The following is a 143,750-nucleotide window of genomic DNA, read 5'->3' as shown; positions in this document are numbered from 1 at the left end:
CACAGGTCCTGCCAGGAGCCTGCTCCAGCGCCGGCTCTCCACGGGGTCACAGCCTCCCTTGGGCGCATCCACCTGCTCCACCGTGGGGTCCTCCACGGGCTGCAGGTGGAGATCTGCTCCACCGTGGACCTCCACGGGCTGCAGGGGGACAGCCTGCCTCACCATGGTCTTCACCACGGGCTGCAGGGGAATCGCTGCTCCGGCGCCTGGAGCACCTCCTCCCCCTCCTTCTCCACTCTCCTTGGTGTCTGCAGAGTTGTTTCTGTCACATACTGGCTAGCGGCGGGTCCGCCTTGGAGCCGGCTGGCATTGGCTCTATCCCACATGGGGGAAGCTTCCAGCAGCGTCTCACAGAAGCCCCCCCTGTAGCCCCCCCGCTACCAAAACCTTGCCACGCAAACCCAATACGGAATTAATGCTTCCTGACTGTACCTTCTTCCGCGCCTCATTTAGGCACAGCTATACAGCTACAAAGAGCCCCTGTTTGGATAGCTCTTGGCAGCGTTGACCCGTTCCTCCTATGGCTGCTCCTGCCCACTGACAGTTCATTATCCGTGGCCCTCATCTGCTTTCCTGAATTTTCCTTCCCCTCTGTGCCCCAGTCAGTGGTAGGGCTTACGGAACTGTGGCAGCCTTTTCACATCGTTTCTCTGTTCACAGCTCTCGCCAGTACTCCCCACCTTGATCCCAGCGGGCACTTTCATTCTCTACTTAGGTGAAGTCATTCCGGTAGAAGTCGCTTTATTCCGCTGCCAAAGTCCCAGTGGTCAGGCATGCGGTACTGTCCTTTGCAGTTAGCCTTCGGGCCACCCGCTGATACTTGAGTTACAAACAAATCGATAGGCTCCTAGAGAGACTAGAAGACCTCCAGTCGTTTCAATGTCTTTGTCCTTCTCCCCCGGCTTGGGTGTAGCCACCGCTGAGCCAGCCTTGTACCCTTTGTGCCCATGGAGTCACTGGCACCTGAAGTGTTCATCTCCAAGTCACCGATGTCACTCAGTGTTGCAAATTTGACCCTACGTCCTGGGGATAACAGTATGCCTTACCACGCTCCGGGACTGAAACTTCACCCCCCCCCCCCCCCCGATACCTTTTGTTCAGAGGCAGCCTAGGACCTGAATGAGAACAGAGGTGTTAATTAGGGACACAAGCGTACGCTGTTCTTTCTGCTTTAGCTGTGGCAGCGGGCGTCACGGAAGCGAGAAAAAGCAATGAACCCCAACACTGTAAGCAGTTAGCAGCTAACAGCGCACTAGCAGGAAGCAGCAAGTTTCTCCATCCAAAGAAAGAGGTACAGTAAGGAAAACACTGGGCTCGAGGGTTTTGGTTAAAAATAGTCCAAGAAGGAGGTTTGTCTTTGCGGTGTCAAAGATTTGCTTCCAAGGCCACAGTTCCTACGGCAAGGAGTTGGGTATTATTGAAGCCCCGCCAAGTGGGTTTCTGCCGTTTTACGTTAAAGAAACACCGGAGCGGGAGACTCTTTGAAACGGTCCGATCTTCCGTACTTTACTCTGAAGCAGTGGAGATAAAGGAAGATGTTCAAGCTGGACAGGTCAGAGAGCGCCATGACGCTGATGTCACCAGCTGGAGGAGCGGTTGGCAACCGTGGAAAGGTAACATTCTATACCGGCTGGCAACTGCCTTCGTCGGTTCAACAAGCCTGGAGAAGGTACCACCTCCTTCGTTCACGTGTATTTCGCTGTCAGTTGGCGTTTTGTTCCAAAAAAGCAGCAGAGCTAAGGTCCTGAAGGTCCAGTTTTTGAAAGGAAACTGCTGCTTTCGGGATAAGATTACGATTGGCCTGAATGCTGGTAGCTTTAACGTTTCCATGTCTGTTCTGCCGGTATTAAGAGAGTGGAGGAGAAGCACACGAGGTGAAAATGGCCGCAGTTGGGAATGACCGCTCTTGCCATTTCTATTCCCCCTACGCACAGGTAAGTGCTGTAGCTTTTAGAGTGGTTTGTGTCCTTGACTTTCTTGATACACCCGTGTTGAAAGGGAGGTTTATTAGGTAAAGGTAGAAGTTGATACGTCGCTCTGTCTGGGTCATGGCCGCACCTGTAGGTCAAAGATCTGATTTTCGGCAGCGGTGAGAAGAGCTAATGCTCACCTAAACCGCGGGCAATTAGGACTCCTGCGAACTGGGCTCCGATACTCAAGGGACACATCAGTTAAACACCGCGCATAAAGTTCACTCATCGCTCATCTTTCTTACTGAATCAACGTTACATTGATTCTGAATAAATAGGCCACGTTTATCATCTCTGCTTAGAGCCACTGCCTGAATTTCTGCAAAATCGGGTACTTAAAACAAAGTCCTTCAACATGGGTTTGCCCTTCAAAGCAATATTTATATGCCACGTGGTAAAAATCCAGGGGTGGGTGTAGGGCTCGTTGTTGTTGCATCCCTTCCAGCATCGGGGATTTAGGCGTTAATGCCTGGGAGATGGGCTTTGGCTCCAGACCCCAGCGTGTCTCAGTGGATGGCCCAGCTGTACTGGCTGCAGCCCAAAAGTGGCGTGTTTTTGTAGGAGATGCTGCTCCTACACCCAGCTGCTAATGTCTGGAAAAGTGGGTGAAACTTACCTTCGAATAGTCAAATATTCCCCAGTGTGACTTTGCTTTCCTCTAAAAACTGACACAGAAAGTCGCTAAGAAATACCCGGCAACCTGGCATTTACAGCTCTCAGCTGGGATGTAGTTCATATCCAGGGTATAAACCTGAGCTTGTATGTTCAGGGTAATGGTCATGAGCAGTTGCCTCTTTGGAATGATGAGTTCATCATGTGCTTGAGGAAGACACCTCGGGTTAGAAGCGAATTGCATAATCAGAGGCGATGCTAAAATCTGTAAACTTTAATAAGGCAGAGCGACAGAAAAAGAATTTTAAGCATGACTAACAAGAGTGACTCTCGTTGTGAACGTGCTATCTCTGCGATAGTGTGCCGACTTCTTGGCTGGCGACGTATTGATCAACAGAGGGAGAGCAGCACTGTGATTATATGTGTGAGTAAAGCAGCAACCATTAAACAAATAATTAAACAAATCCACGTAGATATCCTTTTTTTCCCATTAGGCTTGTGGTTGTCACCTATAAAAGCAGCCGGGAGATGGTGTGAGCGGTGTAACGACAGTAGTCTCAGAACATCAATTCCCAGTCTTTCAGTGTTTCAGTTTTTGTTGGGAATCTTCCCGGGTTTTGCTTCTTACTCCTTATTTTCCCGTAGACCCACGTCCTTTGATAGTAAGAGAGTGCTAGTGTTAAGACTTGCACTTGCACAGCAGATTTCATGTGACATTGACCTGATTAGCCCACTGCGCAGGAACGGAAAGGCGGCCACCTGTCAATTAAGTGACTAACAGATTTTTTTTCTTCCCAGCATCTCACGAAAAGTCTGCAGCACAGTAAGTAGACTGCTTTACTCCTATTCTTATCTAGGAACAGTTTTACACCATGAAAGCTCCATAGACCTAACTCGAGATAACTTCAGGGGTATCTGGAGCTGAAGATAACTTTAAAGATAACTGTAAATGTTCCAAAACATCAGAGCGTGGTCCCGCAAAGTCTTAGTCGTATGTTCATCACAGCAGTACACCGCGTGCTGATCCATTTAGTCCGTTTTTAGTGTTTTATTCACAATATCTGAAAACCGTTTTCTCCTGCAGCAAAAGTACAGCAACATCTCCTGTTTGTGGGAAACACAACCCGTAGGCTGTGTGAGGATCAGTTGTGCCTTCCGTCACAGCAAACCTCGTATTATAAATGGACTTTTTTTGCCACCTAGCAACAGTGAGTAGAACTCTTTTTTCTCAACAGTTTGTTCATTAATACACGCAAATGTCCTTCCGGTGCTTACTTCCAGTGCTTAGGTAATATATATGTTAAGGTCAAGAAATGTACCATGGCAAACCGATGCGGTATGATGTGCTATCCCAGCAAGCTCAAGGCAAAGAAAGGAATTGTATTGGCATTTGAGTAGGGTTGCCACATCAACTTGTTTAGCTGTCATGTTACGGATCTTCCTAACTATCAGTTACACGAAAGACAAAGTCACAAACGGCGGTTTAGGTTGCTGAGATCCGTGGAGGAAGACTGTTGCTTTGCTGGGGTATTGGCTGGATTAAATCTCTCTAGTAGCGAAAATGGTTAGTAGGCAGGTAACCACTTAAGAGAAACAAAAAGTAGTGTGTGTGGTGGGGGGAGGAGGTTGGTAGGGCCGCTAGTAGCAATATCTGTTGACGGAGCACAACATGTTACCTGGATGAGCCACCCCTTGTAGAGGTAACATCAGATTACAGTGCTGTGTGTGCAGATGTATTTCCAGTTCATCGTTCTGAATAAATTCTTCAGGCTTGAACATTGGATGCAGGCTATTGAAGTACAGTAACAGTGTGTGGGCAGTACAGTATCTGAAAGTCAGAGTATTTACGGAAAAAACCACCACTGTAAGTTGGGTTCCTTTTTCCCTTTCGAAGAGGAGCTCTTGTCTAGCAGGAGTCCGGGTAGACAGCTGGAACCTGGAACAGGGAAAGAGTCCAGGGCAGGGAACCAAGACAGGTGTCAGAAATCAGGCGGAAGCAGGAGGGAGAGCAAGTCAGCGTGACTTGTCACAGATGCGTGAACAAGTGGACTGAACTGTAGTTGTTCGTGGGCCTGATCTCCGGAGCTGGAGACAGGTGTCAGAAGAGAAGTCCAGAAAGACCTCTAGTCAGAAGCAAACACCTTGTGTTCCTGCAGTTCCCCCGGGAAAAGGCAGCCTGTCATAGCTGGGCGTGTTGAGCCTAACTAACCACATAGGACCACGGCAAGAACTTGAGCGCTGTTTCGACGAGTGCCCGTACTGCTCTTAGTGCAGTTCCCACATCCACAGCACCGGCCCCTGGCAGCTAGTGCTGTCGTAAACACCACGTAGGCACGCTTGTGGGTGCGGTGTGAGTCAGAGACTATGCCCAAGAGGCACTACGGACAAGGGTATCCTGTAGAAGAGCAACGTCCAACGATCAGAACGAGAAAATGGACGCAACCCTTTTTCTTTTTACGGCAATGTGCATAAATTCAGAGTCCGTGTGCTCCACAAGAACACTGCAAACATTAAAACTGCATTTATTCGTTTTCATGCTTAGAAATCTTGTTAAGCTGACTTAAGTTTGATTTGGCTTACACTACCCGGAGCTGAGAATATCCTGTTGGGGACACTGAGAAAGGCTCTACCAAGCTAAAGTGTTGTCTCTTACTTTCTCTCGCCTGAGACACAACAAATCCCATCTGCAGCAGTGTTATTAAAATGGGCTTAATATGATACACACGCTGCTCGTAGGCAAGCAAGAGGTGCACAAGAATAACAACAAGTGGAATACAGGAAGATGCCCATGCCTCGTCTTATTCCTCTGAAACTGGACAACATATCCAACTTCAATGTTTTGAATACAATGCACAGAACCCTGATTGTGTCTATAGCTGCACGTTGGTCAGCTTGAACAACGCAATCAGACTCACCATTTTTCATCATTTTTCTTTTCGGACCGTTGCATTTCCTGGCTCTCAGAAAATGCTATCCCAGTGCTGAAATAGTTTTGCTGGGTAGATTACATTATGGGTAGATACAAAGGCCTAAGGAAAAGAGTATCTTTTCTGACTTTCTCCTGATTCAGTGTAAATTATTTTCACGAACTTCATAGTCTTTCTCAAAATCTACATTTTGTACTTAGTCAAGAGAGCTGTGATTCAGAAAATTGATAGGGAAAAAAAAGTCTACAGGCTAAAACGGGCTAATCCTGTGCTTAGCACTGCTAAATTCTTCAAAACTGATGCCGTGGGGAGTGATACAGGCCTGCCTATTATTCGGCATGTTTAAAATATTTGCCCAGGCGGGGTCCTCAACCCATTTGCTCTCTTCAGCCCAGGTATTCCTAATCACACGTCTCCCGAGGTTGTCAATCTCTCTCTGTTTTTTCATACTTTCTGTAGTTGGAAGATGCTCCTTTGCCAACCTCCGCAGAAGGTTTTTCCTAAAAGGCACAACCTGCCTATTTAATGATCCCTTCAGTATGAGAATGGTTTCAAAACTATACCTGCTGGTCTCAACCTGGGTGCGATATTCTAGTTCCCTCCTCATAAAATAAATGCAATGTTCTTTTCTGCAGATGCCCCGTTGCAACAGGGTGTCCAAGGAGGGATTCTGCATCCAGCCCATCGTCAAGAATCACTCAGAAATCAAGAGAATCTTTTATTCCCAATTCACCCTCCACTGATTATAAACCTCAACGACGAAGACGACGATGAAGAGGACGATGAAGAGGAAGAGAACTGTAAACAGTTTTTTTCTTTCTTTTACAAGCAAGTAGAGTGGGCTTTTTCGACTCTCGCAATGTACTTCACAACTGATCGATTACAATAACCGTTACATTTTTAGAAAAGACTTGTTGACAAGTTTTTGAAATAGTTCCCCGCTAATCTTCAAAGTGTCGGAACTGGTAGTCACCAGATGTGAGTGAGGCAGCACGTTCTGACTCCTGTCAAATGCCTAGCTGTATATTTCAATAGGGCTGTAATTCACCTACCTCTCTTTCATTAAATAGAGTTTAAAATGTGCTCCATGGTTCAGGTGGCCATCAAATACTCCTCAAAATGCCTCGAAATTCGGGGAGGAAATTGCAAGTTTAGGAACCAGGTACTTCTTTGCTGGGAAACAAACTGTTGAACAGGGGCTGTACGCACTCGTCACTGAAGGTGAAGTCACAGGTTTGTTCACAAGAGAGAGTTGTGTGACTTCCACTTAAATGATTTGTTCAACTGATTTCCTAAACTCTGTAGGCAGTCCCATTGTATTACAGAAAGTTATTCTTAAACCTAGCAAAGAGAATCCATGCAAAACTCTGCACTAGTTTAACTGAATGTGTATGTGTGGGGGTTTTTTTTTGTTTTTTTTTTTTTCATTTCTACAATGTAGTTAAACCGTTGACTGTATCTCACTGGGAGAGGAGAGATTCACAGGGCAGGAGTGAATTGCACATTCCCGGAGAGCGAAAGTCAGAGAACGACCGACTCTCACGCGTGCACTCCGCAAATTACTGTGCTAGTTCTCAGGCAGCCCCAAGCTGCTTTTCACTTTCCCCCTGCCCTTCAGGTTGGCTGGCAGGGCTGCCTGTTAGCGCTTCCTAACTCGCTTTCAGTCTGAGTAAGCCGCATTAATTTAAGCAATATACAAAGTAGGGCTTTGCTGATCTTAGTAGCCTTAACCGAGACGGGTAAGGAGCACTCACTTCACCAGCTCTGCCGGCAGACATTACAGGAGAGTAACTTTGGGCAGAGGTCTTGTGACAAGCACTCCCTGCTGACATGCTTAATCAGAAGATTTCCTTTTGGGTGTAAAGGAAGAAGGATTATTTTGGCAATGGCTACTGAAGATGTTTTTGAAGCATTTGAAATCAACAAACGTTAGCTTCTTAATACGTGTGGTAACTGCAATTCCATTGCACTTGGAAAGGCCTAACATTAAGGAATCATTTTTCTGTCCAGAAAGAGAGGTTGCGGTCAGAAAAACCAAAACCGTGACCGAAATGGAATTCCTTATGGTGTTTGATTATCAGGAAGTGTTGAAGGGCTTTGTATAGATACCTAGTAAGCTTCTAAAAATATCTCCTACAGATGTTTCTGACTGGGTGCCTAAGACTGCTGCAGACATCGAAGAGGAAAGAGCAATAAAGGAAATATGCTATAAATCTGGTAAATATGAAATTAGCCACTCTTTCCTAAACAGCAGTGCTGACAAGAGAGTAAACGTTGGGTTTTTTTTCCCTCTTGGGGTACGTCTAGGAGAGTATTACAGGATTCAGTACCCTCACCAACAGCAATCCACAAAAACTGCGTCTTCGCCTCGGGAAAACGAGCTATTACCCTTGGAAGCTACCGAGCGAGACTTGCAGAAAGGCAAGTACTTTTCATCTTCTTGGACAATGTTTACCACTTTTAAAACTACTGTTGCAGGGAGAAACTATTACACAGATTGCCCCGCCTCCACGCTTTTTTAGTTTAGTGACAATAAAAGGTAGCCTATTACAAAGAGCATAACAGTGCCTCAGTAAGTTTTCCCCATATATGTGTGTGTGTGTGTGTGTACAGTGTCACACACGTGGTGACTACCTGCATCGATTGCAGATGGAAAAGGTAGAAATGGGCTATTAACCCTATGCGTACTGTCCTGAGATACACAACATAGGTCTTTCATATAATTTTTCTTCAAGATCAAGATTTGTGTAGTCTAATTTTAACCCCCCTAAGGTTAGGAATGTAGTTTAAATTTCTCGTCTAGGCTCTGCGTTGTAAATGGAGAGAGACAGGCACTCTTAGGGGGCTATTTCTTGCATCATAAGATAGTGCCAAAGAAAGGGGAGATGAGTCACTTTCCCAGAGGTGCTCCGCGCTCGCTGCTGGCTGTCTTGGGTGTCTAGCTGAGGAAATGGAGCGACACATCAAACTTCTACAGAACTAAATTTAGATTAAATAAATACCCCCTTGAAGCGTCTTCTGAAAGAGATCCGCAAAAGAGTTCCATTTTGTTTTGAATGTTGGGCTTTACCCAACAGAATCAAGCTCAAAGGAATACAGATTAGTAAGTATTTACCTCCCTTACTACGTTTCTCCTTCATTCTTGACCAAGTGGCGTGACCGAGAAAAATCTGTATTCGTTGCTTTAGTGAGTAAGTACTATCTAATTCCATTTTAGGAGAGGGAGAGATGTTCTTAATATAACAAGACACCAGAGTCATCAGTCGATCAGTCATCAAAAATTGCTGGGCAGAAAGATGACCTGCTACTTCTAATTAAAAAAAAAATAAATTGTTTAGTTTCACAGTAGTGTAAATTTCAGGGATAAAACCGCGATAATACTGTTTTATGTAAAGCAGAGTTGAGTAGGAGGATGTGCTCATAAAAAGCGGGAACGGAAAAATTGTCTCCGTGTCATGCTTTTTCGACTGACGGTCTTTGCCTGCCTAAACCGTTCAAAAGAATCGGGCAAAATTGTTTTCTTCTTATTTCGACGTTTAAAATGTTTGTTATTGAAATAGTTTTGAAAAGCTATTTCTGGCAAGTATTTGGATACAGTTAGACTCCAGACGCGGGATCAGTAACAAATACACGACTACAGCTTTTAAGACATGTCTTTATTTACCGTTAGATACATTCAGAGAAAAGGATAGAGATGTTTCCCCAAAGCATTTCTTCAACTGAGTTAGTTCTCTGAGGCTTTAGGTACGATGATGACGCGCATCTTGAAAATACCATAAATTCCATCAGGTAGGGCTCACAGATACCGTTCCTGAGCAGTGAGAAGCTAAAGAACGAGCCGGTAACGTGTAGCTGGTTCTTTACTTTGGAGCCAGAGTCTTCTTTAACCTGTGCATGATGGTATTAGAGAGCATGAGAGCTACGCATCAGCTACGCTCGACAGGATCCAAATAACTAACAAGAGAGAAAGAAGAATATCAAACAAGAGGTTACAGGAAATTGCACTAAGCTAATCACTAGCTCACAGAGGTGGGAGGAAGAGAACGGCAGTGCCGTTCCCTGGGCTTACACACGAGCAGCTAAAACATTCTTTCTGTTGCCTTTCCAGGTGAGGGTACTACAACTCCTACAAAACGTACTAACACAAAAAGGGGCGCAGAGACTTCCGGAAAGAGAGCACCAACAGAGCATATTCCCAGAACAGATCACAGATCCTTTGAAAATGGAGGTAATATACTTTAGCATCAGCTTCTGCTTGCTGGACATCTGGTGGTAAATAACTGAACATGCACGCATTAAACCTCACCATTTCGTATTTGAGGTATTCTTTGTTCTTTATGTGCTAGAGGCTCTTTCCCATGCTGCACCGTTAGTTATAACAATCAAAAACACTGTTTATGATTCTGCTTGGTTTAGGATTATTAAAAAAAAAAAAAAATCCTCTATGCTGATGGCAATTGATTTTTTTCCTGCTTAATTTTGGAAAAGAAATGGTTCTGTGGAGTTATAAAAAAGAAATGCCTACAGAATAATACCCTTCGTTACTAGGTCTGTTGACATCGGAGGTAAAGCTACTATAGGAAGGATGACTCTTGAGCCATTCATTGGTGTTTCCGCAATGCAGTTTGTCAGCATGTCAGCAATGCCAGTCCAGCTGTTAAAACTATGTGTGGGCCCATGCCGTAAACTGTATCACTGAAGTGCCTGAGGATTAAAATAATCCTTTTATAAACTGAAGTTATTTTTTATGCCACGTCATGTTAGTTGTTCAGTTTGCAGGACAACACATAGCTGAACTGATACAACTGAGACAGAGGCAAAGCATACCTCTCGCGCAAGGGATGAGAGCTAAGCACCGGCAGACAGGAACGTGTTAACGTTCCTGTTTTGTTGCTAACTGAGTCACCTTGTAACGACACGCAGTTCAAGCTCACAAGTTGTCACCCTGTGCTTTGGAGTCCGTTTGCATTGGGTTCCCACTTAGATCTCACACTGTGACTTTGGGAAAGGATTTGTTCCCCCGCGACACACGCGTAAATTGCATGCAACTTCTGATTCCCAGTCATTGCAAATGTGTACGTGGATTAAAGCAAATGTTTGTAGTTTTAAACTGTAAACCCTAAATACAGTATTCATGAAGATTTTCTAATTCATAATGAGAAGCATTCTGAGCCAGAACTGGTCAAAGCAACTGTATGAGGTCAAAGTAGTGTTGGTCTTTGTGTTCGTAGTCAATTTTTGAGTTTGCTTTCACGGTTGTGCGACCGTGAACTCTGCCAGAGGAAATCTAGCCACTTTTGCTTCCCTTTTGGGGAATGATACCTTTAGAATAATTAACAGGTAAAACCATCTTCCACCCAAGAAGACCTGTGTATGAAGTGGGAGATCAGGTTTTCAAATCACCACAGCATTTTTGGATAATGAAATTCTTGTGTGCTTTTTAGGAAAGTAAGTATGTGTTCTTTTAATCCCTCAGCAACGAACCACACTGAGCTGCTAAAGAACCATCACTGTAAAGAAGGAAAGGAAAAGAAATGGATTTCTGAGGAGCCACGAAATTCACCTAACACAGTAACAGGAAAAGGTATTTTGAGAAAACAGGTGGCTTATTCATTTCTATTTACTAAACTGGTAGACGATTTAGCACCACCCAGTTAATGTCTGTTCTTAGGGTCAAATACGGACAACCCATATTTGCATTGGACTATCCACAAAGAACATGTTTTTCATCTTGTCTTCCAGCCTCCAGTCTCCCGCAATATGTCACCTTCTGAGTAATAGCACAACATTCCTGTTTGTTTTTTCACTTCTAGGAATTCACACTTCCGACCCCACAGTGAAACCAGGTGACTGACAGAGGGGTCGGGGTAAGGATGATGGAACTGCTGCTTCTATCCCTTACGTGAGGGAAACTGGAAGAAAGACTTATTCCAATTCTTCAGGACCTCCAAGATCAGCATACGTAGTCTACCGTACTGTCACCGTCAGCCAAGAACCAACGTCCAACGGATCTACAGGTGGGCTCCTGCTTACGCAGCATTCTTAAAACGCCTCCAATTTACCTGTCTGTATTGTGCTGCTTTCGATTTTGTCCCCGCAGGTGAATGTGACGCTATTCATGCCTACCTACGGGCAAGGGTAAATTTGATCCCGCACAACTGTCCTAAGTAGATTGCAGCAGTATCCACAGGCAGAAACGTAAAGCTTTGTAAAGCTTTACAGTTAGTCAGACAGAATATTCATGAGCAGTAATTGAGCCACCGTCGCAGCAGGAATTCATTTCTCTGCCAACAAAGAGGGATGAACGCGATGATGCGCTGATGTGCACTAACGTACTGACCCCCACTATTTACAGCACCTCTTAGGTGATTTCTTCTTTTGAAGTATTTCATAAACCTCGGAATAGTCCACCTTTAGCTTCTCGTTTTGCTCTAACTATTGATAGCAATAGTACTAGAAGTAGTTTTGCAGTAGAGTTTCAGTCTCCTCTCAAGAAGCGTTTCTTGTCCAACTTTTTTCCTCCTCCCAGCAGGGGACGAATGACCTTGCTTTGCGCGGCATTTTGCCACAACTAGGATTTCACTGGAGTTTTGATTGTGATGGCTTTCTGATTGTTTTGGCTTTAAGCTGCCCCATAAACTGAAGCAGAAGTACAGAATTTCTGCTGCATTCTGGCCTGAACTGATGGGAACAAAAGGTGCTTGTTGACATTCGCAGGGGAAAAGCAACAACAGGCAAAGCCACGTCTTCCCGCAGAGTAGCAGGGGCCGGGTGAAGAGCACTGTGGCTACTGTATACTGCAACCTTCCCTGTGGAGTTCTGTTTGTCGTTTGAAGAGGGCTTACCTATGCGACCAATGCTATTACAGTTTTAGCCTCCTCATGGGTAGTATTTTGTTATGTTCACCAAGCGCCCATGTCCAGGACGTATCTAGATGCTACAGACAGAGGAAGTAATTCATAGTTCAGCCAGAAGGTGTCCTTCGGAGTGCACTGGTCTCCGTGGGCTCAACCATGGACGTTCCAGAGGTGCGCATACCACCTATGCAGTGTAGAGAAAGGATCCAGCTGGGCAGGCAGTCAGCGCTTAGAGGACAGTAGTGGATGAGGGGGTTGTGTTCACAGCTGCTCTTGAGACAGTCTGAAAATACAGACACGTTCAGAGAAAAGGACAGAGATGTTTCCCCAAAGCATTTCTTCAATTCAGTTAGTTCTCTGAGGCTAAGGCACGCATCTTGAAAATACCATAAATTCCATCAGGTAGGGCTCACAGATATCGTTCCTGAGCAGTGAGAAGCTAAAGAACGAGCCGGTAACGTGTAGCTGGTTCTTTACTTTGGAGCCAGAGTCTTCTTTAACCTGTGCATGATGGTATTAGAGAGCATGAGAGCTACGCATCAGCTACGCTCGACAGGATCCAAATAACTAACAAGAGAGAAAGAAGAATATCAAACGAGAGGTTACAGGAAATTGCACTAAGCTAATCACTAGCTCACAGAGGTGGGAGGAAGAGAACGGCAGTGCCGTTCCCTGGGCTTACACACGAGCAGCTAAAACATTCTTTCTGTTGCCTTTCCAGGTGAGGGTACTACAACTCCTACAAAACGTACTAACACAAAAAGGGGCGCAGAGACTTCCGGAAGGAGAGCACCAACAGAGCGTATTCCCAGAACAGATCGCAGATCCTTTGAAAATGGAGGTAATATACTTCAGCATCAGCTTCTCCTTGCTGGACGTCCGGTGGTAAATAAAATAACTGAATGTATTTGGATTGGACTATCCACAAAGAACATTTTTTTCATCTTGTCTTCCAGCCTCCAGTCTCCCGCAATATGTCACCTTCTGAGTAATAGCACAACATTCCTGTTTGTTTTTTCACTTCTAGGAATTCACACTTCCGACCCCACAGTGAAACCAGGTGACCGACAGAGGGGTCGGGGTAAGGATGATGGAACTGCTGCTTCTATCCCTTACGTGAGGGAAACTGGAAGAAAGACTTATTCCAATTCTTCAGGACCTCCAAGATCAGCATACGTAGTCTACCGTACTGTCACCGTCAGCCAAGAACCAACGTCCAACGGATCTACAGGTGGGCTCCTGCTTACGCAGCATTCTTAAATTTGATCCCGCACAACTGTCCTAAGTAGATTGCAGCAGTATCCACAGGCAGAAACGTAAAGCTTTGTAAAGCTTTACAGTTAGTCAGACAGAATATTCATGAGCAGTAATTGAGCCACCGTCGCAGCAGGAATTCATTTCTCTGCCAACAAAGAGGGATGAACGCGATGATGCGCTGATGTGCACTAACGTACTGATCCCCACTATTTACAGCACCTCTTAGGTGATTTCTTCTTTTGAAGTATTTCATAAACCTCGGAATAGTCCACCTTTAGCTTCTCGTTTTGCTCTAACTATTGATAGCAATAGTACTAGAAGTAGTTTTGCAGTAGAGTTTCAGTCTCCTCTCAAGAAGCGTTTCTTGTCCAACTTTTTTCTTCCTCCCAGCAGGGGACGAATGACCTTGCTTTGCGCGGCATTTTGCCACAACTAGGATTTCACTGGAGTTTTGATTGTGATGGCTTTCTGATTATTGCCATTATTTAGGATTATTTCTCATCTTGAATAAACAAGGCCTTGGGTCTAATTCAAACGTCTGTTTTCGATTTAAATGTATCAATTGAAATACTCTACTGTCCTCTTGATAGGACGTACTATGCCATCAATTTGACAAGAAGCCTACAGGTGGCATTCTGAGTCTTGTATCTTTCTTTTCGGCAGTCTGTTGCAGATGCAACCATAATTTTACACCTTTCGCTTTTTTTTAACTTGCTGCTATAGCGTCACGCAATCTAGTACCTCATTTGGGTTTTGTTTGCCTTTCTACTTTCCCTTTCCACGGTCACTCTGGATCATTGTGGTTTTTCATCTGTCACTTCATCAAGGCATTTAGTGGCAAATAATTGAAACAATCCTAAGTTGAGGAAGTGATTTCATCTTGCCAGCTGCAGTCTCCTCTCTTAAGCTGGGCTGCATCTCCACCTTGAGGTGCCTCCCTGCCTTAATTTCCAACAAAAGGAACCTCCTTCAGACAGAGTAACCCCCGCTTTAAGAGGAATAAAGTGAAGTGAAATGAATCCCGACATCACTGCTTCGTCTCGGGGACGAAGAGTTGTGGGGCTTTTCTTTTTGCTTTGAATGTCTGCTTTGATTAAATGTGGACAGATTGGTAGAGAGATTACAGAGAGAACGTTCTTAATGTGAAGAATACCTCTTACCCAATTTCCAGGTTAAGAAAAGGAGAGCACATTTCAAAAAAAAGGTGAGCAGCATTTTTGTCACAAGAGCGACCGTTACCATTTTCGCTACCTTTCTTTTCAGCAGTACCTGAGCCGTACGGTGGGAAACGCTCCAAACAAAGGAATCAGCTTGACACAAAGAGGAGATTTTGGACCCAAACGGAAAACTATGGTAATACTTACATGTTGTGTATCAACGGAAAGTTGTAGGATTATTGGGCAATTAATAATTTGAATCAGTGGCATTAAGCTGGAATTAACAGGAAACAAGAGTATTAATGAGATGAAGTTTTAACCAAATTTTACAGAAAACGGTTCGTCAGTAGGCAGCTTACTCTGGCGCAAAATCAAGTGCCAAGCACACAACCGTAATATTGCCTTGCATCTAGTGCTTGCACAGCCAGAGATGAAACAGGAGGCTGGCTTACGGGTTCACTTAATCTAACAGCAACTGATGCCTTTGGGAAGATTTTCAACACAGCAACGTTCACGTTCTTCCAGTCAAGGACGTCCGTGGCAGAACCGCCGCATTTGGAAGATCCTGTGGGCCTGCTGAAAACGCTGCAAGATGGCAAATGATCTTTAAAGTACTAGAGAGAAAGTCTGTATTTAACACTAGCTTGTATTTCAGAGAGGATGTATGACTCACCCGATGCATTAATTGACACCTCAGCCAACGTAATATTGAATTCACACATCAGACTGAGAGAGTCTTTCCTGAAATGGTAGCTGAAATTAAGAAACAATGCGTATGTTTTTTCTACAGACAAATATACCTCGGGATCTTACAATGCACCAACTTGGAGGAAAAAAACCCCACATGCAAAAACGTTCGCCAGGTTCAAAACAACCATTCAGGTAACTGTTTGAGAGAAATTTTTACAGTTCAGTCTTTTTAGTAAAAGTGGCATGTCGCTCCCCACCGAGGGAATGCAAAATTGCTCTTAAAACTCCCCCAACCAAAACCCGCGAGATTCTAAGCAGTGCCGAGTACTCTGACAGAGCAGTTAGTAGTTTTGTTTGTTTGCAGACATGTAATTTTGCCTGCCTAACTAGCCCGTGATTCCTAGTTTTTCCCCATATTACTGACATGAAAGCAAAAGATGTGCCCGCCTTTAAAGCGAGGAGCTACAAGAAGTGGGGTTTGGCTTGTAGCACTGGGCAAAGCAGAGCAGAGACTATATGAGCGCGATCTATTTGTCCCTCTGCTTGGCTGCTCGTGAAGCATCTGCAATAGCTGAACGATGATCAGCCGAGGTCCAAATTCATAAAAGGACTCGGGCTACAAACCCTTCACAAGATGCCCGAAGGACCGTGAATACATTTTACAGCCGTCTTGAAAGCAGAGATTAGAGCCTCTATCTCGTGTCTCGCGCCGAAAGCTTAATTCTTAAAATGTTTCTGAAAGAGCACGTAGTTTTCCTCTAATACATTATGCACAAAACGTTCTGCATATCTATTTGGACAGCAGAGCCAAGAAGACGTGGAAGCGAACAGAACAGGAGAACGATACGTAGACAGGAGAAAGAGATGAAGCGAGTGCGTCACTTCACAAGAAAAATCTAAATTGAAATACGGAAGTTATCAACTGGAAAAACCAAAGCTGATAAAATGGCAAATTCAAAAAATATGTTGGAGGAAGTACATTGTAACGTTTAGAAACTGATTAAAAATTAAAAAAGTGTTCTCTGTATGGTCACATATCCACTAAGTTTAGTCTGTTACAAAAATCTGACACTTGAAATGATTTTTATAGACTATGGCTGTACACCAGAAGACTGATAGTAAAAGATGTCCTTAGAGAAAAAAGTCCCCAAGTAGAGCCTTCCCCTATTTTATCTGACAGATGTTTTAGTGCATAATTACTAATATGAATAAATACTATTTCAGAGTTTCAGAGGACTTTTCATGTAAACAGCAATAGTAATGCATTCTAGAAAGTAGATGTGTTTGTGTGAAAGCCAGATTCTCTAGCTGTTTGCCAGACGTTTGGGGGCTCACTCTGAGTTTGATCTTGAGATTTTGCACTTTTAGCAGGGCAGCAGAACTGTGTTGTGAACTAAATGAACTTCACAAGAAAACTCTCAGAATTAACTGAAATATGGTTTTACACACTTTGTAAACTAAAGTATAAAAGCTTGGGTAAAGCCTGAGTGGAAGACTGATAAAAAGAACACTTTAATATTGCTTTCTGAATCAAGAAACCTCATACTAAATTGTTACATATATGTAACATATATGACTTCATATCTTTGTCTCAGACGTTTTTCCATTTTTGCATTTACCTGACCTTTGGTCATTCTTAGAACATCATCAGTTTTGGAGGAGAGCCCTTCAAACTTCTTTCTGTAACACTGGGACCCAGTAATTGTTTCGGTGGCACCCGTAACTGTGACTATAAAAGCGTTTTGCTTCCTTGGAGCCTTTTCTTCATCGTGACTGTTTAGAACATGAGGATGGATCAGATACCGTCCAGGGTGCCTTCTAGTTGAAATGATTCTATCGTTCTATGAGAAATATAGTCATACATTTCTCTATCCTACTTGATTGAGAATATCTTGCATAAACCTTGGGTGGTAATGGTGTAATTTTTACTCTATTTTGAAATTTAATTTTTAATAATTTAAACTTGCAAAACGCTGTAGCGGTTGTAAACAGGTATGCAGTTGGGCATCACTTTCCTTAACTGCAATAAGAATAGAAAAATCTAGAGTATCTGGTTTAGCTGAGAGTTACAAAACGGACAAGAAACATCTTTTTAAAATGAAGGACTAAGTGTATCGAAAATGTTTCCCCCCCTCTAATTAGACATTGGAGTTCCAAATTGTGGCACATGATGCCTTGCGGCAACATTTTATATGTTGTCTGCCTGAGGAAATTTAAAATCTTAATTCTGAGGGATATTGTGTCCCGTTATATGCGACCTCCTGCCTGGCCTCGCCTTTATCTAACGGTGCAGCGAGAAGAAGTTCTCATGTGAACATCCTTTTTGTTTGACAGTAGAAATGAGGAATAGAGTTGGCTTCTTTAGGAAAATCCTGTAAGAGCTCAAATGACCAACATGGGCTAACTTTTCCATGCACGGGATCTACAGGGTGTGCTAGGCCATGGTGGGAGGCCCATTCGACGTTGCACAGCTTGGGGTTCCCAGCATCTGAAGGGTCATATGATTATCTATACTATCCTCCTTTTCTTTTTAGTGTGATCTCAAACACCCAGCATCTTAAGAGATGCTTTATAGAATCTGAGCGCCTTTGCAACTGGGATCATAAAGAACTAGCACCTTCTGGTGCAATTTAACCCACCTCCCCACCCTGAAAAGCCAACCCAACAAGCCAAAGCCAAAAGAAAATAGTTTTCTAGCACGTTAACACGCCAATATTCCCAGCAAAGGATCGAGCTAAGTGGCAGGCCCAGCTCAAGGGAAAGACAAATAAATGCAGGAGGAGAAGGACGTGGCCATGAGGGCCATACTTGGCTGATCCTGGATTGTTGTGGAACTGCAACCTCAGTACACTATCTCTTCCCTTTTCACTGGAGCTTCCTGTAGAGAAATTACAAATGCTGTTCTCTTAGTCATCACTTGCTCAACCTGGCAAGTCACAGACACTAAGAAATACCTCATCATTATACAATAAATACATGGCTCAACGAGATAGTAACAGTTCCTGCCAGCTCTCAACTGCTCTTGGCCGAAACCAGCGGAAGGGAAGGGATCAGTGCTTTGTGTGGTCAAACCCTTATCCAAGACTTCCCTTTCACAGCTTCAAAGGCACTAAGACCCACAAAAACAACAAAAAATACAGGCGTGTTTTCCAGACCACAGACGCATCCCCTATTACGTTCCTTAATCCCCTCCTGCCTGGTTGTCTCTGGCATGAGGGCCCCAAAGAGGAGCCCAAGGAAAGGGAGGATATTCAGCATTTCATGCAGGGAGGCCCTCAAGACTGCGTGTCTGTGTTTTCACATACGCGCTGCATGACACGTCCCCCACGCTGGCTTAAACTAACAGCACTTGAAAATAAGCCCCGAGACACGAGAATCGTTGACACCTTTCTTCAGCTTGTTTGTCGGGTTTTCCATCCAGCCCGGCCCATAGACAGGCTTGCCCTGGAGTTTCCAGAGGGGTAAAACCAGCAGTTTCCTGAGGTCACCATACCCTGCAGAGTACTGAAATCAACCGCATAAAAGGCAAGATAGGACTTCTCACTCGTCACCAGAGAAATTTCATACCCAAAGGCACCCTTTAAAGTCATCACTTAACTACTGTAGATCAATCCAAAATCTAGCCCTAGAATCTTGCCTGGTGTAATACAAAGTTTCCTCACAATTTCAGGTAAAGGCAAGAACCCCAGCGATGCAGCGAACCACACTCGTCGCGTTTTCCTCCCAACCTCCACACGTCTTGTAATCCTCCCCAAGGAAATCAGGCACCCTCTATCACATAAATTCTAGTGTGCAAGGAAGATTTCCTAATAAGAAATTTTAAAACGGGAATACTTCCTCCACTGGCATGCTCGCTTAGACCATGCTTCCTGGACTTCAGAGAGTAAAATCTGTAACAACTTTAGAAACACCTACTATGTTTACGGTAACTGTTACTTTGTGGTCAAGACCTTTAAGCAGGCTGGAATTCACAACAGCTGCAATCCAGTAAGTCATACAATAAAAGTGAAAACTAAGTAAAACAAGGCTTCTAGTCAGCAGGAGAAACCTGCATACGGACCTTCCTTCCTACCTTCATAGGCAGTTACGTAACAGCAGGTTCCGGCCACCTTTTCAGTAGGAATTGCATTGTACGTATCTGCCTCTAACGCCTTTCCAGTTACAGTTTCAGTTGCCAACACTTGAAACGGCTGAAAAGAAGACAGGTGTTTTAAAGCCTCGTCAGGGCTGTCTTACTGCCTCGGTCTCGTGCGGATTCTTGCTCCTTACAGCTGGCCCCCCTCTAGGTCCAGTATTACACATTATAGTGCTGATTTCTAATACTGTCGAAATACACCCTTGTTTCTTCAAGACATGACGCTTTGGAAAATGCCCTAAGACAAAAGAACAAAGGCAATCTACTTGCAAACTCTCTCCCTCTTTTAATCGTTCTTGATGAGTATTTAGAGGTGACTTTGCCTTCCACTTTACACAGTGCATATAAACTAGAAGGGTTCCAGTCCAACGCTGCAAAATGTTGAGATGTGTCTCCCTGCCTCACGATGGCAACAGAAACTCATCATGACTAGCTGCTCCGAGCTTTCAGTTTGGAGCGGAAAGTCAATGGCACCGTGTTAGTGCAATGCACGGACCTGCGGAATGCAAGGTGGCAAAAGCGTCCCGGTGTTAAATACTTAGGAGCAGTGCTGCCAACTGAACGCTTTCCCGCTTACAAAGAGCACAGAAGGAAGTGGGCCGGGGTCTGAAACAAATACCCAGCCACAACTAGTCCACACTTCTAGGAGGACTCCTGCAGCTAGGGCTTCTGTAACACCTTCACTGCAAACATGTAATCCCTTCTGTTTGGATTCCAATAGTCTCCTCGATAACCATCACCCCGCCCTCCTCTCGCCCCAGCCAATTTTCACTTGTAAGCTGGTCACGGTCTCTTCCTGCTGGCAAAACACAAAGCGAGTCCTTGTCTTGCAAAAGTCTCCAAACAGAATTCGGAAGCCGTAAAACGAGAACAACCTTCTACATGCTTGCCTGACATTACGTGGCTGCTTCATATTTTAGTCATCACATGTGGAACCACAACATACAGCATACAGGAAGATTTCACGAAGGTGACATGGAAAAGAAAATTTCCAGGGCAGGGAGGAAACATGCCCGTTGGTTTTCCCACCACCACCCTGCTTCTTCCCTAGCAGTCATAACCCCCTCTATTATCCTTGCCTGCACTTTGAAAAACAAGAAGAATAGCATCTACACTGGTATAGACCTAATCCCCTGTCGGCTTGTCCCCTATGAAGGAACAACAATGTCGGGAGCTACCCTTACACGACCATTATCAAGATGGTGTTGGTACTGAGAGTTCAACAGTTACGTTACTGACGTTTTGGCAACCACTTCAGCTCTTCCGTCCAGAAGCCAAACACCAACGGGAGAAAGTCACCCAGATGGATTCAAGTGCACTACGCAGCCGACAGACAGCAGTTGGTGCTGCTACTGCAGTCGGGAAACACAAGTCGGAGGTCTAGAGCTAGACAGGTGAATGCCACCCCAATCTGTCCCGACACTGCCTCTTACATCTCGGGAAGAAACAGCTTGGATCGGGCTCCATTACTTTCACCTTCGTAAGTATCCCGCGTCTGACAGCCTCAAATGAATTCTTCTGTCATGGGCCTGATATTCCTTTGGTCACAAAAAAAAGACCTTTTCTTTTAAAAAAAAGGAAGAAGAGACACAAGCTGATTTTTCCCCCACAAGGCTCACAGGCGGGGACGGCAGGATGGTTTTACACAAGCTCCCAGGGCGGTCATGTCGCAGTGGCCTCAGTCCTCGCCATGACTGTTCCCGACACTTAGAGAAAGCAAACACAACGTCACGGTGAGCACCTGGGTGCACTTGGCAGGAAAGGAGCGGGACAGAGCTCAAACGGCTCCCACACGACCTTTCTTCCCCGCATTTACGGGGGGGGGAGCCCCATGGAAAACGCTGCCGTGCATTTCCCTCAAGGTCTGGAGAGAAACCTCTCCCCACTCGGGTGTCCCCCTCCCCGCAGCCGGGCCGGGCCGCGCCGGGCGGGTCTGACACGGTCGGTGCTGCTGCCCGTCCCCCCGGCTTCGCTCCGCTCCGCTCCGCTCCGCTCCGCTCCGCCCCGCCGTGCGGCGCCGCTACCCGCGGCCCACCGACTCCCCCTGCGCCCGGCCCCGGCCCCGGCCCCGGCCCCGGCCGCGCCGCGGGGGCTGCGGCCCCGCCTCCCTCCCGCCCGGCCCCGTGCCGCCCCGGCCACCTGGCGCTCCCGCTTGGCCGACGGCTCCTCCTTCACCTCGGTCACGAACAGACACGGCACCTGCCGCTGCACCGCGCCCCGGCGCCTCATGGCCCCGCCCGCCCGCTCCCGCCGCCGGCCCGCCGCCGAGACGGAACTGCGCCTGCGCCGCCCCGCGCCCGCCGTGCGCGGCGGGAAACCGAGTCCGTCGCCGCCCGCCGGGAGCCCCGCGACGCACCCCAGCGCCGGGGACGGCGGGGCGGGGCGCGGTCGCCTCTCTCCAGCAGCCCTCGGCGAGGCGGTGGCTCCGCCGCCCAGCCCGGCCGCGGGCCTGGGGCAGCTCCGCTTCCCACAGCGGCGGCTCCCGCCGCGGCAGGGCCGCCCCGCCCCAGCTGTGCTCGGCGCCGGGCTGAGGCGGCCGCGTGGTGGCCCGCTCGCGCGCCGTGGCGGCGGCCGTTAGCCGCCGGCGGTGCCGTTCCCCTGGCCTGGCAGCCTTTCCTCAGGCTGTCTTTTCTGCTCGCCGGGGTGCCACACGCCCGGGCCTGGGGCGTGGATGCCCTGGCCCCAGGGCGTGGGCACCTCTCTGGGTCCGACTTTGCCTCCGCCAGGACAGCGGCCTCCTCCTGTTAGCCAGGCTCTGCGCCTCGGTAGACAACCTTTCAGTCTGTGGTGGGTTGACCCTGGCTGGACGCCAGGTGCCCGCCAAAGCCGCTCCATCACTGCCCTCCTCAGCTGGAGAGGGGAGAGAAAACACGACGAAAGGCTCGTGGGTCGAGGTCACTCACCCGTTACCCTCACGGGCAAAACACACTCGCCTCGGGGGGCGGGGGACACGACGGGAAATTAATTTATTAGCAATCAAACCCGAGTAGGGTAATGAGAAATAAAACCTGAATCTTAAAACGCCTTCCCGCCACCCCTCCCTTCTTCCCGGGCTCAACTTTACTCCCGCTTTCCTCTACCTCACCACACGTTGTCTCTGCCGCTCCTTCCTCCTCAGGGGGAGGACTCCTCACGCTCTGCCCCTGCTCCAGCGTGGGGTCCCTCCCACGGCAGACAGTCCTCCACGGACTTCTCCAACCTGAGCCCTTCCCACGGGCTGCAGTTCTCCACAAGCTGCTCCAGCGTGGGTCCCCCACGGGGTCACAAGTCCTGCCGCCAAACCTGCTCCAGCGTGGGCTCCTCTCTCCGCGGGTCCACAGGTCCTGCCAGGAGCCTGCTCCAGCGCCGGCTCTCCACGGGGTCACAGCCTCCCTTGGGCGCATCCACCTGCTCCAGCGTGGGGTCCTCCACGGGCTGCAGGTGGAGATCTGCTCCACCGTGGACCTCCACGGGCTGCAGGGGGACAGCCTGCCTCACCATGGTCTTCACCACGGGCTGCAGGGGAATCGCTGCTCCGGCGCCTGGAGCACCTCCTCCCCCTCCTTCTCCACTCTCCTTGGTGTCTGCAGCGTTGTTTCTGTCACATACTGGCTAGCGGCGGGTCCGCCTTGGAGCCGGCTGGCATTGGCTCTATCCCACATGGGGGAAGCTTCCAGCAGCGTCTCACAGAAGCCCCCCCTGTAGCCCCCCCGCTACCAAAACCTTGCCACGCAAACCCAATACGGAATTAATGCTTCCTGACCGTACCTTCTTCCGCGCCTCATTTAGGCACAGCTATACAGCTACAAAGAGCCCCTGTTTGGATAGCTCTTGGCAGCGTTGACCCGTTCCTCCTATGGCTGCTCCTGCCCACTGACAGTTCATTATCCGTGGCCCTCATCTGCTTTCCTGAATTTTCCTTCCCCTCTGTGCCCCAGTCAGTGGTAGGGCTTACGGAACTGTGGCAGCCTTTTCACATCGTTTCTCTGTTCACAGCTCTCGCCAGTACTCCCCACCTTGATCCCAGCGGGCACTTTCATTCTCTACTTAGGTGAAGTCATTCCGGTAGAAGTCGCTTTATTCCGCTGCCAAAGTCCCAGTGGTCAGGCATGCGGTACTGTCCTTTGCAGTTAGCCTTCGGGCCACCCGCTGATACTTGAGTTACAAACAAATCGATAGGCTCCTAGAGAGACTAGAAGACCTCCAGTCGTTTCAATGTCTTTGTCCTTCTCCCCCGGCTTGGGTGTAGCCACCGCTGAGCCAGCCTTGTACCCTTTGTGCCCATGGAGTCACTGGCACCTGAAGTGTTCATCTCCAAGTCACCGATGTCACTCAGTGTTGCAAATTTGACCCTATGTCCTGGGGATAACAGTATGCCTTACCACGCTCCGGGACTGAAACTTCATCCCCCCCCCCCCCCGATACCTTTTGTTCAGAGGCAGCCTAGGACCTGAATGAGAACAGAGGTGTTAATTAGGGACACAAGCGTACGCTGTTCTTTCTGCTTTAGCTGTGGCAGCGGGCGTCACGGAAGCGAGAAAAAGCAATGAACCCCAACACTGTAAGCAGTTAGCAGCTAACAGCGCACTAGCAGGAAGCAGCAAGTTTCTCCATCCAAAGAAAGAGGTACAGTAAGGAAAACACTGGGCTCGAGGGTTTTGGTTAAAAATAGTCCAAGAAGGAGGTTTGTCTTTGCGGTGTCAAAGATTTGCTTCCAAGGCCACAGTTCCTACGGCAAGGAGTTGGGTATTATTGAAGCCCCGCCAAGTGGGTTTCTGCCGTTTTACGTTAAAGAAACACCGGAGCGGGAGACTCTTTGAAACGGTCCGATCTTCCGTACTTTACTCTGAAGCAGTGGAGATAAAGGAAGATGTTCAAGCTGGACAGGTCAGAGAGCGCCATGACGCTGATGTCACCAGCTGGAGGAGCGGTTGGCAACCGTGGAAAGGTAACATTCTATACCGGCTGGCAACTGCCTTCGTCGGTTCAACAAGCCTGGAGAAGGTACCACCTCCTTCGTTCACGTGTATTTCGCTGTCAGTTGGCGTTTTGTTCCAAAAAAGCAGCAGAGCTAAGGTCCTGAAGGTCCAGTTTTTGAAAGGAAACTGCTGCTTTCGGGATAAGATTACGATTGGCCTGAATGCTGGTAGCTTTAACGTTTCCATGTCTGTTCTGCCGGTATTAAGAGAGTGGAGGAGAAGCACACGAGGTGAAAATGGCCGCAGTTGGGAATGACCGCTCTTGCCATTTCTATTCCCCCTACGCACAGGTAAGTGCTGTAGCTTTTAGAGTGGTTTGTGTCCTTGACTTTCTTGATACACCCGTGTTGAAAGGGAGGTTTATTAGGTAAAGGTAGAAGTTGATACGTCGCTCTGTCTGGGTCATGGCCGCACCTGTAGGTCAAAGATCTGATTTTCGGCAGCGGTGAGAAGAGCTAATGCTCACCTAAACCGCGGGCAATTAGGACTCCTGCGAACTGGGCTCCGATACTCAAGGGACACATCAGTTAAACACCGCGCATAAAGTTCACTCATCGCTCATCTTTCTTACTGAATCAACGTTACATTGATTCTGAATAAATAGGCCACGTTTATCATCTCTGCTTAGAGCCACTGCCTGAATTTCTGCAAAATCGGGTACTTAAAACAAAGTCCTTCAACATGGGTTTGCCCTTCAAAGCAATATTTATATGCCACGTGGTAAAAATCCAGGGGTGGGTGTAGGGCTCGTTGTTGTTGCATCCCTTCCAGCATCGGGGATTTAGGTGTTAATGCCTGGGAGATGGGCTTTGGCTCCAGACCCCAGCGTGTCTCAGTGGATGGCCCAGCTGTACTGGCTGCAGCCCAGAAGTGGCGTGTTTTTGTAGGAGATGCTGCTCCTACACCCAGCTGCTAATGTCTGGAAAAGTGGGTGAAACTTACCTTCGAATAGTCAAATATTCCCCAGTGTGACTTTGCTTTCCTCTAAAAACTGACACAGAAAGTCGCTAAGAAATACCCGGCAACCTGGCATTTACAGCTCTCAGCTGGGATGTAGTTCATATCCAGGGTATAAACCTGAGCTTGTATGTTCAGGGTAATGGTCATGAGCAGTTGCCTCTTTGGAATGATGAGTTCATCATGTGCTTGAGGAAGATACCTCGGGTTAGAAGCGAATTGCATAATCAGAGGCGATGCTAAAATCTGTAAACTTTAATAAGGCAGAGCGACAGAAAAAGAATTTTAAGCATGACTAACAAGAGTGACTCTCGTTGTGAACGTGCTATCTCTGCGATAGTGTGCCGACTTCTTGGCTGGCGACGTATTGATCAACAGAGGGAGAGCAGCACTGTGATTATATGTGTGAGTAAAGCAGCAACCATTAAACAAATAATTAAACAAATCCACGTAGATATCCTTTTTTTCCCATTAGGCTTGTGGTTGTCACCTATAAAAGCAGCCGGGAGATGGTGTGAGCGGTGTAACGACAGTAGTCTCAGAACATCGATTCCCAGTCTTTCAGTGTTTCAGTTTTTGTTGGGAATCTTCCCGGGTTTTGCTTCTTACTCCTTATTTTCCCGTAGACCCACGTCCTTTGATAGTAAGAGAGTGCTAGTGTTAAGACTTGCACTTGCACAGCAGATTTCATGTGACATTGACCTGATTAGCCCACTGCGCAGGAACGGAAAGGCGGCCACCTGTCAATTGAGTGACTAACAGATTTTTTTTCTTCCCAGCATCTCACGAAAAGTCTGCAGCACAGTAAGTAGACTGCTTTACTCCTATTCTTATCTAGGAACAGTTTTACACCATGAAAGCTCCATAGACCTAACTCGAGATAACTTCAGGGGTATCTGGAGCTGAAGATAACTTTAAAGATAACTGTAAATGTTCCAAAACATCAGAGCGTGGTCCCGCAAAGTCTTAGTCGTATGTTCATCACAGCAGTACACCGCGTGCTGATCCATTTAGTCCGTTTTTAGTGTTTTATTCACAATATCTGAAAACCGTTTTCTCCTGCAGCAAAAGTACAGCAACATCTCCTGTTTGTGGGAAACACAACCCGTAGGCTGTGTGAGGATCAGTTGTGCCTTCCGTCACAGCAAACCTCGTATTATAAATGGACTTTTTTTGCCACCTAGCAACAGTGAGTAGAACTCTTTTTTCTCAACAGTTTGTTCATTAATACACGCAAATGTCCTTCCGGTGCTTACTTCCAGTGCTTAGGTAATATATATGTTAAGGTCAAGAAATGTACCATGGCAAACCGATGCGGTATGATGTGCTATCCCGGCAAGCTCAAGGCAAAGAAAGGAATTGTATTGGCATTTGAGTAGGGTTGCCACATCAACTTGTTTAGCTGTCATGTTACGGATCTTCCTAACTATCAGTTACACGAAAGACAAAGTCACAAACGGCGGTTTAGGTTGCTGAGATCCGTGGAGGAAGACTGTTGCTTTGCTGGGGTATTGGCTGGATTAAATCTCTCTAGTAGCGAAAATGGTTAGTAGGCAGGTAACCACTTAAGAGAAACAAAAAGTAGTGTGTGTGGTGGGGGGAGGAGGTTGGTAGGGCCGCTAGTAGCAATATCTGTTGACGGAGCACAACATGTTACCTGGATGAGCCACCCCTTGTAGAGGTAACATCAGATTACAGTGCTGTGTGTGCAGATGTATTTCCAGTTCATCGTTCTGAATAAATTCTTCAGGCTTGAACATTGGATGCAGGCTATTGAAGTACAGTAACAGTGTGTGGGCAGTACAGTATCTGAAAGTCAGAGTATTTGCGGAAAAAACCACCACTGTAAGTTGGGTTCCTTTTTCCCTTTCGAAGAGGAGCTCTTGTCTAGCAGGAGTCCGGGTAGACAGCTGGAACCTGGAACAGGGAAAGAGTCCAGGGCAGGGAACCAAGACAGGTGTCAGAAATCAGGCGGAAGCAGGAGGGAGAGCAAGTCAGCGTGACTTGTCACAGATGCGTGAACAAGTGGACTGAACTGTAGTTGTTCGTGGGCCTGATCTCCGGAGCTGGAGACAGGTGTCAGAAGAGAAGTCCAGAAAGACCTCTAGTCAGAAGCAAACACCTTGTGTTCCTGCAGTTCCCCCGGGAAAAGGCAGCCTGTCGTAGCTGGGCGTGTTGAGCCTAACTAACCACATAGGACCATGGCAAGAACTTGAGCGCTGTTTCGACGAGTGCCCGTACTGCTCTTAGTGCAGTTCCCACATCCACAGCACCGGCCCCTGGCAGCTAGTGCTGTCGTAAACACCACGTAGGCACGCTTGTGGGTGCGGTGTGAGTCAGAGACTATGCCCAAGAGGCACTACGGACAAGGGTATCCTGTAGAAGAGCAACGTCCAACGATCAGAACGAGAAAATGGACGCAACCCTTTTTCTTTTTACGGCAATGTGCATAAATTCAGAGTCCGTGTGCTCCACAAGAACACTGCAAACATTAAAACTGCATTTATTCGTTTTCATGCTTAGAAATCTTGTTAAGCTGACTTAAGTTTGATTTGGCTTACGCTACCCGGAGCTGAGAATATCCTGTTGGGGACACTGAGAAAGGCTCTACCAAGCTAAAGTGTTGTCTCTTACTTTCTCTCGCCTGAGACACAACAAATCCCATCTGCAGCAGTGTTATTAAAATGGGCTTAATATGATACACACGCTGCTCGTAGGCAAGCAAGAGGTGCACAAGAATAACAACAAGTGGAATACAGGAAGATGCCCATGCCTCGTCTTATTCCTCTGAAACTGGACAACATATCCAACTTCAATGTTTTGAATACAATGCACAGAACCCTGATTGTGTCTATAGCTGCACGTTGGTCAGCTTGAACAACGCAATCAGACTCACCATTTTTCATCATTTTTCTTTTCGGACCGTTGCATTTCCTGGCTCTCAGAAAATGCTATCCCAGTGCTGAAATAGTTTTGCTGGGTAGATTACATTATGGGTAGATACAAAGGCCTAAGGAAAAGAGTATCTTTTCTGACTTTCTCCTGATTCAGTGTAAATTATTTTCACGAACTTCATAGCCTTTCTCAAAATCTACATTTTGTACTTAGTCAAGAGAGCTGTGATTCAGAAAATTGATAGGGAAAAAAAAGTCTGCAGGCTAAAACGGGCTAATCCTGTGCTTAGCACTGCTAAATTCTTCAAAACTGATGCCGTGGGGAGTGATACAGGCCTGCCTATTATTCGGCATGTTTAAAATATTTGCCCAGGCGGGGTCCTCAACCCATTTGCTCTCTTCAGCCCAGGTATTCCTAATCACACGCCTCCCGAGGTTGTCAATCTCTCTCTGTTTTTTCATACTTTCTGTAGTTGGAAGATGCTCCTTTGCCAACCTCCGCAGAAGGTTTTTCCTAAAAGGCACAACCTGCCTATTTAATGATCCCTTCAGTATGAGAATGGTTTCAAAACTATACCTGCTGGTCTCAACCTGGGTGCGATATTCTAGTTCCCTCCTCATAAAATAAATGCAATGTTCTTTTCTGCAGATGCCCCGTTGCAACAGGGTGTCCAAGGAGGGATTCTGCATCCAGCCCATCGTCAAGAATCACTCAGAAATCAAGAGAATCTTTTATTCCCAATTCACCCTCCACTGATTATAAACCTCAACGACGAAGACGACGATGAAGAGGACGATGAAGAGGAAGAGAACTGTAAACAGTTTTTTTCTTTCTTTTACAAGCAAGTAGAGTGGGCTTTTTCGACTCTCGCAATGTACTTCACAACTGATCGATTACAATAACCGTTACATTTTTAGAAAAGACTTGTTGACAAGTTTTTGAAATAGTTCCCCGCTAATCTTCAAAGTATCGGAACTGGTAGTCACCAGATGTGAGTGAGGCAGCACGTTCTGACTCCTGTCAAATGCCTAGCTGTATATTTCAATAGGGCTGTAATTCGCCTACCTCTCTTTCATTAAATAGAGTTTAAAATGTGCTCCACGGTTCAGATGGCCATCAAATACCCCCCAAAATGCCTCGAAATTCGGGGACGAAATTGCAAGTTTAGGAACCAGGTACTTCTTTGCTGGGAAACAAACTGTTGAACAGGGGCTGTACGCACTCGTCACTGAAGGTGAAGTCACAGGTTTGTTCACAAGAGAGAGTTGTGTGACTTCCACTTAAATGATTTGTTCAACTGATTTCCTAAACTCTGTAGGCAGTCCCATTGTATTACAGAAAGTTATTCTTAAACCTAGCAAAGAGAATCCATGCAAAACTCTGCACTAGTTTAACTGAATGTGTATGTGTGGGTTTTTTGGTTTTTTGGTTTTTTTTTCATTTCTACAATGTAGTTAAACCGTTGACTGTATCTCACTGGGAGAGGAGAGATTCACAGGGCAGGAGTGAATTGCACATTCCCGGAGAGCGAAAGTCAGAGAACGACCGACTCTCACGCGTGCACTCCGCAAATTACTGTGCTAGTTCTCAGGCAGCCCCAAGCTGCTTTTCACTTTCCCCCTGCCCTTCAGGTTGGCTGGCAGGGCTGCCTGTTAGCGCTTCCTAACTCGCTTTCAGTCTGAGTAAGCCGCATTAATTTAAGCAATATACAAAGTAGGGCTTTGCTGATCTTAGTAGCCTTAACCGAGACGGGTAAGGAGCACTCACTTCACCAGCTCTGCCGGCCGACATTACAGGAGAGTAACTTTGGGCAGAGGTCTTGTGACAAGCACTCCCTGCTGACATGCTTAATCAGAAGATTTCCTTTTGGGTGTAAAGGAAGAAGGATTATTTTGGCAATGGCTACTGAAGATGTTTTTGAAGCATTTGAAATCAACAAATGTTAGCTTCTTAATACGTGTGGTAACTGCAATTCCATTGCACTTGGAAAGGCCTAACATTAAGGAATCATTTTTCTGTCCAGAAAGAGAGGTTGCGGTCAGAAAAACCAAAACCGTGACCGAAATGGAATTCCTTATGGTGTTTGATTATCAGGAAGTGTTGAAGGGCTTTGTATAGATACCTAGTAAGCTTCTAAAAATATCTCCTACAGATGTTTCTGACTGGGTGCCTAAGACTGCTGCAGACATCGAAGAGGAAAGAGCAATAAAGGAAATATGCTATAAATCTGGTAAATATGAAATTAGCCACTCTTTCCTAAACAGCAGTGCTGACAAGAGAGTAAACGTTGGGTTTTTTTTCCCTCTTGGGGTACGTCTAGGAGAGTATTACAGGATTCAGTACCCTCACCAACAGCAATCCACAAAAACTGCGTCTTCGCCTCGGGAAAACGAGCTATTACCCTTGGAAGCTACCGAGCGAGACTTGCAGAAAGGCAAGTACTTTTCATCTTCTTGGACAATGTTTACCACTTTTAAAACTACTGTTGCAGGGAGAAACTATTACACAGATTGCCCCGCCTCCACGCTTTTTTAGTTTAGTGACAATAAAAGGTAGCCTATTACAAAGAGCATAACAGTGCCTCAGTAAGTTTTCCCCATATATGTGTGTGTGTGTGTGTGTACAGTGTCACACACGTGGTGACTACCTGCATCGATTGCAGATGGAAAAGGTAGAAATGGGCTATTAACCCTATGCGTACTGTCCTGAGATACACAACATAGGTCTTTCATATAATTTTTCTTCAAGATCAAGATTTGTGTAGTCTAATTTTAACCCCCCTAAGGTTAGGAATGTAGTTTAAATTTCTCGTCTAGGCTCTGCGTTGTAAATGGAGAGAGACAGGCACTCTTAGGGGGCTATTTCTTGCATCATAAGATAGTGCCAAAGAAAGGGGAGATGAGTCACTTTCCCAGAGGTGCTCCGCGCTCGCTGCTGGCTGTCTTGGGTGTCTAGCTGAGGAAATGGAGCGACACATCAAACTTCTACAGAACTAAATTTAGATTAAATAAATACCCCCTTGAAGCGTCTTCTGAAAGAGATCCGCAAAAGAGTTCCATTTTGTTTTGAATGTTGGGCTTTACCCAACAGAATCAAGCTCAAAGGAATACAGATTAGTAAGTATTTACCTCCCTTACTACGTTTCTCCTTCATTCTTGACCAAGTGGCGTGACCGAGAAAAATCTGTATTCGTTGCTTTAGTGAGTAAGTACTATCTAATTCCATTTTAGGAGAGGGAGAGATGTTCTTAATATAACAAGACACCAGAGTCATCAGTCGATCAGTCATCAAAAATTGCTGGGCAAAAAGATGACCTGCTACTTCTAATTAAAAAAAAAATAAATTGTTTAGTTTCACAGTAGTGTAAATTTCAGGGATAAAACCGCGATAATACTGTTTTATGTAAAGCAGAGTTGAGTAGGAGGATGTGCTCATAAAAAGCGGGAACGGAAAAATTGTCTCCGTGTCATGCTTTTTCGACTGACGGTCTTTGCCTGCCTAAACCGTTCAAAAGAATCGGGCAAAATTGTTTTCTTCTTATTTCGACGTTTAAAATGTTTGTTATTGAAATAGTTTTGAAAAGCTATTTCTGGCAAGTATTTGGATACAGTTAGACTCCAGACACGGGATCAGTAACAAATACACGACTACAGCTTTTAAGACATGTCTTTATTTACCGTTAGATACATTCAGAGAAAAGGATAGAGATGTTTCCCCAAAGCATTTCTTCAACTGAGTTAGTTCTCTGAGGCTTTAGGTACGATGATGACGCGCATCTTGAAAATACCATAAATTCCATCAGGTAGGGCTCACAGATACCGTTCCTGAGCAGTGAGAAGCTAAAGAACGAGCCGGTAACGTGTAGCTGGTTCTTTACTTTGGAGCCAGAGTCTTCTTTAACCTGTGCATGATGGTATTAGAGAGCATGAGAGCTACGCATCAGCTACGCTCGACAGGATCCAAATAACTAACAAGAGAGAAAGAAGAATATCAAACGAGAGGTTACAGGAAATTGCACTAAGCTAATCACTAGCTCACAGAGGTGGGAGGAAGAGAACGGCAGTGCCGTTCCCTGGGCTTACACACGAGCAGCTAAAACATTCTTTCTGTTGCCTTTCCAGGTGAGGGTACTACAACTCCTACAAAACGTACTAACACAAAAAGGGACGCAGAGACTTCCGGAAGGAGAGCACCAACAGAGCGTATTCCCAGAACAGATCGCAGATCCTTTGAAAATGGAGGTAATATACTTTAGCATCAGCTTCTGCTTGCTGGACATCTGGTGGTAAATAACTGAACATGCACGCATTAAACCTCACCATTTCGTATTTGAGGTATTCTTTGTTCTTTATGTGCTAGAGGCTCTTTCCCATGCTGCACTGTTAGTTATAACAATCAAAAACACTGTTTATGATTCTGCTTGGTTTAGGATTATTTAAAAAAAAAAAAAAAATCCTCTATGCTGATTGCAATTGATTTTTTTCCTGCTTAATTTTGGAAAAGAAATGGTTCTGTGGAGTTATAAAAAAGAAATGCCTACAGAATAATGCCCTTCGTTACTAGGTCTGTTGACATCGGAGGTAAAGCTACTATAGGAAGGATGACTCTTGAGCCATTCATCGGTGTTTCCGCAATGCAGTTTGTCAGCATGTCAGCAATGCCAGTCCAGCTGTTAAAACTATGTGTGGGCCCATGCCGTAAACTGTATCACTGAAGTGCCTGAGGATTAAAATAATCCTTTTATAAACTGAAGTTATTTTTTATGCCACGTCATGTTAGTTGTTCAGTTTGTAGGACAACACATAGCTGAACTGATACAACTGAGACAGAGGCAAAGCATACCTCTCGCGCAAGGGATGAGAGCTAAGCACCGGCAGACAGGAACGTGTTAACGTTCCTGTTTTGTTGCTAACTGAGTCACCTTGTAACGACACGCAGTTCAAGCTCACAAGTTGTCACCCTGTGCTTTGGAGTCCGTTTGCATTGGGTTCCCACTTAGATCTCACACTGTGACTTTGGGAAAGGATTTGTTCCCCCGCGACACACGCGTAAATTGCATGCAACTTCTGATTCCCAGTCATTGCAAATGTGTACGTGGATTAAAGCAAATGTTTGTAGTTTTAAACTGTAAACCCTAAATACAGTATTCATGAAGATTTTCTAATTCATAATGAGAAGCATTCTGAGCCAGAACTGGTCAAAGCAATTGTATGAGGTCAAAGTAGTGTTGGTCTTTGTGTTCGTAGTCAATTTTTGAGTTTGCTTTCACGGTTGTGCGACCGTGAACTCTGCCAGAGGAAATCTAGCCACTTTTGCTTCCCTTTTGGGGAATGATACCTTTAGAATAATTAACAGGTAAAACCATCTTCCACCCAAGAAGACCTGTGTATGAAGTGGGAGATCAGGTTTTCAAATCACCACAGCATTTTTGGATAATGAAATTCTTGTGTGCTTTTTAGGAAAGTAAGTATGTGTTCTTTTAATCCCTCAGCAACGAACCACACTGAGCTGCTAAAGAACCATCACTGTAAAGAAGGAAAGGAAAAGAAATGGATTTCTGAGGAGCCACGAAATTCACCTAACACAGTAACAGGAAAAGGTATTTTGAGAAAACAGGTGGCTTATTCATTTCTATTTACTAAACTGGTAGACGATTTAGCACCACCCAGTTAATGTCTGTTCTTAGGGTCAAATACGGACAACCCATATTTGCATTGGACTATCCACAAAGAACATGTTTTTCATCTTGTCTTCCAGCCTCCAGTCTCCCGCAATATGTCACCTTCTGAGTAATAGCACAACATTCCTGTTTGTTTTTTCACTTCTAGGAATTCACACTTCCGACCCCACAGTGAAACCAGGTGACCGACAGAGGGGTCGGGGTAAGGATGATGGAACTGCTGCTTCTATCCCTTACGTGAGGGAAACTGGAAGAAAGACTTATTCCAATTCTTCAGGACCTCCAAGATCAGCATACGTAGTCTACCGTACTGTCACCGTCAGCCAAGAACCAACGTCCAACGGATCTACAGGTGGGCTCCTGCTTACGCAGCATTCTTAAAACGCCTCCAATTTACCTGTCTGTATTGTGCTGCTTTCGATTTTGTCCCCGCAGGTGAATGTGACGCTATTCATGCCTACCTACGGGCAAGGGTAAATTTGATCCCGCACAACTGTCCTAAGTAGATTGCAGCAGTATCCACAGGCAGAAACGTAAAGCTTTGTAAAGCTTTACAGTTAGTCAGACAGAATATTCATGAGCAGTAATTGAGCCACCGTCGCAGCAGGAATTCATTTCTCTGCCAACAAAGAGGGATGAACGCGATGATGCGCTGATGTGCACTAACGTACTGACCCCCACTATTTACAGCACCTCTTAGGTGATTTCTTCTTTTGAAGTATTTCATAAACCTCGGAATAGTCCACCTTTAGCTTCTCGTTTTGCTCTAACTATTGATAGCAATAGTACTAGAAGTAGTTTTGCAGTAGAATTTCAGTCTCCTCTCAAGAAGCGTTTCTTGTCCAACTTTTTTCCTCCTCCCAGCAGGGGACGAATGACCTTGCTTTGCGCGGCATTTTGCCACAACTAGGATTTCACTGGAGTTTTGATTGTGATGGCTTTCTGATTGTTTTGGCTTTAAGCTGCCCCATAAACTGAAGCAGAAGTACAGAATTTCTGCTGCATTCTGGCCTGAACTGATGGGAACAAAAGGTGCTTGTTGACATTCGCAGGGGAAAAGCAACAACAGGCAAAGCCACGTCTTCCCGCAGAGTAGCAGGGGCCGGGTGAAGAGCACTGTGGCTACTGTATACTGCAACCTTCCCTGTGGAGTTCTGTTTGTCGTTTGAAGAGGGCTTACCTATGCGACCAATGCTATTACAGTTTTAGCCTCCTCATGGGTAGTATTTTGTTATGTTCACCAAGCGCCCATGTCCAGGACGTATCTAGATGCTACAGACAGAGGAAGTAATTCATAGTTCAGCCAGAAGGTGTCCTTCGGAGTGCACTGGTCTCCGTGGGCTCAACCATGGACGTTCCAGAGGTGCGCATACCACCTATGCAGTGTAGAGAAAGGATCCAGCTGGGCAGGCAGTCAGCGCTTAGAGGACAGTAGTGGATGAGGGGGTTGTGTTCACAGCTGCTCTTGAGACAGTCTGAAAATACAGACACGTTCAGAGAAAAGGACAGAGATGTTTCCCCAAAGCATTTCTTCAATTCAGTTAGTTCTCTGAGGCTAAGGCACGCATCTTGAAAATACCATAAATTCCATCAGGTAGGGCTCACAGATACCGTTCCTGAGCAGTGAGAAGCTAAAGAACGAGCCGGTAACGTGTAGCTGGTTCTTTACTTTGGAGCCAGAGTCTTCTTTAACCTGTGCATGATGGTATTAGAGAGCATGAGAGCTACGCATCAGCTACGCTCGACAGGATCCAAATAACTAACAAGAGAGAAAGAAGAATATCAAACGAGAGGTTACAGGAAATTGCACTAAGCTAATCACTAGCTCACAGAGGTGGGAGGAAGAGAACGGCAGTGCCGTTCCCTGGGCTTACACACGAGCAGCTAAAACATTCTTTCTGTTGCCTTTCCAGGTGAGGGTACTACAACTCCTACAAAACGTACTAACACAAAAAGGGGCGCAGAGACTTCCGGAAGGAGAGCACCAACAGAGCGTATTCCCAGAACAGATCGCAGATCCTTTGAAAATGGAGGTAATATACTTCAGCATCAGCTTCTCCTTGCTGGACGTCCGGTGGTAAATAAAATAACTGAATGTATTTGGATTGGACTATCCACAAAGAACATTTTTTTCATCTTGTCTTCCAGCCTCCAGTCTCCCGCAATATGTCACCTTCTGAGTAATAGCACAACATTCCTGTTTGTTTTTTCACTTCTAGGAATTCACACTTCCGACCCCACAGTGAAACCAGGTGACCGACAGAGGGGTCGGGGTAAGGATGATGGAACTGCTGCTTCTATCCCTTACGTGAGGGAAACTGGAAGAAAGACTTATTCCAATTCTTCAGGACCTCCAAGATCAGCATACGTAGTCTACCGTACTGTCACCGTCAGCCAAGAACCAACGTCCAACGGATCTACAGGTGGGCTCCTGCTTACGCAGCATTCTTAAAACGCCTCCAATTTACCTGTCTGTATTGTGCTGCTTTCGATTTTGTCCCCGCAGGTGAATGTGACGCTATTCATGCCTACCTACGGGCAAGGGTAAATTTGATCCCGCACAACTGTCCTAAGTAGATTGCAGCAGTATCCACAGGCAGAAACGTAAAGCTTTGTAAAGCTTTACAGTTAGTCAGACAGAATATTCATGAGCAGTAATTGAGCCACCGTCGCAGCAGGAATTCATTTCTCTGCCAACAAAGAGGGATGAACGCGATGATGCGCTGATGTGCACTAACGTACTGACCCCCACTATTTACAGCACCTCTTAGGTGATTTCTTCTTTTGAAGTATTTCATAAACCTCGGAATAGTCCACCTTTAGCTTCTCGTTTTGCTCTAACTATTGATAGCAATAGTACTAGAAGTAGTTTTGCAGTAGAGTTTCAGTCTCCTCTCAAGAAGCGTTTCTTGTCCAACTTTTTTCCTCCTCCCAGCAGGGGACGAATGACCTTGCTTTGCGCGGCATTTTGCCACAACTAGGATTTCACTGGAGTTTTGATTGTGATGGCTTTCTGATTGTTTTGGCTTTAAGCTGCCCCATAAACTGAAGCAGAAGTACAGAATTTCTGCTGCATTCTGGCCTGAACTGATGGGAACAAAAGGTGCTTGTTGACATTCGCAGGGGAAAAGCAACAACAGGCAAAGCCACGTCTTCCCGCAGAGTAGCAGGGGCCGGGTGAAGAGCACTGTGGCTACTGTATACTGCAACCTTCCCTGTGGAGTTCTGTTTGTCGTTTGAAGAGGGCTTACCTATGCGACCAATGCTATTACAGTTTTAGCCTCCTCATGGGTAGTATTTTGTTATGTTCACCAAGCGCCCATGTCCAGGACGTATCTAGATGCTACAGACAGAGGAAGTAATTCATAGTTCAGCCAGAAGGTGTCCTTCAGAGTGCACTGGTCTCCGTGGGCTCAACCATGGACGTTCCAGAGGTGCGCATACCACCTATGCAGTGTAGAGAAAGGATCCAGCTGGGCAGGCAGTCAGCGCTTAGAGGACAGTAGTGGATGAGGGGGTTGTGTTCACAGCTGCTCTTGAGACAGTCTGAAAATACAGACACGTTCAGAGAAAAGGACAGAGATGTTTCCCCAAAGCATTTCTTCAATTCAGTTAGTTCTCTGAGGCTAAGGCACGCATCTTGAAAATACCATAAATTCCATCAGGTAGGGCTCACAGATATCGTTCCTGAGCAGTGAGAAGCTAAAGAACGAGCCGGTAACGTGTAGCTGGTTCTTTACTTTGGAGCCAGAGTCTTCTTTAACCTGTGCATGATGGTATTAGAGAGCATGAGAGCTACGCATCAGCTACGCTCGACAGGATCCAAATAACTAACAAGAGAGAAAGAAGAATATCAAACGAGAGGTTACAGGAAATTGCACTAAGCTAATCACTAGCTCACAGAGGTGGGAGGAAGAGAACGGCAGTGCCGTTCCCTGGGCTTACACACGAGCAGCTAAAACATTCTTTCTGTTGCCTTTCCAGGTGAGGGTACTACAACTCCTACAAAACGTACTAACACAAAAAGGGGCGCAGAGACTTCCGGAAGGAGAGCACCAACAGAGCGTATTCCCAGAACAGATCGCAGATCCTTTGAAAATGGAGGTAATATACTTCAGCATCAGCTTCTCCTTGCTGGACGTCCGGTGGTAAATAAAATAACTGAATGTATTTGGATTGGACTATCCACAAAGAACATTTTTTTCATCTTGTCTTCCAGCCTCCAGTCTCCCGCAATATGTCACCTTCTGAGTAATAGCACAACATTCCTGTTTTTTTTTTCACTTCTAGGAATTCACACTTCCGACCCCACAGTGAAACCAGGTGACCGACAGAGGGGTCGGGGTAAGGATGATGGAACTGCTGCTTCTATCCCTTACGTGAGGGAAACTGGAAGAAAGACTTATTCCAATTCTTCAGGACCTCCAAGATCAGCATACGTAGTCTACCGTACTGTCACCGTCAGCCAAGAACCAACGTCCAACGGATCTACAGGTGGGCTCCTGCTTACGCAGCATTCTTAAAACGCCTCCAATTTACCTGTCTGTATTGTGCTGCTTTCGATTTTGTCCCCGCAGGTGAATGTGACGCTATTCATGCCTACCTACGGGCAAGGGTAAATTTGATCCCGCACAACTGTCCTAAGTAGATTGCAGCAGTATCCACAGGCAGAAACGTAAAGCTTTGTAAAGCTTTACAGTTAGTCAGACAGAATATTCATGAGCAGTAATTGAGCCACCGTCGCAGCAGGAATTCATTTCTCTGCCAACAAAGAGGGATGAACGCGATGATGCGCTGATGTGCACTAACGTACTGACCCCCACTATTTACAGCACCTCTTAGGTGATTTCTTCTTTTGAAGTATTTCATAAACCTCGGAATAGTCCACCTTTAGCTTCTCGTTTTGCTCTAACTATTGATAGCAATAGTACTAGAAGTAGTTTTGCAGTAGAGTTTCAGTCTCCTCTCAAGAAGCGTTTCTTGTCCAACTTTTTTCCTCCTCCCAGCAGGGGACGAATGACCTTGCTTTGCGCGGCATTTTGCCACAACTAGGATTTCACTGGAGTTTTGATTGTGATGGCTTTCTGATTATTGCCATTATTTAGGATTATTTCTCATCTTGAATAAACAAGGCCTTGGGTCTACTTCAAACGTCTGTTTTCGATTTAAATGTATCGATTGAAATACTCTACTGTCCTCTTGATAGGACGTACTATGCCATCAATTTGACAAGAAGCCTACAGGTGGCATTCTGAGTCTTGTATCTTTCTTTTCGGCAGTCTGTTGCAGATGCAACCATAATTTTACACCTTTCGCTTTTTTTTAACTTGCTGCTATAGCGTCACGCAATCTAGTACCTCATTTGGGTTTTGTTTGCCTTTCTACTTTCCCTTTCCACGGTCACTCTGGATCATTGTGGTTTTTCATCTGTCACTTCATCAAGGCATTTAGTGGCAAATAATTGAAACAATCCTAAGTTGAGGAAGTGATTTCATCTTGCCAGCTGCAGTCTCCTCTCTTAAGCTGGGCTGCATCTCCACCTTGAGGTGCCTCCCTGCCTTAATTTCCAACAAAAGGAACCTCCTTCAGACAGAGTAACCCCCGCTTTAAGAGGAATAAAGTGAAGTGAAATGAATCCCGACATCACTGCTTCGTCTCGGGGACGAAGAGTTGTGGGGCTTTTCTTTTTGCTTTGAATGTCTGCTTTGATTAAATGTGGACAGATTGGTAGAGAGATTACAGAGAGAACGTTCTTAATGTGAAGAATACCTCTTACCCAATTTCCAGGTTAAGAAAAGGAGAGCACATTTCAAAAAAAAGGTGAGCAGCATTTTTGTCACAAGAGCGACCGTTACCATTTTCGCTACCTTTCTTTTCAGCAGTACCTGAGCCGTACGGTGGGAAACGCTCCAAACAAAGGAATCAGCTTGACACAAAGAGGAGATTTTGGACCCAAACGGAAAACTATGGTAATACTTACATGTTGTGTATCAACGGAAAGTTGTAGGATTATTGTGCAATTAATAATTTGAATCAGTGGCATTAAGCTGGAATTAACAGGAAACAAGAGTATTAATGAGATGAAGTTTTAACCAAATTTTACAGAAAACGGTTCGTCAGTAGGCAGCTTACTCTGGCGCAAAATCAAGTGCCAAGCACACAACCGTAATATTGCCTTGCATCTAGTGCTTGCACAGCCAGAGATGAAACAGGAGGCTGGCTTACGGGTTCACTTAATCTAACAGCAACTGATGCCTTTGGGAAGATTTTCAACACAGCAACATTCACGTTCTTCCAGTCAAGGCCGTCCGTGGCAGAACCGCCGCGTTTGGAAGATCCTGTGGGCCTGCTGAAAACGCTGCAAGATGGCAAATGATCTTTAAAGTACTAGAGAGAAAGTCTGTATTTAACACTAGCTTGTATTTCAGAGAGGAGGTATGACTCACCCGATGCATTAATTGACACCTCAGCCAACGTAATATTGAATTCACACATCAGACTGAGAGAGTCTTTCCTGAAATGGTAGCTGAAATTAAGAAACAATGCGTATGTTTTTTCTACAGACAAATATACCTCGGGATCTTACAATGCACCAACTTGGAGGAAAAAAACCCCACATGCAAAAACGTTCGCCAGGTTCAAAACAACCATTCAGGTAACTGTTTGAGAGAAATTTTTACAGTTCAGTCTTTTTAGTAAAAGTGGCATGTCGCTCCCCACCGAGGGAATTCAAAATTGCTCTTAAAACTCCCCCAACCAAAACCCGCGAGATTCTAAGCAGTGCCGAGTACTCTGACAGAGCAGTTAGTAGTTTTGTTTGTTTGCAGACATGTAATTTTGCCTGCCTAACTAGCCCGTGATTCCTAGTTTTTCCCCATATTACTGACATGAAAGCAAAAGATGTGCCCGCCTTTAAAGCGAGGAGCTACAAGAAGTGGGGTTTGGCTTGTAGCACTGGGCAAAGCAGAGCAGAGACTATATGAGCGCGATCTATTTGTCCCTCTGCTTGGCTGCTCGTGAAGCATCTGCAATAGCTGAACGATGATCAGCCGAGGTCCAAATTCATAAAAGGACTCGGGCTACAAACCCTTCACAAGATGCCCGAAGGACCGTGAATACATTTTACAGCCGTCTTGAAAGCAGAGATTAGAGCCTCTATCTCGTGTCTCGCGCCGAAAGCTTAATTCTTAAAATGTTTCTGAAAGAGCACGTAGTTTTCCTCTAATACATTATGCACAAAACGTTCTGCATATCTATTTGGACAGCAGAGCCAAGAAGACGTGGAAGCGAACAGAACAGGAGAACGATACGTAGACAGGAGAAAGAGATGAAGCGAGTGCGTCACTTCACAAGAAAAATCTAAATTGAAATACGGAAGTTATCAACTGGAAAAACCAAAGCTGATAAAATGGCAAATTCTGAAAAGAAGATGTACACAAAACAAGGCGTAAAGACTGTAACGTTTAGAAACTGACAAGAATGGAAACTTGTGTTTAAAAATAGTGTTTGTATATTCATAACTGTACAGTAAATGTACCTCATAAAGATAAAGATGTGTTACATTTTACAGACGTTATTTCCCTTGCTTGTAACAGGACTGTAATTAGCTAAAATAAATTCCACTGAGCTTTGACTACATTGAATTGACAAGCATAAAAGTATGCCTTATTTGAACTCATCTTTCAACTTTCAAGTTATGTGCAGAACACTCTGCACCTCAAATCAGCAAAACCTCCCCCTCTCTCCGATTCCTACCCCCGACTCCATAACCGGCAGCGCCCTGTGCATGGAGGAGCGAGTGATCCACAACACAGTCAGCCTGAGCAGGCGCAGGCGGTGCTGTGCCGTGCTGTGCTGCGGCTGAGGGAACGGGGCTTGTTTAGCCTGGAGAAGAGGAGGCTGAGGGGAGACCTCACCGCTCGCTACAACTACCCGAAAGGAGGTTGTAGCCAGGTGGGTGTCGGTCTCTCCTCCCAGGTAACAAGCCACAGGACGAGAGGAAACGGCCTCAGGTTGCGCCAGGGGAGCTTTAGATCGGAGAGGAGGAAAAACTTCTTCACCGCAAGGGTTGTCAAGCACTGGAACAGGCTGCCCAGGGAAGTGCTGGAGTCACCATCCCTGGAGGTCTTTAAGAGACGGGCAGACGTGGCGCTTAGGGACACGGCTTAGCGGTGGACTTGGCAGTGCTAGGTTTACGGTTGGACTCGATGACCTTAAGGGTCTTGTCCAACCTGAGCGATGCTACGATTCTACAATAAATACATGGCTCAACGAGATAGTAACAGTTCCTGCCAGCTCTCAACTGCTCTTGGCCGAGACCAGCGGAAGGGAAGGGATCAGTGCTTTGTGTGGTCAAATCCTTATCCAAGACTTCCCTTTCACAGCTTCAAAGGCACTAAGACCCACAAAAACAACAAAAAATACAGGCGTGTTTTCCAGACCACAGACGCATCCCCTATTACGTTCCTTAATCCCCTCCTGCCTGGTTGTCTCTGGCATGAGGGCCCCAAAGAGGAGCCCAAGGAAAGGGAGGATATTCAGCATTTCATGCAGGGAGGCCCTCAAGACTGCGTGTCTGTGTTTTCACATACGCGCTGCATGACACGTCCCCCACGCTGGCTTAAACTAACAGCACTTGAAAATAAGCCCCGAGACACGAGAATCGTTGACACCTTTCTTCAGCTTGTTTGTCGGGTTTTCCATCCAGCCCGGCCCATAGACAGGCTTGCCCTGGAGTTTCCAGAGGGGTAAAACCAGCAGTTTCCTGAGGTCACCATACCCTGCAGAGTACTGAAATCAACCGCATAAAAGGCAAGATAGGACTTCTCACTCGTCACCAGAGAAATTTCATACCCAAAGGCACCCTTTAAAGTCATCACTTAACTACTGTAGATCAATCCAAAATCTAGCCCTAGAATCTTGCCTGGTGTAATACAAAGTTTCCTCACAATTTCAGGTAAAGGCAAGAACCCCAGCGATGCAGCGAACCACACTCGTCGCGTTTTCCTCCCAACCTCCACACGTCTTGTAATCCTCCCCAAGGAAATCAGGCACCCTCTATCACATAAATTCTAGTGTGCAAGGAAGATTTCCTAATAAGAAATTTTAAAACGGGAATACTTCCTCCACTGGCATGCTCGCTTAGACCATGCTTCCTGGACTTCAGAGAGTAAAATCTGTAACAACTTTAGAAACACCTACTATGTTTACGGTAACTGTTACTTTGTGGTCAAGACCTTTAAGCAGGCTGGAATTCACAACAGCTGCAATCCAGTAAGTCATACAATAAAAGTGAAAACTAAGTAAAACAAGGCTTCTAGTCAGCAGGAGAAACCTGCATACGGACCTTCCTTCCTACCTTCATAGGCAGTTACGTAACAGCAGGTTCCGGCCACCTTTTCAGTAGGAATTGCATTGTACGTATCTGCCTCTAACGCCTTTCCAGTTACAGTTTCAGTTGCCAACACTTGAAACGGCTGAAAAGAAGACAGGTGTTTTAAAGCCTCGTCAGGGCTGTCTTACTGCCTCGGTCTCGTGCGGATTCTTGCTCCTTACAGCTGGCCCCCCTCTAGGTCCAGTATTACACATTATAGTGCTGATTTCTAATACTGTCGAAATACACCCTTGTTTCTTCAAGACATGACGCTTTGGAAAATGCCCTAAGACAAAAGAACAAAGGCAATCTACTTGCAAACTCTCTCCCTCTTTTAATCGTTCTTGATGAGTATTTAGAGGTGACTTTGCCTTCCACTTTACACAGTGCATATAAACTAGAAGGGTTCCAGTCCAACGCTGCAAAATGTTGAGATGTGTCTCCCTGCCTCACGATGGCAACAGAAACTCATCGTGACTAGCTGCTCCGAGCTTTCAGTTTGGAGCGGAAAGTCAATGGCACCGTGTTAGTGCAATGCACGGACCTGCGGAATGCAAGGTGGCAAAAGCGTCCCGGTGTTAAATACTTAGGAGCAGTGCTGCCAACTGAACGCTTTCCCGCTTACAAAGAGCACAGAAGGAAGTGGGCCGGGGTCTGAAACAAATACCCAGCCACAACTAGTCCACACTTCTAGGAGGACTCCTGCAGCTAGGGCTTCTGTAACACCTTCACTGCAAACATGTAATCCCTTCTGTTTGGATTCCAATAGTCTCCTCGATAACCATCACCCCGCCCTCCTCTCGCCCCAGCCAATTTTCACTTGTAAGCTGGTCACGGTCTCTTCCTGCTGGCAAAACACAAAGCGAGTCCTTGTCTTGCAAAAGTCTCCAAACAGAATTCGGAAGCCGTAAAACGAGAACAACCTTCTACATGCTTGCCTGACATTACGTGGCTGCTTCATATTTTAGTCATCACATGTGGAACCACAACATACAGCATACAGGAAGATTTCACGAAGGTGACATGGAAAAGAAAATTTCCAGGGCAGGGAGGAAACATGCCCGTTGGTTTTCCCACCACCACCCCGCTTCTTCCCTAGCAGTCATAACCCCCTCTATTATCCTTGCCTGCGCTTTGAAAAACAAGAAGAATAGCATCTACACTGGTATAGACCTAATCCCCTGTCGGCTTGTCCCCTATGAAGGAACAACAATGTCGGGAGCTACCCTTACACGACCATTATCAAGGTGGTGTTGGTACTGAGAGTTCAACAGTTACGTTACTGACGTTTTGGCAACCACTTCAGCTCTTCCGTCCAGAAGCCAAACACCAACGGGAGAAAGTCACCCAGATGGATTCAAGTGCACTACGCAGCCGACAGACAGCAGTAGGTGCTGCTACTGCAGTCGGGAAACACAAGTCGGAGGTCTAGAGCTAGACAGGTGAATGCCACCCCAATCTGTCCCGACACTGCCTCTTACATCTCGGGAAGAAACAGCTTGGATCGGGCTCCATTACTTTCACCTTCGTAAGTATCCCGCGTCTGACAGCCTCAAATGAATTCTTCTGTCATGGGCCTGATATTCCTTTGGTCACAAAAAAAAGACCTTTTCTTTTAAAAAAAAGGAAGAAGAGACACAAGCTGATTTTTCCCCCACAAGGCTCACAGGCAGGGACGGCAGGATGGTTTTACACAAGCTCCCAGGGCGGTCATGTCGCAGTGGCCTCAGTCCTCGCCATGACTGTTCCCGACACTTAGAGAAAGCAAACACAACGTCACGGTGAGCACCTGGGTGCACTTGGCAGGAAAGGAGCGGGACAGAGCTCAAACGGCTCCCACACGACCTTTCTTCCCCGCATTTACGGGGGGGGGAGCCCCATGGAAAACGCTGCCGTGCATTTCCCTCAAGGTCTGGAGAGAAACCTCTCCCCACTCGGGTGTCCCCCTCCCCGCAGCCGGGCCGGGCCGCGCCGGGCGGGTCTGACACGGTCGGTGCTGCTGCCCGTCCCCCCGGCTTCGCTCCGCTCCGCTCCGCTCCGCTCCGCCCCGCCGTGCGGCGCCGCTACCCGCGGCCCAGCGACTCCCCCTGCGCCCGGCCCCGGCCCCGGCCCCGGCCCCGGCCCCGCCTCCCTCCCGCCCGGCCCCGTGCCGCCCCGGCCACCTGGCGCTCCCGCTTGGCCGACGGCTCCTCCTTCACCTCGGTCACGAACAGACACGGCACCTGCCGCTGCACCGCGCCCCGGCGCCTCATGGCCCCGCCCGCCCGCTCCCGCCGCCGGCCCGCCGCCGAGACGGAACTGCGCCTGCGCCGCCCCGCGCCCGCCGTGCGCGGCGGGAAACCGAGTCCGTCGCCGCCCGCCGGGAGCCCCGCGACGCACCCCAGCGCCGGGGACGGCGGGGCGGGGCGCGGTCGCCTCTCTCCAGCAGCCCTCGGCGAGGCGGTGGCTCCGCCGCCCAGCCCGGCCGCGGGCCTGGGGCAGCTCCGCTTCCCACAGCGGCGGCTCCCGCCGCGGCAGGGCCGCCCCGCCCCAGCTGTGCTCGGCGCCGGGCTGAGGCGGCCGCGTGGTGGCCCGCTCGCGCGCCGTGGCGGCGGCCGTTAGCCGCCGGCGGTGCCGTTCCCCTGGCCTGGCAGCCTTTCCTCAGGCTGTCTTTTCTGCTCGCCGGGGTGCCACACGCCCGGGCCTGGGGCGTGGATGCCCTGGCCCCAGGGCGTGGGCACCTCTCTGGGTCCGACTTTGCCTCCGCCAGGACAGCGGCCTCCTCCTGTTAGCCAGGCTCTGCGCCTCGGTAGACAACCTTTCAGTCTGTGGTGGGTTGACCCTGGCTGGACGCCAGGTGCCCGCCAAAGCCGCTCCATCACTGCCCTCCTCAGCTGGAGAGGGGAGAGAAAACACGACGAAAGGCTCGTGGGTCGAGGTCACTCACCCGTTACCCTCACGGGCAAAACACACTCGCCTCGGGGGGCGGGGGACACGACGGGAAATTAATTTATTAGCAATCAAACCCGAGTAGGGTAATGAGAAATAAAACCTGAATCTTAAAACGCCTTCCCGCCACCCCTCCCTTCTTCCCGGGCTCAACTTTACTCCCGCTTTCCTCTACCTCACCACACGTTGTCTCTGCCGCTCCTTCCTCCTCAGGGGGAGGACTCCTCACGCTCTGCCCCTGCTCCAGCGTGGGGTCCCTCCCACGGCAGACAGTCCTCCACGGACTTCTCCAACCTGAGCCCTTCCCACGGGCTGCAGTTCTCCACAAGCTGCTCCAGCGTGGGTCCCCCACGGGGTCACAAGTCCTGCCGCCAAACCTGCTCCAGCGTGGGCTCCTCTCTCCGCGGGTCCACAGGTCCTGCCAGGAGCCTGCTCCAGCGCCGGCTCTCCACGGGGTCACAGCCTCCCTTGGGCGCATCCACCTGCTCCACCGTGGGGTCCTCCACGGGCTGCAGGTGGAGATCTGCTCCACCGTGGACCTCCACGGGCTGCAGGGGGACAGCCTGCCTCACCATGGTCTTCACCACGGGCTGCAGGGGAATCGCTGCTCCGGCGCCTGGAGCACCTCCTCCCCCTCCTTCTCCACTCTCCTTGGTGTCTGCAGCGTTGTTTCTGTCACATACTGGCTAGCGGCGGGTCCGCCTTGGAGCCGGCTGGCATTGGCTCTATCCCACATGGGGGAAGCTTCCAGCAGCGTCTCACAGAAGCCCCCCCTGTAGCCCCCCCGCTACCAAAACCTTGCCACGCAAACCCAATACGGAATTAATGCTTCCTGACCGTACCTTCTTCCGCGCCTCATTTAGGCACAGCTATACAGCTACAAAGAGCCCCTGTTTGGATAGCTCTTGGCAGCGTTGACCCGTTCCTCCTATGGCTGCTCCTGCCCACTGACAGTTCATTATCCGTGGCCCTCATCTGCTTTCCTGAATTTTCCTTCCCCTCTGTGCCCCAGTCAGTGGTAGGGCTTACGGAACTGTGGCAGCCTTTTCACATCGTTTCTCTGTTCACAGCTCTCGCCAGTACTCCCCACCTTGATCCCAGCGGGCACTTTCATTCTCTACTTAGGTGAAGTCATTCCGGTAGAAGTCGCTTTATTCCGCTGCCAAAGTCCCAGTGGTCAGGCATGCGGTACTGTCCTTTGCAGTTAGCCTTCGGGCCACCCGCTGATACTTGGGTTACAAACAAATCGATAGGCTCCTAGAGAGACTAGAAGACCTCCAGTCGTTTCAATGTCTTTGTCCTTCTCCCCCGGCTTGGGTGTAGCCACCGCTGAGCCAGCCTTGTACCCTTTGTGCCCATGGAGTCACTGGCACCTGAAGTGTTCATCTCCAAGTCACCGATGTCACTCAGTGTTGCAAATTTGACCCTATGTCCTGGGGATAACAGTATGCCTTACCACGCTCCGGGACTGAAACTTCATCCCCCCCCCCCCCCCGATACCTTTTGTTCAGAGGCAGCCTAGGACCCGAATGAGAACAGAGGTGTTAATTAGGGACACAAGCGTACGCTGTTCTTTCTGCTTTAGCTGTGGCAGCGGGCGTCACGGAAGCGAGAAAAAGCAATGAACCCCAACACTGTAAGCAGTTAGCAGCTAACAGCGCACTAGCAGGAAGCAGCAAGTTTCTCCATCCAAAGAAAGAGGTACAGTAAGGAAAACACTGGGCTCGAGGGTTTTGGTTAAAAATAGTCCAAGAAGGAGGTTTGTCTTTGCGGTGTCAAAGATTTGCTTCCAAGGCCACAGTTCCTACGGCAAGGAGTTGGGTATTATTGAAGCCCCGCCAAGTGGGTTTCTGCCGTTTTACGTTAAAGAAACACCGGAGCGGGAGACTCTTTGAAACGGTCCGATCTTCCGTACTTTACTCTGAAGCAGTGGAGATAAAGGAAGATGTTCAAGCTGGACAGGTCAGAGAGCGCCATGACGCTGATGTCACCAGCTGGAGGAGCGGTTGGCAACCGTGGAAAGGTAACATTCTATACCGGCTGGCAACTGCCTTCGTCGGTTCAACAAGCCTGGAGAAGGTACCACCTCCTTCGTTCACGTGTATTTCGCTGTCAGTTGGCGTTTTGTTCCAAAAAAGCAGCAGAGCTAAGGTCCTGAAGGTCCAGTTTTTGAAAGGAAACTGCTGCTTTCGGGATAAGATTACGATTGGCCTGAATGCTGGTAGCTTTAACGTTTCCATGTCTGTTCTGCCGGTATTAAGAGAGTGGAGGAGAAGCACACGAGGTGAAAATGGCCGCAGTTGGGAATGACCGCTCTTGCCATTTCTATTCCCCCTACGCACAGGTAAGTGCTGTAGCTTTTAGAGTGGTTTGTGTCCTTGACTTTCTTGATACACCCGTGTTGAAAGGGAGGTTTATTAGGTAAAGGTAGAAGTTGATACGTCGCTCTGTCTGGGTCATGGCCGCACCTGTAGGTCAAAGATCTGATTTTCGGCAGCAGTGAGAAGAGCTAATGCTCACCTAAACCACAGGCAATTAGGACTCCTGCGAACTGGGCTCCGATACTCAAGGGACACATCAGTTAAACACCGCGCATAAAGTTCACTCATCGCTCATCTTTCTTACTGAATCAACGTTACATTGATTCTGAATAAATAGGCCACGTTTATCATCTCTGCTTAGAGCCACTGCCTGAATTTCTGCAAAATCGGGTACTTAAAACAAAGTCCTTCAACGTGGGTTTGCCCTTCAAAGCAATATTTATATGCCACGTGGTAAAAATCCAGGGGTGGGTGTAGGGCTCGTTGTTGTTGCATCCCTTCCAGCATCGGGGATTTAGGCGTTAATGCCTGGGAGATGGGCTTTGGCTCCAGACCCCAGCGTGTCTCAGTGGATGGCCCAGCTGTACTGGCTGCAGCCCAAAAGTGGCGTGTTTTTGTAGGAGATGCTGCTCCTACACCCAGCTGCTAATGTCTGGAAAAGTGGGTGAAACTTACCTTCGAATAGTCAAATATTCCCCAGTGTGACTTTGCTTTCCTCTAAAAACTGACACAGAAAGTCGCTAAGAAATACCCGGCAACCTGGCATTTACAGCTCTCAGCTGGGATGTAGTTCATATCCAGGGTATAAACCTGAGCTTGTATGTTCAGGGTAATGGTCATGAGCAGTTGCCTCTTTGGAATGATGAGTTCATCATGTGCTTGAGGAAGATACCTCGGGTTAGAAGCGAATTGCATAATCAGAGGCGATGCTAAAATCTGTAAACTTTAATAAGGCAGAGCGACAGAAAAAGAATTTTAAGCATGACTAACAAGAGTGACTCTCGTTGTGAACGTGCTATCTCTGCGATAGTGTGCCGACTTCTTGGCTGGCGACGTATTGATCAACAGAGGGAGAGCAGCACTGTGATTATATGTGTGAGTAAAGCAGCAACCATTAAACAAATAATTAAACAAATCCACGTAGATATCCTTTTTTTCCCATTAGGCTTGTGGTTGTCACCTATAAAAGCAGCCGGGAGATGGTGTGAGCGGTGTAACGACAGTAGTCTCAGAACATCGATTCCCAGTCTTTCAGTGTTTCAGTTTTTGTTGGGAATCTTCCCGGGTTTTGCTTCTTACTCCTTATTTTCCCGTAGACCCACGTCCTTTGATAGTAAGAGAGTGCTAGTGTTAAGACTTGCACTTGCACAGCAGATTTCATGTGACATTGACCTGATTAGCCCACTGCGCAGGAACGGAAAGGCGGCCACCTGTCAATTGAGTGACTAACAGATTTTTTTTCTTCCCAGCATCTCACGAAAAGTCTGCAGCACAGTAAGTAGACTGCTTTACTCCTATTCTTATCTAGGAACAGTTTTACACCATGAAAGCTCCATAGACCTAACTCGAGATAACTTCAGGGGTATCTGGAGCTGAAGATAACTTTAAAGATAACTGTAAATGTTCCAAAACATCAGAGCGTGGTCCCGCAAAGTCTTAGTCGTATGTTCATCACAGCAGTACACCGCGTGCTGATCCATTTAGTCCGTTTTTAGTGTTTTATTCACAATATCTGAAAACCGTTTTCTCCTGCAGCAAAAGTACAGCAACATCTCCTGTTTGTGGGAAACACAACCCGTAGGCTGTGTGAGGATCAGTTGTGCCTTCCGTCACAGCAAACCTCGTATTATAAATGGACTTTTTTTGCCACCTAGCAACAGTGAGTAGAACTCTTTTTTCTCAACAGTTTGTTCATTAATACACGCAAATGTCCTTCCGGTGCTTACTTCCAGTGCTTAGGTAATATATATGTTAAGGTCAAGAAATGTACCATGGCAAACCGATGCGGTATGATGTGCTATCCCGGCAAGCTCAAGGCAAAGAAAGGAATTGTATTGGCATTTGAGTAGGGTTGCCACATCAACTTGTTTAGCTGTCATGTTACGGATCTTCCTAACTATCAGTTACACGAAAGACAAAGTCACAAACGGCGGTTTAGGTTGCTGAGATCCGTGGAGGAAGACTGTTGCTTTGCTGGGGTATTGGCTGGATTAAATCTCTCTAGTAGCGAAAATGGTTAGTAGGCAGGTAACCACTTAAGAGAAACAAAAAGTAGTGTGTGTGGTGGGGGGAGGAGGTTGGTAGGGCCGCTAGTAGCAATATCTGTTGACGGAGCACAACATGTTACCTGGATGAGCCACCCCTTGTAGAGGTAACATCAGATTACAGTGCTGTGTGTGCAGATGTATTTCCAGTTCATCGTTCTGAATAAATTCTTCAGGCTTGAACATTGGATGCAGGCTATTGAAGTACAGTAACAGTGTGTGGGCAGTACAGTATCTGAAAGTCAGAGTATTTACGGAAAAAACCACCACTGTAAGTTGGGTTCCTTTTTCCCTTTCGAAGAGGAGCTCTTGTCTAGCAGGAGTCCGGGTAGACAGCTGGAACCTGGAACAGGGAAAGAGTCCAGGGCAGGGAACCAAGACAGGTGTCAGAAATCAGGCGGAAGCAGGAGGGAGAGCAAGTCAGCGTGACTTGTCACAGATGCGTGAACAAGTGGACTGAACTGTAGTTGTTCGTGGGCCTGATCTCCGGAGCTGGAGACAGGTGTCAGAAGAGAAGTCCAGAAAGACCTCTAGTCAGAAGCAAACACCTTGTGTTCCTGCAGTTCCCCCGGGAAAAGGCAGCCTGTCATAGCTGGGCGTGTTGAGCCTAACTAACCACATAGGACCACGGCAAGAACTTGAGCGCTGTTTCGACGAGTGCCCGTACTGCTCTTAGTGCAGTTCCCACATCCACAGCACCGGCCCCTGGCAGCTAGTGCTGTCGTAAACACCACGTAGGCACGCTTGTGGGTGCGGTGTGAGTCAGAGACTATGCCCAAGAGGCACTACGGACAAGGGTATCCTGTAGAAGAGCAACGTCCAACGATCAGAACGAGAAAATGGACGCAACCCTTTTTCTTTTTACGGCAATGTGCATAAATTCAGAGTCCGTGTGCTCCACAAGAACACTGCAAACATTAAAACTGCATTTATTCGTTTTCATGCTTAGAAATCTTGTTAAGCTGACTTAAGTTTGATTTGGCTTACACTACCCGGAGCTGAGAATATCCTGTTGGGGACACTGAGAAAGGCTCTACCAAGCTAAAGTGTTGTCTCTTACTTTCTCTCGCCTGAGACACAACAAATCCCATCTGCAGCAGTGTTATTAAAATGGGCTTAATATGATACACACGCTGCTCGTAGGCAAGCAAGAGGTGCACAAGAATAACAACAAGTGGAATACAGGAAGATGCCCATGCCTCGTCTTATTCCTCTGAAACTGGACAACATATCCAACTTCAATGTTTTTAATACAATGCACAGAACCCTGATTGTGTCTATAGCTGCACGTTGGTCAGCTTGAACAACGCAATCAGACTCACCATTTTTCATCATTTTTCTTTTCGGACCGTTGCATTTCCTGGCTCTCAGAAAATGCTATCCCAGTGCTGAAATAGTTTTGCTGGGTAGATTACATTATGGGTAGATACAAAGGCCTAAGGAAAAGAGTATCTTTTCTGACTTTCTCCTGATTCAGTGTAAATTATTTTCACGAACTTCATAGTCTTTCTCAAAATCTACATTTTGTACTTAGTCAAGAGAGCTGTGATTCAGAAAATTGATAGGGAAAAAAAAGTCTACAGGCTAAAACGGGCTAATCCTGTGCTTAGCACTGCTAAATTCTTCAAAACTGATGCCGTGGGGAGTGATACAGGCCTGCCTATTATTCGGCATGTTTAAAATATTTGCCCAGGCGGGGTCCTCAACCCATTTGCTCTCTTCAGCCCAGGTATTCCTAATCACACGTCTCCCGAGGTTGTCAATCTCTCTCTGTTTTTTCATACTTTCTGTAGTTGGAAGATGCTCCTTTGCCAACCTCCGCAGAAGGTTTTTCCTAAAAGGCACAACCTGCCTATTTAATGATCCCTTCAGTATGAGAATGGTTTCAAAACTATACCTGCTGGTCTCAACCTGGGTGCGATATTCTAGTTCCCTCCTCATAAAATAAATGCAATGTTCTTTTCTGCAGATGCCCCGTTGCAACAGGGTGTCCAAGGAGGGATTCTGCATCCAGCCCATCGTCAAGAATCACTCAGAAATCAAGAGAATCTTTTATTCCCAATTCACCCTCCACTGATTATAAACCTCAACGACGAAGACGACGATGAAGAGGACGATGAAGAGGAAGAGAACTGTAAACAGTTTTTTTTTCTTTTACAAGCAAGTAGAGTGGGCTTTTTCGACTCTCGCAATGTACTTCACAACTGATCGATTACAATAACCGTTACATTTTTAGAAAAGACTTGTTGACAAGTTTTTGAAATAGTTCCCCGCTAATCTTCAAAGTGTCGGAACTGGTAGTCACCAGATGTGAGTGAGGCAGCACGTTCTGACTCCTGTCAAATGCCTAGCTGTATATTTCAATAGGGCTGTAATTCACCTACCTCTCTTTCATTAAATAGAGTTTAAAATGTGCTCCACGGTTCAGATGGCCATCAAATACCCCCCAAAATGCCTCGAAATTCGGGGAGGAAATTGCAAGTTTAGGAACCAGGTACTTCTTTGCTGGGAAACAAACTGTTGAACAGGGGCTGTACGCACTCGTCACTGAAGGTGAAGTCACAGGTTTGTTCACAAGAGAGAGTTGTGTGACTTCCACTTAAATGATTTGTTCAACTGATTTCCTAAACTCTGTAGGCAGTCTCATTGTATTACAGAAAGTTATTCTTAAACCTAGCAAAGAGAATCCATGCAAAACTCTGCACTAGTTTAACTGAATGTGTATGTGTGGGGTTTTTTTTTTGTTTTTTTTTTTTTTCATTTCTACAATGTAGTTAAACCGTTGACTGTATCTCACTGGGAGAGGAGAGATTCACAGGGCAGGAGTGAATTGCACATTCCCGGAGAGCGAAAGTCAGAGAACGACCGACTCTCACGCGTGCACTCCGCAAATTACTGTGCTAGTTCTCAGGCAGCCCCAAGCTGCTTTTCACTTTCCCCCTGCCCTTCAGGTTGGCTGGCAGGGCTGCCTGTTAGCGCTTCCTAACTCGCTTTCAGTCTGAGTAAGCCGCATTAATTTAAGCAATATACAAAGTAGGGCTTTGCTGATCTTAGTAGCCTTAACCGAGACGGGTAAGGAGCACTCACTTCACCAGCTCTGCCGGCAGACATTACAGGAGAGTAACTTTGGGCAGAGGTCTTGTGACAAGCACTCCCTGCTGACATGCTTAATCAGAAGATTTCCTTTTGGGTGTAAAGGAAGAAGGATTATTTTGGCAATGGCTACTGAAGATGTTTTTGAAGCATTTGAAATCAACAAATGTTAGCTTCTTAATACGTGTGGTAACTGCAATTCCATTGCACTTGGAAAGGCCTAACATTAAGGAATCATTTTTCTGTCCAGAAAGAGAGGTTGCGGTCAGAAAAACCAAAACCGTGACCGAAATGGAATTCCTTATGGTGTTTGATTATCAGGAAGTGTTGAAGGGCTTTGTATAGATACCTAGTAAGCTTCTAAAAATATCTCCTACAGATGTTTCTGACTGGGTGCCTAAGACTGCTGCAGACATCGAAGAGGAAAGAGCAATAAAGGAAATATGCTATAAATCTGGTAAATATGAAATTAGCCACTCTTTCCTAAACAGCAGTGCTGACAAGAGAGTAAACGTTGGGTTTTTTTTCCCTCTTGGGGTACGTCTAGGAGAGTATTACAGGATTCAGTACCCTCACCAACAGCAATCCACAAAAACTGCGTCTTCGCCTCGGGAAAACGAGCTATTACCCTTGGAAGCTACCGAGCGAGACTTGCAGAAAGGCAAGTACTTTTCATCTTCTTGGACAATGTTTACCACTTTTAAAACTACTGTTGCAGGGAGAAACTATTACACAGATTGCCCCGCCTCCACGCTTTTTTAGTTTAGTGACAATAAAAGGTAGCCTATTACAAAGAGCATAACAGTGCCTCAGTAAGTTTTCCCCATATATGTGTGTGTGTGTGTGTGTACAGTGTCACACACGTGGTGACTACCTGCATCGATTGCAGATGGAAAAGGTAGAAATGGGCTATTAACCCTATGCGTACTGTCCTGAGATACACAACATAGGTCTTTCATATAATTTTTCTTCAAGATCAAGATTTGTGTAGTCTAATTTTAACCCCCCTAAGGTTAGGAATGTAGTTTAAATTTCTCGTCTAGGCTCTGCGTTGTAAATGGAGAGAGACAGGCACTCTTAGGGGGCTATTTCTTGCATCATAAGATAGTGCCAAAGAAAGGGGAGATGAGTCACTTTCCCAGAGGTGCTCCGCGCTCGCTGCTGGCTGTCTTGGGTGTCTAGCTGAGGAAATGGAGCGACACATCAAACTTCTACAGAACTAAATTTAGATTAAATAAATACCCCCTTGAAGCGTCTTCTGAAAGAGATCCGCAAAAGAGTTCCATTTTGTTTTGAATGTTGGGCTTTACCCAACAGAATCAAGCTCAAAGGAATACAGATTAGTAAGTATTTACCTCCCTTACTACGTTTCTCCTTCATTCTTGACCAAGTGGCGTGACCGAGAAAAATCTGTATTCGTTGTTTTAGTGAGTAAGTACTATCTAATTCCATTTTAGGAGAGGGAGAGATGTTCTTAATATAACAAGACACCAGAGTCATCAGTCGATCAGTCATCAAAAATTGCTGGGCAGAAAGATGACCTGCTACTTCTAATTAAAAAAAAAAATAAATTGTTTAGTTTCACAGTAGTGTAAATTTCAGGGATAAAACCGCGATAATACTGTTTTATGTAAAGCAGAGTTGAGTAGGAGGATGTGCTCATAAAAAGCGGGAACGGAAAAATTGTCTCCGTGTCATGCTTTTTCGACTGACGGTCTTTGCCTGCCTAAACCGCTCAAAAGAATCGGGCAAAATTGTTTTCTTCTTATTTCGACGTTTAAAATGTTTGTTATTGAAATAGTTTTGAAAAGCTATTTCTGGCAAGTATTTGGATACAGTTAGACTCCAGACGCGGGATCAGTAACAAATACACGACTACAGCTTTTAAGACATGTCTTTATTTACCGTTAGATACATTCAGAGAAAAGGATAGAGATGTTTCCCCAAAGCATTTCTTCAACTGAGTTAGTTCTCTGAGGCTTTAGGGACGATGATGACGCGCATCTTGAAAATACCATAAATTCCATCAGGTAGGGCTCACAGATATCGTTCCTGAGCAGTGAGAAGCTAAAGAACGAGCCGGTAACGTGTAGCTGGTTCTTTACTTTGGAGCCAGAGTCTTCTTTAACCTGTGCATGATGGTATTAGAGAGCATGAGAGCTACGCATCAGCTACGCTCGACAGGATCCAAATAACTAACAAGAGAGAAAGAAGAATATCAAACGAGAGGTTACAGGAAATTGCACTAAGCTAATCACTAGCTCACAGAGGTGGGAGGAAGAGAACGGCAGTGCCGTTCCCTGGGCTTACACACGAGCAGCTAAAACATTCTTTCTGTTGCCTTTCCAGGTGAGGGTACTACAACTCCTACAAAACGTACTAACACAAAAAGGGGCGCAGAGACTTCCGGAAGGAGAGCACCAACAGAGCGTATTCCCAGAACAGATCGCAGATCCTTTGAAAATGGAGGTAATATACTTCAGCATCAGCTTCTCCTTGCTGGACATCCGGTGGTAAATAAAATAACTGAATATATTTGGATTGGACTATCCACAAAGAACATTTTTTTCATCTTGTCTTCCAGCCTCCAGTCTCCCGCAATATGTCACCTTCTGAGTAATAGCACAACATTCCTGTTTGTTTTTTCACTTCTAGGAATTCACACTTCCGACCCCACAGTGAAACCAGGTGACCGACAGAGGGGTCGGGGTAAGGATGATGGAACTGCTGCTTCTATCCCTTACGTGAGGGAAACTGGAAGAAAGACTTATTCCAATTCTTCAGGACCTCCAAGATCAGCATACGTAGTCTACCGTACTGTCACCGTCAGCCAAGAACCAACGTCCAACGGATCTACAGGTGGGCTCCTGCTTACGCAGCATTCTTAAATTTGATCCCGCACAACTGTCCTAAGTAGATTGCAGCAGTATCCACAGGCAGAAACGTAAAGCTTTGTAAAGCTTTACAGTTAGTCAGACAGAATATTCATGAGCAGTAATTGAGCCACCGTCGCAGCAGGAATTCATTTCTCTGCCAACAAAGAGGGATGAACACGATGATGCGCTGATGTGCACTAACGTACTGATCCCCACTATTTACAGCACCTCTTAGGTGATTTCTTCTTTTGAAGTATTTCATAAACCTCGGAATAGTCCACCTTTAGCTTCTCGTTTTGCTCTAACTATTGATAGCAATAGTACTAGAAGTAGTTTTGCAGTAGAGTTTCAGTCTCCTCTCAAGAAGCGTTTCTTGTCCAACTTTTTTCCTCCTCCCAGCAGGGGACGAATGACCTTGCTTTGCGCGGCATTTTGCCACAACTAGGATTTCACTGGAGTTTTGATTGTGATGGCTTTCTGGTTATTGCCATTATTTAGGATTATTTCTCATCTTGAATAAACAAGGCCTTGGGTCTAATTCAAACGTCTGTTTTCGATTTAAATGTATCAATTGAAATACTCTACTGTCCTCTTGATAGGACGTACTATGCCATCAATTTGACAAGAAGCCTACAGGTGGCATTCTGAGTCTTGTATCTTTCTTTTCGGCAGTCTGTTGCAGATGCAACCATAATTTTACACCTTTCGCTTTTTTTAACTTGCTGCTATAGCGTCACGCAATCTAGTACCTCATTTGGGTTTTGTTTGCCTTTCTACTTTCTCTTTCCACGGTCACTCTGGATCATTGTGGTTTTTCATCTGTCACTTCATCAAGGCATTTAGTGGCAAATAATTGAAACAATCCTAAGTTGAGGAAGTGATTTCATCTTGCCAGCTGCAGTCTCCTCTCTTAAGCTGGGCTGCATCTCCACCTTGAGGTGCCTCCCTGCCTTAATTTCCAACAAAAGGAACCTCCTTCAGACAGAGTAACCCCCGCTTTAAGAGGAATAAAGTGAAGTGAAATGAATCCCGACATCACTGCTTCGTCTCGGGGACGAAGAGTTGTGGGGCTTTTCTTTTTGCTTTGAATGTCTGCTTTGATTAAATGTGGACAGATTGGTAGAGAGATTACAGAGAGAACGTTCTTAATGTGAAGAATACCTCTTACCCAATTTCCAGGTTAAGAAAAGGAGAGCACATTTCAAAAAAAAGGTGAGCAGCATTTTTGTCACAAGAGCGACCGTTACCATTTTCGCTACCTTTCTTTTCAGCAGTACCTGAGCCGTACGGTGGGAAACGCTCCAAACAAAGGAATCAGCTTGACACAAAGAGGAGATTTTGGACCCAAACGGAAAACTATGGTAATACTTACATGTTGTGTATCAACGGAAAGTTGTAGGATTATTGGGCAATTAATAATTTGAATCAGTGGCATTAAGCTGGAATTAACAGGAAACAAGAGTATTAATGAGATGAAGTTTTAACCAAATTTTACAGAAAACGGTTCGTCAGTAGGCAGCTTACTCTGGCGCAAAATCAAGTGCCAAGCACACAACCGTAATATTGCCTTGCATCTAGTGCTTGCACAGCCAGAGATGAAACAGGAGGCTGGCTTACGGGTTCACTTAATCTAACAGCAACTGATGCCTTTGGGAAGATTTTCAACACAGCAACATTCACGTTCTTCCAGTCAAGGACGTCCGTGGCAGAACCGCCGCGTTTGGAAGATCCTGTGGGCCTGCTGAAAACGCTGCAAGATGGCAAATGATCTTTAAAGTACTAGAGAGAAAGTCTGTATTTAACACTAGCTTGTATTTCAGAGAGGATGTATGACTCACCCGATGCATTAATTGACACCTCAGCCAACGTAATATTGAATTCACACATCAGACTGAGAGAGTCTTTCCTGAAATGGTAGCTGAAATTAAGAAACAATGCGTATGTTTTTTCTACAGACAAATATACCTCGGGATCTTACAATGCACCAACTTGGAGGAAAAAAACCCCACATGCAAAAACGTTCGCCAGGTTCAAAACAACCATTCAGGTAACTGTTTGAGAGAAATTTTTACAGTTCAGTCTTTTTAGTAAAAGTGGCATGTCGCTCCCCACCGAGGGAATGCAAAATTGCTCTTAAAACTCCCCCAACCAAAACCCGCGAGATTCTAAGCAGTGCCGAGTACTCTGACAGAGCAGTTAGTAGTTTTGTTTGTTTGCAGACATGTAATTTTGCCTGCCTAACTAGCCCGTGATTCCTAGTTTTTCCCCATATTACTGACATGAAAGCAAAAGATGTGCCCGCCTTTAAAGCGAGGAGCTACAAGAAGTGGGGTTTGGCTTGTAGCACTGGGCAAAGCAGAGCAGAGACTATATGAGCGCGATCTATTTGTCCCTCTGCTTGGCTGCTCGTGAAGCATCTGCAATAGCTGAACGATGATCAGCCGAGGTCCAAATTCATAAAAGGACTCGGGCTACAAACCCTTCACAAGATGCCCGAAGGACCGTGAATACATTTTACAGCCGTCTTGAAAGCAGAGATTAGAGCCTCTATCTCGTGTCTCGCGCCGAAAGCTTAATTCTTAAAATGTTTCTGAAAGAGCACGTAGTTTTCCTCTAATACATTATGCACAAAATGTTCTGCATATCTATTTGGACAGCAGAGCCAAGAAGACGTGGAAGCGAACAGAACAGGAGAACGATACGTAGACAGGAGAAAGAGATGAAGCGAGTGCGTCACTTCACAAGAAAAATCTAAATTGAAATACGGAAGTTATCAACTGGAAAAACCAAAGCTGATAAAATGGCAAATTCAAAAAATATGTTGGAGGAAGTACATTGTAACGTTTAGAAACTGATTAAAAATTAAAAAAGTGTTCTCTGTATGGTCACATATCCACTAAGTTTAGTCTGTTACAAAAATCTGACACTTGAAATGATTTTTATAGACTATGGCTGTACACCAGAAGACTGATAGTAAAAGATGTCCTTAGAGAAAAAAGTCCCCAAGTAGAGCCTTCCCCTATTTTATCTGACAGATGTTTTAGTGCATAATTACTAATATGAATAAATACTATTTCAGAGTTTCAGAGGACTTTTCATGTAAACAGCAATAGTAATGCATTCTAGAAAGTAGATGTGTTTGTGTGAAAGCCAGATTCTCTAGCTGTTTGCCAGACGTTTGGGGGCTCACTCTGAGTTTGATCTTGAGATTTTGCACTTTTAGCAGGGCAGCAGAACTGTGTTGTGAACTAAATGAACTTCACAAGAAAACTCTCAGAATTAACTGAAATATGGTTTTACACACTTTGTAAACTAAAGTATAAAAGCTTGGGTAAAGCCTGAGTGGAAGACTGATAAAAAGAACACTTTAATATTGCTTTCTGAATCAAGAAACCTCATACTAAATTGTTACATATATGTAACATATATGACTTCATATCTTTGTCTCAGACGTTTTTCCATTTTTGCATTTACCTGACCTTTGGTCATTCTTAGAACATCATCAGTTTTGGAGGAGAGCCCTTCAAACTTCTTTCTGTAACACTGGGACCCAGTAATTGTTTCGGTGGCACCCGTAACTGTGACTATAAAAGCGTTTTGCTTCCTTGGAGCCTTTTCTTCATCGTGACTGTTTAGAAATGAGGATGGATCAGATACCGTCCAGGGTGCCTTCTAGTTGAAATGATTCTATCGTTCTATGAGAAATATAGTCATACATTTCTCTATCCTACTTGATTGAGAATATCTTGCATAAACCTTGGGTGGTAATGGTGTAATTTTTACTCTATTTTGAAATTTAATTTTTAATAATTTAAACTTGCAAAACGCTGTAGCGGTTGTAAACAGGCATGCAGTTGGGCATCACTTTCCTTAACTGCAATAAGAATAGAAAAATCTAGAGTATCTGGTTTAGCTGAGAGTTACAAAACGGACAAGAAACATCTTTTTAAAATGAAGGACTAAGTGTATCGAAAATGTTTCCCCCCCTCTAATTAGACATTGGAGTTCCAAATTGTGGCACATGATGCCTTGCGGCAACATTTTATATGTTGTCTGCCTGAGGAAATTTAAAATCTTAATTCTGAGGGATATTGTGTCCCGTTATATGCGACCTCCTGCCTGGCCTCGCCTTTATCTAACGGTGCAGCGAGAAGAAGTTCTCATGTGAACATCCTTTTTGTTTGACAGTAGAAATGAGGAATAGAGTTGGCTTCTTTAGGAAAATCCTGTAAGAGCTCAAATGACCAACATGGGCTAACTTTTCCATGCACGGGATCTACAGGGTGTGCTAGGCCATGGTGGGAGGCCCATTCGACGTTGCACAGCTTGGGGTTCCCAGCATCTGAAGGGTCATATGATTATCTATACTATCCTCCTTTTCTTTTTAGTGTGATCTCAAACACCCAGCATCTTAAGAGATGCTTTATAGAATCTGAGCGCCTTTGCAACTGGGATCATAAAGAACTAGCACCTTCTGGTGCAATTTAACCCACCTCCCCACCCTGAAAAGCCAACCCAACAAGCCAAAGCCAAAAGAAAATAGTTTTCTAGCACGTTAACACGCCAATATTCCCAGCAAAGGATCGAGCTAAGTGGCAGGCCCAGCTCAAGGGAAAGACAAATAAATGCAGGAGGAGAAGGACGTGGCCATGAGGGCCATACTTGGCTGATCCTGGATTGTTGTGGAACCGCAACCTCAGTACACTATCTCTTCCCTTTTCACTGGAGCTTCCTGTAGAGAAATTACAAATGCTGTTCTCTTAGTCATCACTTGCTCAACCTGGCTAGTCACAGACACTAAGAAATACCTCATCATTATACAATAAATACATGGCTCAACGAGATAGTAACAGTTCCTGCCAGCTCTCAACTGCTCTTGGCCGAAACCAGCGGAAGGGAAGGGATCAGTGCTTTGTGTGGTCAAACCCTTATCCAAGACTTCCCTTTCACAGCTTCAAAGGCACTAAGACCCACAAAAACAACAAAAAATACAGGCGTGTTTTCCAGACCACAGACGCATCCCCTATTACGTTCCTTAATCCCCTCCTGCCTGGTTGTCTCTGGCATGAGGGCCCCAAAGAGGAGCCCAAGGAAAGGGAGGATATTCAGCATTTCATGCAGGGAGGCCCTCAAGACTGCGTGTCTGTGTTTTCACATACGCGCTGCATGACACGTCCCCCACGCTGGCTTAAACTAACAGCACTTGAAAATAAGCCCCGAGACACGAGAATCGTTGACACCTTTCTTCAGCTTGTTTGTCGGGTTTTCCATCCAGCCCGGCCCATAGACAGGCTTGCCCTGGAGTTTCCAGAGGGGTAAAACCAGCAGTTTCCTGAGGTCACCATACCCTGCAGAGTACTGAAATCAACCGCATAAAAGGCAAGATAGGACTTCTCACTCGTCACCAGAGAAATTTCATACCCAAAGGCACCCTTTAAAGTCATCACTTAACTACTGTAGATCAATCCAAAATCTAGCCCTAGAATCTTGCCTGGTGTAATACAAAGTTTCCTCACAATTTCAGGTAAAGGCAAGAACCCCAGCGATGCAGCGAACCACACTCGTCGCGTTTTCCTCCCAACCTCCACACGTCTTGTAATCCTCCCCAAGGAAATCAGGCACCCTCTATCACATAAATTCTAGTGTGCAAGGAAGATTTCCTAATAAGAAATTTTAAAACGGGAATACTTCCTCCACTGGCATGCTCGCTTAGACCATGCTTCCTGGACTTCAGAGAGTAAAATCTGTAACAACTTTAGAAACACCTACTATGTTTACGGTAACTGTTACTTTGTGGTCAAGACCTTTAAGCAGGCTGGAATTCACAACAGCTGCAATCCAGTAAGTCATACAATAAAAGTGAAAACTAAGTAAAACAAGGCTTCTAGTCAGCAGGAGAAACCTGCATACGGACCTTCCTTCCTACCTTCATAGGCAGTTACGTAACAGCAGGTTCCGGCCACCTTTTCAGTAGGAATTGCATTGTACGTATCTGCCTCTAACGCCTTTCCAGTTACAGTTTCAGTTGCCAACACTTGAAACGGCTGAAAAGAAGACAGGTATTTTAAAGCCTCGTCAGGGCTGTCTTACTGCCTCGGTCTCGTGCGGATTCTTGCTCCTTACAGCTGGCCCCCCTCTAGGTCCAGTATTACACATTATAGTGCTGATTTCTAATACTGTCGAAATACACCCTTGTTTCTTCAAGACATGACGCTTTGGAAAATGCCCTAAGACAAAAGAACAAAGGCAATCTACTTGCAAACTCTCTCCCTCTTTTAATCGTTCTTGATGAGTATTTAGAGGTGACTTTGCCTTCCACTTTACACAGTGCATATAAACTAGAAGGGTTCCAGTCCAACGCTGCAAAATGTTGAGATGTGTCTCCCTGCCTCACGATGGCAACAGAAACTCATCGTGACTAGCTGCTCCGAGCTTTCAGTTTGGAGCGGAAAGTCAATGGCACCGTGTTAGTGCAATGCACGGACCTGCGGAATGCAAGGTGGCAAAAGCGTCCCGGTGTTAAATACTTAGGAGCAGTGCTGCCAACTGAACGCTTTCCCGCTTACAAAGAGCACAGAAGGAAGTGGGCCGGGGTCTGAAACAAATACCCAGCCACAACTAGTCCACACTTCTAGGAGGACTCCTGCAGCTAGGGCTTCTGTAACACCTTCACTGCAAACATGTAATCCCTTCTGTTTGGATTCCAATAGTCTCCTCGATAACCATCACCCCGCCCTCCTCTCGCCCCAGCCAATTTTCACTTGTAAGCTGGTCACGGTCTCTTCCTGCTGGCAAAACACAAAGCGAGTCCTTGTCTTGCAAAAGTCTCCAAACAGAATTCGGAAGCCGTAAAACGAGAACAACCTTCTACATGCTTGCCTGACATTACGTGGCTGCTTCATATTTTAGTCATCACATGTGGAACCACAACATACAGCATACAGGAAGATTTCACGAAGGTGACATGGAAAAGAAAATTTCCAGGGCAGGGAGGAAACATGCCCGTTGGTTTTCCCACCACCACCCCGCTTCTTCCCTAGCAGTCATAACCCCCTCTATTATCCTTGCCTGCGCTTTGAAAAACAAGAAGAATAGCATCTACACTGGTATAGACCTAATCCCCTGTCGGCTTGTCCCCTATGAAGGAACAACAATGTCGGGAGCTACCCTTACACGACCATTATCAAGGTGGTGTTGGTACTGAGAGTTCAACAGTTACGTTACTGACGTTTTGGCAACCACTTCAGCTCTTCCGTCCAGAAGCCAAACACCAACGGGAGAAAGTCACCCAGATGGATTCAAGTGCACTACGCAGCCGACAGACAGCAGTAGGTGCTGCTACTGCAGTCGGGAAACACAAGTCGGAGGTCTAGAGCTAGACAGGTGAATGCCACCCCAATCTGTCCCGACACTGCCTCTTACATCTCGGGAAGAAACAGCTTGGATCGGGCTCCATTACTTTCACCTTCGTAAGTATCCCGCGTCTGACAGCCTCAAATGAATTCTTCTGTCATGGGCCTGATATTCCTTTGGTCACAAAAAAAAGACCTTTTCTTTTAAAAAAAAGGAAGAAGAGACACAAGCTGATTTTTCCCCCACAAGGCTCACAGGCGGGGACGGCAGGATGGTTTTACACAAGCTCCCAGGGCGGTCATGTCGCAGTGGCCTCAGTCCTCGCCATGACTGTTCCCGACACTTAGAGAAAGCAAACACAACGTCACGGTGAGCACCTGGGTGCACTTGGCAGGAAAGGAGCGGGACAGAGCTCAAACGGCTCCCACACGACCTTTCTTCCCCGCATTTACGGGGGGGGGAGCCCCATGGAAAACGCTGCCGTGCATTTCCCTCAAGGTCTGGAGAGAAACCTCTCCCCACTCGGGTGTCCCCCTCCCCGCAGCCGGGCCGGGCCGCGCCGGGCGGGTCTGACACGGTCGGTGCTGCTGCCCGTCCCCCCGGCTTCGCTCCGCTCCGCTCCGCTCCGCTCCGCTCCGCCCCGCCGTGCGGCGCCGCTACCCGCGGCCCACCGACTCCCCCTGCGCCCGGCCCCGGCCCCGGCCCCGGCCCCGGCCCCGGCCCCGGCCGCGCCGCGGGGGCTGCGGCCCCGCCTCCCTCCCGCCCGGCCCCGTGCCGCCCCGGCCACCTGGCGCTCCCGCTTGGCCGACGGCTCCTCCTTCACCTCGGTCACGAACAGACACGGCACCTGCCGCTGCACCGCGCCCCGGCGCCTCATGGCCCCGCCCGCCCGCTCCCGCCGCCGGCCCGCCGCCGAGACGGAACTGCGCCTGCGCCGCCCCGCGCCCGCCGTGCGCGGCGGGAAACCGAGTCCGTCGCCGCCCGCCGGGAGCCCCGCGACGCACCCCAGCGCCGGGGACGGCGGGGCGGGGCGCGGTCGCCTCTCTCCAGCAGCCCTCGGCGAGGCGGTGGCTCCGCCGCCCAGCCCGGCCGCGGGCCTGGGGCAGCTCCGCTTCCCACAGCGGCGGCTCCCGCCGCGGCAGGGCCGCCCCGCCCCAGCTGTGCTCGGCGCCGGGCTGAGGCGGCCGCGTGGTGGCCCGCTCGCGCGCCGTGGCGGCGGCCGTTAGCCGCCGGCGGTGCCGTTCCCCTGGCCTGGCAGCCTTTCCTCAGGCTGTCTTTTCTGCTCGCCGGGGTGCCACACGCCCGGGCCTGGGGCGTGGATGCCCTGGCCCCAGGGCGTGGGCACCTCTCTGGGTCCGACTTTGCCTCCGCCAGGACAGCGGCCTCCTCCTGTTAGCCAGGCTCTGCGCCTCGGTAGACAACCTTTCAGTCTGTGGTGGGTTGACCCTGGCTGGACGCCAGGTGCCCGCCAAAGCCGCTCCATCACTGCCCTCCTCAGCTGGAGAGGGGAGAGAAAACACGACGAAAGGCTCGTGGGTCGAGGTCACTCACCCGTTACCCTCACGGGCAAAACACACTCGCCTCGGGGGGCGGGGGACACGACGGGAAATTAATTTATTAGCAATCAAACCCGAGTAGGGTAATGAGAAATAAAACCTGAATCTTAAAACGCCTTCCCGCCACCCCTCCCTTCTTCCCGGGCTCAACTTTACTCCCGCTTTCCTCTACCTCACCACACGTTGTCTCTGCCGCTCCTTCCTCCTCAGGGGGAGGACTCCTCACGCTCTGCCCCTGCTCCAGCGTGGGGTCCCTCCCACGGCAGACAGTCCTCCACGGACTTCTCCAACCTGAGCCCTTCCCACGGGCTGCAGTTCTCCACAAGCTGCTCCAGCGTGGGTCCCCCACGGGGTCACAAGTCCTGCCGCCAAACCTGCTCCAGCGTGGGCTCCTCTCTCCGCGGGTCCACAGGTCCTGCCAGGAGCCTGCTCCAGCGCCGGCTCTCCACGGGGTCACAGCCTCCCTTGGGCGCATCCACCTGCTCCACCGTGGGGTCCTCCACGGGCTGCAGGTGGAGATCTGCTCCACCGTGGACCTCCACGGGCTGCAGGGGGACAGCCTGCCTCACCATGGTCTTCACCACGGGCTGCAGGGGAATCGCTGCTCCGGCGCCTGGAGCACCTCCTCCCCCTCCTTCTCCACTCTCCTTGGTGTCTGCAGCGTTGTTTCTGTCACATACTGGCTAGCGGCGGGTCCGCCTTGGAGCCGGCTGGCATTGGCTCTATCCCACATGGGGGAAGCTTCCAGCAGCGTCTCACAGAAGCCCCCCCTGTAGCCCCCCCGCTACCAAAACCTTGCCACGCAAACCCAATACGGAATTAATGCTTCCTGACCGTACCTTCTTCCGCGCCTCATTTAGGCACAGCTATACAGCTACAAAGAGCCCCTGTTTGGATAGCTCTTGGCAGCGTTGACCCGTTCCTCCTATGGCTGCTCCTGCCCACTGACAGTTCATTATCCGTGGCCCTCATCTGCTTTCCTGAATTTTCCTTCCCCTCTGTGCCCCAGTCAGTGGTAGGGCTTACGGAACTGTGGCAGCCTTTTCACATCGTTTCTCTGTTCACAGCTCTCGCCAGTACTCCCCACCTTGATCCCAGCGGGCACTTTCATTCTCTACTTAGGTGAAGTCATTCCGGTAGAAGTCGCTTTATTCCGCTGCCAAAGTCCCAGTGGTCAGGCATGCGGTACTGTCCTTTGCAGTTAGCCTTCGGGCCACCCGCTGATACTTGAGTTACAAACAAATCGATAGGCTCCTAGAGAGACTAGAAGACCTCCAGTCGTTTCAATGTCTTTGTCCTTCTCCCCCGGCTTGGGTGTAGCCACTGCTGAGCCAGCCTTGTACCCTTTGTGCCCATGGAGTCACTGGCACCTGAAGTGTTCATCTCCAAGTCACCGATGTCACTCAGTGTTGCAAATTTGACCCTATGTCCTGGGGATAACAGTATGCCTTACCACGCTCCGGGACTGAAACTTCATCCCCCCCCCCCCCCCGATACCTTTTGTTCAGAGGCAGCCTAGGACCCGAATGAGAACAGAGGTGTTAATTAGGGACACAAGCGTACGCTGTTCTTTCTGCTTTAGCTGTGGCAGCGGGCGTCACGGAAGCGAGAAAAAGCAATGAACCCCAACACTGTAAGCAGTTAGCAGCTAACAGCGCACTAGCAGGAAGCAGCAAGTTTCTCCATCCAAAGAAAGAGGTACAGTAAGGAAAACACTGGGCTCGAGGGTTTTGGTTAAAAATAGTCCAAGAAGGAGGTTTGTCTTTGCGGTGTCAAAGATTTGCTTCCAAGGCCACAGTTCCTACGGCAAGGAGTTGGGTATTATTGAAGCCCCGCCAAGTGGGTTTCTGCCGTTTTACGTTAAAGAAACACCGGAGCGGGAGACTCTTTGAAACGGTCCGATCTTCCGTACTTTACTCTGAAGCAGTGGAGATAAAGGAAGATGTTCAAGCTGGACAGGTCAGAGAGCGCCATGACGCTGATGTCACCAGCTGGAGGAGCGGTTGGCAACCGTGGAAAGGTAACATTCTATACCGGCTGGCAACTGCCTTCGTCGGTTCAACAAGCCTGGAGAAGGTACCACCTCCTTCGTTCACGTGTATTTCGCTGTCAGTTGGCGTTTTGTTCCAAAAAAGCAGCAGAGCTAAGGTCCTGAAGGTCCAGTTTTTGAAAGGAAACTGCTGCTTTCGGGATAAGATTACGATTGGCCTGAATGCTGGTAGCTTTAACGTTTCCATGTCTGTTCTGCCGGTATTAAGAGAGTGGAGGAGAAGCACACGAGGTGAAAATGGCCGCAGTTGGGAATGACCGCTCTTGCCATTTCTATTCCCCCTACGCACAGGTAAGTGCTGTAGCTTTTAGAGTGGTTTGTGTCCTTGACTTTCTTGATACACCCGTGTTGAAAGGGAGGTTTATTAGGTAAAGGTAGAAGTTGATACGTCGCTCTGTCTGGGTCATGGCCGCACCTGTAGGTCAAAGATCTGATTTTCGGCAGCGGTGAGAAGAGCTAATGCTCACCTAAACCGCGGGCAATTAGGACTCCTGCGAACTGGGCTCCGATACTCAAGGGACACATCAGTTAAACACCGCGCATAAAGTTCACTCATCGCTCATCTTTCTTACTGAATCAACGTTACATTGATTCTGAATAAATAGGCCACGTTTATCATCTCTGCTTAGAGCCACTGCCTGAATTTCTGCAAAATCGGGTACTTAAAACAAAGTCCTTCAACGTGGGTTTGCCCTTCAAAGCAATATTTATATGCCACGTGGTAAAAATCCAGGGGTGGGTGTAGGGCTCGTTGTTGTTGCATCCCTTCCAGCATCGGGGATTTAGGCGTTAATGCCTGGGAGATGGGCTTTGGCTCCAGACCCCAGCGTGTCTCAGTGGATGGCCCAGCTGTACTGGCTGCAGCCCAAAAGTGGCGTGTTTTTGTAGGAGATGCTGCTCCTACACCCAGCTGCTAATGTCTGGAAAAGTGGGTGAAACTTACCTTCGAATAGTCAAATATTCCCCAGTGTGACTTTGCTTTCCTCTAAAAACTGACACAGAAAGTCGCTAAGAAATACCCGGCAACCTGGCATTTACAGCTCTCAGCTGGGATGTAGTTCATATCCAGGGTATAAACCTGAGCTTGTATGTTCAGGGTAATGGTCATGAGCAGTTGCCTCTTTGGAATGATGAGTTCATCATGTGCTTGAGGAAGATACCTCGGGTTAGAAGCGAATTGCATAATCAGAGGCGATGCTAAAATCTGTAAACTTTAATAAGGCAGAGCGACAGAAAAAGAATTTTAAGCATGACTAACAAGAGTGACTCTCGTTGTGAACGTGCTATCTCTGCGATAGTGTGCCGACTTCTTGGCTGGCGACATATTGATCAACAGAGGGAGAGCAGCACTGTGATTATATGTGTGAGTAAAGCAGCAACCATTAAACAAATAATTAAACAAATCCACGTAGATATCCTTTTTTTCCCATTAGGCTTGTGGTTGTCACCTATAAAAGCAGCCGGGAGATGGTGTGAGCAGTGTAACAACAGTAGTCTCAGAACATCGATTCCCAGTCTTTCAGTGTTTCAGTTTTTGTTGGGAATCTTCCCGGGTTTTGCTTCTTACTCCTTATTTTCCCGTAGACCCACGTCCTTTGATAGTAAGAGAGTGCTAGTGTTAAGACTTGCACTTGCACAGCAGATTTCATGTGACATTGACCTGATTAGCCCACTGCGCAGGAACGGAAAGGCGGCCACCTGTCAATTGAGTGACTAACAGATTTTTTTTCTTCCCAGCATCTCACGAAAAGTCTGCAGCACAGTAAGTAGACTGCTTTACTCCTATTCTTATCTAGGAACAGTTTTACACCATGAAAGCTCCATAGACCTAACTCGAGATAACTTCAGGGGTATCTGGAGCTGAAGATAACTTTAAAGATAACTGTAAATGTTCCAAAACATCAGAGCGTGGTCCCGCAAAGTCTTAGTCGTATGTTCATCACAGCAGTACACCGCGTGCTGATCCATTTAGTCCGTTTTTAGTGTTTTATTCACAATATCTGAAAACCGTTTTCTCCTGCAGCAAAAGTACAGCAACATCTCCTGTTTGTGGGAAACACAACCCGTAGGCTGTGTGAGGATCAGTTGTGCCTTCCGTCACAGCAAACCTCGTATTATAAATGGACTTTTTTTGCCACCTAGCAACAGTGAGTAGAACTCTTTTTTCTCAACAGTTTGTTCATTAATACACGCAAATGTCCTTCCGGTGCTTACTTCCAGTGCTTAGGTAATATATATGTTAAGGTCAAGAAATGTACCATGGCAAACCGATCCGGTATGATGTGCTATCCTGGCAAGCTCAAGGCAAAGAAAGGAATTGTATTGGCATTTGAGTAGGGTTGCCACATCAACTTGTTTAGCTGTCATGTTACGGATCTTCCTAACTATCAGTTACACGAAAGACAAAGTCACAAACGGCGGTTTAGGTTGCTGAGATCCGTGGAGGAAGACTGTTGCTTTGCTGGGGTATTGGCTGGATTAAATCTCTCTAGTAGCGAAAATGGTTAGTAGGCAGGTAACCACTTAAGAGAAACAAAAAGTAGTGTGTGTGGTGGGGGGAGGAGGTTGGTAGGGCCGCTAGTAGCAATATCTGTTGACGGAGCACAACATGTTACCTGGATGAGCCACCCCTTGTAGAGGTAACATCAGATTACAGTGCTGTGTGTGCAGATGTATTTCCAGTTCATCGTTCTGAATAAATTCTTCAGGCTTGAACATTGGATGCAGGCTATTGAAGTACAGTAACAGTGTGTGGGCAGTACAGTATCTGAAAGTCAGAGTATTTGCGGAAAAAACCACCACTGTAAGTTGGGTTCCTTTTTCCCTTTCGAAGAGGAGCTCTTGTCTAGCAGGAGTCCGGGTAGACAGCTGGAACCTGGAACAGGGAAAGAGTCCAGGGCAGGGAACCAAGACAGGTGTCAGAAATCAGGCGGAAGCAGGAGGGAGAGCAAGTCAGCGTGACTTGTCACAGATGCGTGAACAAGTGGACTGAACTGTAGTTGTTCGTGGGCCTGATCTCCGGAGCTGGAGACAGGTGTCAGAAGAGAAGTCCAGAAAGACCTCTAGTCAGAAGCAAACACCTTGTGTTCCTGCAGTTCCCCCGGGAAAAGGCAGCCTGTCATAGCTGGGCGTGTTGAGCCTAACTAACCACATAGGACCACGGCAAGAACTTGAGCGCTGTTTCGACGAGTGCCCGTACTGCTCTTAGTGCAGTTCCCACATCCACAGCACCGGCCCCTGGCAGCTAGTGCTGTCGTAAACACCACGTAGGCACGCTTGTGGGTGCGGTGTGAGTCAGAGACTATGCCCAAGAGGCACTACGGACAAGGGTATCCTGTAGAAGAGCAACGTCCAACGATCAGAACGAGAAAATGGACGCAACCCTTTTTCTTTTTACGGCAATGTGCATAAATTCAGAGTCCGTGTGCTCCACAAGAACACTGCAAACATTAAAACTGCATTTATTCGTTTTCATGCTTAGAAATCTTGTTAAGTTGACTTAAGTTTGATTTGGCTTACACTACCCGGAGCTGAGAATATCCTGTTGGGGACACTGAGAAAGGCTCTACCAAGCTAAAGTGTTGTCTCTTACTTTCTCTCGCCTGAGACACAACAAATCCCATCTGCAGCAGTGTTATTAAAATGGGCTTAATATGATACACACGCTGCTCGTAGGCAAGCAAGAGGTGCACAAGAATAACAACAAGTGGAATACAGGAAGATGCCCATGCCTCGTCTTATTCCTCTGAAACTGGACAACATATCCAACTTCAATGTTTTGAATACAATGCACAGAACCCTGATTGTGTCTATAGCTGCACGTTGGTCAGCTTGAACAACGCAATCAGACTCACCATTTTTCATCATTTTTCTTTTCGGACCGTTGCATTTCCAGGCTCTCAGAAAATGCTATCCCAGTGCTGAAATAGTTTTGCTGGGTAGATTACATTGTGGGTAGATACAAAGGCCTAAGGAAAAGAGTATCTTTTCTGACTTTCTCCTGATTCAGTGTAAATTATTTTCACGAACTTCATAGTCTTTCTCAAAATCTACATTTTGTACTTAGTCAAGAGAGCTGTGATTCAGAAAATTGATAGGGAAAAAAAAGTCTACAGGCTAAAACGGGCTAATCCTGTGCTTAGCACTGCTAAATTCTTCAAAACTGATGCCGTGGGGAGTGATACAGGCCTGCCTATTATTCGGCATGTTTAAAATATTTGCCCAGGCGGGGTCCTCAACCCATTTGCTCTCTTCAGCCCAGGTATTCCTAATCACACGTCTCCCGAGGTTGTCAATCTCTCTCTGTTTTTTCATACTTTCTGTAGTTGGAAGATGCTCCTTTGCCAACCTCCGCAGAAGGTTTTTCCTAAAAGGCACAACCTGCCTATTTAATGATCCCTTCAGTATGAGAATGGTTTCAAAACTATACCTGCTGGTCTCAACCTGGGTGCGATATTCTAGTTCCCTCCTCATAAAATAAATGCAATGTTCTTTTCTGCAGATGCCCCGTTGCAACAGGGTGTCCAAGGAGGGATTCTGCATCCAGCCCATCGTCAAGAATCACTCAGAAATCAAGAGAATCTTTTATTCCCAATTCACCCTCCACTGATTATAAACCTCAACGACGAAGACGACGATGAAGAGGACGATGAAGAGGAAGAGAACTGTAAACAGTTTTTTTCTTTCTTTTACAAGCAAGTAGAGTGGGCTTTTTCGACTCTCGCAATGTACTTCACAACTGATCGATTACAATAACCGTTACATTTTTAGAAAAGACTTGTTGACAAGTTTTTGAAATAGTTCCCCGCTAATCTTCAAAGTGTCGGAACTGGTAGTCACCAGATGTGAGTGAGGCAGCACGTTCTGACTCCTGTCAAATGCCTAGCTGTATATTTCAATAGGGCTGTAATTCACCTACCTCTCTTTCATTAAATAGAGTTTAAAATGTGCTCCACGGTTCAGGTGGCCATCAAATACTCCTCAAAATGCCTCGAAATTCGGGGAGGAAATTGCAAGTTTAGGAACCAGGTACTTCTTTGCTGGGAAACAAACTGTTGAACAGGGGCTGTACGCACTCGTCACTGAAGGTGAAGTCACAGGTTTGTTCACAAGAGAGAGTTGTGTGACTTCCACTTAAATGATTTGTTCAACTGATTTCCTAAACTCTGTAGGCAGTCTCATTGTATTACAGAAAGTTATTCTTAAACCTAGCAAAGAGAATCCATGCAAAACTCTGCACTAGTTTAACTGAATGTGTATGTGTGGGTTTTTTGGTTTTTTGTTTTTTTTTTTCATTTCTACAATGTAGTTAAACCGTTGACTGTATCTCACTGGGAGAGGAGAGATTCACAGGGCAGGAGTGAATTGCACATTCCCGGAGAGCGAAAGTCAGAGAACGACCGACTCTCACGCGTGCACTCCGCAAATTACTGTGCTAGTTCTCAGGCAGCCCCAAGCTGCTTTTCACTTTCCCCCTGCCCTTCAGGTTGGCTGGCAGGGCTGCCTGTTAGCGCTTCCTAACTCGCTTTCAGTCTGAGTAAGCCGCATTAATTTAAGCAATATACAAAGTAGGGCTTTGCTGATCTTAGTAGCCTTAACCGAGACGGGTAAGGAGCACTCACTTCACCAGCTCTGCCGGCAGACATTACAGGAGAGTAACTTTGGGCAGAGGTCTTGTGACAAGCACTCCCTGCTGACATGCTTAATCAGAAGATTTCCTTTTGGGTGTAAAGGAAGAAGGATTATTTTGGCAATGGCTACTGAAGATGTTTTTGAAGCATTTGAAATCAACAAACGTTAGCTTCTTAATACGTGTGGTAACTGCAATTCCATTGCACTTGGAAAGGCCTAACATTAAGGAATCATTTTTCTGTCCAGAAAGAGAGGTTGCGGTCAGAAAAACCAAAACCGTGACCGAAATGGAATTCCTTATGGTGTTTGATTATCAGGAAGTGTTGAAGGGCTTTGTATAGATACCTAGTAAGCTTCTAAAAATATCTCCTACAGATGTTTCTGACTGGGTGCCTAAGACTGCTGCAGACATCGAAGAGGAAAGAGCAATAAAGGAAATATGCTATAAATCTGGTAAATATGAAATTAGCCACTCTTTCCTAAACAGCAGTGCTGACAAGAGAGTAAACGTTGGGGTTTTTTTCCCTCTTGGGGTACGTCTAGGAGAGTATTACAGGATTCAGTACCCTCACCAACAGCAATCCACAAAAACTGCGTCTTCGCCTCGGGAAAACGAGCTATTACCCTTGGAAGCTACCGAGCGAGACTTGCAGAAAGGCAAGTACTTTTCATCTTCTTGGACAATGTTTACCACTTTTAAAACTACTGTTGCAGGGAGAAACTATTACACAGATTGCCCCGCCTCCACGCTTTTTTAGTTTAGTGACAATAAAAGGTAGCCTATTACAAAGAGCATAACAGTGCCTCAGTAAGTTTTCCCCATATATGTGTGTGTGTGTGTGTGTGTACAGTGTCACACACGTGGTGACTACCTGCATCGATTGCAGATGGAAAAGGTAGAAATGGGCTATTAACCCTATGCGTACTGTCCTGAGATACACAACATAGGTCTTTCATATAATTTTTCTTCAAGATCAAGATTTGTGTAGTCTAATTTTAACCCCCCTAAGGTTAGGAATGTAGTTTAAATTTCTCGTCTAGGCTCTGCGTTGTAAATGGAGAGAGACAGGCACTCTTAGGGGGCTATTTCTTGCATCATAAGATAGTGCCAAAGAAAGGGGAGATGAGTCACTTTCCCAGAGGTGCTCCGCGCTCGCTGCTGGCTGTCTTGGGTGTCTAGCTGAGGAAATGGAGTGACACATCAAACTTCTATAGAACTAAATTTAGATTAAATAAATACCCCCTTGAACTGTCTTCTAAAAGAGATCTGCAAAAGAGTTCCATTTTGTTTTGAATGTTGGGCTTTACCCAACAGAATCAAGCTCAAAGGAATACAGATTAGTAAGTATTTACCTCCCTTACTACGTTTCTCCTTCATTCTTGACCAAGTGGCGTGACCGAGAAAAATCTGTATTCGTTGCTTTAGTGAGTAAGTACTATCTAATTCCATTTTAGGAGAGGGAGAGATGTTCTTAATATAACAAGACACCAGAGTCATCAGTCGATCAGTCATCAAAAATTGCTGGGCAGAAAGATGACCTGCTACTTCTAATTAAAAAAAAATAAATTGTTTAGTTTCACAGTAGTGTAAATTTCAGGGATAAAACCGCGATAATACTGTTTTATGTAAAGCAGAGTTGAGTAGGAGGATGTGCTCATAAAAAGCGGGAACGGAAAAATTGTCTCCGTGTCATGCTTTTTCGACTGACGGTCTTTGCCTGCCTAAACCGTTCAAAAGAATCGGGCAAAATTGTTTTCTTCTTATTTCGACGTTTAAAATGTTTGTTATTGAAATAGTTTTGAAAAGCTATTTCTGGCAAGTATTTGGATACAGTTAGACTCCAGACGCGGGATCAGTAACAAATACACGACTACAGCTTTTAAGACATGTCTTTATTTACCGTTAGATACATTCAGAGAAAAGGATAGAGATGTTTCCCCAAAGCATTTCTTCAACTGAGTTAGTTCTCTGAGGCTTTAGGGACGATGATGACGCGCATCTTGAAAATACCATAAATTCCATCAGGTAGGGCTCACAGATACCGTTCCTGAGCAGTGAGAAGCTAAAGAACGAGCCGGTAACGTGTAGCTGGTTCTTTACTTTGGAGCCAGAGTCTTCTTTAACCTGTGCATGATGGTATTAGAGAGCATGAGAGCTACGCATCAGCTACGCTCGACAGGATCCAAATAACTAACAAGAGAGAAAGAAGAATATCAAACGAGAGGTTACAGGAAATTGCACTAAGCTAATCACTAGCTCACAGAGGTGGGAGGAAGAGAACGGCAGTGCCGTTCCCTGGGCTTACACACGAGCAGCTAAAACATTCTTTCTGTTGCCTTTCCAGGTGAGGGTACTACAACTCCTACAAAACGTACTAACACAAAAAGGGGCGCAGAGACTTCCGGAAAGAGAGCACCAACAGAGCGTATTCCCAGAACAGATCACAGATCCTTTGAAAATGGAGGTAATATACTTCAGCATCAGCTTCTGCTTGCTGGACATCTGGTGGTAAATAACTGAACATGCACGCATTAAACCTCACCATTTCGTATTTGAGGTATTCTTTGTTCTTTATGTGCTAGAGGCTCTTTCCCATGCTGCACCGTTAGTTATAACAATCAAAAACACTGTTTATGATTCTGCTTGGTTTAGGATTATTAAAAAAAAAAAAAAATCCTCTATGCTGATGGCAATTGATTTTTTTCCTGCTTAATTTTGGAAAAGAAATGGTTCTGTGGAGTTATAAAAAAGAAATGCCTACAGAATAATACCCTTCGTTACTAGGTCTGTTGACATCGGAGGTAAAGCTACTATAGGAAGGATGACTCTTGAGCCATTCATCGGTGTTTCCGCAATGCAGTTTGTCAGCATGTCAGCAATGCCAGTCCAGCTGTTAAAACTATGTGTGGGCCCATGCCGTAAACTGTATCACTGAAGTGCCTGAGGATTAAAATAATCCTTTTATAAACTGAAGTTATTTTTTATGCCACGTCATGTTAGTTGTTCAGTTTGCAGGACAACACATAGCTGAACTGATACAACTGAGACAGAGGCAAAGCATACCTCTCGCGCAAGGGATGAGAGCTAAGCACCGGCAGACAGGAACGTGTTAACGTTCCTGTTTTGTTGCTAACTGAGTCACCTTGTAACGACACGCAGTTCAAGCTCACAAGTTGTCACCCTGTGCTTTGGAGTCCGTTTGCATTGGGTTCCCACTTAGATCTCACACTGTGACTTTGGGAAAGGATTTGTTCCCCCGCGACACACGCGTAAATTGCATGCAACTTCTGATTCCCAGTCATTGCAAATGTGTACGTGGATTAAAGCAAATGTTTGTAGTTTTAAACTGTAAACCCTAAATACAGTATTCATGAAGATTTTCTAATTCATAATGAGAAGCATTCTGAGCCAGAACTGGTCAAAGCAATTGTATGAGGTCAAAGTAGTGTTGGTCTTTGTGTTCGTAGTCAATTTTTGAGTTTGCTTTCACGGTTGTGCGACCGTGAACTCTGCCAGAGGAAATCTAGCCACTTTTGCTTCCCTTTTGGGGAATGATACCTTTAGAATAATTAACAGGTAAAACCATCTTCCACCCAAGAAGACCTGTGTATGAAGTGGGAGATCAGGTTTTCAAATCACCACAGCATTTTTGGATAATGAAATTCTTGTGTGCTTTTTAGGAAAGTAAGTATGTGTTCTTTTAATCCCTCAGCAACGAACCACACTGAGCTGCTAAAGAACCATCACTGTAAAGAAGGAAAGGAAAAGAAATGGATTTCTGAGGAGCCACGAAATTCACCTAACACAGTAACAGGAAAAGGTATTTTGAGAAAACAGGTGGCTTATTCATTTCTATTTACTAAACTGGTAGACGATTTAGCACCACCCAGTTAATGTCTGTTCTTAGGGTCAAATACGGACAACCCATATTTGCATTGGACTATCCACAAAGAACATGTTTTTCATCTTGTCTTCCAGCCTCCAGTCTCCCGCAATATGTCACCTTCTGAGTAATAGCACAACATTCCTGTTTGTTTTTTCACTTCTAGGAATTCACACTTCCGACCCCACAGTGAAACCAGGTGACCGACAGAGGGGTCGGGGTAAGGATGATGGAACTGCTGCTTCTATCCCTTACGTGAGGGAAACTGGAAGAAAGACTTATTCCAATTCTTCAGGACCTCCAAGATCAGCATACGTAGTCTACCGTACTGTCACCGTCAGCCAAGAACCAACGTCCAACGGATCTACAGGTGGGCTCCTGCTTACGCAGCATTCTTAAAACGCCTCCAATTTACCTGTCTGTATTGTGCTGCTTTCGATTTTGTCCCCGCAGGTGAATGTGACGCTATTCATGCCTACCTACGGGCAAGGGTAAATTTGATCCCGCACAACTGTCCTAAGTAGATTGCAGCAGTATCCACAGGCAGAAACGTAAAGCTTTGTAAAGCTTTACAGTTAGTCAGACAGAATATTCATGAGCAGTAATTGAGCCACCGTCGCAGCAGGAATTCATTTCTCTGCCAACAAAGAGGGATGAACGCGATGATGCGCTGATGTGCACTAACGTACTGACCCCCACTATTTACAGCACCTCTTAGGTGATTTCTTCTTTTGAAGTATTTCATAAACCTCGGAATAGTCCACCTTTAGCTTCTCGTTTTGCTCTAACTATTGATAGCAATAGTACTAGAAGTAGTTTTGCAGTAGAGTTTCAGTCTCCTCTCAAGAAGCGTTTCTTGTCCAACTTTTTTCCTCCTCCCAGCAGGGGACGAATGACCTTGCTTTGCGCGGCATTTTGCCACAACTAGGATTTCACTGGAGTTTTGATTGTGATGGCTTTCTGATTGTTTTGGCTTTAAGCTGCCCCATAAACTGAAGCAGAAGTACAGAATTTCTGCTGCATTCTGGCCTGAACTGATGGGAACAAAAGGTGCTTGTTGACATTCGCAGGGGAAAAGCAACAACAGGCAAAGCCACGTCTTCCCGCAGAGTAGCAGGGGCCGGGTGAAGAGCACTGTGGCTACTGTATACTGCAACCTTCCCTGTGGAGTTCTGTTTGTCGTTTGAAGAGGGCTTACCTATGCGACCAATGCTATTACAGTTTTAGCCTCCTCATGGGTAGTATTTTGTTATGTTCACCAAGCGCCCATGTCCAGGACGTATCTAGATGCTACAGACAGAGGAAGTAATTCATAGTTCAGCCAGAAGGTGTCCTTCGGAGTGCACTGGTCTCCGTGGGCTCAACCATGGACGTTCCAGAGGTGCGCATACCACCTATGCAGTGTAGAGAAAGGATCCAGCTGGGCAGGCAGTCAGCGCTTAGAGGACAGTAGTGGATGAGGGGGTTGTGTTCACAGCTGCTCTTGAGACAGTCTGAAAATACAGACACGTTCAGAGAAAAGGACAGAGATGTTTCCCCAAAGCATTTCTTCAATTCAGTTAGTTCTCTGAGGCTAAGGCACGCATCTTGAAAATACCATAAATTCCATCAGGTAGGGCTCACAGATATCGTTCCTGAGCAGTGAGAAGCTAAAGAACGAGCCGGTAACGTGTAGCTGGTTCTTTACTTTGGAGCCAGAGTCTTCTTTAACCTGTGCATGATGGTATTAGAGAGCATGAGAGCTACGCATCAGCTACGCTCGACAGGATCCAAATAACTAACAAGAGAGAAAGAAGAATATCAAACGAGAGGTTACAGGAAATTGCACTAAGCTAATCACTAGCTCACAGAGGTGGGAGGAAGAGAACGGCAGTGCCGTTCCCTGGGCTTACACACGAGCAGCTAAAACATTCTTTCTGTTGCCTTTCCAGGTGAGGGTACTACAACTCCTACAAAACGTACTAACACAAAAAGGGGCGCAGAGACTTCCGGAAGGAGAGCACCAACAGAGCGTATTCCCAGAACAGATCGCAGATCCTTTGAAAATGGAGGTAATATACTTCAGCATCAGCTTCTCCTTGCTGGACGTCCGGTGGTAAATAAAATAACTGAATGTATTTGGATTGGACTATCCACAAAGAACATTTTTTTCATCTTGTCTTCCAGCCTCCAGTCTCCCGCAATATGTCACCTTCTGAGTAATAGCACAACATTCCTGTTTGTTTTTTCATTTCTAGGAATTCACACTTCCGACCCCACAGTGAAACCAGGTGACCGACAGAGGGGTCGGGGTAAGGATGATGGAACTGCTGCTTCTATCCCTTACGTGAGGGAAACTGGAAGAAAGACTTATTCCAATTCTTCAGGACCTCCAAGATCAGCATACGTAGTCTACCGTACTGTCACCGTCAGCCAAGAACCAACGTCCAACGGATCTACAGGTGGGCTCCTGCTTACGCAGCATTCTTAAAACGCCTCCAATTTACCTGTCTGTATTGTGCTGCTTTCGATTTTGTCCCCGCAGGTGAATGTGACGCTATTCATGCCTACCTACGGGCAAGGGTAAATTTGATCCCGCACAACTGTCCTAAGTAGATTGCAGCAGTATCCACAGGCAGAAACGTAAAGCTTTGTAAAGCTTTACAGTTAGTCAGACAGAATATTCATGAGCAGTAATTGAGCCACCGTCGCAGCAGGAATTCATTTCTCTGCCAACAAAGAGGGATGAACGCGATGATGCGCTGATGTGCACTAACGTACTGACCCCCACTATTTACAGCACCTCTTAGGTGATTTCTTCTTTTGAAGTATTTCATAAACCTCGGAATAGTCCACCTTTAGCTTCTCGTTTTGCTCTAACTATTGATAGCAATAGTACTAGAAGTAGTTTTGCAGTAGAGTTTCAGTCTCCTCTCAAGAAGCGTTTCTTGTCCAACTTTTTTCCTCCTCCCAGCAGGGGACGAATGACCTTGCTTTGCGCGGCATTTTGCCACAACTAGGATTTCACTGGAGTTTTGATTGTGATGGCTTTCTGATTGTTTTGGCTTTAAGCTGCCCCATAAACTGAAGCAGAAGTACAGAATTTCTGCTGCATTCTGGCCTGAACTGATGGGAACAAAAGGTGCTTGTTGACATTCGCAGGGGAAAAGCAACAACAGGCAAAGCCACGTCTTCCCGCAGAGTAGCAGGGGCCGGGTGAAGAGCACTGTGGCTACTGTATACTGCAACCTTCCCTGTGGAGTTCTGTTTGTCGTTTGAAGAGGGCTTACCTATGCGACCAATGCTATTACAGTTTTAGCCTCCTCATGGGTAGTATTTTGTTATGTTCACCAAGCGCCCATGTCCAGGACGTATCTAGATGCTACAGACAGAGGAAGTAATTCATAGTTCAGCCAGAAGGTGTCCTTCGGAGTGCACTGGTCTCCGTGGGCTCAACCATGGACGTTCCAGAGGTGCGCATACCACCTATGCAGTGTAGAGAAAGGATCCAGCTGGGCAGGCAGTCAGCGCTTAGAGGACAGTAGTGGATGAGGGGGTTGTGTTCACAGCTGCTCTTGAGACAGTCTGAAAATACAGACACGTTCAGAGAAAAGGACAGAGATGTTTCCCCAAAGCATTTCTTCAATTCAGTTAGTTCTCTGAGGCTAAGGCACGCATCTTGAAAATACCATAAATTCCATCAGGTAGGGCTCACAGATACCGTTCCTGAGCAGTGAGAAGCTAAAGAACGAGCCGGTAACGTGTAGCTGGTTCTTTACTTTGGAGCCAGAGTCTTCTTTAACCTGTGCATGATGGTATTAGAGAGCATGAGAGCTACGCATCAGCTACGCTCGACAGGATCCAAATAACTAACAAGAGAGAAAGAAGAATATCAAACGAGAGGTTACAGGAAATTGCACTAAGCTAATCACTAGCTCACAGAGGTGGGAGGAAGAGAACGGCAGTGCCGTTCCCTGGGCTTACACACGAGCAGCTAAAACATTCTTTCTGTTGCCTTTCCAGGTGAGGGTACTACAACTCCTACAAAACGTACTAACACAAAAAGGGGCGCAGAGACTTCCGGAAGGAGAGCACCAACAGAGCGTATTCCCAGAACAGATCGCAGATCCTTTGAAAATGGAGGTAATATACTTCAGCATCAGCTTCTCCTTGCTGGACGTCCGGTGGTAAATAAAATAACTGAATGTATTTGGATTGGACTATCCACAAAGAACATTTTTTTCATCTTGTCTTCCAGCCTCCAGTCTCCCGCAATATGTCACCTTCTGAGTAATAGCACAACATTCCTGTTTGTTTTTTCACTTCTAGGAATTCACACTTCCGACCCCACAGTGAAACCAGGTGACCGACAGAGGGGTCGGGGTAAGGATGATGGAACTGCTGCTTCTATCCCTTACGTGAGGGAAACTGGAAGAAAGACTTATTCCAATTCTTCAGGACCTCCAAGATCAGCATACGTAGTCTACCGTACTGTCACCGTCAGCCAAGAACCAACGTCCAACGGATCTACAGGTGGGCTCCTGCTTACGCAGCATTCTTAAAACGCCTCCAATTTACCTGTCTGTATTGTGCTGCTTTCGATTTTGTCCCTGCAGGTGAATGTGACGCTATTCATGCCTACCTACGGGCAAGGGTAAATTTGATCCCGCACAACTGTCCTAAGTAGATTGCAGCAGTATCCACAGGCAGAAACGTAAAGCTTTGTAAAGCTTTACAGTTAGTCAGACAGAATATTCATGAGCAGTAATTGAGCCACCGTCGCAGCAGGAATTCATTTCTCTGCCAACAAAGAGGGATGAACGCGATGATGCGCTGATGTGCACTAACGTACTGATCCCTAATATTTACAGCACCTCTTAGGTGATTTCTTCTTTTGAAGTATTTCATAAACCTCGGAATAGTCCACCTTTAGCTTCTCGTTTTGCTCTAACTATTGATAGCAATAGTACTAGAAGTAGTTTTGCAGTAGAGTTTCAGTCTCCTCTCAAGAAGCGTTTCTTGTCCAACTTTTTTCCTCCTCCCAGCAGGGGACGAATGACCTTGCTTTGCGCGGCATTTTGCCACAACTAGGATTTCACTGGAGTTTTGATTGTGATGGCTTTCTGATTATTGCCATTATTTAGGATTATTTCTCACCTTGAATAAACAAGGCCTTGGGTCTAATTCAAACGTCTGTTTTCGATTTAAATGTATCGATTGAAATACTCTACTGTCCTCTTGATAGGACGTACTATGCCATCAATTTGACAAGAAGCCTACAGGTGGCATTCTGAGTCTTGTATCTTTCTTTTCGGCAGTCTGTTGCAGATGCAACCATAATTTTACACCTTTCGCTTTTTTTTAACTTGCTGCTATAGCGTCACGCAATCTAGTACCTCATTTGGGTTTTGTTTGCCTTTCTACTTTCCCTTTCCACGGTCACTCTGGATCATTGTGGTTTTTCATCTGTCACTTCATCAAGGCATTTAGTGGCAAATAATTGAAACAATCCTAAGTTGAGGAAGTGATTTCATCTTGCCAGCTGCAGTCTCCTCTCTTAAGCTGGGCTGCATCTCCACCTTGAGGTGCCTCCCTGCCTTAATTTCCAACAAAAGGAACCTCCTTCAGACAGAGTAACCCCCGCTTTAAGAGGAATAAAGTGAAGTGAAATGAATCCCGACATCACTGCTTCGTCTCGGGGACGAAGAGTTGTGGGGCTTTTCTTTTTGCTTTGAATGTCTGCTTTGATTAAATGTGGACAGATTGGTAGAGAGATTACAGAGAGAACGTTCTTAATGTGAAGAATACCTCTTACCCAATTTCCAGGTTAAGAAAAGGAGAGCACATTTCAAAAAAAAGGTGAGCAGCATTTTTGTCACAAGAGCGACCGTTACCATTTTCGCTACCTTTCTTTTCAGCAGTACCTGAGCCGTACGGTGGGAAACGCTCCAAACAAAGGAATCAGCTTGACACAAAGAGGAGATTTTGGACCCAAACGGAAAACTATGGTAATACTTACATGTTGTGTATCAACGGAAAGTTGTAGGATTATTGGGCAATTAATAATTTGAATCAGTGGCATTAAGCTGGAATTAACAGGAAACAAGAGTATTAATGAGATGAAGTTTTAACCAAATTTTACAGAAAACGGTTCGTCAGTAGGCAGCTTACTCTGGCGCAAAATCAAGTGCCAAGCACACAACCGTAATATTGCCTTGCATCTAGTGCTTGCACAGCCAGAGATGAAACAGGAGGCTGGCTTACGGGTTCACTTAATCTAACAGCAACTGATGCCTTTGGGAAGATTTTCAACACAGCAACATTCACGTTCTTCCAGTCAAGGCCGTCCGTGGCAGAACCGCCGCGTTTGGAAGATCCTGTGGGCCTGCTGAAAACGCTGCAAGATGGCAAATGATCTTTAAAGTACTAGAGAGAAAGTCTGTATTTAACACTAGCTTGTATTTCAGAGAGGAGGTATGACTCACCCGATGCATTAATTGACACCTCAGCCAACGTAATATTGAATTCACACATCAGACTGAGAGAGTCTTTCCTGAAATGGTAGCTGAAATTAAGAAACAATGCGTATGTTTTTTCTACAGACAAATATACCTCGGGATCTTACAATGCACCAACTTGGAGGAAAAAAACCCCACATGCAAAAACGTTCGCCAGGTTCAAAACAACCATTCAGGTAACTGTTTGAGAGAAATTTTTACAGTTCAGTCTTTTTAGTAAAAGTGGCATGTCGCTCCCCACCGAGGGAATGCAAAATTGCTCTTAAAACTCCCCCAACCAAAACCCGCGAGATTCTAAGCAGTGCCGAGTACTCTGACAGAGCAGTTAGTAGTTTTGTTTGTTTGCAGACATGTAATTTTGCCTGCCTAACTAGCCCGTGATTCCTAGTTTTTCCCCATATTACTGACATGAAAGCAAAAGATGTGCCCGCCTTTAAAGCGAGGAGCTACAAGAAGTGGGGTTTGGCTTGTAGCACTGGGCAAAGCAGAGCAGAGACTATATGAGCGCGATCTATTTGTCCCTCTGCTTGGCTGCTCGTGAAGCATCTGCAATAGCTGAACGATGATCAGCCGAGGTCCAAATTCATAAAAGGACTCGGGCTACAAACCCTTCACAAGATGCCCGAAGGACCGTGAATACATTTTACAGCCGTCTTGAAAGCAGAGATTAGAGCCTCTATCTCGTGTCTCGCGCCGAAAGCTTAATTCTTAAAATGTTTCTGAAAGAGCACGTAGTTTTCCTCTAATACATTATGCACAAAACGTTCTGCATATCTATTTGGACAGCAGAGCCAAGAAGACGTGGAAGCGAACAGAACAGGAGAACGATACGTAGACAGGAGAAAGAGATGAAGCGAGTGCGTCACTTCACAAGAAAAATCTAAATTGAAATACGGAAGTTATCAACTGGAAAAACCAAAGCTGATAAAATGGCAAATTCTGAAAAGAAGATGTACACAAAACAAGGCGTAAAGACTGTAACGTTTAGAAACTGACAAGAATGGAAACTTGTGTTTAAAAATAGTGTTTGTATATTCATAACTGTACAGTAAATGTACCTCATAAAGATAAAGATGTGTTACATTTTACAGACGTTATTTCCCTTGCTTGTAACAGGACTGTAATTAGCTAAAATAAATTCCACTGAGCTTTGACTACATTGAATTGACAAGCATAAAAGTATGCCTTATTTGAACTCATCTTTCAACTTTCAAGTTATGTGCAGAACACTCTGCACCTCAAATCAGCAAAACCTCCCCCTCTCTCCGATTCCTACCCCCGACTCCATAACCGGCAGCGCCCTGTGCATGGAGGAGCGAGTGATCCACAACACAGTCAGCCTGAGCAGGCGCAGGCGGTGCTGTGCCGTGCCGTGCTGCGGCTGAGGGAACGGGGCTTGTTTAGCCTGGAGAAGAGGAGGCTGAGGGGAGACCTCACCGCTCGCTACAACTACCCGAAAGGAGGTTGTAGCCAGGTGGGTGTCGGTCTCTCCTCCCAGGTAACAAGCCACAGGACGAGAGGAAACGGCCTCAGGTTGCGCCAGGGGAGCTTTAGATCGGAGAGGAGGAAAAACTTCTTCACCGCAAGGGTTGTCAAGCACTGGAACAGGCTGCCCAGGGAAGTGCTGGAGTCACCATCCCTGGAGGTCTTTAAGAGACGGGCAGACGTGGCGCTTAGGGACACGGCTTAGCGGTGGACTTGGCAGTGCTAGGTTTACGGTTGGACTCGATGACCTTAAGGGTCTTGTCCAACCTGAGCGATGCTACGATTCTACAATAAATACATGGCTCAACGAGATAGTAACAGTTCCTGCCAGCTCTCAACTGCTCTTGGCCGAAACCAGCGGAAGGGAAGGGATCAGTGCTTTGTGTGGTCAAACCCTTATCCAAGACTTCCCTTTCACAGCTTCAAAGGCACTAAGACCCACAAAAACAACAAAAAATACAGGCGTGTTTTCCAGACCACAGACGCATCCCCTATTACGTTCCTTAATCCCCTCCTGCCTGGTTGTCTCTGGCATGAGGGCCCCAAAGAGGAGCCCAAGGAAAGGGAGGATATTCAGCATTTCATGCAGGGAGGCCCTCAAGACTGCGTGTCTGTGTTTTCACATACGCGCTGCATGACACGTCCCCCACGCTGGCTTAAACTAACAGCACTTGAAAATAAGCCCCGAGACACGAGAATCGTTGACACCTTTCTTCAGCTTGTTTGTCGGGTTTTCCATCCAGCCCGGCCCATAGACAGGCTTGCCCTGGAGTTTCCAGAGGGGTAAAACCAGCAGTTTCCTGAGGTCACCATACCCTGCAGAGTACTGAAATCAACCGCATAAAAGGCAAGATAGGACTTCTCACTCGTCACCAGAGAAATTTCATACCCAAAGGCACCCTTTAAAGTCATCACTTAACTACTGTAGATCAATCCAAAATCTAGCCCTAGAATCTTGCCTGGTGTAATACAAAGTTTCCTCACAATTTCAGGTAAAGGCAAGAACCCCAGCGATGCAGCGAACCACACTCGTCGCGTTTTCCTCCCAACCTCCACACGTCTTGTAATCCTCCCCAAGGAAATCAGGCACCCTCTATCACATAAATTCTAGTGTGCAAGGAAGATTTCCTAATAAGAAATTTTAAAACGGGAATACTTCCTCCACTGGCATGCTCGCTTAGACCATGCTTCCTGGACTTCAGAGAGTAAAATCTGTAACAACTTTAGAAACACCTACTATGTTTACGGTAACTGTTACTTTGTGGTCAAGACCTTTAAGCAGGCTGGAATTCACAACAGCTGCAATCCAGTAAGTCATACAATAAAAGTGAAAACTAAGTAAAACAAGGCTTCTAGTCAGCAGGAGAAACCTGCATACGGACCTTCCTTCCTACCTTCATAGGCAGTTACGTAACAGCAGGTTCCGGCCACCTTTTCAGTAGGAATTGCATTGTACGTATCTGCCTCTAACGCCTTTCCAGTTACAGTTTCAGTTGCCAACACTTGAAACGGCTGAAAAGAAGACAGGTGTTTTAAAGCCTCGTCAGGGCTGTCTTACTGCCTCGGTCTCGTGCGGATTCTTGCTCCTTACAGCTGGCCCCCCTCTAGGTCCAGTATTACACATTATAGTGCTGATTTCTAATACTGTCGAAATACACCCTTGTTTCTTCAAGACATGACGCTTTGGAAAATGCCCTAAGACAAAAGAACAAAGGCAATCTACTTGCAAACTCTCTCCCTCTTTTAATCGTTCTTGATGAGTATTTAGAGGTGACTTTGCCTTCCACTTTACACAGTGCATATAAACTAGAAGGGTTCCAGTCCAACGCTGCAAAATGTTGAGATGTGTCTCCCTGCCTCACGATGGCAACAGAAACTCATCGTGACTAGCTGCTCCGAGCTTTCAGTTTGGAGCGGAAAGTCAATGGCACCGTGTTAGTGCAATGCACGGACCTGCGGAATGCAAGGTGGCAAAAGCGTCCCGGTGTTAAATACTTAGGAGCAGTGCTGCCAACTGAACGCTTTCCCGCTTACAAAGAGCACAGAAGGAAGTGGGCCGGGGTCTGAAACAAATACCCAGCCACAACTAGTCCACACTTCTAGGAGGACTCCTGCAGCTAGGGCTTCTGTAACACCTTCACTGCAAACATGTAATCCCTTCTGTTTGGATTCCAATAGTCTCCTCGATAACCATCACCCCGCCCTCCTCTCGCCCCAGCCAATTTTCACTTGTAAGCTGGTCACGGTCTCTTCCTGCTGGCAAAACACAAAGCGAGTCCTTGTCTTGCAAAAGTCTCCAAACAGAATTCGGAAGCCGTAAAACGAGAACAACCTTCTACATGCTTGCCTGACATTACGTGGCTGCTTCATATTTTAGTCATCACATGTGGAACCACAACATACAGCATACAGGAAGATTTCACGAAGGTGACATGGAAAAGAAAATTTCCAGGGCAGGGAGGAAACATGCCCGTTGGTTTTCCCACCACCACCCCGCTTCTTCCCTAGCAGTCATAACCCCCTCTATTATCCTTGCCTGCGCTTTGAAAAACAAGAAGAATAGCATCTACACTGGTATAGACCTAATCCCCTGTCGGCTTGTCCCCTATGAAGGAACAACAATGTCGGGAGCTACCCTTACACGACCATTATCAAGGTGGTGTTGGTACTGAGAGTTCAACAGTTACGTTACTGACGTTTTGGCAACCACTTCAGCTCTTCCGTCCAGAAGCCAAACACCAACGGGAGAAAGTCACCCAGATGGATTCAAGTGCACTACGCAGCCGACAGACAGCAGTTGGTGCTGCTACTGCAGTCGGGAAACACAAGTCGGAGGTCTAGAGCTAGACAGGCGAATGCCACCCCAATCTGTCCCGACACTGCCTCTTACATCTCGGGAAGAAACAGCTTGGATCGGGCTCCATTACTTTCACCTTCGTAAGTATCCCGCGTCTGACAGCCTCAAATGAATTCTTCTGTCATGGGCCTGATATTCCTTTGGTCACAAAAAAAAGACCTTTTCTTTTAAAAAAAAGGAAGAAGAGACACAAGCTGATTTTTCCCCCACAAGGCTCACAGGCGGGGACGGCAGGATGGTTTTACACAAGCTCCCAGGGCGGTCATGTCGCAGTGGCCTCAGTCCTCGCCATGACTGTTCCCGACACTTAGAGAAAGCAAACACAACGTCACGGTGAGCACCTGGGTGCACTTGGCAGGAAAGGAGCGGGACAGAGCTCAAACGGCTCCCACACGACCTTTCTTCCCCGCATTTACGGGGGGGGGAGCCCCATGGAAAACGCTGCCGTGCATTTCCCTCAAGGTCTGGAGAGAAACCTCTCCCCACTCGGGTGTCCCCCTCCCCGCAGCCGGGCCGGGCCGCGCCGGGCGGGTCTGACACGGTCGGTGCTGCTGCCCGTCCCCCCGGCTTCGCTCCGCTCCGCTCCGCTCCGCCCCGCCGTGCGGCGCCGCTACCCGCGGCCCAGCGACTCCCCCTGCGCCCGGCCCCGGCCCCGGCCCCGGCCCCGGCCCCGCCTCCCTCCCGCCCGGCCCCGTGCCGCCCCGGCCACCTGGCGCTCCCGCTTGGCCGACGGCTCCTCCTTCACCTCGGTCACGAACAGACACGGCACCTGCCGCTGCACCGCGCCCCGGCGCCTCATGGCCCCGCCCGCCCGCTCCCGCCGCCGGCCCGCCGCCGAGACGGAACTGCGCCTGCGCCGCCCCGCGCCCGCCGTGCGCGGCGGGAAACCGAGTCCGTCGCCGCCCGCCGGGAGCCCCGCGACGCACCCCAGCGCCGGGGACGGCGGGGCGGGGCGCGGTCGCCTCTCTCCAGCAGCCCTCGGCGAGGCGGTGGCTCCGCCGCCCAGCCCGGCCGCGGGCCTGGGGCAGCTCCGCTTCCCACAGCGGCGGCTCCCGCCGCGGCAGGGCCGCCCCGCCCCAGCTGTGCTCGGCGCCGGGCTGAGGCGGCCGCGTGGTGGCCCGCTCGCGCGCCGTGGCGGCGGCCGTTAGCCGCCGGCGGTGCCGTTCCCCTGGCCTGGCAGCCTTTCCTCAGGCTGTCTTTTCTGCTCGCCGGGGTGCCACACGCCCGGGCCTGGGGCGTGGATGCCCTGGCCCCAGGGCGTGGGCACCTCTCTGGGTCCGACTTTGCCTCCGCCAGGACAGCGGCCTCCTCCTGTTAGCCAGGCTCTGCGCCTCGGTAGACAACCTTTCAGTCTGTGGTGGGTTGACCCTGGCTGGACGCCAGGTGCCCGCCAAAGCCGCTCCATCACTGCCCTCCTCAGCTGGAGAGGGGAGAGAAAACACGACGAAAGGCTCGTGGGTCGAGGTCACTCACCCGTTACCCTCACGGGCAAAACACACTCGCCTCGGGGGGCGGGGGACACGACGGGAAATTAATTTATTAGCAATCAAACCCGAGTAGGGTAATGAGAAATAAAACCTGAATCTTAAAACGCCTTCCCGCCACCCCTCCCTTCTTCCCGGGCTCAACTTTACTCCCGCTTTCCTCTACCTCACCACACGTTGTCTCTGCCGCTCCTTCCTCCTCAGGGGGAGGACTCCTCACGCTCTGCCCCTGCTCCAGCGTGGGGTCCCTCCCACGGCAGACAGTCCTCCACGGACTTCTCCAACCTGAGCCCTTCCCACGGGCTGCAGTTCTCCACAAGCTGCTCCAGCGTGGGTCCCCCACGGGGTCACAAGTCCTGCCGCCAAACCTGCTCCAGCGTGGGCTCCTCTCTCCGCGGGTCCACAGGTCCTGCCAGGAGCCTGCTCCAGCGCCGGCTCTCCACGGGGTCACAGCCTCCCTTGGGCGCATCCACCTGCTCCACCGTGGGGTCCTCCACGGGCTGCAGGTGGAGATCTGCTCCACCGTGGACCTCCACGGGCTGCAGGGGGACAGCCTGCCTCACCATGGTCTTCACCACGGGCTGCAGGGGAATCGCTGCTCCGGCGCCTGGAGCACCTCCTCCCCCTCCTTCTCCACTCTCCTTGGTGTCTGCAGCGTTGTTTCTGTCACATACTGGCTAGCGGCGGGTCCGCCTTGGAGCCGGCTGGCATTGGCTCTATCCCACATGGGGGAAGCTTCCAGCAGCGTCTCACAGAAGCCCCCCCTGTAGCCCCCCCGCTACCAAAACCTTGCCACGCAAACCCAATACGGAATTAATGCTTCCTGACCGTACCTTCTTCCGCGCCTCATTTAGGCACAGCTATACAGCTACAAAGAGCCCCTGTTTGGATAGCTCTTGGCAGCGTTGACCCGTTCCTCCTATGGCTGCTCCTGCCCACTGACAGTTCATTATCCGTGGCCCTCATCTGCTTTCCTGAATTTTCCTTCCCCTCTGTGCCCCAGTCAGTGGTAGGGCTTACGGAACTGTGGCAGCCTTTTCACATCGTTTCTCTGTTCACAGCTCTCGCCAGTACTCCCCACCTTGATCCCAGCGGGCACTTTCATTCTCTACTTAGGTGAAGTCATTCCGGTAGAAGTCGCTTTATTCCGCTGCCAAAGTCCCAGTGGTCAGGCATGCGGTACTGTCCTTTGCAGTTAGCCTTCGGGCCACCCGCTGATACTTGAGTTACAAACAAATCGATAGGCTCCTAGAGAGACTAGAAGACCTCCAGTCGTTTCAATGTCTTTGTCTTTCTCCCCCGGCTTGGGTGTAGCCACCGCTGAGCCAGCCTTGTACCCTTTGTGCCCATGGAGTCACTGGCACCTGAAGTGTTCATCTCCAAGTCACCGATGTCACTCAGTGTTGCAAATTTGACCCTACGTCCTGGGGATAACAGTATGCCTTACCACGCTCCGGGACTGAAACTTCATCCCCCCCCCCCCCCCGATACCTTTTGTTCAGAGGCAGCCTAGGACCCGAATGAGAACAGAGGTGTTAATTAGGGACACAAGCGTACGCTGTTCTTTCTGCTTTAGCTGTGGCAGCGGGCGTCACGGAAGCGAGAAAAAGCAATGAACCCCAACACTGTAAGCAGTTAGCAGCTAACAGCGCACTAGCAGGAAGCAGCAAGTTTCTCCATCCAAAGAAAGAGGTACAGTAAGGAAAACACTGGGCTCGAGGGTTTTGGTTAAAAATAGTCCAAGAAGGAGGTTTGTCTTTGCGGTGTCAAAGATTTGCTTCCAAGGCCACAGTTCCTACGGCAAGGAGTTGGGTATTATTGAAGCCCCGCCAAGTGGGTTTCTGCCGTTTTACGTTAAAGAAACACCGGAGCGGGAGACTCTTTGAAACGGTCCGATCTTCCGTACTTTACTCTGAAGCAGTGGAGATAAAGGAAGATGTTCAAGCTGGACAGGTCAGAGAGCGCCATGACGCTGATGTCACCAGCTGGAGGAGCGGTTGGCAACCGTGGAAAGGTAACATTCTATACCGGCTGGCAACTGCCTTCGTCGGTTCAACAAGCCTGGAGAAGGTACCACCTCCTTCGTTCACGTGTATTTCGCTGTCAGTTGGCGTTTTGTTCCAAAAAAGCAGCAGAGCTAAGGTCCTGAAGGTCCAGTTTTTGAAAGGAAACTGCTGCTTTCGGGATAAGATTACGATTGGCCTGAATGCTGGTAGCTTTAACGTTTCCATGTCTGTTCTGCCGGTATTAAGAGAGTGGAGGAGAAGCACACGAGGTGAAAATGGCCGCAGTTGGGAATGACCGCTCTTGCCATTTCTATTCCCCCTACGCACAGGTAAGTGCTGTAGCTTTTAGAGTGGTTTGTGTCCTTGACTTTCTTGATACACCCGTGTTGAAAGGGAGGTTTATTAGGTAAAGGTAGAAGTTGATACGTCGCTCTGTCTGGGTCATGGCCGCACCTGCAGGTCAAAGATCTGATTTTCGGCAGCGGTGAGAAGAGCTAATGCTCACCTAAACCGCGGGCAATTAGGACTCCTGCGAACTGGGCTCCGATACTCAAGGGACACATCAGTTAAAAACCGCGCATAAAGTTCACTCATCGCTCATCTTTCTTACTGAATCAACGTTACATTGATTCTGAATAAATAGGCCACGTTTATCATCTCTGCTTAGAGCCACTGCCTGAATTTCTGCAAAATCGGGTACTTAAAACAAAGTCCTTCAACGTGGGTTTGCCCTTCAAAGCAATATTTATATGCCACGTGGTAAAAATCCAGGGGTGGGTGTAGGGCTCGTTGTTGTTGCATCCCTTCCAGCATCGGGGATTTAGGCGTTAATGCCTGGGAGATGGGCTTTGGCTCCAGACCCCAGCGTGTCTCAGTGGATGGCCCAGCTGTACTGGCTGCAGCCCAGAAGTGGCGTGTTTTTGTAGGAGATGCTGCTCCTACACCCAGCTGCTAATGTCTGGAAAAGTGGGTGAAACTTACCTTCGAATAGTCAAATATTCCCCAGTGTGACTTTGCTTTCCTCTAAAAACTGACACAGAAAGTCGCTAAGAAATACCCGGCAACCTGGCATTTACAGCTCTCAGCTGGGATGTAGTTCATATCCAGGGTATAAACCTGAGCTTGTATGTTCAGGGTAATGGTCATGAGCAGTTGCCTCTTTGGAATGATGAGTTCATCATGTGCTTGAGGAAGACACCTCGGGTTAGAAGCGAATTGCATAATCAGAGGCGATGCTAAAATCTGTAAACTTTAATAAGGCAGAGCGACAGAAAAAGAATTTTAAGCATGACTAACAAGAGTGACTCTCGTTGTGAACGTGCTATCTCTGCGATAGTGTGCCGACTTCTTGGCTGGCGACGTATTGATCAACAGAGGGAGAGCAGCACTGTGATTATATGTGTGAGTAAAGCAGCAACCATTAAACAAATAATTAAACAAATCCACGTAGATATCCTTTTTTTCCCATTAGGCTTGTGGTTGTCACCTATAAAAGCAGCCGGGAGATGGTGTGAGCGGTGTAACGACAGTAGTCTCAGAACATCAATTCCCAGTCTTTCAGTGTTTCAGTTTTTGTTGGGAATCTTCCCGGGTTTTGCTTCTTACTCCTTATTTTCCCGTAGACCCACGTCCTTTGATAGTAAGAGAGTGCTAGTGTTAAGACTTGCACTTGCACAGCAGATTTCATGTGACATTGACCTGATTAGCCCACTGCGCAGGAACGGAAAGGCGGCCACCTGTCAATTGAGTGACTAACAGATTTTTTTTCTTCCCAGCATCTCACGAAAAGTCTGCAGCACAGTAAGTAGACTGCTTTACTCCTATTCTTATCTAGGAACAGTTTTACACCATGAAAGCTCCATAGACCTAACTCGAGATAACTTCAGGGGTATCTGGAGCTGAAGATAACTTTAAAGATAACTGTAAATGTTCCAAAACATCAGAGCGTGGTCCCGCAAAGTCTTAGTCGTATGTTCATCACAGCAGTACACCGCGTGCTGATCCATTTAGTCCGTTTTTAGTGTTTTATTCACAATATCTGAAAACCGTTTTCTCCTGCAGCAAAAGTACAGCAACATCTCCTGTTTGTGGGAAACACAACCCGTAGGCTGTGTGAGGATCAGTTGTGCCTTCCGTCACAGCAAACCTCGTATTATAAATGGACTTTTTTTGCCACCTAGCAACAGTGAGTAGAACTCTTTTTTCTCAACAGTTTGTTCATTAATACACGCAAATGTCCTTCCGGTGCTTACTTCCAGTGCTTAGGTAATATATATGTTAAGGTCAAGAAATGTACCATGGCAAACCGATGCGGTATGATGTGCTATCCCAGCAAGCTCAAGGCAAAGAAAGGAATTGTATTGGCATTTGAGTAGGGTTGCCACATCAACTTGTTTAGCTGTCATGTTACGGATCTTCCTAACTATCAGTTACACGAAAGACAAAGTCACAAACGGCGGTTTAGGTTGCTGAGATCCGTGGAGGAAGACTGTTGCTTTGCTGGGGTATTGGCTGGATTAAATCTCTCTAGTAGCGAAAATGGTTAGTAGGCAGGTAACCACTTAAGAGAAACAAAAAGTAGTGTGTGTGGTGGGGGGAGGAGGTTGGTAGGGCCGCTAGTAGCAATATCTGTTGACGGAGCACAACATGTTACCTGGATGAGCCACCCCTTGTAGAGGTAACATCAGATTACAGTGCTGTGTGTGCAGATGTATTTCCAGTTCATCGTTCTGAATAAATTCTTCAGGCTTGAACATTGGATGCAGGCTATTGAAGTACAGTAACAGTGTGTGGGCAGTACAGTATCTGAAAGTCAGAGTATTTGCGGAAAAAACCACCACTGTAAGTTGGGTTCCTTTTTCCCTTTCGAAGAGGAGCTCTTGTCTAGCAGGAGTCCGGGTAGACAGCTGGAACCTGGAACAGGGAAAGAGTCCAGGGCAGGGAACCAAGACAGGTGTCAGAAATCAGGCGGAAGCAGGAGGGAGAGCAAGTCAGCGTGACTTGTCACAGATGCGTGAACAAGTGGACTGAACTGTAGTTGTTCGTGGGCCTGATCTCCGGAGCTGGAGACAGGTGTCAGAAGAGAAGTCCAGAAAGACCTCTAGTCAGAAGCAAACACCTTGTGTTCCTGCAGTTCCCCCGGGAAAAGGCAGCCTGTCATAGCTGGGCGTGTTGAGCCTAACTAACCACATAGGACCACGGCAAGAACTTGAGCGCTGTTTCGACGAGTGCCCGTACTGCTCTTAGTGCAGTTCCCACATCCACAGCACCGGCCCCTGGCAGCTAGTGCTGTCGTAAACACCACGTAGGCACGCTTGTGGGTGCGGTGTGAGTCAGAGACTATGCCCAAGAGGCACTACGGACAAGGGTATCCTGTAGAAGAGCAACGTCCAACGATCAGAACGAGAAAATGGACGCAACCCTTTTTCTTTTTACGGCAATGTGCATAAATTCAGAGTCCGTGTGCTCCACAAGAACACTGCAAACATTAAAACTGCATTTATTCGTTTTCATGCTTAGAAATCTTGTTAAGCTGACTTAAGTTTGATTTGGCTTACGCTACCCGGAGCTGAGAATATCCTGTTGGGGACACTGAGAAAGGCTCTACCAAGCTAAAGTGTTGTCTCTTACTTTCTCTCGCCTGAGACACAACAAATCCCATCTGCAGCAGTGTTATTAAAATGGGCTTAATATGATACACACGCTGCTCATAGGCAAGCAAGAGGTGCACAAGAATAACAACAAGTGGAATACAGGAAGATGCCCATGCCTCGTCTTATTCCTCTGAAACTGGACAACATATCCAACTTCAATGTTTTTAATACAATGCACAGAACCCTGATTGTGTCTATAGCTGCACGTTGGTCAGCTTGAACAACGCAATCAGACTCACCATTTTTCATCATTTTTCTTTTCGGACCGTTGCATTTCCTGGCTCTCAGAAAATGCTATCCCAGTGCTGAAATAGTTTTGCTGGGTAGATTACATTGTGGGTAGATACAAAGGCCTAAGGAAAAGAGTATCTTTTCTGACTTTCTCCTGATTCAGTGTAAATTATTTTCACGAACTTCATAGTCTTTCTCAAAATCTACATTTTGTACTTAGTCAAGAGAGCTGTGATTCAGAAAATTGATAGGGAAAAAAAAGTCTACAGGCTAAAACGGGCTAATCCTGTGCTTAGCACTGCTAAATTCTTCAAAACTGATGCCGTGGGGAGTGATACAGGCCTGCCTATTATTCGGCATGTTTAAAATATTTGCCCAGGCGGGGTCCTCAACCCATTTGCTCTCTTCAGCCCAGGTATTCCTAATCACACGTCTCCCGAGGTTGTCAATCTCTCTCTGTTTTTTCATACTTTCTGTAGTTGGAAGATGCTCCTTTGCCAACCTCCGCAGAAGGTTTTTCCTAAAAGGCACAACCTGCCTATTTAATGATCCCTTCAGTATGAGAATGGTTTCAAAACTATACCTGCTGGTCTCAACCTGGGTGCGATATTCTAGTTCCCTCCTCATAAAATAAATGCAATGTTCTTTTCTGCAGATGCCCCGTTGCAACAGGGTGTCCAAGGAGGGATTCTGCATCCAGCCCATCGTCAAGAATCACTCAGAAATCAAGAGAATCTTTTATTCCCAATTCACCCTCCACTGATTATAAACCTCAACGACGAAGACGACGATGAAGAGGACGATGAAGAGGAAGAGAACTGTAAACAGTTTTTTTCTTTCTTTTACAAGCAAGTAGAGTGGGCTTTTTCGACTCTCGCAATGTACTTCACAACTGATCGATTACAATAACCGTTACATTTTTAGAAAAGACTTGTTGACAAGTTTTTGAAATAGTTCCCCGCTAATCTTCAAAGTATCAGAACTGGTAGTCACCAGATGTGAGTGAGGCAGCACGTTCTGACTCCTGTCAAATGCCTAGCTGTATATTTCAATAGGGCTGTAATTCACCTACCTCTCTTTCATTAAATAGAGTTTAAAATGTGCTCCACGGTTCAGGTGGCCATCAAATACTCCTCAAAATGCCTCGAAATTCGGGGAGGAAATTGCAAGTTTAGGAACCAGGTACTTCTTTGCTGGGAAACAAACTGTTGAACAGGGGCTGTACGCACTCGTCACTGAAGGTGAAGTCACAGGTTTGTTCACAAGAGAGAGTTGTGTGACTTCCACTTAAATGATTTGTTCAACTGATTTCCTAAACTCTGTAGGCAGTCTCATTGTATTACAGAAAGTTATTCTTAAACCTAGCAAAGAGAATCCATGCAAAACTCTGCACTAGTTTAACTGAATGTGTATGTGTGGGTTTTTTGGTTTTTTGTTTTTTTTTTTCATTTCTACAATGTAGTTAAACCGTTGACTGTATCTCACTGGGAGAGGAGAGATTCACAGGGCAGGAGTGAATTGCACATTCCCGGAGAGCGAAAGTCAGAGAACGACCGACTCTCACGCGTGCACTCCGCAAATTACTGTGCTAGTTCTCAGGCAGCCCCAAGCTGCTTTTCACTTTCCCCCTGCCCTTCAGGTTGGCTGGCAGGGCTGCCTGTTAGCGCTTCCTAACTCGCTTTCAGTCTGAGTAAGCCGCATTAATTTAAGCAATATACAAAGTAGGGCTTTGCTGATCTTAGTAGCCTTAACCGAGACGGGTAAGGAGCACTCACTTCACCAGCTCTGCCGGCAGACATTACAGGAGAGTAACTTTGGGCAGAGGTCTTGTGACAAGCACTCCCTGCTGACATGCTTAATCAGAAGATTTCCTTTTGGGTGTAAAGGAAGAAGGATTATTTTGGCAATGGCTACTGAAGATGTTTTTGAAGCATTTGAAATCAACAAACGTTAGCTTCTTAATACGTGTGGTAACTGCAATTCCATTGCACTTGGAAAGGCCTAACATTAAGGAATCATTTTTCTGTCCAGAAAGAGAGGTTGCGGTCAGAAAAACCAAAACCGTGACCGAAATGGAATTCCTTATGGTGTTTGATTATCAGGAAGTGTTGAAGGGCTTTGTATAGATACCTAGTAAGCTTCTAAAAATATCTCCTACAGATGTTTCTGACTGGGTGCCTAAGACTGCTGCAGACATCGAAGAGGAAAGAGCAATAAAGGAAATATGCTATAAATCTGGTAAATATGAAATTAGCCACTCTTTCCTAAACAGCAGTGCTGACAAGAGAGTAAACGTTGGGGTTTTTTTCCCTCTTGGGGTACGTCTAGGAGAGTATTACAGGATTCAGTACCCTCACCAACAGCAATCCACAAAAACTGCGTCTTCGCCTCGGGAAAACGAGCTATTACCCTTGGAAGCTACCGAGCGAGACTTGCAGAAAGGCAAGTACTTTTCATCTTCTTGGACAATGTTTACTACTTTTAAAACTACTGTTGCAGGGAGAAACTATTACACAGATTGCCCCGCCTCCACGCTTTTTTAGTTTAGTGACAATAAAAGGTAGCCTATTACAAAGAGCATAACAGTGCCTCAGCAAGTTTTCCCCATATATGTGTGTGTGTGTGTGTGTATAGTGTCACACACGTGGTGACTACCTGCATCGATTGCAGATGGAAAAGGTAGAAATGGGCTATTAACCCTATGCGTACTGTCCTGAGATACACAACATAGGTCTTTCATATAATTTTTCTTCAAGATCAAGATTTGTGTAGTCTAATTTTAACCCCCCTAAGGTTAGGAATGTAGTTTAAATTTCTCGTCTAGGCTCTGCGTTGTAAATGGAGAGAGACAGGCACTCTTAGGGGGCTATTTCTTGCATCATAAGATAGTGCCAAAGAAAGGGGAGATGAGTCACTTTCCCAGAGGTGCTCCGCGCTCGCTGCTGGCTGTCTTGGGTGTCTAGCTGAGGAAATGGAGCGACACATCAAACTTCTATAGAACTAAATTTAGATTAAATAAATACCCCCTTGAAGTGTCTTCTAAAAGAGATCTGCAAAAGAGTTCCATTTTGTTTTGAATGTTGGGCTTTACCCAACAGAATCAAGCTCAAAGGAATACAGATTAGTAAGTATTTACCTCCCTTACTACGTTTCTCCTTCATTCTTGACCAAGTGGCATGACCGAGAAAAATCTGTATTCGTTGCTTTAGTGAGTAAGTACTATCTAATTCCATTTTAGGAGAGGGAGAGATGTTCTTAATATAACAAGACACCAGAGTCATCAGTCGATCAGTCATCAAAAATTGCTGGGCAGAAAGATGACCTGCTACTTCTAATTAAAAAAAAAAATAAATTGTTTAGTTTCACAGTAGTGTAAATTTCAGGGATAAAACCGCGATAATACTGTTTTATGTAAAGCAGAGTTGAGTAGGAGGATGTGCTCATAAAAAGCGGGAACGGAAAAATTGTCTCCGTGTCATGCTTTTTCGACTGACGGTCTTTGCCTGCCTAAACCGTTCAAAAGAATCGGGCAAAATTGTTTTCTTCTTATTTCGACGTTTAAAATGTTTGTTATTGAAATAGTTTTGAAAAGCTATTTCTGGCAAGTATTTGGATACAGTTAGACTCCAGACGCGGGATCAGTAACAAATACACGACTACAGCTTTTAAGACATGTCTTTATTTACCGTTAGATACATTCAGAGAAAAGGATAGAGATGTTTCCCCAAAGCATTTCTTCAACTGAGTTAGTTCTCTGAGGCTTTAGGTACGATGATGACGCGCATCTTGAAAATACCATAAATTCCATCAGGTAGGGCTCACAGATACCGTTCCTGAGCAGTGAGAAGCTAAAGAACGAGCCGGTAACGTGTAGCTGGTTCTTTACTTTGGAGCCAGAGTCTTCTTTAACCTGTGCATGATGGTATTAGAGAGCATGAGAGCTACGCATCAGCTACGCTCGACAGGATCCAAATAACTAACAAGAGAGAAAGAAGAATATCAAACGAGAGGTTACAGGAAATTGCACTAAGCTAATCACTAGCTCACAGAGGTGGGAGGAAGAGAACGGCAGTGCCGTTCCCTGGGCTTACACACGAGCAGCTAAAACATTCTTTCTGTTGCCTTTCCAGGTGAGGGTACTACAACTCCTACAAAACGTACTAACACAAAAAGGGGCGCAGAGACTTCCGGAAAGAGAGCACCAACAGAGCGTATTCCCAGAACAGATCACAGATCCTTTGAAAATGGAGGTAATATACTTCAGCATCAGCTTCTGCTTGCTGGACATCTGGTGGTAAATAACTGAACATGCACGCATTAAACCTCACCATTTCGTATTTGAGGTATTCTTTGTTCTTTATGTGCTAGAGGCTCTTTCCCATGCTGCACCGTTAGTTATAACAATCAAAAACACTGTTTATGATTCTGCTTGGTTTAGGATTATTAAAAAAAAAAAAAAATCCTCTATGCTGATGGCAATTGATTTTTTTCCTGCTTAATTTTGGAAAAGAAATGGTTCTGTGGAGTTATAAAAAAGAAATGCCTACAGAATAATACCCTTCGTTACTAGGTCTGTTGACATCGGAGGTAAAGCTACTATAGGAAGGATGACTCTTGAGCCATTCATCGGTGTTTCCGCAATGCAGTTTGTCAGCATGTCAGCAATGCCAGTCCAGCTGTTAAAACTATGTGTGGGCCCATGCCGTAAACTGTATCACTGAAGTGCCTGAGGATTAAAATAATCCTTTTATAAACTGAAGTTATTTTTTATGCCACGTCATGTTAGTTGTTCAGTTTGCAGGACAACACATAGCTGAACTGATACAACTGAGACAGAGGCAAAGCATACCTCTCGCGCAAGGGATGAGAGCTAAGCACCGGCAGACAGGAACGTGTTAACGTTCCTGTTTTGTTGCTAACTGAGTCACCTTGTAACGACACGCAGTTCAAGCTCACAGGTTGTCACCCTGTGCTTTGGAGTCCGTTTGCATTGGGTTCCCACTTAGATCTCACACTGTGACTTTGGGAAAGGATTTGTTCCCCCGCGACACACGCGTAAATTGCATGCAACTTCTGATTCCCAGTCATTGCAAATGTGTACGTGGATTAAAGCAAATGTTTGTAGTTTTAAACTGTAAACCCTAAATACAGTATTCATGAAGATTTTCTAATTCATAATGAGAAGCATTCTGAGCCAGAACTGGTCAAAGCAACTGTATGAGGTCAAAGTAGTGTTGGTCTTTGTGTTCGTAGTCAATTTTTGAGTTTGCTTTCACGGTTGTGCGACCGTGAACTCTGCCAGAGGAAATCTAGCCACTTTTGCTTCCCTTTTGGGGAATGATACCTTTAGAATAATTAACAGGTAAAACCATCTTCCACCCAAGAAGACCTGTGTATGAAGTGGGAGATCAGGTTTTCAAATCACCACAGCATTTTTGGATAATGAAATTCTTGTGTGCTTTTTAGGAAAGTAAGTATGTGTTCTTTTAATCCCTCAGCAACGAACCACACTGAGCTGCTAAAGAACCATCACTGTAAAGAAGGAAAGGAAAAGAAATGGATTTCTGAGGAGCCACGAAATTCACCTAACACAGTAACAGGAAAAGGTATTTTGAGAAAACAGGTGGCTTATTCATTTCTATTTACTAAACTGGTAGATGATTTAGCACCACCCAGTTAATGTCTGTTCTTAGGGTCAAATACGGACAACCCATATTTGCATTGGACTATCCACAAAGAACATGTTTTTCATCTTGTCTTCCAGCCTCCAGTCTCCCGCAATATGTCACCTTCTGAGTAATAGCACAACATTCCTGTTTGTTTTTTCACTTCTAGGAATTCACACTTCCGACCCCACAGTGAAACCAGGTGACCGACAGAGGGGTCGGGGTAAGGATGATGGAACTGCTGCTTCTATCCCTTACGTGAGGGAAACTGGAAGAAAGACTTATTCCAATTCTTCAGGACCTCCAAGATCAGCATACGTAGTCTACCGTACTGTCACCGTCAGCCAAGAACCAACGTCCAACGGATCTACAGGTGGGCTCCTGCTTACGCAGCATTCTTAAAACGCCTCCAATTTACCTGTCTGTATTGTGCTGCTTTCGATTTTGTCCCCGCAGGTGAATGTGACGCTATTCATGCCTACCTACGGGCAAGGGTAAATTTGATCCCGCACAACTGTCCTAAGTAGATTGCAGCAGTATCCACAGGCAGAAACGTAAAGCTTTGTAAAGCTTTACAGTTAGTCAGACAGAATATTCATGAGCAGTAATTGAGCCACCGTCGCAGCAGGAATTCATTTCTCTGCCAACAAAGAGGGATGAACGCGATGATGCGCTGATGTGCACTAACGTACTGACCCCCACTATTTACAGCACCTCTTAGGTGATTTCTTCTTTTGAAGTATTTCATAAACCTCGGAATAGTCCACCTTTAGCTTCTCGTTTTGCTCTAACTATTGATAGCAATAGTACTAGAAGTAGTTTTGCAGTAGAGTTTCAGTCTCCTCTCAAGAAGCGTTTCTTGTCCAACTTTTTTCCTCCTCCCAGCAGGGGACGAATGACCTTGCTTTGCACGGCATTTTGCCACAACTAGGATTTCACTGGAGTTTTGATTGTGATGGCTTTCTGATTATTGCCATTATTTAGGATTATTTCTCACCTTGAATAAACAAGGCCTTGGGTCTAATTCAAACGTCTGTTTTCGATTTAAATGTATCGATTGAAATACTCTACTGTCCTCTTGATAGGACGTACTATGCCATCAATTTGACAAGAAGCCTACAGGTGGCATTCTGAGTCTTGTATCTTTCTTTTCGGCAGTCTGTTGCAGATGCAACCATAATTTTACACCTTTCGCTTTTTTTTAACTTGCTGCTATAGCGTCACGCAATCTAGTACCTCATTTGGGTTTTGTTTGCCTTTCTACTTTCCCTTTCCACGGTCACTCTGGATCATTGTGGTTTTTCATCTGTCACTTCATCAAGGCATTTAGTGGCAAATAATTGAAACAATCCTAAGTTGAGGAAGTGATTTCATCTTGCCAGCTGCAGTCTCCTCTCTTAAGCTGGGCTGCATCTCCACCTTGAGGTGCCTCCCTGCCTTAATTTCCAACAAAAGGAACCTCCTTCAGACAGAGTAACCCCCGCTTTAAGAGGAATAAAGTGAAGTGAAATGAATCCCGACATCACTGCTTCGTCTCGGGGACGAAGAGTTGTGGGGCTTTTCTTTTTGCTTTGAATGTCTGCTTTGATTAAATGTGGACAGATTGGTAGAGAGATTACAGAGAGAACGTTCTTAATGTGAAGAATACCTCTTACCCAATTTCCAGGTTAAGAAAAGGAGAGCACATTTCAAAAAAAAGGTGAGCAGCATTTTTGTCACAAGAGCGACCGTTACCATTTTCGCTACCTTTCTTTTCAGCAGTACCTGAGCCGTACGGTGGGAAACGCTCCAAACAAAGGAATCAGCTTGACACAAAGAGGAGATTTTGGACCCAAACGGAAAACTATGGTAATACTTACATGTTGTGTATCAACGGAAAGTTGTAGGATTATTGGGCAATTAATAATTTGAATCAGTGGCATTAAGCTGGAATTAACAGGAAACAAGAGTATTAATGAGATGAAGTTTTAACCAAATTTTACAGAAAACGGTTCGTCAGTAGGCAGCTTACTCTGGCGCAAAATCAAGTGCCAAGCACACAACCGTAATATTGCCTTGCATCTAGTGCTTGCACAGCCAGAGATGAAACAGGAGGCTGGCTTACGGGTTCACTTAATCTAACAGCAACTGATGCCTTTGGGAAGATTTTCAACACAGCAACATTCACGTTCTTCCAGTCAAGGCCGTCCGTGGCAGAACCGCCGCGTTTGGAAGATCCTGTGGGCCTGCTGAAAACGCTGCAAGATGGCAAATGATCTTTAAAGTACTAGAGAGAAAGTCTGTATTTAACACTAGCTTGTATTTCAGAGAGGAGGTATGACTCACCCGATGCATTAATTGACACCTCAGCCAACGTAATATTGAATTCACACATCAGACTGAGAGAGTCTTTCCTGAAATGGTAGCTGAAATTAAGAAACAATGCGTATGTTTTTTCTACAGACAAATATACCTCGGGATCTTACAATGCACCAACTTGGAGGAAAAAAACCCCACATGCAAAAACGTTCGCCAGGTTCAAAACAACCATTCAGGTAACTGTTTGAGAGAAATTTTTACAGTTCAGTCTTTTTAGTAAAAGTGGCATGTCGCTCCCCACCGAGGGAATGCAAAATTGCTCTTAAAACTCCCCCAACCAAAACCCGCGAGATTCTAAGCAGTGCCGAGTACTCTGACAGAGCAGTTAGTAGTTTTGTTTGTTTGCAGACATGTAATTTTGCCTGCCTAACTAGCCCGTGATTCCTAGTTTTTCCCCATATTACTGACATGAAAGCAAAAGATGTGCCCGCCTTTAAAGCGAGGAGCTACAAGAAGTGGGGTTTGGCTTGTAGCACTGGGCAAAGCAGAGCAGAGACTATATGAGCGCGATCTATTTGTCCCTCTGCTTGGCTGCTCGTGAAGCATCTGCAATAGCTGAACGATGATCAGCCGAGGTCCAAATTCATAAAAGGACTCGGGCTACAAACCCTTCACAAGATGCCCGAAGGACCGTGAATACATTTTACAGCCGTCTTGAAAGCAGAGATTAGAGCCTCTATCTCGTGTCTCGCGCCGAAAGCTTAATTCTTAAAATGTTTCTGAAAGAGCACGTAGTTTTCCTCTAATACATTATGCACAAAACGTTCTGCATATCTATTTGGACAGCAGAGCCAAGAAGACGTGGAAGCGAACAGAACAGGAGAACGATACGTAGACAGGAGAAAGAGATGAAGCGAGTGCGTCACTTCACAAGAAAAATCTAAATTGAAATACGGAAGTTATCAACTGGAAAAAACAAAGCTGATAAAATGGCAAATTCAAAAAATATGTTGGAGGAAGTACATTGTAACATTTAGAAACTGATTAAAAATTAAAAAAGTGTTCTCTGTATGGTCACATATCCACTAAGTTTAGTCTGTTACAAAAATCTGACACTTGAAATGATTTTTATAGACTATGGCTGTACACCAGAAGACTGATAGTAAAAGATGTCCTTAGAGAAAAAAGTCCCCAAGTAGAGCCTTCCCCTATTTTATCTGACAGATGTTTTAGTGCATAATTACTAATATGAATAAATACTATTTCAGAGTTTCAGAGGACTTTTCATGTAAACAGCAATAGTAATGCATTCTAGAAAGTAGATGTGTTTGTGTGAAAGCCAGATTCTCTAGCTGTTTGCCAGACGTTTGGGGGCTCACTCTGAGTTTGATCTTGAGATTTTGCACTTTTAGCAGGGCAGCAGAACTGTGTTGTGAACTAAATGAACTTCACAAGAAAACTCTCAGAATTAACTGAAATATGGTTTTACACACTTTGTAAACTAAAGTATAAAAGCTTGGGTAAAGCCTGAGTGGAAGACTGATAAAAAGAACACTTTAATATTGCTTTCTGAATCAAGAAACCTCATACTAAATTGTTACATATATGTAACATATATGACTTCATATCTTTGTCTCAGACGTTTTTCCATTTTTGCATTTACCTGACCTTTGGTCATTCTTAGAACATCATCAGTTTTGGAGGAGAGCCCTTCAAACTTCTTTCTGTAACACTGGGACCCAGTAATTGTTTCGGTGGCACCCGTAACTGTGACTATAAAAGCGTTTTGCTTCCTTGGAGCCTTTTCTTCATCGTGACTGTTTAGAAATGAGGATGGATCAGATACCGTCCAGGGTGCCTTCTAGTTGAAATGATTCTATCGTTCTATGAGAAATATAGTCATACATTTCTCTATCCTACTTGATTGAGAATATCTTGCATAAACCTTGGGTGGTAATGGTGTAATTTTTACTCTATTTTGAAATTTAATTTTTAATAATTTAAACTTGCAAAACGCTGTAGCGGTTGTAAACAGGTATGCAGTTGGGCATCACTTTCCTTAACTGCAATAAGAATAGAAAAATCTAGAGTATCTGGTTTAGCTGAGAGTTACAAAACGGACAAGAAACATCTTTTTAAAATGAAGGACTAAGTGTATCGAAAATGTTTCCCCCCCTCTAATTAGACATTGGAGTTCCAAATCGTGGCACATGATGCCTTGCGGCAACATTTTATATGTTGTCTGCCTGAGGAAATTTAAAATCTTAATTCTGAGGGATATTGTGTCCCGTTATATGCGACCTCCTGCCTGGCCTCGCCTTTATCTAACGGTGCAGCGAGAAGAAGTTCTCATGTGAACATCCTTTTTGTTTGACAGTAGAAATGAGGAATAGAGTTGGCTTCTTTAGGAAAATCCTGTAAGAGCTCAAATGACCAACATGGGCTAACTTTTCCATGCACGGGATCTACAGGGTGTGCTAGGCCATGGTGGGAGGCCCATTCGACGTTGCACAGCTTGGGGTTCCCAGCATCTGAAGGGTCATATGATTATCTATACTATCCTCCTTTTCTTTTTAGTGTGATCTCAAACACCCAGCATCTTAAGAGATGCTTTATAGAATCTGAGCGCCTTTGCAACTGGGATCATAAAGAACTAGCACCTTCTGGTGCAATTTAACCCACCTCCCCACCCTGAAAAGCCAACCCAACAAGCCAAAGCCAAAAGAAAATAGTTTTCTAGCACGTTAACACGCCAATATTCCCAGCAAAGGATCGAGCTAAGTGGCAGGCCCAGCTCAAGGGAAAGACAAATAAATGCAGGAGGAGAAGGACGTGGCCATGAGGGCAATACTTGGCTGATCCTGGATTGTTGTGGAACCGCAACCTCAGTACACTATCTCTTCCCTTTTCACTGGAGCTTCCTGTAGAGAAATTACAAATGCTGTTCTCTTAGTCATCACTTGCTCAACCTGGCTAGTCACAGACACTAAGAAATACCTCATCATTATACAATAAATACATGGCTCAACGAGATAGTAACAGTTCCTGCCAGCTCTCAACTGCTCTTGGCCGAAACCAGCGGAAGGGAAGGGATCAGTGCTTTGTGTGGTCAAACCCTTATCCAAGACTTCCCTTTCACAGCTTCAAAGGCACTAAGACCCACAAAAACAACAAAAAATACAGGCGTGTTTTCCAGACCACAGACGCATCCCCTATTACGTTCCTTAATCCCCTCCTGCCTGGTTGTCTCTGGCATGAGGGCCCCAAAGAGGAGCCCAAGGAAAGGGAGGATATTCAGCATTTCATGCAGGGAGGCCCTCAAGACTGCGTGTCTGTGTTTTCACATACGCGCTGCATGACACGTCCCCCACGCTGGCTTAAACTAACAGCACTTGAAAATAAACCCTGAGATAACGAGCCAAAGAGCAGAGGCAGAGGGTTGCTGAGGGAGAGTTGAACTTGCCCTGGTATTTTGTATGCATATGCATAATCTGCTGCTGAATTGAAAGGCCCAAGGGAAAGAAATTACTTGTGGCTTTCACCTTATACATGTTAAAACAATGCTAATGTTTTTCCAGATGGTACTGCTAAAAGCACATCAGACATCCAGTGTAGGTGAATCATATTAGATAGTAAAGAGATTAACAGTGGTACCTCCTGTGTTTTATGAAAAGTTTGCAAAGCTTCCAGCCTGAGATCCTGCATTTCTGAACAAACTTATATGGCTAAATTAAACCCTCTAACTCCCAGCATCTTACCAGCACTGATATTTTAAATAAGCTGTTTATTAACTAAGGTAGTAAAGTCTATCTCAAATCAATATCCTAATGAGAAAAAAATTGGTTCTTGTAAAATAAATACTGAACACAACTTCCCTGGGAATTGTAGAGATTACTTAAAAAAGAAGGATTTTAACAGTTTCCTCATAGTGAAGATATTTGCTGATAAAAGCTACCTTGTATAGCAATGCTTTATGTAAATATATATATTTATTTAAAAGAAAAATTGAGTCTGTAAATTATTTAACTGACTCTGCAGTCACTAGGGGTCAGTGCAGTCACAGGAATGGGGTCGAACAACGCCCAGGAGTCAACCTTCATTAGCGTGCGCTTGATTTCAGCTCTCCAGAGCTAAAGCCTCTCTGCAGTGTTCTGCAACGGCTTTAAATTAAGAGAAAAGGGCCCAACAGGCTTGTTATGCTTCCTAATGGCCAACTCAGGGGAGAGTTACAGCAACCCATACTCAAAATCGCTAAATAGCTATTTTTTGTCTCTTAAAACACAGTGATGAGGTAATCCTACTTCTCCCTCATCCTAGATACTTTCCAAAAGGCATTTCTGTTACCTCCTGATCTGGACAGCCTTCACCACAGCTTCTTCTCAGGGAAACAGTCTTTGAAAAGAGGTGTTCCCAGACTGAGAGTCTCCTTTAACCTTTCCAGTCTGGAAACCTTTTAGATAATTTTAAATGTCTTTCCTTTTCACATTCTGTTTTTTTTTACAAGTGAAAATAATGATAGGAACATACTACTGTGGTTTGTAATATTTGAGGCACACGAGAGTACAACTATTATGCTTAAAATACAAAGGAAGTCCTGCTGCTTCTTTCCTCTTTTTATTTCCTAAGAAAAAAGCAGTTAGGCAGAACTAAATATTAAAATTTACAGCACCTTTTGAGAAGGTAAGGTGAACATCCAAGACTCTTTACTTGGTTTAAGAACACATATACAAAAGACACTTATGGGGTTTTTATGACACATTTTTCTTCCCCTGGACAAAAGTGATGTCTTCAAAGGTTGGTATCCTTGTTGTTGCTGTTCATGCATGATGAAGGTTTATTAATGAATTTCCACTGTAAGGATAGAATGTGCTTCTTACATCTTCACAACTCCTGCCCCCCAGGAAAATCTGCAAGGCAGATTTTGAAGATTATACTGCCTCAGTGGAGTATGCACCAAGCACAACATACTCTGACTTGACCCATGGTAATTCTGTTGACTTCAACACAATTATTCATATTCTTAAATTCAAGTGTATTTTGACTGATCACAGCAGAGTGGCTTCCAAGGTTTTCATTACAGTATGCATTGCAGCCTGCCAAATTGATATTGCTCTTGGAGATGAATGAGGATGTAAAATCCAGCAAGACTTTTGAAGCAAAATTTGCAAACTGGGCAAATGTAGTAGAGAATTGTAGGAGGAACAATAAATTATGCAAACGTGACAATCAGTTGCAAGTTAGATAAAACATGCCTCATACCTGCTTTTTCAGTTGGCCGGTGCCAATCAAAACCTTTGTTCTGTTGGCATAGGGAGTACCTGAGGGTGCAGGGAAGGCAGAAGTCTTGAATAGGTTGTGCTCATAAGTACCAGACCATTAACGTTCAGAAATGAAATATTTGTTTTGGGGGATTATTCAGTTTATTCCATTATGTTTACATCTGTAGGCCTTTCTCATAGGCCAAAGCACCTGTCAGCAGGAATAGTGCCAGCACAGCTTGGACGGATGGACTTTTGAACTAGACACTGATATGACTTCTCATGTCACTGCCAGCTGTCAAGAGAAGTCTTGAGGCTGTTAAAGAACTAAACCTGAATAGTTTGTGGCTGTATTTTTGTAGCCAGTATAAGGAATTGAAAAATATGATAATCAAAACATTTTGCAAATTACTTAAAATTGGATCTTTGGGAGAGAGAGTTGTTCAACGTTTTGTGCAGTGACAATCATGTATTCCTTAGTGAAAATACTACATGACAGTAGCACTGAGATTCCTGGTACACTAATAGTAAAATTTCCTTCAGGTAAGGCAGCTGCAATGTTTCAAGTCTGGAAACTGGCAGATGTTTAGCATTTCTTACCTTGAGGCCACAGATACCTGCTGTTTGATTTAAGGCATTAGAAAAACTATCAGCATGGCTTGAACTGAAGTTGCTGTAAAATAAATAGCCACAGCAGTTGAACTCTCCTGATTTCCTATTGTTTTATTTGCCCTAGAGTGCACTGCACTATTTTAAAGTGACACACCTCAGGGATTCACAGCAGACTCTCCTCCTCTTATTCCAGCATGATTGATCCAACATTTGGTTTGCTGGAAAAAGCTGTTTTAAAAGCCATTATTTTAACATCTCTAGGATGGTACACACTAACGTTATTTAAAAGACAAGGAATAGTAGTGCATAAGATCTACTCTAATAGACTAACAACCACTTTTTATTAGGGTACATAGTGGAAATAGGTTTTAGCTTACCAGATGTCCTCATTTTGGCTGGGATAGAGTTAATTTTCTTCCTAGTAGCTGGTACAGTGCTGTGTTTTGGATTTAGGGTGAGAATAATGTTGATAACACACTGATGTTTTAGTTGTTAACTAGTACTTACACTAAGTCAAGGAGTTTTCAGCTTCCCATGCTCTACTGATTGAGAAGGCTGGGGGTGCACAAGAAGCTGGGAGGGGGCACAGCCAGGACAGGTGACCCAAAGTGGCCAAAGGGGTATTCCATACCATGTGACGTCATGCTCAGTATATAAACTGGGGGAAAGCTGGCCGGGGGGGACACCACTGCTCGGGGACTGGCTGGGCATCGGTCGGCGGGTGGTGATCAATCGCATTGTGCATCACTTGCTTTATATAGTCTTTTATCATCATTATTATTATTATAATTATTATAATTACTACTACTACTATTTTATTTTATTTTATTTTATTTTGATTATTAAACTGTTCTTATCTCAACCCACAAGGTTTTTTTTCACTTTTACTCTTCCGATTCTCTCCTCCATCCCACCAGGGGGGGAGTGAGCGAGCGGCTGTGTGGTGCTCAGTTGCTGCCTAGGGTTAAACCACAACAGTCTTTTTTGGTGCCCAACGTGGGGCACAAAGGGTTTGAGATAATAACAGATTAACCAGAGCGTATTAAGGAATTTATATCTGTTAACAATTGTGGGTCACAATTTTGGTTCATCTGTTCTCAATATTGACTTGTCTAATCTGCATCGTGCTCATTTTTTTGCTGTACATGTTAAAGATTGATGTTGGTTTTTGCAGTTTGCTGTGGTCTGCAGTGATTGGTGATGTTTTGCCTGGGAGGTTTGTTATTAAAACACTGGCCTTGAGCTTAATCTGGTGTTTGAGCTTTATACTGAAGTCATTACTGTACTTTGGGTACCACTTCATGGAGACAATTAGCAATTATACTTCTTCCTCTGAGAGGTTTTTTATGGAGGAAATACAGAATGGCACCTTCACTAACTTCTATGATGTTTCCTCCTTCATTACAGTAACTTTTCAGTATCTTGAACATCCTTGGGTAGTTAAGATACTTCTATTGGTATTTCTTGGGAATGTTGTTTCAGTTTTGTCTAAAGTTAATAAGCAATTTAAGAATATCATACAGAGGTCTGCCCCAAGGCTGGATAGTTATGAGTGGCAGGGTGTGTGGGATAAGATGGGCAAGTACGTAGGCCAATGGGCACCCCCAGTGTTTTGGAACTTCACCCCTGAACAAGTGCAGAATCCTGAAAAATTAGTAGAATTTTTGGAAAAAGTATGCTGTCACCCTGGCAATTCTAGGGAGACACAAATCACTGCAATGTGCTGGGGCCTGCCCATGCCTACTGAGCCCTGTTCAACACTATTCAGTACCCTCAAGGGGAAGAGAAGGTCTCTGGATTTGATGACAAAATGACAGGCACTGTGGCTATTCCAACCCCTGTGACAGGCACTGTGGCTACTCCAACCTGGGCAATAGGCCCTGCGGCTACTCCAACCCCCATGACAGGTACTGTGGTTACTCCAACCCCCACAACAGGCACTGCAGCTGAACCAGGGAACCAACCTGTCCTGAAAGAAATCTTGGAAGCCAAAGTCAGCTCATTTAGTAAGGGATGATGAAAAAGCAGGGCCATCACAAGAAAAGGAGGAGGAAAAGGAAGAACTTGTAAATGAGATGGAAACCAGCCGATCCCTATCCCTGAGTGAGCTGGGACATAGGTGAAAAGATTTCAGTCATCGTCCAGGAGAGCACATTGTCACCTGGCTGCTCCGATGCTGGGATAACAGGGCCAGTAACCTGGAATTAGAGGGCAGGGAAGCCAAGCAGATGGGATCCCTTTCTAGGGAAGGGGGCATTGACAAAGCAATTGGAAAAGGGGCACAAGTCTTCAGCCTCTGGAGGCAGCTCCTGTCAGATGGGAAGGAAAGGTATCCCTTTAAGGAAAACGTTACATATCACCCAGGCAAGCGGACCACCATGGAGAGAGGTATCCAGTACCTGAGGGAATTAACCATGCTTGGAGGTGATTTATGGTGACCTGAACAATGAGCAGCTATCCAAAGATCTAGATGAAGTCCAATGCACACGACCCATGTGGCAGAAGTTTGGAAGGAGCGCACCATTGTCATATGCCAACTCATTGGCAGTACTGACCTGGAAAGATGGAGAGGGACCAATGGTGGATGAGTTGGCTGGACAGCTCCGGCAATACGAAGAAAGTCTCTCTTCCTCCCTCATCCCAGCTGTGGAGAAACTGTCCTGGAAGGTCCAGCAACTCAAAGAGGATATGCCATAGTCCCAACCTGTACAGACCAGTATCTCATCTATTAGGAGTAAGCATTCCTCTGCTCAAGAGAGAGGATATAGAGGGTACACACCATGGGCCATCCTGTGGTTTTACCTGCGTGACCATGGACAGGACATGAGGAAGTGGGATGGAAAATCTACCTCAACCCTAGAGGCATGCGTATGTGAGTTACAGGGAAAAACAACCACAAAAGGGGGTTCTTCCAGGAAAATTGCTGCTCCAGTTTCCAGTTGGCAGTTCCCCAGACAAAGTAGAAGGGCTGATCTTACTTCTGATCTTAATGAAGAGACTTCTGACTTGTATTTGCAGGAAATGAGAAATGAATACTATGGTGAGGACTAGAGGGGCCCTGCCTCCAGCCAGGTGGAGGAAAGGGACAACCGGGTTTACTGGACTGTGTGGATTCCGGTGGCCTGGCACATCAGACCCACAGGAGTAAAAGGCTTTAGTGGACACCGGTGCACAGTGTACCCTAATGCCATCAAGATATAAAGGGGCAGAACTCATCCATATTTCTGTATTTCTGGAGTGACAGGGGGATCCCAACAGCTAACTGTGTTGGAGGCCAAAGTGAGCCTAACCGGGCATGAGTGGCAAAAGCACCCCCTTGTGACTGGCCCAGAGGGTCCGTGCATCCTTGGCATAGACTACCTCAGGAGAAGGTATTTCAAGGACCCAAAAGGGTACCGGTGGGCTTTAGGTATAGCTGCCTTGGAGACGGAAGAAATTACACAGCTGTCCACCTTGCCCGGTCTCTTGGAGGACCCTTCTGTTGTGGGGTTGCTGGGGGTCGAAGAGCAACAGGTGCCAATCGTCACCACAGTGGTGCACTGGTGGCAATATCGCACCAACCGAGACTCCCTGATTCCCATCTGTAAGCTGATTTGTCGACTGGAGAGCCAAGGAGTGGTCAGCAAGACTCGCTCACCCTTTAACAGTCCCATATGGCCAGTGCGAAAGTTCAATGAGAGAGTGGAGACTGACAGTAGACTATCGTGGCCTGAATGAAGTCAGGCCGCTGCTGAGCGCTGCTGTGCCGGACATGCTAGAACTTCAATATGAACTGGAGTCAAAGGCAGCCAAGCGGTATGCCACAGTAGATATTGCTAATGCGTTTTTCTCAATCCCTTTGGCAGCAGAGTGCAGGCCACAGTTTGCTTTCACTTGGAGGGGCGTCCAGTACCCCTGGAACCGACTGCCCCAAGGGTGGAAACACAGCCCTGCGACTTGCCATGGACTGATCCAGACTGCACTGGAACAAGGTGAAGGTCCGGAACACCTGCAATACATTGATGACATCTTCATGTGGGGCAACACAGCAGAAGAAGTTTTTGAGAAAGGGAAGGAAATAGTCCAAATAGTTCTGAAGGCCAGTTTTGCCATAAAACAAAGTAAGGTCAAGGGACCTGCACAGGAGATCCAGTTTTTAGGAATAAAATGGCAAAATGGACGCCGTCAGATCCCAATGAATGTGATCAACAAAATAACAGCCATGTCCCTACCAACTAGCAAAAGAAACACAAGCTTTCTTAGGCGTCGTGGGTTTTTGGAGAATGAGTATTCCAAATTACAGTCTGATCGCAAGCCCTCTCTATCAAGTGACCTGAAAGAAGAACGATTTCAAATGGGGCTCTGACCAATGACAAGCCTTTGAACCAATTAAACAGGAGGTGGTTCATGCAGTAGCCCTGGGGCCAGTCCGGGCAGGGCAAGATGTAAAAAATATGCTCTACACCGCAGGCGGGAAGAATGACCCTACCTGGAGCCTCTGGCAGAAAGCACCAGGGGAGACTCGAGGTCGACCCCTAGGGTTTTGGAGTCGGGGATACAGAGGATCCGAGGCCCTCTATGCTCCAACTGAAAAAGAGATATTGGCAGCATATGAAGGGGTTCGAGCTGCTTCGGAAGTGATTGGCACTGAAGCACAGCTCCTCCTGGCACCCCGACTGCCGGTGCTGGGCTGGATGTTCAAAGGGAGGATCCCCTCTACACATCATGCAACTGATGCTACGTGGAGTAAGTGGGTCACACTGATCACACAATGGGCTTGAATAGGAAGCCCCAGTCACCCAGGAATCTTGGAAGTGATTATAGATTGGCCAGAAGGCAAAGATTTAGGAATATCACCAGAGGAAGAGGTAACGCATGCTGAAGGGGCCCCACTATATAATAAACTGCCAGAAAATGAGAAGCAATATGCCCTGTTCACTGATGGGTCCTGTCATCTTGTGGGAAAGCATTGGAGGTGGAAGGCTGCTGTGCGGAGTCCTATATGACAAGTTGCAAAAACTGCTGAAGGAGAAGGTGAATCGAGTCAGTTTGCAGAGGTGAAAGCCATCCAGCTGGCTTTAGATATTGCTGAAGGAGAAAAGTGGCCAGTGCTTTATACTGACTCATGGATGGTGGCAAATGCCCTGTGGGGGTGGTTACAGCAATGGAAGTGGAGCAATTGGCAGTGCAGAGGCAAACCCATCTGGGCTGCCGCATTGTGGCAAGATATTGCTGCCCAGGTAGAGAACCTGGTTGTAGAAGTATGTCACATAGATGCTCACGTACCCAAGAGTCGGGCCACTGAAGAACATCAAAACAACCAGCAGGTGGATCAGGCTGCTAAGATTGAAGTGGCTCAGGTGGATCTGGACTAGCAACACGAGGGTGAATTATTTCTAGCTCAGTGGGCCCATGACACCTCAGGCCATCAAGGAAGAGATGCAACATATAGATGGACTCGTGGTCAAGGGGTGGACTTGACCATGGACACTATTGCACAGGTTATCCATGAATGCGAAACGTGCTGCAATCAAGCAAGCCAAGCAGTTAAAGCCTCTCTGGTATGGAGGATGATGGTTGAAATATAAATATGGGGAGGCCTGGCAGATCGATTATATCACGCTCCCACAAACCCGCCAAGGCAAGTGCCATGTGCTTACAATGGTGGAGGCAACCACTTAGATGGCTGGAAACATATCCCGTGCCCCATGCCACTGCCCGGAACACTATCCTGGGCCTTGAAAAGCAAGTCTTACGGCAACATGGCACCCCAGAAAGAATTGAGTCAGACAACGGGACTCATTTCTGAAACAACCTCATAGACACCTGGGCCAAAGAGCACGGCATTGAGTGGGTGTATCACATCCCCTATCATGCACCAGCCTCTGGGAAAATTGAACGATACGATGGACTGTTAAAGACTACACTGAGAGCAATGGGTGGCAGGACGTTCAAACATTGGGATACGCATTTAGCAAAGGCCACCTGGTTAGTCAACACTCGGGGATCTGCCAATCGGGCTGGCCCCGCCCAGTCAGAACTTCTACGTACTGTAGATGGGAATAAAGTCCCTGTAGTGCGCATAAAAAATATGATGGGGAAGACAGTCTGGGTTATTCCTGCCTTGGGCAAAGGCAAACCCATCCGTGGGATTGCTTTTGCTCAAGGACGTGGGTGCATTTGGTGGGTGATGCAGGAGGATGAGGAATTCCGATGTTTACCTCAAGAGGATTTGATTTTGGGTGAGAATAGCCAATGAATTAAATTGTATGATGTTAATTGCTATATAATACTGTATATAATCACTTCTATGGTGGCTATATGCCACATCAACAGTAGTACGGTAAGAATCACCCAGATTAATGAAGAATGAACTTTGATGAAAACCGAGCAAAACGTAGTGACAATGGAACCATAACTGGCTTCAGCATGCAACAATCCAACACCACACACCAACTCTCCTGCCCTGAAGGACTGTTATGGCAGATGGAGCCCAAAGTCATGGACTAAATGAACTCAACGAACGTTTTAGAGGGGTGGCCCATAGACTAAGGGAATGATCAGTGTGTATATATCAAAAGACAGGAAAAATGGTGGTGATTTATTGGAATGTATTGGAAAATGGGAGACCTGGGCATGACGTAGATGGTATAGAATAAGGGGTGGATACTGTCCTGGTTTTGGCTGGGATAGAGATAATTTTCTTCCTAGTAGCTGGTACAGTGCTGTGTTTTGGATTTAGGGTGAGAATAATGTTGATAACACACTGATGTTTTAGTTGTTGCTAAGTCGTGCTTACACTAGTCAGGGACTTTTCAGCGTCCCGTGCTCTACCGACTGAGAAGGCTGGGGGTGCACAAGAAGCTGGGAGGGGGCACAGCCAGGACAGGTGACCCAAAGTGGCCAAAGGGGTATTCCATACCATGTGACGTCATGCTCAGTATATAAACTGGGGGAAAGCTGGCCGGGGGGGACACCACTGCTCGGGGACTGGCTGGGTGTCGGTTGGCGGGTGGTGATCAATCGCATTGTGCATCACTTGCTTTATATAGTCTTTTAACATCATTATTATTATTATAATTATTATAATTACTACTACTACTATTTTATTTTATTTTATTTTATTTTGATTATTAAACTGTTCTTATCTCAACCCACAAGGTTTTTTTTCACTTTTACTCTTCCGATTCTCTCCTCCATCCCACCGGGGGTGGAGTGGGTGAGCAGCTGTGTGGTGGTCAGTTGCTGGCTGGGGTTAAACCGTGACACCAGAGCATATCATTCACCTTTCAAGAATTTGATATATGACTCTCATCAGAGCTGCTCTAGAGAAAACCGATCTCTTAATTCCCATGTAAACTCCAGGTGAACAGTAGCAACGACCTAATGTCCTGAAAAGAAAGTTTCGTGATTTGTTATTTTTATATATATATATTTTTAAAATGTACACTGTTTTACTGTTGCTAAAAATACTATTTTCCACATTACATGGCTTGTTTCAGTGACCTCCTTGTACTTTAAATTCATAACCTGTACCTCCTTTTTCTTAGAATCTACAAGTTGCAATGCCTGCAATTTGTAGACCCTGCATATGTAGGATATCTGTGCTGATTGAAACTCTACAGGATAATAAACTATGATTTCTTCAGGCAGATTACCAATCCAGATATCCCAATAACCCGTTTCCAAGAGTGACCAAAAAAGGGTGCTTCAGGGAAACTGCAGGCATTTCCAAAGCAGGGAAATAATGAGCAGTACATGCATTGGAAAGTTTCTTTGTTTAGTAGTGATCTTGAAGTGAGCAATTTTTATTTTCTTTCCAAATATATTTTCCTCCTGCCTAATATAATTGGAATGGTGAGTACCACAGCATTTTTTTTTGTGATGTACTAAACGTATTCTTTTTTAAAATCAGGTTTCAACTTCTTGAGTTTCCTTTCCATTAAATGATGTGCCCTTTTTCTATAAACAAGTAACTACACTGAAGACAGCCAATTGGTATTTTTATTCTGATAAAAATTCTGACATTTCAGAAAGGTTATAATTCAATATTTCATTTTGTACAAGTCGTGCACTCCCCCCCCCTTGTCATTTTTGTGAAATCAGAGCAGTTTACTATCTCAGTTCTTAGGAATTTTATGATGCCACTATGCTTGTGTTCCCCTGAATCCTGCAAGGGCAACTTTTCACAGGCTGTTGTCAGAGAACTGGGAAATTGTGAAAATTTCTTGGATTTAAGGATAAAGTAGGGAGTTCCCCAGATTAGGGGTAGAAAGTCGTAATTGTGCGTATTAGAGTGCTCTGGGGAAAAGACGCATTCCCAAGCACTCCCAAAGGAAATTTTTGCCTACAAACCTTTGCCATCAGGACAGAGGGCCTCACGAGGATATGCTACTGTGTCCTTTTGCCTGCCCCACATAGATGAACAGGTTAGGAAAGCTAAAGCCTTGATAGAATTAAATCTGGCCAGGGACGTCAAGGGCAACAAGAAAAGCTTCTATAGGTACGTTGGGGATAAAAGGAAGACAAGGGAAAATGTGGGCTGTCTCTGGAATGAAATGGGAGACCTGGTTACCAGGGACACAGAGAAGGTGGCTTTTTTGCCTCACTCTTCACCGGCATGTGCTCGAGCCACACTGCCTAAGCCACAGAAGACAAAGGCAGGGACTGGGAGAATGAAGAGCTGCCCACTGTGGGAGAACATTAGGTTTGAGACCATCTAAGGCACCTGAAGGTGCACAAGTCCATGGGACCCGATGAGATCCATCTGCAGGTCCCAAAGGAACTGGCAGATGAAGTTGCTAAGCCACTATCCATCGTATCTGAGAAGTCGTGGCAGTCCTGTGAAGTTCCCACTGACTGGAAAAGGGGAAACATAACCCCCATTTTTAAAAAGGGAAAAAAGGAAGACCCAGGGAACTACAGGCCAGTCAGTCTCATGTCTGTGCCTGAGAAGATCATGAAGCAGATCCTCCTGGAAGCTATGCTAAGGCACATGGAGGACAGGGACGTGATTCGAGACAGCCAGCATAGCTTCACCAAGGGCAAGTCCTGCTTGACTAACCTCGTGGCCTTCTATGATGGAGTGACTACATCAGTGGACATGGGAAGGGCTACAGATGGCGTCTATCTGGACCTCTGTAAGGCCTTTGACATGGTCCTCAACAACATCCTTCTCCCTAAGCTGGAGAGCTATGGATTTGATGGGTGGACTGTCCGGTTGGTGAGGAATTGGTTAGATGGTTGCATCCAGAGGGTAGCGGTCAATGGCTCAATGTCCAGATGGAGATTTGTGACAAGTGGCATCCTGCAGGGGTCCGTATTGGGACCGGTACCGTTTAATACCTTCATCAATGACATAGTCAGTGGGATCGAGTGCACCCTCAGCAAGTCTGCAGACAACACCAAGCTGAGTGGTGTGGTTGACACACCAGAGGAATGGGATGCCATCCAGAGGGACCTGGACAAGCTGGAGAAGTGGGCCCATGTGAACTTCATGAGGTTTAACAAGGCCAAGTGCAAGGACCTGCACCTGGGTCAGGGCAACCCCCACTATCAATACAGGCTGGGGGATGAAGGGATTGAGAGAAGCCCTGTCGAGAAGGACCTGGGGGTACTGGTGGTGAAAAGCTGGACATGAGCCAGCAACGTGCACTCGCAACCCAGAAGGCCAATCGAATCCTGGGCTGCATCAAAAGAAGCGTGGCCAGCAGGTCGAGGGAGGTGATTCTGTCCCTCTGCTCTGCTCTGGTGAGACTCCACCTGGAGTACTGTGTCCAGCTCTGGAGCCCTCAGCACAGGAGGGGGTCCAGAAGAGGGCCACGAAAATGATCAGGGGGATGGAACACCTCTCCTGTGAGGCAAGAATGAGAGAGTTGAGGTTGTTCAGCCTAGAGAAGAAAAGGCTTCGGGGGACCTTATTGCAGCCTATCAGTACTTCAAGGGGGCTTATAAAAAAGATGGCAGCAGACTTTTTAGCAGGTCCTGTAGCAATATGACAAGGGGGAATGGCTTTAAACTAAAGGGGGGTAGATTCAGGCTAGATATAAGGAAGAAATTTTTTATGCTGAGGGTGGTGAAGCACTGGAAGAGGTTGCCCAGAGAGGTGGTGGATGCCCCATCCCTGGAAACATTCAAAGTGAGGTTGGACGGGGCTCTGAGCAACCTGATCTAGTTGAAGATGTCCTTGCCAATGGCAGGGCGGTTGGACTAGATGACCTTTAAAGGTCCCTTCCAACCCAAACTATTCTATGATTCTATGATTCTATGATGATTGCACATCACTGTCCCTATGACCATCACCCTCAATGAAGTGTGAATTCTGTTCCTGCTCATCCATTTCCAGCTTTCTTATAGATGACATTGCAATGCCTGCTGCCTGAATTGCTGCTGACCACTGCAAAGGCCCAGTGAAGGGTGAGGGAATGACAGGCTTACTCACACAGCTGCAGCATACCTCTGAGAAGACACCTTGATGGCCTGCTCCCAACCATCACAGATCAGGAAGATGGGTAATAACATCATCAGAGTCTCTGTAGTTGCTCTGCCCCTTGTTGATCAGAGATTGTGTCTGGAGGATGAGGCAACATCCAGCTTTTGGGGCAACATTGGGGATGACCAGCAATGGATGCAGGAAGACCTTTGGATGTGGAGGGGCACATTGGAGGCCTTCTGCCAAGAACTGGCACCATGACTTTGTCATTGCTCAACAGCCTTTCAGGAGCAACAGTTCATCATTGTGGCTGTCACCCTGCATAGCCTTATTACACCCAACCTGGGTACTCAGCAACTGACAATTTTGAGGTAGGTAAATGCAAATGAAGACAGCAAAAGCTATCATCAAGGTATCTGTAGCCATTTTCCAACCCTGTTCTCATGGATAGTGTTAACTGGAAACATGAATGGGATCATCCAATGCTTTTCTCATTGGGAATGCCTGAACTATTTGGATTCTGCAGATATCATGCACTCCCAGCTCAGCACCTAAGCCACAGGAGCAGACTTAAACTGTGAGGTCTACCACTAAATTGCTTTTTGGGCTTCGGAGGACTATTGGTGCAGATTCACTGCTGCCTTAGAAGGCTTCTTGGGACAGACACGGTGCCTGCACCCTTTAGTTCACCTTGGATTCCAGTCTGTGTGTGCCTACTCATTTCCTTTATGAAGACGAGTATGCTAAATGAGCAACGAAGGATGGTATGTGCTCAAGCCATACTTGTGAAAACCTGAAAGACTCAACTTGGGGGGATTTAAGATTTCCTGCCTTTCTACAAGCACAGTGCTATTGGATCCAAAGCTCCCAGAGCACTAGAAATTTTGAGTTTCAAATTCTTGGTTGCCCCTAGGGTGGCTTTGCCCTGGAGTTTTGAATCTAAATAATCGCTTGTCCGATGTCTGAGGAGGCCCATGACACAGATCTGCCACAGAAAGTTGGGATCCCAGAGAGCTTACTTGGAGGAAATAAGGTATGTTTCTAATGGGAGAAAAGTCCTTGACAGGCAGAAACCTTGGCTGTGATTCCTTTGAAATATTTTTTTTAAATGATACATTCCCACAAAATACTTCTGTTTTGACAAATTCACATTTTCTACTGGAACTAAGCAGTTAGAAAATCCCCAGCTCTCCCTAAGTTCAATTTAGGGAATGTATTATTCATGGCACCCTAAATAGTACCTCTCAAAGTTGAACTGTCCCAGTCATTTCATTCTCCACATAATCAATGTTTTCCCAAGCCTCTCTTCATTTTTATTGTCTGTCTGTAAACCTTCTGCGACATCCTTTTTTGATGAAGTGATCAGCGCAGAACAGTGGTTCAGAGGAAGCTCTCTCACTGATTTATATGATATTTATATATTTCAATATTGTTTTCAACATCTCTCCGTTTGCATCCTAACATTCTGTTTGCTCTTTTGATCAATGCCGTGTATTGAGCGGAGACTGTTAGTGAGTTGTTCAGAGAAGTATCCGAGTCCTTTTTTCCCCTCTGTGGTTGAAGGTAATTTAGAGCCCTGTAAGGTGCATTAGTAAGTCATATTATTCTTCCCAATGTCTATCATTATCTTTTCTTTCTGAGCCCTACGAGGCAGGCAGGCAGTGGTACTGCAATCAGGCTTCCCCTGAAGGAGCACAGCTTGAAATTTGGTCTGGGAGTCTGTGAGCACACTGCACCAGCAGCCGCCTGGGAGAGGCGGGGAGGTAATGTCTTCCCCACAGAGACCTGTCCTCTTCATCATTAGTGTGACCCCACGTGACCCCACCTTGCTCTCACAATTACACACTCCAGCTGCAAGTTACCAGAAGAGCAAATACTAAGGAGAAGGCAACATGTCCTTAGTTTTCTGAAAGAATTGTGACTCAGAAGCCTAGGTTTTTCTGCAGACTGTATGACGTATGAAGAAATTATTTCCTAGTATCACCCTAAAAATCATCTGATATGTAACTGCTCAGCGCTATGGCTTAGGACGAGACATGGCAAGATAACTTCCTTCATTTAAATTGCTAATCCCAGTCCTATAAAACTGTCTGTGGCCTTTACTTAAATGTTCTGTTTTTAAGGGATCTGAAGGCTTCCTGAAAAACTAATCTCTTGGCTGCTGTGGAAATGCTCAATGTTTTGGGCTTTTGTTATTTTTTTATTATGTGCTTTTAATTGGCCTTTCTACCACCTGTCTGCAAACTATGCTGTGAGTTAAGCACACCAACAAACAACACAGGCTGTCTCCCACAGGCAAATACAAAGACCAAATAACACACAGGGAAAAAAAATGCAAAATATATTGTAACATGGAAATTTTTTTTTTAAAGTATTTTGCCACCAAAAAAAAAAAAAAGAGTTTAATATTAGAGTGGTCAGCATTGAAAGACTTTTAAATGGATAAATGATCTAGATTTCACAGATGAAGATTTTCTACATCTGGTAGGCAACTGCTGAGAGATCAGTTTAGCCTCTTGGGCTTTTGCAGCGTAACAGTTTGCTGCTGTAAAACAAATAACACGGATTAAACTAGATTCATTTTTCTGGCAGATTAAGCAGCTGTCTTCTGTCAGGTTCCCTGCTCAATTCTTCTTGCCAGTGCTTGCTCATAAAAGAAATTTGTCAGCTACTAAAGCATTGAAGTAGGAATGATTCCTTGCATATGTTTATAGCTCAATATCAACACAAGTTATATATTCAGTTTACCTTTCAATTACTTCCTGGAGGAGTACTGTCCAGAAGAGAGCCTGCTCGTCATAGCTTGCTCAGTCATGTCCTGGAAGTATGATTGAAAGCAAGCGTCAGAAGAAACTCTTCCTCCTAAAGGAGGTGCATTACACATCCTACTGAATATTGGTCTTGCGAAGGGATGTAAATACAATATAACTGAGTGTTACCTCTGAATAATCTCCTAATATTAATGGTCAACGCACTAAAAAAACCAAACCCCAAACCCCCAGTCTTATGAGCTGCTAACACTAAAAACTCAACCAGGCCTCCAGAAATATCAAATTTTCAGTTTTATTTTTCTTTCCCAAGGAATGATCAATATTGAAAATGAGGAGGAATCAAATTAACTTCCCTATGACTCCTGTGCAAACTCCACTCTGCTGATTAATTTATTAACAGCGCCTTGGCAAATGCAGGGCCTGCAGTCAGTATTGCTGAGGCATAGCTTAGCAGAGTTTAGCAGATAAGCTTGTTAATGAAGCATGAGAAGTGGCAGCATTCTCCTCAGCCTCTCTGCTGTGTTGGGGGGGAGTGCCTAAGCATTGCTTATTTTGCATAAGTTTTTTTGTAGTTGAATGGCGTTTAACTGCGTGAGAGTGATAGGGTAAATGGCGCCTTCCCTCTAAGGTGACACTTCTGTTATCCTTAGGTGAGCAGTGCTTTTCTGCTCTCCAATTTCTCCCCTCTCACCTGCCCCCAGGATTTTCACTTACAAACAAATGTAGAATACCTATACCATTCCAGGGGGCATCAGGAAGGACAGTTGTTTTGGTCCAGGTCTTATGAGGAGAGTTTTCTTTGCAGTGTGAGCTGTAAATTACACAAAGAGAAAAATCTAGGTAGCATAAAAGGCTGCAGCAGTTTACAGTCACTCTCGTAAGCATGATCTGGGGATGGAGGTATGGAAGTACTTTGCAGGTGAGGAGTGAGAAGTGATGAAGATTTAGCCTCGTTTCTGGAATAAAAACCCAAGGTAGCCACGTTAGTTGGAGTGTAACCAAGATAACCAAAGTGCTAGGTCTGAGCCAGGTAGAGACAAGGCATGAATCACAGAAGTTATTTGGGAGATGTTGGAGGCAAAATAGCTGAGGAAGTCTCATCTTGGGGGAAAAAAATCCACTGTATAACTCAAATGATGTACTACCTGATCCTTTGGCAACTTCTGCTTTATACAGTTCCCAAGCATGAACAGACACCTGGGCTGCCAGGTGGATACAGTGAAAATGCATCAGGGAAAGTCCTCAGGAGCTGGTGGGTGGGAAGCTGGTCAGGCATGAAGTGTGAGAAAAGCAGCAGAGCTTCTGTACTTATTACAGAAGCTGGAGGTACCTCCAGCGACGGGGGGGAATGGAAACACGTCCCTGCTCGGGGTGCCAGGCGAACTCCTGCCCGGCCTCCCTCACCTTTCTGGTTGCCCTTACAGAACAGATATGGCGCCCTGGAACTTGAGGGTCAGGCAAATGAGAATGTAGGTGAAGGTCCATCCAGGAGGTTGCCTAGGGTGAGGCAGTCAGCCCCACGCATTATGACTGCCTCTGCTAAGGAAAAAAGGAGGGTAATTGTTGTAGACGATTCCCTTCTGAGGGGAACAGAGGGCCCAATATGCCGACCAGACCCATCCCACAGGGAAGTCTGCTGCCTCCCTGGGGCCCGGGTCAGAGACATCACTAGGAAACTCCCTGGTCTGGTATGGCCTTCTGACTACTACCTGCTGTTGGTTATACAGGCTGACAGTGATGAGGTTGCAGAGAGAAGTCCAGAAGCGATCAAAAGGGACTTCAGGGCACTGGGGCGACTGGTTGAAGGAGCACAGGTAGTGTTTTCCTCAATCCCTACAGTGGCAGGGAAGAATACTGAAAGGAACAGGAAAACACACCTGATCAACATGTGGCTCAGGGGCTGGTGCCATCAGCGGAATTTTGGCTTTTTTGATCACAGGGAGGTTTACACAGCACCGGGCCTGCTGGTGACAGATGGAGTTCAGCTGTCTCACAGGGGGAAAAGGATCATCGCTCATGAATTGGCGGGGCTCATTGAGAGGGCTTTAAACTAGGTTCGAAGGGGGAAGGGGATAAAACCAGGCTCACTAGAGATGAGCCTAGGGGTAGCATGCCGATGCTGGCCGCAAAATCGATAGCCCAGTTCAAGTGCATCTACACCAATGCACACAGCACGGGTGGCAAACAGGAGGAGCTGGAAGCCATTGTGCAGCGGGATAGCTATGACTTAGTCGCCATCACAGAAACATGGTGGGGTGACTCTCATGACTGGAGTGCTGCAATGGATGGCTATAGACTCTTCAGAAGGGACAGGCGAGGAAGGAGAGGCGGTGGGGTGGCCCTGTATGTTAGGGAGTGTTTTGATTGTATAGAGCTCAACAACTGTGATGATGATATGGTCGATTGTTTATGGGTAAGGATGAGGGGGAAGGCCAGCGAGGCAGATATCCTGCTGGGAGTCTGTTATAGACCACCCAACCAGGATGAAGGGGCGGATGAAGCGTTCTACAAGCGGCTGGCACAAGTCTCTCAATCGCTAGCCCTTGTCCTCGTGGGGGACTTCAACTTCCCGGGTGTCTGCTGGAAATACAACACGGCAGAGAGGAAGCAGTCTAGGAGGTTCCTGGAGTGTGTGGAAGACAACTTCCTGACGCAGCTGGTAAGTGAGCCTACCAGGGGAGGTGCCTCGCTCGACCTGCTGTTTACTAACAGAGAAGGACTGGTGGGAGATGTGGTGGTCGGAGGCCGTCTTGGGCTTAGCGACCATGAAATGGTAGAATTCTCCATTCTTGGTGAAGTAAGGAGGGGAGGCAGCAAAACCACAACCATGGACTTCCGGAGGGCAGACTTTGGCCTGTTCAGGACGCTGGTTGAGAGAGTCCCTTGGGAGATGGTCCTGAAGGGCAAAGGGGTCCAGGAAGGCTGGACGATCTTCAAGAAGGAAGTCTTAAAGGCACAGGAGCAGGCTGTCCCCATACGCTGTAAGAAGAACGGGCGGGGAAGATGACCGGCCTGGCTGAACGGGGAGCTCTTGCTGGGACTCAGGAAAAAAAGGAGAGTTTACCGCTTGTGGAAGAAGGGGCAGGCGACTCAAGAAGAGTACGGGGATCTCGTTAGGTCGTGCAGAGAGGAAATGAGAAAGGCAAAAGCCCAGCTAGAATGCAATCTGGCCGCTGTCGTTAAAGACAACAAAAAATGTTTTTACAAATATATTAATGACAAGAAGAGAGCCAAGGAGAATCTCCATCCCTTATTGGATGCAGGGGGGAACATTGTCACTGAGGATGAGGAAAAGGCTGAGGTACTCAATGCCTTCTTTGCCTCAGTCTTTAACAGGCAGACCAGTTATCCTCAGGGTACTCAGCCCCCCGAGCTGGAAGACAGGGACGGTGAGCAGGATAATCCAAGAGCAAGCAGTTAACGACCTGCTACGCCACCTGGACGCTCACAAGTCTATGGGGCCAGATGGGATCCACCCGAGAGTGCTGAGGGAGCTGGCAGAGGAGCTCGCCAAGCCACTCTCCATCATTTATCAGCAGTCCTGGTTAACGGGGGAGGTCCCGGATGACTGGAGGTTTGCCAATGTGACGCCCATCTACATGAAGGGCCAGAAGGAGGATCCGGGGAACTACAGGCCTGTCAGCCTGACCTCAGTGCCGGGGAAGATTATGGAGCGGTTCATCTTGAGGGCGCTCACAAGGCATGAGCGGGACAACCAGCGGTTCAGGCCCAGCCAGCACGGACTCATGAGAAGCAGGTCCTGCTTGACCAACCTGATCTCCTTCTATGACCAGGTGACCCGCCTAGTGGATGAGGGAAAGGCTGTGGATGTGGTCCACCTGGACTTCAGTAAGGCCTTTGACACTGTTTCCCACAGCATTCTCCTAGAGAAGCTGGCGGCTCACGGCTTAGACAGGTGTACTCTGTGCTGGGTTAAAAACTGGCTGGACGTCCGGGCCCAGAGAGTTGTGGTGAATGGAGTTAAATCCAGTTGGCAGCCGGTCATGAGCGGTGTTCCCCAGGGCTCAGTTTTGGGGCCGGTCTTGTTCAATATCTTTATCGATGATCTGGATGAGGGGATTGAGTGCACCCTCAGTAAGTTTGCAGACGACACCAAGTTGGGCGGGAGTGTTGATCTGCTCGAGGGTAGGAAGGCTCTGCAGAGGGACTGGCACAGGCTGGATCGATGGGCCCAGGCCAATTGTATGAGTTTCAACAAGGACAAGTGCCGGGTCCTGCACTTGGGTCACAACAACCCCATGCAGCGCTACAGGCTTGGGGAAGAGTGGCTGGAAAGCTGCCCAGTGGAAAAGGACCTGGGGCTGCTGGTTGACAGCCGGCTGAACGTGAGCCGGCAGTGTGCCCAAGTGGCCAAGAAGGCCAATGGCATCCTGGCCTGGATCAGCAATAGTGTGGCCAGCAGGAGCAGGGAACTGATCGTGCCCCTGTACTCGGCCCTGGTGAGGCCACACCTCGAATACTGTGTTCAGTTTTGGGCCCCTCACTACAAGAAGGACATCGAGGTGCTGGAGTGTGTCCAGAGAAGGGCAACGAGGCTGGTGAAGGGTCTGGAGAACAAGTCTTATGAGGAGCGGCTGAGGGAACTGGGGTTGTTTAGCCTGCAGAAAAGGAGGCTGAGGGGAGACCTCATCGCTCTCTACAACTACCTGAAAGGAGGTTGTAGTGAGGTGGGTGTCGGTCTCTTCTCCCAAGGAACTAGCGATAGGATGAGAGGAAATGGCCTCAAGTTGCACCAGGGGAGCTTTAGATCAGATATGAGGAAAAACTTCTTCACCGCAAGGGTTGTCAAGCACTGGAACAGGCTGCCCAGGGAAGTGGTGGAGTCACCATCCCTGGAAGTATTTAAAAGACGAGTAGATGAGGTGCTTAGGGACATGGTTTATTGGGCATGGTGGTGTTGGGTTGACAGTTGGACTCGATGATCTTAGAGGTCTTTTCCAACCTTAATGATTCTATGATTCTATGATTCTACCTCCTCTTACTGTGAATTGCCTTTTGTATTTAGCTTTCTGTTTGTAAAGAATGGGAGCATCCTTCCCTCTGCATCCTTATTGCATAGTACATTGCAGGTGCTCATTCTAATGGTGACCTCTGTGATTATCAACCCTAATCCACTCCTGTCTACCTAGTGTGTGTCACCTGTTTGCACCCAAGTGTTTATTAACCCATTTAGATTATGTTCCTACTACTCTTGTTAGAATAATATTTGAGACTTGCTGCTCTGACAGAGTTTATGAAACTGTGTTTGGTTAAATAAGGAGGGAGAAAAACATTGAAAATGGAAGGAAGGAAAAGTCTAAAATAAGATCAAGAAACAAATAAATGAAAATATCTGCATGATTGAGATGTACAAGGCAAGTACTAACAGGTGAAGGAGTTGTAGGAGAACAAGTCAAGGAGAGGAGGAAAAACAATGTTGTGAATTTGATGCAAATAGGTGTTATTTTATAGCCATTGAGTTTGGACTAGATGCTTACAACTACAGCTTCTAGCCTACAAGTGGCTTTTATATGTTAGAAAGTTAGAAGTTAGCAAAAGAAAATGATGAAAAACTTGAGGTTTTTTAAAGAAATTTTTCTGGAAGTCCATCCTGAGATTGAGGACTTCTGTGGTTTCTTTGATACTTAATAATAACTGAGTACTTATTGTAACTTGGGAAGAGGGGGTAGAATTAGGCAAAGGAGATTTTTTTTTTTTTTTGTAGTTGGCTGCCTCCTTTTTCATAGCATTTATGGGAACTTTGATACTTTGTTATACTCTTGTTCTTCTTTTGTTCTACAAGTTTCTTGGCAGTCAAAAAAATTATTTTGGACAAGATGGAAGCAAAAATAGAAAAATATGAAGCTTATATGGCCATTTCTTTTGGGACCTGGTTTCTTTCTGAAAGAAGATTAAAAACTAGAACAAATCATAGAATGTAGTGATAAAATAAAACAGAAGGTAACTGTTTATTTATACTGCTGCGCCTTTGAATTAAAATAAATCCTGCTATTATAATCGCTTCATTTGAGCTGCTAAGTAGTGATCAAAGTCTTGTTCTTTCTCACTGTCTTCTGCCCTTGACACTCTGTGGTGAAGTAGAGAAAAAAGTGCTATTGTACTTTACCCAACTTCCCTTAAATGTCTGCTGTCACCATTGTGTCAGTACTTAATAAATAAGAAATCATTTTCATTTTGCCAAAAGAAAAGAGTTCAACAACAATAAAGACATATCTTTTGTGGCCAGTCTTCTCTGGCCTTGCCTGGTCTTCTCCTGTGAGACTCTGCAATAAATTTTATGAGGTTAAACTCTCAGGTCTTGCAAGGTTCTGCCTCTTGAGGTCTCACAGGCAATCATTGTAATTATATTACTTTCTGTCCAACCTTTGCTCTATGAATGAATCACTCATGATCTGAATGCCGTTATATAATCTCAACTTCAGAGTTTGAGAAGATTAAGACTTTAATTTGCATTGCATGATACCACTGTGGGCAGAAGGATGTGCTGGAAATGGAAGTGTTAGCATTGGTGCATTATGGGGAAAGAAAAAAGTAGGATGCTTGTATTTGAGCTGTTGTAAAATACAGATTGAGAGAAGATAGAAGTGTAAGTCTGTCAGAGTGAAGAAAACAAAAACTATTTAGTGAAGAGGTAATCAACACAATACAGCCTCTTTGGTGAAATACAGACAGATACAGCATAGGATTTAGTTCACGTTATACCAGGTAGGCACAACCCACATACTCTTGTAAACCAGGAAGTAACTCTACAACAGAGTGAGTTTTTTTCACCAAGAAATGCTATGTGGGGGCTCCACCGGCAGCTCCACTGGCGAATACTGCCTCTTAAATGCATTGATGCAGCGGACCTCTTAGTTTGCTCTTTTCTCCTTCATTGGTGTTGATGTTCTAGGGTGGGCCACAGACTGTGGCTCTCCTGAATAATCAAAGTTAGAGCCATCCTGTACTATGCTGCAGTTATGACCAGGACTGTTTTTTTCCATGCAGCTGCTTTAGTCTAGTTCTATTTTTTCTTCTTCTTCTTCCTGATAAATATCCAGAATTAATCTATGCCAGATACTACAGTTAATTACATTCACTTCTTAACTAAACAGGGTGGACTACAGCGTAAGATCTGAATTATACATGCCTATGTATAATTCATGCAAGATGTTAATAACACCTTGCAATTTTTGCATGAAGGAATGTAGATAAATTCCAAATATTAGGTGCAAATTCAAATTACTGAATGTGGGAGAGAGAAATGCTTTCGCCTTCTCCTCTTGCAAGCAAAGAAGTAACATATAATTGCATACCTTTGTAATGAGGTATTTTTTGACAATAAAGAGATTTTTGGCAACTGAATAAAGTGACACATAGACTCAACTGTTCAGGTTAGAATAAATTCCCAGACTTCTGTATCTCCGCACCTCACTGCAGGATCATGTACTTGTTATCAGCCCCTTTCTGTTCCCCCAGCTATTTTAATCCTTTTGGTTACTGACTGTGGTACTGATTGGAGGTGTTCATAGGCTGGGATAGATATACTCTGCAGTTTCTGAGAGATTCTTTATTGCATGCTGAATATGTCTGATGTGTCAGGTTTGCTAAGTATGCACAGATCAAAGGTAAACTTAACACTGAACTTACTACCATGTATGATTTATCTGAGGAATACCTGCCTTTTCAGAAGTCTGATAGCTTATGCTGTTGGATGTCTGAAAAAAATGCAAGTATTGTGAAAACACAGGGAAAATTATATCCTTGTGTTTTGTTTTACTTGAGATGGAACACAGGATTTTGATGTCTTCTGTGGGATAGCTGATGATAATGGCTTTGACTGATGGACTTAGGGAAAGAGAGGAGGGAGAGGAAAACCAGAGAGAAAGAGGCCTTTCCAAATACGTTATCATGGAAATGCAGTTTTGTTTCCTAAACTGAAAGAAGAATGGGAGTAGAGAGTGACAAATACAGCTTTCAAATTAAGGTCATTGTAACATACTCTTTATCTCAATAGCTGTATTTAAATATCTTTGTTTTGGGAGCAGATGACCTTAGAGAAAGCCTTTTGAAAACTCTCTCTTGCCCTCCCTGGCAAATTCCTGTGGCAGTTGACTTACTGATTGATGTGTGCTGTTTCGGTGGCAGTTAGGCTCTTATTTACAAAGATTAGACAAAAATCTGTGTAACTTCTCTCAAGGCCAGTAAAAGGGATGATTAAAATATAAAAGTGCCAACGTTTGAGTAAGTGTGCATGATAGAAAAGAGGAGTTTGCAAAGTTCTTCAGATTAATCTTAGAAAGAATATAGTGCATAAATTTAGGAGAGGAAATAATGTGAGTTTTTTGTAACACCTCCTAGGTTCTGCAACCTGGTGCTGCAGAAGTCTCAGTTGTAAGGCTTGCAAAAGGAGCTGGGTTTTGGGTACCTTCTACTCTTTAGAAACAGATACTTTTACTTCTATTGTTTATTTGCATCCTAATACTTGTGAGCAGAATGTGTAACATGCACAAGTCGTAGTTAATGGTATATGGATATATTCCAGTTGTATCCACACACACACACACACACACAAAAATTTGAATTCCAAAAATAGCTTTTTTCTCCTCAACCAGAAGTATAGTTTTTTAAAAAGAAAAAGTGCTTAATATGAATAGTCTTGATACAAACTGATACAAGCATATAACTAAATGGGGTTTAATGAAGGGTGAAGGTGAATACTGAGTACAGTATTGCCAGTGAGGATGGATTCATTAGTGAATAAACTATTAGTTTCTGGGGGATTAGCAGCTGTTAGAGATGAGCTGAACAGATCCTTCCCTAAATAATTATAAGGCTGCTGAGAATGATGCAGGATTTATGATGTTAGATAGCATGGATATGGTGAAGTGGATAAGGTATTTAATCAGGAAGGCAAATGCACAACAGATTTGTTTCTCCCCCATATGTTCTTCAGAACTCCCTCTTCTCTCTTCACCTTTTAAACAGTCCTAGCCTGACAGCCTTACTAAAACACTTCTATTTTTACAATTTTAGATTTAACAATATTAACCATTTAAGATGTTAACAACATCTGTTGCCCAAGAAACACTGCAAGTATTTTAGTGGAATCTGTTCTTTCATGTTGAGATAGGAAATCCCTGTTTTAAAAGGTCTTTAATTGATAACCACATAAATGGTGTCAAGTGCTTTTTCAGTTTAGCTCTGGGTTTAGCCTGGCTAACATTATGAACCTCTGTATTCATGCTTGGGTTCCAAGAGTTGGAATTAACTGTGTTCATGTTACTGACAAACACTCGCAGAGTAGTAAATGGAAAGAGGAGGAAATGTCAGATGCACCAGCCTGAGATGATAGAAATACATGAATGTATGTTCAAGCACAGTCTATAAGCCTAAAGACATTGGGATTATGTAACTATTAACTTCCATTAAATATAAGCTGGATATCTCCTAGTTAAAAAAAAAAAAAAGCCAACACATACAAATGGAAAATGATTGTTTAATTACACTATGCTGACTTTTACTGTGGTTATTGTATTGACACTGGTTTTGTAGAATGAAGTAGAGGGATGCTAGATTTGTCATTAGTCTCTCCTTCAAGGAATTCTTCACTCTCTCTCAATATCTCAGTTGTGCCTTCATTCTTCAGCATCTGTTTGTCCTCTGGTTTTGGTGCAAATCAATGTATATTATAGATTCCTGCTCTTACAGCTTCACAGGAGTTTTTTTCATATCTATATTATACAAGAAATAGCATACTTGACAATGAACCGTTTAGTTATTTGCAATTTGTTCTCTGTCTTTTACCAATGGGAGAGTAATGGGACTTATATGTGCTTATGTTTAATAAAACCATTGAAGCTTGGACAAGATTTTCTATGCTAATGTTTTTTTGTTGTGTTTTTCTTTATGAAAATATTGGTTTTGAGAACTATAACAGAAGATTTCACAGCATTTATACAGCAGTTTAATGAACTTAGAGGAAAACTCCTACTTTTTGCATACCGTTAAAAAGATTCTTCAAGGATATCCTGCCCTTGCAGGACAACTGTCAGAACTAGAGTTTAAGTAATATTGTCTAATTTAAATGCCTTTCTTATGCTTTTTTTCATGATTAGAAATGGTCAGCATTGACACTCCAGTTGAAATAATTTGCTTTTAAGAATACATGGTGAGGTCTTTATGGTCGGGTTTTTTTCAGTCTTCTGGGGAGGGAAGGTTTTTTTTTTACATTTGAACTTAGTTCTCTAGAGTTTTACTCAATTGCTCACATAAAATAGTACTTCAGAAACCTTTAATGTGTTTTTTATAAGAATCAAAAGTAAGTTTACTTTCTAAAGTTAGCTCACTTGCTCTGAAGTGCTATTAATGATACCTGAACTCTACATCATCAGTACTGTGACCTTTCTATAGGCCTGGTTCTGGATCATTAAAGCTGTGAAAAGCTTTGCTGTTAACTCCAGTGAGCATCAGAAGTTCCATGCTACATCATGCTTATAGTATTAATCTCCTTCATAACAAGGCAGTATAGGATCGAAACATATTTGATTCACTTTTTATAAATGTTATAGTTCTCAACTTCTTAGCTTGTTTCCACCTCCCACAATGTTTAAAGCCTTCATGACTTGTGCTGATCTGGATTTGTAAAATAATTATTAAATCCTTTGATATTTATAAGAGAACTGAAACATTTCTACTAATTAATTATTGATTCCCCAAGTGATTCAATCCTACCAATTTGTAATAAATATTTAAGTTTTCCATGGAATAAAGAGGGTTGGTTTGCTGGTTGTTTTTTTTCTTTTTTTTTTTTTTAAATTTTGCCTTCATGGTTTTGAAGTTTGAAGCGAAAGGACTTTTAATAAGACTCAATGCGTTTTTATCTATGTGGATTTTATCTATGTGGATTTTAATGTGTACTATATATATTTGTCTTAGTGTTGATGGCTTGTCCTTGCAATTAGCAAAACAAATCAGTTGTTCTATCTCTGAAAATATGCATTAGGCCACGATCCAATCCTGCAACAGCTTGCATGTGTCCATAATTTCACACACTCAAAATTCTAAACTGTAGGGGAATGGTCTCAGAGAGGATTATGAAGGCTGATGAGGATCTTTATACAGTGGCAGTTGGGAGTTATAGTTGGGAGAACTAGAACTTCAGAAAGTGAATAAAAAAAACAGCCCAAGCTTGGTTGGAGGCCACCTAGAGCTGGTGGAGAACAGTAAATACAACATCTAATCTCTGTTTCCTCTGCGGAGCTTCGGTGCTGAAGTCAGACCACTCTTCAGCAAAAGACGTGATTCTGCTTGAAATTCAGAAAACAGAATCTTATCCTGAGAGTAGTTCCCTAACTTTTTTCAGCATTCTGAAAGGACTGATAAGAGCTAATCACTGAATTTTCAAAATGTGACTGCTGTAGAAGGAGAAGGTAGTGACAGTGTGGTACTGCCTTCCTCTTAGATTATTTCCTGACAGTTAAAATAATAGGACATGGAAAATATGGCTTTCTTGTCTCAACTTCTTTTAATAATTCAGGGTTAACTTAGCTGGAGAAAAAATAGCCAGGACACCAGCACACTCTGCTGAGAGCTCTCTTTCCACCCATTTTGGGCCACTTTGGGATCTTTTACCAGTCACAGAGAGGCTCTGCAGCAATTACTTATTGGTGACTGCACACAATACATAGCTAAGATTAATTAGCTAGGAGGCTAAGTATTAATATACTCACCAGGTCCAAAGAAGAGAGTGTCTGCCAACCCAACAGCTGCTCATCAAGTGGGGAGGTATTAGCCTCTGTTGCTCTTTGGTATAAAATATATATATATAGGCTATATCCTTCATGCTGTTGAGGTGCTGTCTTATTCTCTGCTTTTTTTTTTTCCCCTTGAAACTTTTTACCCTTTATGTCAGTATTTTTACTCTTAAATCACTGAGCTCCTTACTGTCTCATCTCAAAAATATTTGCACTTCTGAAAATACCTGCATATGAAATTTTGTCTAGCTGGGTTCTAAGTCACTTCTTGAATTCAAAGGTTTGAGATTTGCGATTTGTAGATGGCTTATTTGCACTTTCAAAGCTTCTTGATGAAATCAAATATGTCAACAAGGAAAGTTTTTTTGGCCAAGATGTGAAATATTTTGCCATCTTTGATCCTACCATATGGGGGCCACCTAAGCATTGGCTAGGCTGTTATCTTTGTGGGCTGAATCTTCTGGCATGCTCTTTCTGCTTTTGGAAAATAATATACAGGCATATTTTAAACATGGCTAAAAAATCCTCTTTATTTCAGACAGTTAAGGCATTCTACAGCATACTTTTCTTTCATACCACTGTCAAGCACAATTCTGTATTGTCATGGCAGCTATTCACAAAGCTATTCTGGGTCCTCTGCTTACAAGGTCCTTGCCAGCCTGGGCAAGATGCTACTGTTAGCATCGAGGCACTCTAATGTTATTACTGCTTCTGTTTAAAAATCAAAGCTATCCTTTCCTTGACAGAGACTTAAATTCATGAAGCTAAGCTCAAAAAGGATGTCTAAATCATGTAGTCTTACGTCCTCAGTATGACAGGCTATCAAATTTTACACAGCTGGCTTACATCAAACCCAAAGACTTGTTAAGGCTTGAAGTCCTACACTGCTTGCGGTAGGATGCTATCTGTAATTCAGCTCACTAGGTCACTTTTGTTTGAGGTCGTTTACTATGCACAATGAAAACAGGATATACACAGCTTAAAAGCTTTATATCCTTTCATGTCAGTATTTTTCCTCCTTAATACTTGAGCCACTCACTATCTCAACAACTACACTCTGTTTTTACTTTTATTATCTGGAGTGGCTTTAGCTTACTAACGTTCTTTCAGCTTAGCAACAATGTTCTTAGCAGATCTGAGCCTTGGCCACGTAGCTGTGCTGTATCAGCTGAACCCCTATGCAGAGAGCTGCAGTATCAGTGTCCACGTAGGAGGAACTGATTGTGTGAGATATGGTAGACAATCCGAGCAGTGTCTGATGTTGCAGAGACATGACTTCATTTCCTGCATAAACTCAATATTCCTGTTTTAGATCTTTTAATGTTATTGTTACCTCTTTTAGAAGATGTTTTGAAGAGTCGTGAGACAATTACTTACAAGATTGTTGAAACCCTCTGAGTCAATAGACTTGTATCTTAAGGATGTAAACTGCATCTCAGTTCTTGGACACAGGTCTCTGATATTTGACTGTATTGTAACAAACATTGTAGCACTGTGATCATTTATTCAATGATTCATGTTCCTCTTTAACAGTAACTTTCTAATTATTTACTTTTTGTGAGGTTACAATGTGATTCACATCTGTTTCTGGGACAGTACTGAATACATTTGCTGTATAATTATTTGTATATACTCTCTTTTGATCCATACTTTCCATAAAGACACATCCATAATTAATGTCACAGGTCTGTATTTATTTCCAGAGATAAAGGAAGTATTAATTCCCATAGCTCATTTGGACCTGCAGGGTAATAGCAATTCTTAGACCTAAATAAGCTATTCAGCATTCCCCTTTGGTATTATTTTTTTTTTTTTTTTTCAGAGCAACTACTTGAATATGTACCAAATGAACATATTTAGCACTAAAATTAACTACATTCAGATAACTCATCTGTTTAAAAATACCCTGAGAAACACAAGCACATACATCTTTGCAACTCTGAATGTAAGCAAAAACAAGGGAAATACAATCACTGAGTATAATATTGTAATAAAACATCAAAACACATAAAAACCTCAGTCACCAAGGTATTGGCTTCATATGGACTCATAATTAATTCATAATCTGCCTCAGTTGCAGCTGGGGGAAAGGACATAAACAAGGAACGTAGGGTTTTGTTGTTTTCCCCTCTGTGACTTCTTTTCTGCCAGATTCCAAATGAAATGAAACCAAAGCTGGCACTACACAAAATTTGATTCAGATGAAACTTCAGACACTAAAGCCATTAAGCATACATTTCCTAAATAAAAAATGAGTTGTCTGCAAGCTGCCTTGACATGGTCTGCAAAGTCTAGTACATAAAAAACCAGCCCAGTGAATTGTCAAATGCTACTGAAATAAATAAAAAGAAAACAAACCTCCTCTGCCCCCACCTCCTTTATTCTCTTACAATTTCTGTGTGGATATAATACTCCAGATAAAACAGACAGTTATAAGCCTGAATGCAGAAGCCAAATGATTTTCTATACCACCAAGTCATTGCAATACAATTTGAAAAAATGAGATATAATAATTTACTATTAAAAAACCAAAAAATTTACACCATTTCAACTTTTCATCTAGCAAATGAAGAACTAGGACTCTTGCCTCTTCCCTGCAGATGTTAGCTGTAATCATACCTTCTTAGAAGTTAAGTCTCTTTAGCATATCCCAGGTTTCCAGACTGTGGCACTGAGAAAGTAACAATGAGGTTTTTGGATGTCTTCCTGTCTAGGCACTATAGTGCTTTCTAACTGGGATCAGAGACCATGTTCAAAGCATATAATGTGCAACTTATAGAGCAAGGCAACTGTGAGTTGGTTTCAATTTGTTATACTTAAGCCTTCACATCCACTGAAAACAATTAGACATCTATAAATCAAAGCTCTTAAGAACTACTGGTATGACTGTAACTACTGCTACTATGACTCTGCTCATCTTGATGGAGTCAGCCAGCAAATTTCATCTGTTCTCAATCAGCTGTAGTTTTATGCTCAGATCCCACAGTGTGTATGTGGGGTTAGTGATTAAAGTTAACATTTAGTTATTATCATGTTGTAACCTGAGCTCAACTGACTCACTGCAGCTGTTCAAGTTCCTAAAAAATTGTTTAACTGATACTGTCATGAGATCCATTGCAGTGGCTGACAATAGTTGCGATAAGGTCCATGATTCTGTCTGACAATTTCCTCATCTATAAATAACCCACAAAGAACATTAATAAAACAAATGGCTAATGAACAGACCTCCCCCTCTTAAAAAGCTTTCACTGGCACAAGTGACACAGTTACAATATCCCTTCTGTCTCAAAAGAAGAAGACATGCACCAGAAATCAATCAGCCTGAATGAAACAAAATATAATATAAAAATAAAAAAGAAGGAAATGTCTTTACCTAAGGAGAAGATAAATTCAACCATTTCTGTGGATCTTTAGGGAAGTGCTATTATTGTTATGTAGAAGATATTTGGAAAATGAGAAGATAAGCTACAAAATTATACCTCAAGTAACAAAGAATACAAGATGTGCTATACTATAATAACTATTTTTATTTTCAACTACTTGTGCTTTTGTATTGACCAATTAAAAACTTTTCGAAGGACAGGCTTCTCAGTATGGAAGTGGTGAAAAGTCTTTAAATGGAACTTTAGTAAGGAAGAGTCTTTAAAAAGTGTTAATGTTTTTACTGTTAAACCCTTATAATCTTGATCTTGTACATTTAAAGGGAGAATCTTTTGTTTATATTTTATGTTTCATATGAGAAGTTCTGTGCACTATGCATAACAGATAAGGAATTTGCATGTCAGACCAAGAATTAGAAAAAATAGAAATGTAATCCAATGACATTTTAGTTCCTCTCATGTTTTTAGTCTCAACTTGAAGTTTTTTCCAAATGTTTGCATGTTCTGTTTTTCACTTATGTGTGGTATGATGTCTCTCATTTGTACAACCTGAGAACAAACCATAAAACTGGAATTGAGAACAGCAATGGCTAAAAAGGAAATCTAATAGAGGACTGTTTTATAAGACATGTTGTGTGATAGTGAGGAGTTCTGAATTAAAGCCTAACCATGAAAAAATTAATAAGTTATAACAAAATGTTGGTTATCAGTTCTTTCTTTAATGATAAACTATATGAATGAAAAATGTACTAAGATATAGTGTCTGTAACTTCTTACATAAGTTATGAACTCTACTGTATCTTGTGCTCTTTCTTTTTTTCTCTGAGTGAAGGAATCTTGCCAAAAGTGTATTTAAGTGGGCAAATGGGATATTATTATTAAAACACACTTCCCCCCCCCCCCCCCGGAAATCAACACACTAGTTATTTTGTTACTCACAAATGCCATATGAGTTACATAAAATCAACTTTTTAAAGAAAGCTAACATATATCTGAAATATAAGGCAGAAACTAGCTTTCTTAGATTCATAGTTTACTGCAAAAGCAAGGACAAAAATCTTTGTGTTTGGTTTTGTGTTTGTTTTATAAGTAACTAAGGAGGCTGCAGCTTTATGTCTGAGGCAGAATGATTAGACTACTGAATTTACTCACAAAGGCATTGTTTAATCCTACTGGTATTGCTAATAGTAGTAGTCTTAGATCATCGTCAGTGTTAGAGAAATTATCTTCTGTTTGCCAGCTACTTCTCTGATTTACATAAGGTCTTCTGGAAATGTTTTATGGGGGAGAAACAAGGTGAAGCATAGACCTAATCAGCTTCAGAATTGGAAAGATCAACGTTGGAAAGAGGCAGCAAATTTAAAAATGTAAGAAGAGGAAGTTTACACACACACACTCTGAAATATATACTCCGTGTAGGCAGAAAATCTTGGATATTGAAAAGGTTTATCAAAGTCAATGAGAATAGCCAAATGTTGTAACTGTAAGCATGTACATAAATCTTTGCAGGATCCAGGCCTTTGTTAATAAGACTTGTCACAGTTTTACTTCATGATGAAATGATATTTTTGAACAAAATAAAACGTCAATTTGAGAATTTCTTTATTTCAAAATGAGTTGAAAACAAAAAGTAATCTATAGATATACTCATTTTTAAAAACTGAAAACTGCTTGGTTTACTTTTCCTTGAAAATGTAATATTTACTGGAAAAAAATCACCACTTATTTTTCCTCACCTCCTGCCTCCCTCTTTACCTAAATTAGTGAAAAAAAGTATCCTTAATAAGACACCTTTTTTTTCTAAGGCACTTTTAAGTTAAGGTTATGTGTTGCTCTTTTAACATCTATGAATAATATAATTCCATTTAGACTTTATAGGTTTCACACAATGGCATAAATTCTAATACTGCATGCACATATGCAAGTTTAACTATACCATTTTGAATAGTTCTCAGTACTACAGTTAGGAAAACATGTAGGGATGCAGTTAAATGTCAGCAAATTAAAGACCTAGGGGTTAACATTTTGCCTTTACTCTCTTATAGCAGATTATTTCCCAACCTGCACCTTTTCAGTGGGGCGAGAAAGTTTAATGGCAGATTTAGTCAGGAGAAATCTTCACATTAATTTTATAAAATGTGTCCTGGGAACATGTCAGGTGGTTTCAAATTTAGGCAACTCTTGTCCTTTTGTCTTCATTTGCAACCCAGTAACTATCCCTCTGGGTGTCTTAAGTTTTTGACAGAAACAGGTTATAAGCAAGAAATTGGAAACATGTTCTTCCTCTGTCAGAAACATACACACCTTTTTAATGACTGACTGCAGACTTTTCTCCTCTGGATAAGAATATGTGCTTTGGCCAACCTGATATTTCTAATGCTCTTTTGGTAAAACATGTCTGTGTCAGTTTCATAATCTTCCATTGGTCTGCATTTACAGAAAACTTCCTTGGGATAACATCTTTTATTAGGAGTTTTCATTTTCTGCTCCCAGGTTGCACTGTTGACAGTAGTTTTCTGTGATTCTACTTATCCTCCCACAACGTGCTTAAATCAAAGGGATCTTAGCTCACATTCCCTACTTCTTCCCTGAAATAATACTTTTCAATCTTTGCACGTTTGCTTTCTGCATCTTAGATCCTGGCCTTTTCCATGCATGCACAGTGCCAGAAGGAAAAGGTGCTATACGGAGAAGTCAATGTAGTACACAGGCACATAGACTTATAGGCTGATGGACTTCGGATATTTGCTGAATAGAAAAGGTCTGTGTTGGTGGGAGAAGGGAAGCAAAAGAAAGCCTGAAGGCTGGCCCCTCGTTGACATCAACCCTGAGGAAACTCTCAACACTTATTTTAAGATCACATAGACAACCCCTGCAGAGTGAACTGTGTTAGTCTGAAAGACATTTCAAAATGGGGCAGGCTGTTTGTGGGCGACGTTTAACTCAGCCCAGAAAGGAAAGTATGGAAGCTGAAATGTCAGCTCTTCTTCTGGCTGTAGATTGCTTGTATCTCTGTTAATTGTGTTAACAGTTAAATGATAATTAATTTAAATGGCAAAACTGTGATCATTTTTTGGCAGATGTTTAGGTAAGATGAGTGATAGCTGGAACTAGGCTCCCATGTCTCTGAGTTAATGAACCCTCTAAAGGGAAATATAAAGCTTGTTCAGGTGATGATAAAAAGCAGTAGCTGAGTGATGATGAGAACATAGCTAACAGGGCAGTCTGCACAGCAGCGTTGCTCGGGAAGGGCAGAAGGAAGTACTCCTTTGTTTGGAAGACAGGGAAGCTCAGGGAGCGTTTAGCTCCTGGGAGCAGAGGATGTTTCTTTGGTAGCAGTCCTGCACTTTGGAAGAGCAGTTGGCAAGTTTGCTAGAAGCAAATAGCTGAAGGCTTGCTGTGTACCTGCCTCTCAAGGCTATGCAAAAAGGGTGTGAACAGTCTTAGAAAGACCCTTATAAAGGGATGAAACCTTACCATGCCCAGGTGAGGATAAAGGGCAGTAGCTTAATGACTTGCAGGTAACCAAAAGGGCAGTTTGCGCTGTGAGTATGTATTGGTGAAGGTGCAGAGCACCTCAGCTCAGCCTATTCCTGTTGTCTTGATACGCTTGGATATTTCTCATGTGTTGGTAGCTAGCCTAATAAGTGTACATATGGGTAAAAGAAGAGCAATCCTAAGCATTGCTTCAAAAGAGAAATTAAATTAATACAAAATTCCAAAACCCAATAAATTTTTAGCTCAATATGCAAGTAGAAGTCCCCCAGCAGAATGAAGGCTGTTAGATTTATTGCACAAAGTGCAATAGATACTGTGTTGGGCAGTCAAATGCCAGGCCAGTGGCAAGGGCTTCAAGTAGGATGTTATAAAACTGAGAGATTGGACAAAAGGTGGTAGCTGAGCTTCAGTTTTGACTACTTTAAGGTAAGGCATCTAAGGAATGCATCTAGGTTGACACAATATTAAATTTGGAATTGGTGTTTACAATTCAGGAAAGAGATCTTAGAGTCATTTTGAATGACTCTAATGATGAATTCAGTCATCTGAAATCATTGCCTTAACATGCAGCAGCAACAAAAATGGTCAGCATAATGTTGGACATCATCAAGAAGAACATGAAGACCAAGACAGAATTGAAGTGCTGTAAGGAGACAAGAAGAGTTAGAAAAAGGCAGCTGGAACCATCAGTGGGGTAGAACAGCTGCCTAATGAGGAAAGACTGGGACCTCTCAGCTTAAAGAAGGCTGAAGAGGAAGTTGACTTTGGAGCTGTTATTCACTAAGTCCCATTATACAAGAATTAGAGGGCACTTGGAACTAGAAAAGGTTGATTTGAACAGATAGAAGAAAATAATTCTTTATACACTAGGCAGTGAGCCCCTGAATGTTGCTACCACAGGATGTTGTAGAAGCAGAGGGTATCATCAGGTTCAAAAAAGAATTAAGCAGATTCATAGAAAAGAGTTCTGCTAATGGAAAATAAGAGAATAGGCAAGAATGCGCCCTCTAGTATTACAAATATAGTAGCTGCAGATGCTGGGAAGGTAGAGAGGAAGCAGATGTAAGAAAATGTTCAGGCTCATCTCCTCCACCGAAATAATGTCTCTTGTTGTCACTGTCTGAGACAGAGTACTGTGCTAGGTGGACAAGTTGCCTGACCCTGGAGGGTACTTATTATGTTCTGATATGGGTGATGTTAAGCTGGAGTTTCTGGATTAACAATAAATACAGATGAGTATTCTTGAGAAAAAAACTGTGAAGTTCTAACATCTGTTTGAGGCCATTTTAGGGCATGACCTGATCCACATGTGAATGAATGCACCAGAATAGCTCCTCAGTGCTGAAAACAAGTCTTAATAGGACTCCTCCTTGCTCTGTGGTCTTCATAAATCATGGTATTCTAGTTTTGGATGATGAAAGTCAACTTTGTCTTGTATGCTTTCTGTACTGCAATGATAAGACCATATAATGCATACAATACAGGGGGTATATAAGAGATATGTCACTTAGAGAAAAGGGATCTAGATATGTGCAAGGAAAGATGAAAAAGTAACAATGACAAAATACTCTTTAGCAATACTGGAAAGAAGTCCTGTGGATGCATTTGAAATTTCTGTAGTATGTCATTAAATTTTCTAAGTTTGTTCATCTGTTTTATACTTTTCATTTCCTGTGATTTTCCACACTTGTGCATCATTGTGGATAAAAACGATCCTTCCCTTTTCTGTTGCCACTGTGAAAGCATATCACCTCTGATGCAAATAATCTGGGAAAGAGTTAATTCCAATACTTAAATTGTACCGCAAGTATTTTTCAGGTCACTTTAACAATAGTACTATCTTTTCAGCACTACAATAGTGGTACAATAAAAAAAGTTTAATTGCCACAGATGAGGCAATGCAATGTCTTTATACATATAAACTAAAGTAAAATCTTCACACAAATATTTGTATTTTATACATTTATGGCTGTCTCTCTCTGGCTGAGCATATCTTAGTTATTTTATCCATACATGGAAATTATTGCCTTACAGCTGTTCAAGCAGTGAAAATCAGGTTGACTAACTGACTAATTTCTTCCTGTGTTTGTTTATGTTAATAGGTTTACTCAATTATGCTATCCTAATGTGGGCTGGAAAAGACTGACTTTGTGATTTTAAGCAGTCTTGAGCATAGTTAGTTTTTCTAGAAAGATCTAGATAAAGCTGCAAGACCACATCAGGTATTCAGATATTCACTCCTTATTGTTTTATAGCTACTCCACAATGCTTCATTATAATGGTGAGAGACAGTTTTGATAGAATAATTTGGACAAAAGAATCAATGTTTTCTATACATAAATAAATGCTGCTAGCTCTTTGATGAAAAGGCTTCTTCAGTAAAGCAGGCTAAAGAGAGACATGAAAATGTGCAGTTTTATGGAGAGATAAACTTACAATTGTGCTGGTTTTGGCTGAGATAGA

At 45.3% G+C, this 143,750-nt stretch overlaps 2 protein-coding genes and 3 long non-coding RNA genes across 6 annotated transcripts; 2 read left to right on the top strand and 3 right to left on the bottom strand.

The window, feature by feature from the left end:
- Positions 1-27,732: 27,732 nt before the first annotated feature.
- On the bottom strand, positions 27,733-45,724 carry LOC143158249 (uncharacterized). Of its 2 annotated transcripts, none has more exons than XR_012994940.1 (3): positions 45,631-45,724; positions 43,454-45,222; positions 27,733-27,896 (listed from the first exon to the last, which is right to left on the bottom strand). It is a non-coding gene; the product is annotated as an uncharacterized LOC143158249 (long non-coding RNA). The 2 variants fall into 2 exon arrangements; XR_012994939.1 differs by lacking the exon at positions 27,733-27,896 and adding an exon at positions 36,758-37,641.
- A 3,974-nt stretch (positions 45,725-49,698) lies between these two features.
- LOC143155611 (uncharacterized protein C12orf50 homolog) lies at positions 49,699-59,673 on the top strand. The gene is made up of 8 exons (XM_076328580.1): positions 49,699-49,812; positions 50,473-50,596; positions 52,951-53,115; positions 54,454-54,735; positions 55,392-55,501; positions 56,615-56,933; positions 58,906-58,997; positions 59,608-59,673. The coding sequence occupies exons 1-8, from the start codon at positions 49,699-49,701 to the stop codon at positions 59,671-59,673; spliced, it is 1,272 nt and encodes a 423-aa protein (XP_076184695.1).
- A 3,529-nt stretch (positions 59,674-63,202) lies between these two features.
- LOC143158246 (uncharacterized) lies at positions 63,203-65,184 on the bottom strand. Its single transcript, XR_012994938.1, has 2 exons — positions 65,127-65,184; positions 63,203-64,645 (listed from the first exon to the last, which is right to left on the bottom strand). It is a non-coding gene; the product is annotated as an uncharacterized LOC143158246 (long non-coding RNA).
- A 2,647-nt stretch (positions 65,185-67,831) lies between these two features.
- On the top strand, positions 67,832-88,247 carry LOC143155610 (uncharacterized protein C12orf50 homolog). Its single transcript, XM_076328579.1, has 9 exons — positions 67,832-67,879; positions 69,882-70,056; positions 72,411-72,575; positions 73,916-73,993; positions 74,084-74,197; positions 79,356-79,475; positions 79,662-79,865; positions 84,006-84,097; positions 88,020-88,247. The coding sequence occupies exons 1-9, from the start codon at positions 67,832-67,834 to the stop codon at positions 88,245-88,247; spliced, it is 1,224 nt and encodes a 407-aa protein (XP_076184694.1).
- An 11,047-nt stretch (positions 88,248-99,294) lies between these two features.
- Positions 99,295-104,614, bottom strand: LOC143158241 (uncharacterized). The gene is made up of 2 exons (XR_012994937.1): positions 103,629-104,614; positions 99,295-99,613 (listed from the first exon to the last, which is right to left on the bottom strand). It is a non-coding gene; the product is annotated as an uncharacterized LOC143158241 (long non-coding RNA).
- Positions 104,615-143,750: the final 39,136 nt, after the last annotated feature.

The sequence above is a fragment of the Aptenodytes patagonicus genome, chromosome 1 (genome assembly GCF_965638725.1).
Source record: "Aptenodytes patagonicus chromosome 1, bAptPat1.pri.cur, whole genome shotgun sequence".
Classification (NCBI taxonomy): domain Eukaryota; kingdom Metazoa; phylum Chordata; class Aves; order Sphenisciformes; family Spheniscidae; genus Aptenodytes; species Aptenodytes patagonicus.
The sequence above is the reverse complement of the archived record's forward strand: the minus strand, read 5'-3'. Positions and strand labels throughout refer to the sequence as shown.

Bases quoted from the DNA above. Each gene is read 5' to 3' on its own strand.
- LOC143155611 (XM_076328580.1), top strand. From the start codon at position 49,699: ATGACTAACAAGAGTGACTCTCGTTGTGAACGTGCTATCTCTGCGATA. The intron at 53,116-54,453 runs GTAAACAGTTTT...TATCTCCTACAG, and splicing joins CGATGAAGAGGAAGAGAACT to ATGTTTCTGACTGGGTGCCT. The intron at 58,998-59,607 runs GTAACTGTTTGA...CTATTTGGACAG, and splicing joins GGTTCAAAACAACCATTCAG to CAGAGCCAAGAAGACGTGGA.
- LOC143155610 (XM_076328579.1), top strand. From the start codon at position 67,832: ATGACGCTGATGTCACCAGCTGGAGGAGCGGTTGGCAACCGTGGAAAG. The intron at 73,994-74,083 runs GTAAATATGAAA...GGGTACGTCTAG, and splicing joins GGAAATATGCTATAAATCTG to GAGAGTATTACAGGATTCAG. The intron at 84,098-88,019 runs GTAACTGTTTGA...TCCCCTATGAAG, and splicing joins GGTTCAAAACAACCATTCAG to GAACAACAATGTCGGGAGCT.